The following is a 142,000-nucleotide window of genomic DNA, read 5'->3' as shown; positions in this document are numbered from 1 at the left end:
ACAGTCTCACCTGAAGAGGGAGCTATGCTTACCCTGCTGCAGGGAAAAAGTCAGAAATGTTCAGAATAATCCTTCTTTGTCTGACACTCTGTCTGAAACAAGCTGTTCTAGCTCCTCCCCCTTTAAGCCTACTCTCTAAATAGAAAACATCTGGAAACCTGCCAAGGGGCAGACTCTGGTCATCATGAGCTTTGCAGCATTTACAGATCCACGTTAGAGGCGCGATATTTATCACACCTAATCATCTGCCTTTGACCTCTGACCCCATCAGGCTCCAACACTGAGCTCCATCCCGCAAGCAAACAGCTGCTTTGGTTCAGCTGAAGCCGTGGCAGGACTGGAGTCAGCCAGCGCTGCCTCGCTGCTTCTGATTCGACAGCTTTAAGGAGTGAGTGGTGAGCTCAGTTGACCCAGCTGGGTCGTGGAGGAAAGTGGGAACAGAACCAACGAAAATACACAAGTCAGCAGATTTTTTGCTGCTGTAGACTCCTGAACTGATGCCAGCAACACACACACACGCTGGTCTTTCTATCACTGTGAGGACTGCATCAGAGGACCAAACCTGACTCCTGCCTAAAAGCATCAGGACTCGATATCCCCACCAAACGTCCCCTCAGAGTGAACACCTCCGGCTGCTGTAAATCAGCTTGTTAACAAGTTGACTCATTACAATCATACAGGAAACGCTGCAGCGGCAGAGGACCATGATGGGATTCGTAGCTGCTCTGCATGTCTTACCTTCTGCTGAGCATCTGAAAACAGCAGGTGGCAGAAGCCACCAGGATGAGCAGCAGCAGGGGGATGGTGGGGATGACGACATACAGCAGCACCATACCTGCAGAGACACCAGACCACCTGAGCATTAGGTCATGAGCCCAGATCAGGTCAAAGGTCGCAGGTCTTCTTACCTGAAGCTCCGGCCATGGTGACCTGAGGTGGAACATCTTCGTTGTTTGCAGGCTGTGTGGCCACGCCTCCACCTGCAGTCACTGCTATGGACACAAGAACACACCTGTGCCTTAATACAGAGCTGCAGGTGAGTCCCACCTATGGCTCCACCTGCCTCTATGATCTTATATGGACCTTCCTCCTTACCTGTATCCTGCCCACCAGGTGTGTCATTCACCAGATGGCTCTCTGAAAGACAGGAAGTAAAGAACCTGAGTGAGTGAAGCTGATTGGCTGACAACACCAGGGCTGCTTATCTATGATTGAAGCTGACTGGCTGATGGCACCTGGGTTGTATTTGCAGATGAAGTTGTGTTTCATGTTGCACCGGTCGTCGTTCCATTGGTAGAGATAAGCCCCGCCCAGACCAGAAGGCGCAGTTGGCTGATGGTACATGACAACGCAGGCCTCACCTCCACAGGATGGTTCATCGAAGTACCAGTTCCTGCATCATCAGCACAGTTGGTTAAGCCCAACCCACCCCCTTTAGTAAAACATGCCGGGAGTCACCTGACACAGCTCTGACATCACGCTCACCTGAAGGAGGCCACGCTGCCGTCGGTCCACTGGTAGAGCTGCGGACAGGAAGTTAAGGCATTGCTGAGCTCCGACTGAGTCTGATCCACTCCCTCCACCCGAGTCAGGCCGATCCAGAAGTCCCCGTCAGCTATGCCCCCGCCCCCTCCTGCCCTGTCCACCGCACCTGAACGCAGCTCCTGGAAACAAAAACAAGGAGAAAGGGTCACAGAAAAAGGAGGGGAGGGTCTAGAGAGAACCAGGTGTGGGTCTCACCTGCAGCAGGTGCTCGATGTCTCGCTGTTCCGTCGAGCTCTCGATGCTGAGAAGCGCTCCTCTGTCCATCTCGCAGGCCTGACGCGCCTCGCTGAAGGCGACGCGGCTCGACACGTCATGGAAGTACGCCATCTTATAGCAGGGACGCTCGGCCCCGCCCACACACACTGTCTGACCTGAGACATGGAGCCCCGCCCACAGGAAGATGCATCAGAGCAGGAGTGTGTGTGTGTGTGTGTGTGTGTGTGTGTGTGTGTGTGTGTGTGTGTGTGTGTGTGTGTGTGCGCACAACAGTGTGTTAATCACTGTTGCGCACACACACACACACACACTTCACTACTTTAAGTGATTAGCTGGAGTGTCTTCTGCACCATCATCACTTTACTGTTAAAGCCACTAAAGAGCTCCATATATATCTGTCTGCTGTCAGCCCGCCCTCCACCCATCCCTCCACCCACTGTTCCTCCACCCGTTCCTGCTGCCTGTGGTTCAGGTATTTTAGCTGCTCCCCTGATAAATCGAACAGATCTCTGAAACATCAGCTGGCCACATGACCCATTACAAACCTGCAAACCTTACACCAGACACACCACCCAGTGGTAGGCCTGCAAATCCCACATTGCCCCTCCTCTGTCCCCTGAACCTTCAGTCTGCACTCTGCTTCACCTCCCATCTTTTTTTTAAAATTTTTACTAAACCTTGAAAACATCGGCTTCAAGAACGCACATAAGAGTGTGTACGAGCACGCCCGGCTGTGGGCGGCTGCCTCCTATCCCCTCCTCAATCTGTCTGCTGCATCTGTATTCTGACATCTGCAGGAGCTCCAGATGTACACACGAAGCAGTCGTAGTGAGTGTCTACAGAAAATCAGCTAGGACTCAAACAGACAACAAATATGACACAAAGTGAAGTTTATTTTATCGAATCTGTTGAAGGCATCTGAGCTGATGGCCGCGTGTCATCATTGCCATGAAGGCGATGGTTTGAATACTCGCAGTGGTTTGTGTGACTCGATCCTCACTTCGATCAGGTGTCACGTTTCACCCTGACAGAAGAACAAAGCTCTTTCATTTCTCTGATCACAGTCAGATGATGTTTGCACAGGTCAGAAATTCTTTAATGTGATCAAAGCCACAGACACACACACGCACACACGTATACACACACGTATACACACATGCGTACACGTATAAAGACACATACATATAAACACACATACACACAGACACGTATACACAGATTTATACACACACGTAGACACACATTTATACACACAGGTATGCACACATATACACAGACGTGTACACAGACACACACACACCACACATGTGGCTGTACTTTGGTGGACGAGCATCCCTGTAAGGCTGACAGATTTCAGTGAATGACTCTCTGGGAACACGTCACATATCTCACTACATTAATGGTTCTTTTCACTGGTTTAACTGTATTTCCACTTAAACCAGTGCTGCTGGTTTTCCTTCAGAGTGGAAAACATGAAGTGCAGCAGGATGAGCTGCTGCCTGCGCCGCTGCGAGCTGCAACACTGAGGTTTCTGTAACATGGAAACTTTTCACGCCTCAAAAGAGCCACACTGTTTAAAAAGTAATTGGATTACTGCAGTACTCACCGCTCACCACCCGTGCTGCCTCCACCTGGACCATCCCCATCGCCACAACGACCCCGAGCATCAGTCGGTTAATTATCACGATCCTTGAGCAGGTCATCTTTATTTCTTTAAATATGAAATTAAATCTACAAAATAAAAGTGTTTCTGTGGAGAGCTGTTCCAGAGACGTTTCAAAATAAAAGCCTGCCTCTGGTCAGCGTGCTCCTGGTGCCCATGTTTCCTCTCCTGTCTCTGTACTCTGAAGTGAAGCGGGAGGCAGAGGAGCGCCTGTCTCCTCCTCCTCCATCGATCCTGCCCACTGAGCCACAGCTGTAACCTCCTCCTTCAATAAAGCCCGGGGGACCACACACACACATACACGCACACACACACACACACACACACACACACACACACACACACACACACACGTTTAATTCATTTACTCAGAGCCTCAGCTGATTGGCTCCAACAGAGCAGCTGATCAATAGATGAAATGTGCAGTTATGAGCATCACTTGAGCTCGCCGCTTCCTCCATTGATCCCCGAGCAGGAGGAATTTTCTCTCATTATTCACACAGCAAGCGGCTCCAGTTTCACATTAATGAAAGCTGAACGCAGAATCGGTTTCATTCTGACACACGCCGTGGAAACGCTTCCTGCGTTTTAAACCCCGATCCGTGCACAGACGCTTCCCGTTAAGATGTCTGATTTTAGGTTTCCTTCATCCTGTCAGAGGTCCTGAGATGTTTGTGGGGACATGGATCCCAAACTGCGGACTGGAGCTCCCCCCTTTATCCTCAGTGTCCACACAGCCACTGCAGCAGCCACTGTATGACAGCCGTGGGATGAATGACCCACTCACACTCGACTGTGGTGTCACCCACTGTTTTGACGTCCACCATGGTGGGTTTGTGGAGCATTATCAGTCTGCATTCACAGACTCTGGCTGTATCCCAATCCAGGGTCTGCAGCCTTAAAGGCCACATTTTAAGGCCGGTTAAATCACCGCGACGCAACGAAGGCTGTCCCAATTCAAAGGCTGCTCGAAATGCGGCCCTCAAATGCGTCCTTCATTTCCCTGAATTTTAAGGACGTGGCGGTGTAGACTTCGTGGCCCAACATATCCCAGAATGCATATGTAACATAGTTAAATAGAGTTGAAGTTAAATCCCGCTAAATGGGACTGTCGAAAAAGTCACCCTGCAATATTCACAAAGGGCAAGGGATTCTGGGTAATCCTCAGAATAATGGAGGATTCCTGCGAGGTAAGGAATGCGCAAATGTCGTGGGGAGGAAAAATCATATCGCAGGCTGTTAAAGTAATACAGTCTGACCCGATTATTTCTGTTGTTTATACATCATTTGTTGCGGGTCATTTCTCCAGTCTTTATGTTGAACTGAGTGCACGTTTATGTGAGATTTCTTTATTGGGAGGAGAGGAAACAAAATGGGAGCATAGTTAGCTAACTCTGTTGTTGCTTTCCCGTTTAGATTTTGTGCTGATTGCCCACGACATTAAAAAGAGAGCATTCTAACCATTGCCTTTTTGTTGTGAATGCAGACCAGAGAAGACACTACACAGAGGTCACACATAGCAGCGCGGTGGGTGTGGATAATTTTGCTGAAAAAAACCGGCGGATGAGGGGCGGCCGAAGAGTAAACTTTAAGTAAGTACTGAATATTATGTCACTTATTTATGTGCAAATGTTTAATAACGAAGAACATTAAAACATTACTGTTGGCCAAAGTTATGTGACATTAGTGACGTTTGTGCTAACTTGGTTTTAAAGCCTTTACTTTAAAATATACGCCGTTCAATAGCTGAGCTTAATCAGAGAATGATCAAAGTTCATGTAGAAACAAACAAACACATGAACAAAAGATTTTCTCCTTCATTTCTGTCAAACAAAGCTGTATGAAACGTTTCCAGCTGTTAGTATCATTGTTGCTAGGCAACCTGGGCAGCGCAACGAAGGCTAGACTGTCCCATTTCACAAGCCTCGCACTTCCGGCCTTAGCGGTCTTTAAGTACGCGGCCCTTATGGACCGTTAAGGCTGCAGACCCTGAATTGGGATACAGCCACAGTTACCTGCTAATCAGAGCTGAGCAGAGCTGGAGCTCCACCTTCCTGTACGCTCTGTTCCTACAGTGACCGCACAGCAGCATGTTATTGGTCACATGATGTCATTAAAATGCTCCAACAGCACAAACATGATGCAGAGGTCCAGTTCAGGTGAAGCTAGCACACAGTTAGCAGCTACAGCCACCTGAGTCACCATCCACCTGTCAGCCACAGAGGCCACGCCTCTAATAATGCAAATCACATCGTCACCAACATCATCACCACTATCATCACCACCGTCACCATCATCATCATCACCACCGTCACCATCATCATCGTCACCATCACATCGTCACCATCATCATCATCACTATCATCACCACCTTCACCATCACCACCGTCACCATCACATCGTCACCATCATCATCATCACCACTATCATCACCACCGTCACCATTATCATCGTCACCATCACATCGTCACTATCATCATCATCATCATCACCATCATCCGCACCATCACCATCATCATCATCATCATTATCACCATCATCATCGTCACCATCATCTGCACCATCACCATCATCCGCTCCATCGCCATCATCATCACCACCGTCACCATCATCATCGTCACCATCACATCGTCACCATCATCATCATTGTTGAGGCAGGTGTTCTCTGGGTGCAGAACATGATCATGTGTTTGATGAGCTCGCATATGATGGACAGAAATCGTTTGAGGACGTGTGCAGTCATATGACAGCAGCACTTTACTCTTCCTCTCACATCAATAGAAGCCTGAGATGTTTTCAGTGTCACTCACTAGTCTGCATCGATCAGCTGAGCGTGTGCCGACGGTCCCTGAACGCCACAAGGAAACCAGAATTATCCACTGATGAAAACGCTAGTGGATCGTATCGAGCTGCATCGAGAGCAGCAACAAACACAGGACGTGCAGAAGCAGACGCGCCTTTCAACATAAAACAACTGCCAAGTGTGTGTGCGTGTGTGTGTGTAGCATGTTTACATATCTTTGTGGGACCCAACAGTCACTCACATGGGACCAAAGAGTGTGAAGATATTTTTCAGACTCGAAATGTGGTTTTAGTGTCAGGGTTACAGTTATGTTATGTTTAGATTTAGACTGACGGTCAGGCATTATGGTAGATGTCCCCACAATGATATGAAAACAGAATTGTGTGTGAGTGTGTGCGTGTCGGACAGTAAAGTGTTAACGTGTTGCAGTGAGTTCTGGGATATCGGATGGCTTTACTGACACTCGGGCTGAAACTGGAGCTGAAATTTGAACCATAATTCAGTTTAAAGGTGGAGAAGGAGCTGGAGGTGAGAGCAGTGCTGGGAGGGACAGAGATCTGAGCCTCCTCTTCACTGAAGGAGCAGCTGCACAGAGCATGCTGAGGCCCACGTTCCTCCTACGTGGAAGCTTCTGGAAATGTTTAAAGCTGCTGATCCTTAGTCAGCAGTGAGCGTCTGTGATATCATCAAGTCATCAGCACATTTAAAAACAACACGGGGCGACCAAGAGCGGCAAAACAACGAGGCAAAGGAAAGAAAATCAGCAAAGCTCAGATTATAAAGCAGCACACCTGTGTGTGTGTGTGTGTGTGTGTGTGTGTGACCAGAGTTTGAACCCATAACTTCACCATCATCTTTTTAAACATCTCACAAGAAGAGTTCATCTGACAGTCACACACACACACGGGTAATGATCTGTTAGATCGCTCCATCCATGCCCTGTATTGATCGTAGTATTGATCGGTCCAGGCGGCTGATCGTCTCTGTCCACAAACGCGCTCCACTTACAGCTGATTACCTCACACACACACACACACACAGAAACGTGCTTACTGCTCTTCTGGGGACCTCACATACACTTGTGTTCATATCCTGAGGAATTAAACTTGTCACCATTTTCATTCATTGGACTGGTTTCAGTGGAGCCTCCCATGCTTCCAGAGACAAACCCGAGCAGCTTCAGGTAGTCCTGCAGGTCTCTTCATCACTGAGAAAAATCTCTGTTCCACCAGGAGCTGGAGAACGAGCGAGAACCTCAGCAGGTGTTTGTGAGAACACGATCAGAAATATCAGGAGTACCAACGCTGCTCTGCAGCTTCAACTAATAAAGGCTGATCACTCAGAGCTGCGTTTTTTTATGTGGAAAAGTTTCATCAGAACTTTCTGAGATCCTTTCGACTTTGTGAGAACCTGTGACTAAAACTAACTCTGGAAACACCACCTGTGCAGGTGTTTGTCTACCAGCTACACCTGTTAGCTTCCTCACGGGGTGGTCTGAGCTCCAGTACTGATGTCCTCCGAGCTCCACGCCAGCCGACTAAACTGATCACAAAGCGCATGTTTCTGTGAAGCACTACATTGCTCTTTATTATCAATATTTCTGAAAAAAAAAAAGGAGCGTCATACACACACATACTTGTATTTGTGTCTCTGTGAGCACCCTCAGTGTCTTACTGCCTTCCCTGAACCATAAATCGAAGCCTCCTCCTCGGGGTTGAGGAAAGAATCCAACGCTGAATCACCAAACCTGCAGTTCCTCTAATGTCCACTGGAGGCTTTATTTAGACAGTGCATCTTCCTGTTGGTCCTCACAGTGGAACAAAAACTAACCGTTGCAGGTTGATGTGCCATCACACAGTCTGGCCAGCAGCCGTCTGATTGGACGCTTCCATTGAATCAACCTCATAAATCTCAATTTAGAAATTTAGAGAAACTTTATCGATCTGCTACTCTGTGGCCAAACAGTGTGTGATCGACAGATAGCCCTGTGTGTGTGTGTGTGTGTGTGTGTGTGTGTGTGTGTGTTTGTGTGCGTGTGTGTGTTTGTGTGTGTGTGCGTGTGTGCGTGTGTGTGTGTGTTTGTGTGTGTGTGATTGAGGGTTTCCAGCATTTCAGCCCCCAAATAATTTGCTTTCTTTTCTCATCAATACTCACACACACACTCTGTTTTCCCTGCTCAGCTGATCCACTCTGCAGTGCTTTGACTCCTGGATCCGGCTAAAGGACAACAGGAAACTACTGAAGGATTCCTGGAACACCGGGATGTTCTTCAAGGAGCGCAGCCCTGTTGGAAGCTCCTTCTTTAAAGGTCTACAGTTGAATAACAAACCAACAACACTTTAAGGCTGATAATTTCATCAGGTTTCCTTGAATCTCCTCAAGAACCCATAATAGTGCACAGGTGTGTTTCCATACCCTCAGCGACTCGTGCAAACTACTGAAGAACCCAAAAGCTCACATATGAATCCTTCTGGCCTCACTGTAAACAAACTGTAAATTTCCAGATTGTTTTATTTTATTTTATATTTATTGTCCTCCTTGTATATACTCATTCACTGTATATAAAGTTCTGTCTCTCTCTCTCGTTTTTTCTTTGCACATTCGTGGAGCGTATCAGGTCACATTTCACTGCGTGTTATACCTGTATAACCATGCACGTGACAAACAAAGAATCTTGAATCTTGAATTGAAAGCTTCTCAAGGACCAAACTGAACCCTGCTGTTGATCCTTGGATCATCATTTATTATATTTTCCTGGAATTTACTCGAAGATCTCCAGAATCTTCAGGAATCAGTACAAGAGGGACCAGGATGCACTGAAAGTAATACAAAACACAGGATACCTGCAAACATCTAAAAGGACACCTGGAAAGGGCTTCAGGTTCAAGCAGTAGCGGTTTTTGATATGGGCAACATGGGCGGGGCGGCAGGCTGAAGCAGCATCTAATAACCAACTCGCAAAATAAAACAAAATAAAAACAAACCAACAAACACGAAAACAACAGACATCATGATACAGACTTATAATTTGCACTGATGGTTTTTTGAAATTCTATAAAGTGAGCGCGCGAGCCCTCGGTGCACCTGCTCGCTGCTGAAGTCAAAGTAAACTTTATTGTCATCTCCGCTACAGTACACTATATATAGAGATGAGACGACGAGGCTCCAGTTACAGCAGTGCAAGTAAACAAACAATAAATATAAGAAGAGTAAGAAAATAAATATGAACTTTAGGACCAGGGGTAAAGGGATCAATAACAATTTAATATTTAGAATTTACAGTTTGATGATTTAAAGTCTCACACAACCCGTCGAAAGGGGAGGGCCTGGCTGCTTGCAAATAGAGCACATTTCATTCATAATGTTGTAAATCCAAGATCGTTTTGTATTCATGATTTGAATCCTGGGTTGTGCGAAATCCCAGAAATAAACCCTAGAGAAAGTGAATCTGTGAACTAAGGTGTAGGTCTATTAGGTTATGTTGTGGTGATCCTCGGGTTGAGGGATGGGTGTTCATACTGGAGTGCAAAATTAAAACCAATGGAAGATGGAAGTTCAAAGCCATCAGGTGCAAAAGATACAGGTAAACAGATGTGTCATTGGATTGCATTTATATAGCGCTTTTCTAGACACTCAAAAGGCTTTACAATGCCACTATTCATTCACACACTGGTGGAGGCAGCTACAGTTGTAGCCACAGCTGCCCTGGGGCAGACTGACAGAAGCGAGGCTGCCATATCGCGCCATCGGCCCCTCTGGCCAACACTAGTACGTGGTAAGGTAAGGTGTCTTGCCCAAGGACACAACGACCAGGAAAGACAGAGCAGGGGCTCGAACCGGCGACCTTCCGGTTACAGATGAGCTTCCCAACCCCCTGAGCCGCGGTCGCCCATAAATATAAAATAATGGAAGGTCATGTATCCTGAAACAATTAGAATCAGAATACTTTATTAATTCCTAAGGAAATTATGTGGGTTACAGTTGCTCCAAGAAGAAATGGTAAAAAATAGTAACAGTAACAGACTAAACTCCAAACAATACATGATGTTACAGATTTTACACATTTAAGAAATAGCACTAATAAATGCAGGTCACTCAATTATAAATATCAAGGACTAACAGAGGTGATTATAAAGAAATATCAAGAAAATTGACAAGAATATTACAGAGTAGAAAAGAGCGTGTGTAAAAAGGGTGTAACTATTGCAGTGTTTACAGTGTGTTAGATGGATGAGCTGTACAGGGAGATGGCCAAAGGCAGGAATGACTTCCTGTGTCATTCAGTGGTGCTTTTTGGTAATCTCAGTCTCCCACGAGACTATCCAGCACGTCATGGAGTGGGTGGGAGCAACATTATCGGCCTTGTGGATCAGTTTATTTAGTCTGTTGGCATCTGTGACCCTCAACCTGCTGCTGGAGCAGAAGGAGTGTTCGCCCACGGCGCCAAACAGGCTAGGACCGCCATGAAGTCATGAAGAACTTTAATAATACTGTTTGCTTAAAGAAAACGTTAACATATTTAAACGATTCCTTCTATGTGCTGTTAAAAAATGGTGAAATAAAAAGTGTCATACAGGCTTTTACAAGTCAACAAGTGCAAAAGAAGAGGACTGTTGGTCACCCTAGCTTAGGCACATACTGTGTTGCGGTCTGTCGGCTTCCTGGTGGAGCCGGCGTGCTCCTGTGTCGGGTTTGAGGTGCAGCAGTAACGACCACCTCAAGGACCACCCAGACCCTGCCTTTGCTTTAGGACAGGGGTGTCCAACTCCAGGCCTCGAGGGCCAGTGTCCTGCAGGTTTTAGATCTCACCCTGGGTCAGCACACCTGAGTCACATCATTAGTTCATTACCAGGTCTCTGGAGAGCTTTCATTTAGCCATTTAAATCAGCTGGATGAGGGGCACATCTAAAACCTGCAGGACACTGGCCCTCGAGGCCTGGAGTTGGACACCCCTGATTAAGACAATCATCTTGTCAGGCTCTTTGTCCAGCAGCACCTGAACACATCACTGGAAGCACTGTCTCTGCCCCTCCCTCCCATTCATTTGAATACATTGCACTACAGCTCCCCGGATCTACCCCCACCATTATATGTACTGTTTATCCGCCACCTAAGCCAAATAAGGATTTTTTAAATGAATTTTCTGCTCTTCTCACTCATTTCTCTGTACTTTCTCCTAATCTGATAATTGTTGGTGACTTCAATATTCATATGGACAATGACAAAATCCCTCTTTCCAGAGATTTTACCTCCTGCCTGGAAAGTTTTGGGTTTCTACAGTACATAAAGTTTTCTACTCATCTAAAGGTCATATCTTGGATTTGGTCTGTTGTTGTGGCCTTACCCCCACCCATTGTAAAGCCACATTGTTTCTCCAGTCTGATCATATGTTTATTTCTTTTAATGCAAACTCCCACAGTGGGCTCCCCTTAAACATTGAACGGTCTCATTTTCCAGTTCAGCACCATGGTTTACCCCCGACCTGCGTCACCTTAAAGCTAAAGGACGCCAACTCGAACGTCTATTCAAGAAAACTGGACTTAGTATTGTTACAGCTGTGGCCATAAGAACACTGTGTGGACTGTTTTGTTCTGTGTCTCTTTACTGTGCTTAAGACTCTTTGCAGGTCCCTCCCCTAATGAAGAGTAGTGAGCAGCTGATTGGACCGTGGAACACGTGACCGTGTTCAAAAAGCCGCTCTGACAGCTCCCGCCGGAGAGAGAGAGAGAGAGGAGTAGTTTGACAGCCGACGCGGTCCTGACCCTGGTTTCCAGCCTATACTTTTGCTGTGTATGTGTGTGAGCGTGCTCTGTGAGAGCCGCTCCGGGTGTATTAACTTAGTGCTGAGGCACCCATAGACTGAAGCGGAAGGGGTGAGCCGCCTTTTTCTTTGGAACAGTTTTCTCCTGTTTTCCGGGTTAGGGAGCGAGGGTTAGTATTGTTATTTGTTTGTTCTGTTTCTTTCTTAGGGTTTAGTTAGTTTTCTCTGGTGGGACTTAGTTGGTTTTGTTTATTATTTTGGCCTGGGTTCACCCTGGAGCTATGCTTCATTTTATTATTATTTATTACCTTCAATAAAATCACCTTTTTTACTCGCAACTGGTTTTGGATGTTTGGCTTGGGAATCAGGGCGGGGATTTGTCTCTCTCTCCTCCAACCCTTATGTGCGTCTCTACACGCCTAGACTAGGGGCGTAACATAAATGGGGGCTCGTCCCTTTTCGTTCGTGTGATTGGTTCGTTTCCCTTTTGCGTTTGCGGTGGGGGGAAACGTTGTGGAGGGTGTGGGAAGACGTTTCATTCGTCTATGCGGTAGGCATGAGTTTTGCGGGTCTGGAGTGCGCGGATGCGGTTAGTGGTCTGCAGTTTTTCTTTTTTGCTTTGCTCGTGATGTCGTTTGACATGGATGATTTTGCGCAACAGCCCTCCATTGAAATGTTGGAGCGGTGCACAAAAGCAGATTTGTTAGTAGTGGCTAATTTATTCAATGTGAATGTTCCTAAGAAGGCGGAAATTAAACAATGTTTGATAGAGAAAGTGGTGGACAGGGGAGTGTTTGGGAGGCAGAAAACTTCGCCGAGTGGGTCTGGGAGTTTGGAGACGGCAGTGGGGGCGGAAGCTGCTGGGGCCGTCCCGAAACCTACCAAGGGGCGGATGACGTCGGGGGTGGAAGCTCCTGTCGCCGTTCAATCTCCTAAATTTGACCCGACTGGCCAGGTTGCGGCGGGTTTGGTGACGGATGATCTCAAGCTTGCCCTTCGCTTGAAGGAGGTGGAGCTGGAGGCTAAGGCTAAGGAAGTCGAACTCATGCATCTCCGCATACGAGCTATGGAGCTGGATCCTTCTCAAGCGAAAGACGCTGTTCCCGTCCGTGTAAGTACACTCCCCGACACTTCCATCGTAGACCAGTTTAACGCTAGCAAGCAGGTTGTTTTGGTGCCTCCTTTTAGGGAGGGAGAGGTTGATTCCTATTTGTTGATGAGTTGATTCCACTGCTTTTGAGCGCATCGCAACCACTTTAAAATGGCCAAAGGATGTCTGGAGTCTGTTGTTGCAATGCAAATTAGTACCACTACACAATGTGTTTCTTCAATCGACGCTCGTTTCGGGCGCGATCAGTTGCCAGTGCCCGGAGTTGCAATGATTCTGGGGAATGACTTAGCGAACGGGAAAGTGTTTTCTATCCCGAGAGTGGTTGAGAATCCTGTGCCTGATACTTTGTTATCTGACCCTGCCGCTGAGCGCTCCCCCTCTGTTTTTCCTGCCTGCGCTGTAACTCGCGCGCACAAGTGCAAGTATGGTGATGTTGATTTGTCTGATTCTTTTCTCTGCGCTGGTGGTGAGCCGGAGTCTGGATCTAAAACCTGTGACCCGCTGACGGGCGACTCTGAGGCAATGCTGTCTATTAGCCCATCAGTGACATCTCAACTGCCTTTGGGAGTTAACAAAAAGGATTTTGTTTTGGCACAACACAGTGACCCGACTCTTGTGGGTTGTTTTTCAGCTGCCAACTCTAGTGACCAGTACCCTCGTGTTTATAGTGTTGAGGATGATGTGTTGATGCGTACCTGGTATCCGCCTACAGCTGGTGATCTGGGCTGGAATGTGTTTCAGCAGGTTCTGGTGCCTCAACAGTACCGACACAAAGTTCTTAGTCTTGCCCATGACAGCTTTTCTGGACATTTAGGTATTAGAAAAACCTACCACCGCATTCTGCGTCATTTCTTTTGGCCAGGATTGAAGAATGACGTTGCTAAGTATTGTCGTTCTCGTCACACCTGTCAGATTAGTGGTAAGCCTAACCAAGTCATTCCACCCGCTCCATTACACCCTATTCCAGTTTTAGGGGAACCTTTTGAACACATACTCATCGACTGCGTTGGTCCACTTCTTAAAACAAAATCGGGCCACCAGTACCTCTTGACTTTGATGTGCGTTGCTACACGTTTTCCCGAGGCAATTCCATTGCGCACCCTTAAGGTTAAACCAGTTGTTAAGGCGTTGGTGAACTTCTTTTCTACTTTCGGGTTACCAAAAGTGGTCCAAACCGACCAAGGCTCTAATGTCATGTTTAAGATTTTTGCTCAAGTTTTGCAATCACTTGGCATTAAACATCAGAAATCTAGTGCCTATCATCCGGAGTCGCAAAGTGCGCTCGAGCGGTTTCATCAGACATTGAAATCTATGATGCGGAAATTTTGCCTTGAGTCTGGAAAGGAGTGGGATGAGGGGTTATTTCAAAAATTCTTGAAAAAGTAACCATAATAGAATAGAATTAGAATAGAATTCAACTTTATTGTCATTGCACATGCACAGGTACAGGGCAACGAAATGCAGTAGCAATGCAATAACCTCTATGAACAATTTCAATCTGGTTTCCGCCCCAATCATAGCACAGAAACTGTTTTGTTAAGGATTACCAATGACCTTCTGATGGCAGCTGATTCTGGTCTCCTATCCATCTTCATCCTTCTTGATCTTAGTGCGGCGTTTGATACCATTTCTCACAATATTCTCCTGAACCGGTTAGCATCCATTGGCATTAGTCACACCCCCGTTGCCTGGTTCACCTCATATCTCTCAGACGGCACTCAGTTTATCCAATTTAAATCACACTCTTCAAGTCTCTATCCTGTTTTCCCCTCCACTCAGGTTAAAAGTTTGGGTGTCTTACTTGACAGTACTCTTTCATTCCAGTCTCACATTAATTACATAACACGGTCTGCATACTTCCACTTACGTAATATTAACCGACTCCATCACTTCCTTCCTCCCCATGCTGCTGCCATCCTTGTCCATAGTCTTATTACGTCCCGTATTGATTACTACAGTTCCCTCCTATTTGGTCTGCCTAAAAGGTTCCTTCATAAACTCCAACTTCTTCAAAACTCTGCAGCTCGGGTCATAACTTGCACTCCGTCATATTACAACAGTTCTTCAGCAGCTTCGCTGGTTGCCTATAAAAGCCAGGATAAACTTTAAAATCTTACTTCTCACGTATAAGTGTATCCATAAATCTGCTCCTTCCTATTTGTGTGACCTGCTCCATATCACCACTGTCTCCCGCCCTCTCAGATCCTCATCTGCTGTTCATCTTACTGTTCCTTCCGCTCATCTCATCACTATGGGACACAGAGCCTTCAGTCGCTCTGCACCTCGGCTCTGGAACTCTCTATAAGAAATATAGACTCTCTTCCCGCATTTAAGTCACAGCTCAAAACACATCTGTTCAAACTGGCTTATTCGCTTTAGTGCTGATTTTAATCTGTTGTCAAGTTCTGTTTTGCAATTTTAACTTATTTTATGACTAATGCTCCTTTTATTAATTTTGTTCTTTGTAAAATGGTAAACGGCCTATATTTGTAAGGTGACCATGGGTTTCTGAAAGGTATCCTCAAATAAAACATGTTATTATTATCACACATGAAAGCCTTGGAGAGGAGGATGGCGCGGTTTCTGTTCTGAAACTTAAAAGTTATGATACTCATATTTTTTTGTAAACCCCACCTTTGGATGTTTTCCTGCGAGCTGCTCGGATTCAAACGACGCCTGTAACATTTCACAGCGGCGGTCCCCTCGCCGTGTATCACTGTGGGGGACGAGGACCCTACAATCCTCCAGCTAAGTTTGACTTCTCCGTGAGTTTCCCTTTGATGACTCGCACTGTTAGAGCTGCACGACGGTTATTTTGGGCACAGACGCACAGAGGTTAGCCTTCATAGACTATGGGCACATTTACTGTAAACCGACACACGGGCCAGTGTTTAAGGTTAAAGGTCGGAGAGCTGCAGTCAGCTGAGACTGACGGAGTCAGCTGATGACGACACGCGTCCCACTGAAGACGTCCAGATGAGCACAAGACTTTTTCAGGATCATTTACAGTCATTTAAGATACCTTTATTAGTCCCACACATGGGAAATTTGTTGTTAAGGCTGCCGACCATTGCCAGCGCCATCTTACCCTTCTGACCTTACATACATTACACAAACATCACATGGGGAAGACAGGTCAGAGAGGTATAACAATGGAAAATGCACAACATGAGGAAAGACAAGGAGACAAAAATAACTCCCCTAGACTGACCTCCAACAGGGAGATCAGTTTGAGAACAGAAAAAAAAAAACCTCAGCACATGAATCATCACATCTCACAACATAGAAGACATGAGCTTCGAAGGCGTTTGGAGGGGGTGAGTGTAGGTCTGTGTCAGTGTACATGCGTATGTGTGTGTGTTCAACCAAGAGAAAGTGTCCCTTCACCCGATTAGGCAAAAGTCAGTCTTCGGTCGATGTGGGTGGCCTTAAATGAGGAGGGAGAAAGTCATAACACAGTCTTGTTATCTAAGGGAGAATTGTTATTCCCGTCAGCTTTTGCCTTGAGCATCCAACTGGCGCCACATGAAATGAAGATGGTAGCTGTTTTGGTTAGTGCGAACAAACTGCTTCAAATTTTACAGTTGGTCTAATGTCCGTCACTGGTCACAAGTCTGGAGCCGTGAGCCTCTCCACGATGTTATCCATCCATGCCGAGATGTTATCCATTTTGCTCATAGGGCATGAGTGTTCACGACAGCCGTGAGCCTCTCCGAGATGTTGTCAGATGTTGTCAGTCGGTCTCAGTACTCACAGCAGCCCAAACTTCTCCAAGATGTCATTCGTGCTGCACCTGATGAGCCCATTCTGAGAAGCCACAGCTCGCTCCATCTTTCCAATCAACAAAGCAGGCAGCCTTGTGGGGATTTGAACAGCCGTTTCCGCTTTCTTTATCCTTCAATAAGCCGGGGCCAATCAGCAAGAACCCTGTTATCATGGTTCCAAAAAGGTGTCTTCAATGTCTTGTCACGGGCTCTCCCGAACCCAGGCTTCTCGTCGAGGGTGTCAATTGCATTCAGGGACCAGTTGATCAAATCCATAATTCTTTAGGTTTTTAGAGAACAAGTCTGGGAGACTCTCTTAGGGTTAGAGAATAAGCGAGACTATACAAAAGACATGAGAAGCCAAGCAGGAAAGATAAGTGAGAGGGAGAAGGAGAAAGTGCGACCGCCTCCGTCAAGAGCCAAAAGCAGTTTGGTTGTCAATGGTGACCTCGCAGCCCGAGCTCACCATTGACAACACTGCAGCTGCTACGATGGGTGTTTACGCCATCGGCCATGTTATGTGCATGCCTCCTCCCAGCTACTGCAGAACGAGCTGAGCCAGCGGGCCGTCTTCACTGAACTGTGTTTACATCATTCACACTAACCAATCACACCCTGCTGCTGTCTCACGTTTGGCCACTAGATGTCACTGAAACGCAGCTCTCAGCGTGTGACTCTAGAGGGCGCAGTTGAGCAGTGGCAGGTTTAATCAAACAAACAGTAACATTTCAGTAAATTTGTATAAATATTAATCTGCACATTCACGGATATTTCTCCTGTAGCTGTAGATTTCAAACAGTCAAAATTTAAAAATAAAGGTTCACATCCTCACTTTTTATTCTACAAACTCACATTTACAACATTCTGACCTTCACGGTTAACGAAGGATAACGAGCGAGGCGCCTCTGTGACAGCATAGCGGCACTTCGTGTTCTGGGGGAACAACCGGCTCGAGGAAATTGGCTGCGACGCCCACTGTGGATTACCCTGACGGTAAGTAAGCTCCGCCTTCCTTCCTATCATCGGTGGCATCAGAACTGATCTCACGTGCATGCTCGCACCAACTTCATTGAGGAAGCTCCTCATTAGAAATAACTGCAGATATGGTTCTGGTGCATGAGCAGCGGGTCAGCATCATCAGGGTTCCACGGGGAGACACGAGAGCAGTGGCGACGCTCCGAGTCCTTCAGTGAGTGAGTGTTCGGTTTTATTCCAGCTCTCTGCAGCTAACGGCCCTCTGAAGCAAAACTTTTGGACTTACAGCAACCTTTGACCTGAGGAGGACGGGAAGTGCTGTCGCTGCTTTAGAAGCACTTCCTGTGTGAACACGATAAAAACCCTACAGAAAAGCCTGCAGTGCTTCTCTGAGGACGGAGATGCCTCAGAGGTCACATGATGAAGCCAGACCAAGTAAACATCAGATCACTGATCAGATTAAATCAGTCGCCAGACTCCAGGACTTTCCAGGTCCTTAAAAGGACCTTGAAGAAGTTCCAGGCGTGCCTGGGCATGGCGAAGTTCTTCTGCGACTGAAACATCAAACTTAAAATGAAAAACACGAAACATTAAATGAGCAGGTGAGAATCGGAGATCATTCCATCCACGGCACCGCGGCGTCCTCCTCAGGCCTCCAGCTGCCACTGCTGTGTCTGCGAGCCATCGCATATCGCCATGGAGACGTAACCTTTCTGTCCTATTGGCTGGGAGACAGCTGCAAGACACTGACCGACAGAGACCTGGTAGATCCGGTTGGACTTCTACAGGAAACACAGAAGGACACGTGACACTGACTCCTCCTCCTGATGACAGTAAACCCCACCCACACTGTGAGGACTGTGTGTCTCACCCCCAGGCTCCACTGCTGCGACCCCCCCGAGCCGTGACACTTCATCAGCCTCGGGGGGTCAAAGGTCCTGACCTCTGACACGTCCAGACACAGCAGACCTGCCAGGATCAGCTGACCCTCCTCGTCGTACGCCCAGTCCTGCACACGTAAAGGGTTAAAGGTTAAAGGTCACGGTGAAGACAGACGCTTTTATTGTGATAAACAATTGTGTTTATTAAAAACGTGCGGTCAGCGAAGTCGCTGACTCGTTTATGAAGCCGTGACGTGCAGGTCGGGACAGTCCGCATCTTCAGGGGCGGAGCCCAGCAAAGACTCGAAGCCTGATTGGATAGAGGTGTGTGAGAAACAACCTTCAGCTGACCTCTGGGCTTTGAAACATCATTGGAGTCACAGAGGCTTTTCATTGGCTAATGACTCGTCAATCATAGGTCGTTAGCGAATGACTGCGAGCCTTTACTGTCACGTCTGCTGTGAAGATGTTACCATGGTTACATCTATATTTTACGTTTGTGTAAACGTGTACTTTAGCTCCGCCCGTGCCGCCACCAGGAATCACAAATCTCTGCGGTGATTCGGTAAACCGATGTTGCGTGTGGTCATGTGATCGGCTCACCTGCTCGGGGTCTTGGGGGTCACACGGTCGCAGAACGACGGCGCCGCCCTTCTGACTGACCCGGCCCTGGGCTACCAGACAGCGTCCGATGGCGAGGTTCCGTAGCTGGAAGATGGCGGACACAGAGGACGGAAACATGAAGGTAGTTCATGTGACAGGGGGCAGACACGAACGTGTGGTGAGTTAAGGTACCCGTCCTCGCTGCAGGACTTTGGGCCGCTTCAGGCCCTTGTTGATGAACAGCGGCTGCTGCTTGTTGCCGTTGGCGGCGGTCTGCATCTCAGGGTAGACTGTGTCCAGGTACCAGCTGAATGAGTGGCACTGCAGCCGCTTCCTCAACGCCACGCGCTCGCCGATGTCGCCGTAACTCCGGTTGCGCAGCTCTGGACGCAAAGAGAGATACTGCTCCTGATTGGATGAGAGAGGCACAGGAAATGAGGCCACCGTGCCGGCATCCAGAGAGTGCGCACGTGTTTGTGTGTGTGTTTACCTTGTACCCGTCCATCCACACGTGTGCCAGCCGCAGGGAATTATGGGCCATGGTGTCATGGCCGCCCGGCGAGCCATAGGGCCGCCGTTTCCTGAAGATATGGCCAACCCTGGAGCACGGGATGATGAAGAGCTGACCACCGCACATCCAGATCTGAGCGAGACAGCGAGAAGGTGTAGCAGCAGCTGCTCTCCCCTCTTCCCACCACTTCCTCTCTATGCGCTAAGCTAACTGCTAACTGAGAGAAATGTGCGACTGCTCCTTTAATGACCCCTTCACTGACCGTCAGTAAAACAGAGTCTCACCCTGAAGGAGATTTCCAGGTTCTCTCCCCCCCAGATGTCCATGCCGGCGTCGTATTGGCCGAGCTCGTTAAAGTACTTCCTGTTCATAGCGAACAGCCCGCCTGCCATGGTGGGGGACCTGAGGGGGAGCAGAGCAAGGGGGGAGGAGTTAGAGGTCAGACCAAAACTGTACCTCGAGGCTGTTAAGACATCACCTGATGGGTCCGGAAGCTCCCTCAGGCCCGCGGAGCTCGGAGGGGGGCACGGGGTCCCACTTGAAGTGCAGCCCCCAGTTGAAGCCGCCCCTGACGATGGGGGAGGGCGAGTAGGCGAGCGTGTCGGCGGAGATGATGTCGATGACGGGGCAGACGACAGTGCGGCGGTCCTTCTGGATGGGCGCCAGCAGCGGCTGCAGCCATGCCTGGTTCACCTCGCAGTGGCTGTCCAGGAACACGAGCACCTCACCTGGACGCGCACACAGGTGAATCAGACTGCGATCTGACCTAACCTGATCAGAAGGCCCCGCCCCCTCAGAGGCTTGTGAAGGCTCCTAAAAACACTGAACACTGAATTCAAAGCTTAACAGGTGAGACCAAATACTTCTGTCCACATGGTTACAGAGCTGTGCAAAAGTCTTGAGCCGCCTGTCATTTCCTTATAGTTTTCCTGTATTTTTGAAGTGCTCTTGAGCAACAGATCTCTGGCTTTCTGGAGCTCTTTCTCATCTTTGGCTGCTTTTCCTTGTTCCGGAACATCCTTCAGGAAGCTCGGCGAACTATTCCTGAGGGTCCAGAGATGACACAGAGCTGCTCAGAAGGATGACGCTCTGTCCCCAAACACTGGTTTTACACGTGTATGTGCAGACGTTGATTCTGACTGATTTACACGCACGTTTACACGTTTCAATAAATCGCTGCACATTTTTCTCATTTAAAAATATGAGGGGAGGCTCGAGACTTGTGCACAGACCTGTGCGCATACAACACCAGACTCTGGCTTTCATACGGTTATTGGAGGAAGAGAGAGAGTAGGGCTGAACGATTATGGAAAATAATCTAATTGCGATTTTTTGCCCCAATATTGCGATTGCGATGCGATATGCGATTATTTTTTAAGGTCTTTGTCTTCTGTATTATTAAACAAAGACAAGCAATACATCATATAGTATGGCCAATACTATATTACATTAATTTTAAACTGTTCTTTCCTGGAAGACAGACCTCTGTTATGATGACATGAGGTGATGCATGAATTGATGACTGACATTTTTATTTAACTTCTTCAATCACAACAGTATATTTGAACATACACAATAGTTTATTTTTAGCTTACAAACATCTGAGCATAAAGTGCTGACAAGGAACCCTGGTGTAAACATTAAAATGAAAGTCAGTACAATGTGCAGATTGCAGAAATATACATAAAAAAAATCAGTGGCTTTACCACACTCAGTTTTTGACATCTGTGAACTACTAGACAGTCATTCAATTAAAAAATAATATTAAATAAATAAAACTAATAAATAAAAAATACACACATCTTACTGATCTCTGCAGTCAGTAACATTACACATAAAGTGCAAACATAATAGCAATTGTATAAACACACACACAAACACGCCTTTAAAGTTTAAAGGCGTGAAATTGGACGGTCTAGTTCTGATTAGCGTCACCGCTGTCTCGGTGGAGTTTAATAAACTCGGCCGTCTGCTTCTTGCTATCTAAAATATAACCAGACACTGGTGTAAATTCTCGACTGTCTCATACTTCTGTTTAATCAGTTTTCTGTTTGACGTTTAGTCAGCTGTGTGAAAACCAAGGAGGAACCCACCCGGGGGATTAATAAAGTTTTATTTTATCTAATCTAATAACTTTAATCTCAGCCAAACCGATTTACTCACGAACAAACAAAACACTGAAAAAAGCCCAACAATAACATTTTTAGGTTGTCTAAGTGACTTATATATCACGTTTAACCCGAGCAGCGAAACTCCGCGGTGATCTGAAAATGATGTGCCGGGAGTTGTGCCGTTCTCGGCCGCATCAGTAACCCTCGAGCTCCCGGCTAGCTGTCGAGCTGGTGGGTAGCAGACGCCTCTGAAAACGTCGAAGCACTTTTGCAAATATGGGATATCTTGATAAACCGAGCAGATATTTGATGTTTACACAGCTACTTTCTCGCCTGAAAATATGTTAAAAGTTTATTTTGTGACCCAGAAAGATTAGTATGAGTAATTTTAAAACTTAGTAGCGGCCGCCATTGCTGGAAACTGGAGTTTGGCTGGGCCGCGCTATGAATTCTGGGATATGGTAGTAATTCGGACAGCCTTCGGCGCGTCGCTGTGACGTAATCGGTCTACAAATGCGGCCTCAGGAGGATGCAGCCCATGAATTTGGACATGTCCAGAGTATAATCGCAGCCTTTGCGGTTAGAAAATTGCACTTGATCATGTCGCGATATTATCGCAAATGCGATATATCGTTCAGCCCTAAGAGAGAGGCCTAAAGAGGTAAAGGAGGGTTCTTCGTCCTCCAGGAAACAAGAACAGAGCAAGGAAAGCAGGTGACGAGGAGGCACCTGTAGCGTGTGAGGCTCCAATCATGCGTCCTCTGATGAGTCCTTCCCTCCTCTGGTTCCTCACTAGATGGACTTTTCCCTGAAACTCCGCCCTGACGTAGCGGTCCAGCTCGTCCTTCAGCTCCTCTGCACACAAACAAAAATCCGCCATGAGCCACGGGCCAAGCCCCGCACCAATCGAATTGCAGCAACTGGTTCGCGATTACCCAGCTCGCTGTGGTCGTCCACCAGGATGATCTCGTGCAGCAGGTAGGGCGGCGTGCGGTCCAGCACGCTGTGCACGGTCCTGAGCAGGGCGGAGAGCGCCTCGTTGAAGAAACAGATTACGACGCTGGCAGAAGGTAGAGCCACAGGATAGGACTTCTCCCGACACCTGAGAGAGAGGCATCATGGGTAAACAACAGGGCTCGCCTACACATCGCACGACGCCACAGCGAGTTGCAGGTACACGTGACTACAGTCGGCTTCAGGTGATCCGGACAGTGACCTCAGAACAACCGCCGGGTCACCGCCGACACCTGCACGCTGCTACGGGGCGCTTCACGTTTTTATGGTCGTTACACCTGAACGAGCTCACTCTACAGAAAACACAAAGTTAACTCAGATTTACTGGAAGACAGAGACACAAAGGCCCCAGTCAGCTTCTTACTGGGTGTCTCTGGTGTCGGGCAACTGGCGGTGGAAGCCCAGCCTGTTGGAGATGAGGACGTTGAAGGCGTGACGGTGGTAGCCGCTGTCCCGAACCTCTTGATCCGCCTCGTTGAAGATCATCCCTGCAGACGGACACAGAGGCTGACACATCACATCATCTCTCACACACACACACACACACACACACACACACACACACACACACACACACACACACACACACACACCCCTTTAATTTAATTCCTTTAATTTTAAATATGTTTATATTGTCTATTCTGTAAAATAGTCAGATCGTCTATTCTCATTTAACTCACTTAATGTACAGAATTCACCTGCTTGCTGCTACTGCTGCACATTCACCTAATGTATGTGTGTAATATATATATATATATATATATATATATAATGTTCTTCCTCTACCCCCCCATTTTTGCACAAGTTGAGGAGCGTGTCAGGTTACATTTTGCTGTGTGTTACACTTGTATAACTATGCATGTGACAAGTAAAGAACCTTGAACACACTGAGGTGTTAATCGTGACATCATCAGAGACTTGGCCCTGCCCCCATTTGCCAGTTATCATTCATTTAGTCTGACAGACCTCTGGTTTACAAAGACTCTGAAAACAGGTCATCACTGACACGCTCTCAGGCCCCACCCCTTACTCCACCCATCACTGCCGCTCTCCCAGCAGTACCTGAACGCACCACGGGCACTCACCCATCTCTGGTGAAAGCTCCACTCCATTACTTGGCAGCAGAGGCCGACGCCCCCCTCTACGATCGGCCACACCTCCAGTGATTGGCTGCCCGAGGTGCCTCATGGGAGTCCTGCCACGGTCAGGCTCCGCCCCCATGGAAAAATACAGGAAGAGCAGGAAGGACCAGGTGGCCGAGGTGACGAGGCAGCCATAACAGAAGTACCGCAGCGTGACAGTGGTCATGGCGGGCGAGCAAGCATGGCCTTACATTACACTGTAGTGAGACAAAGAGAGAGTTCATCAGTCACAGACTGTGTCCCAATCCAGCGACCGCACGCTTTGTAGTGTGCATGTGGAGAACGATTACGTCACAGCGATGCGACGAAGAGTGTCCCAATACAAAGTGTACTCCAAATGCGGTCGACAAATGCACCCTTCATTTGCCCAAATTAGAAGTGTGGCCCGGTGTACACTTCGGGGTACCATATATCCCACAATTCATAGCGCGGCGGTGGGTGTGGACATTTTGTTCGGAAAAAAACGGCGGATGGCTGAAGCAGAGCGGCCGAAGAGCAAACTTTTAAAAATAAGTACTGAATATTATGTCACTTATTTATGCGCAAATGTTTAATAATGAAGATCATTAAAACATGACTGTTGGCCACATGCCGGCAAAGTTATGTGACATTAGTGACGTTTGTACTAACTTGGTTTTAAAGCCTTTACTTTAAAATATACGCCGTTCAATAGTCGACCTTAATCTGACAGAGAATCTGATGATTTTGTGGATAATTAAAGTCAGTCATATATCCACAAACACAACAAGCTGAAAGTCAGTGATGCTGCTCGGTTTGCAGTCCTGAACATCACGGCACAAGCAGGATTCACTGCACTGTTAATGTTAGCTGTGTTATATTGCTGCCTCTGTTCGGTGGTGTCGAGCCAAACGCACTTTAACGTGTGTTTGAACGAGCTGACGGTTCACTCGTTAAGCTGAAAGAAAGATGCTTTAATCACAGCAGTCACATTGTAATGCAAGTCACATAATTTGTGTGGCATGTTATTGAATGCAGAACAGCTGATTGTTCTGTAAAAAGTTTGAAATGGTTATAAAAAAAAAGGTAAATGGCTGCAAATAACTTGTGCGTATGATTTTAAAATTGACAATTTATATTTGCATTTAAAGTTATGAAATATGATTCATTAAACATGTTTGTGGTTGTCACATATACATATATGACTGTGTGGCCACTACCAGCTCCACCACCATCATCAAGTTTGCTGACGACACCGTCGTGGTGGGCCTGATCTCTGATAACAACGAGACGGCCTACCTGAAGGAGATTAGGAATCTGGAGAACTGGTGCCAGAGGAACAACCTCCTTCTAAACGTCAGTAAGACAAAGGAGCTGATAGTGGACTTCAGCACTAAGCAGGAGAGGAACTACCAGACCCCCGTCATCAACGAGTGCCCAGTGGAGAGAGTGGACAGCTTCAAATACCTCGGAGTTCACATCACGCAGGACCTGTCATGGTCCTGTCACATCAACACCGTGGTGAAAAAGGCCCGTCAGCGTCTCTACCACCTCAGACGCTTGAGAGACTTCCAACTGCCCTCCAAGGTGCTCAGGAACTTTTACTCGTGCACCATAGAGAGCATCCTGACGGGAAACATCTTAACCTGGTTCGGGAACAGCACCATGCAGGACAGACGAGCTCTACAGAGGGTTGTGCGGTCAGCTGAGCGCACCATCCGCTCCGAGCTCCCTGACCTGCACTCAATCTACAGCAGGCGGTGCTGGACCAAGGCCAGGAAGATGGTGAAGGACCTCAGCCATCCCAACAACAGACTGTTCTCTCTGCTGAGGTCAGGAAAGCGATTCCGCTCCCTGAAGACCAACACAGAGAGACTGAGGAGGAGCTTCTTCCCGCAGGCGATACGGTCTCTCAATCACACCACCACACAGTACTGACCCACACATACAGTTCTTACACACACACTGGACATTCTGGACTTTGGTTTTGCACAACACTGGACACTATATTCTTCATTTCCGGTTAATACTTGTACAGCTGCTGTTATTGTGTATATATTTATTTATATTTCTTCATACATTCTTATATAGTTCTATATTGTGTATTTTGTTGTACAGTTATTTTATTTTCAACTTTAATTTATATATTTATCTTTATCTTATTCTTCCCAGTTAAATTTACCCTTCATTCTAATTTGTGTTGTACAGTTATTTCATTTTTAACCTTAATTTATATTTTATTCCTTCCTAGTTAAATTTACCCTTTTTAATTTTTCATATTTATTTCCTATCTTATTCATAGCCTTTTCCTTTTTTGTTTTCTTTAGGTCACGAGCAGTTGTCCAAGCATTTCACTACATATCGTACTGTGTATGACTGTGTACGTGACAAATAAAATTTGAATTTGAATTTGTTACAGAAAAAATATCACTTTTTCTACTCTGATTTTATGTTTTCTGTCTGATTTTAGGTCAATTGTGTTAATACAGTATGTCAGAATGAAAACATGACTGTAAATTCAGACACGTGAGGCAGTGCTGAAAAGGATGATACCAAACGAGGCAAAGTAAATCGTTTTTAAAGGTGAAATGTAGAGGAAACATCAAAAGTAGTTAAAATGTCCAATTATACCCTGGATCCCAGAGGTTACAAAAAATAATAAAATAAAAATTTAAGTAACGCAATAGTTACTTTTCAAGTAATTACTTACTTTTAGAATCTTGTAACTCAGTTACTACCTCAGTTACCTTTTTGAAGTAGTAACTAGTAACTATAATTAATTACTTTTTCAAAGTAACTTGGCCAACACTGGGGGTCAGAGGTCACAGCCTGAACCTCCAATCAGCTCTCAGGTCGACTGATCACAAGGTTAATCAATTTTCAATGAGTAACCTGGAACTGCTGCTGGCGTCAGCACACCTGAGGACAGGTGTCCTGTGTCGGCAGCTCAATCATTCACCTGAACTCGTGACTGACACAGACAGAAGAGCAGCTCCGACCAGAGTACATTCAGAAATCCTCTGATTTAAGGGGCTCAAACACACACTCCTCCACACTGAAAGTTCGGCTTCAGCTCACCTGTTAGAGACTATGCGCACACACGCGCGCACAGTGAGAAGCAACTGACCCGAGCTCACCTTTAGTCATCCTACTGCTTCACAGAGGCTCCATCTGTCCGTGCGGCTCTCTGGGCTTCAGCAGCAGGAGGTGCAGCGGCTCCCAACGCGAGCCACAGCAGCACAGTGTCCGATAATGGAAGCCGCTCTCTTGGCCCCGCTAGCCGAGCACGGAGGCTGAGAGTAGCGTTAGCAGCTCGCTGTGACCCTGAAGTTCTCTCCGTGGATTTTACACGGCGTCCCACGCGGTATACTCACCGGCACACTGAGCTGCTTGCTCGGCGGCACTCTGGCCGACGGTCAGCCTGCTGGTCAGTTAGCCGCTGAGGCTAAAGTGAGCCGCAGAGAAAACAGAGACACGTGACTTCCGCTCTGCTCCTTCACCATAAGACACACCGCTGCCAAAGAAAAGGCTGTGAACGCTTTCAAAGTAAAACAGGCTGTATCCCAATTCAGGGTCTGCAGCCTTAAAGTACGCCGCCTTAACGGTCCACAAGGGCCGCGTACTCAAAGCCCGCTAAGGCATGCGAAATGGGATGGTCTAGCCTCCATCGCGTCACAATCTTTTGTCCATTTGTTTGTTTTTATATGAGCTTTGTGTGATTTGATAAGCTTCTGAGGCTGAGACCACAGGACTGTAAAAACATGATTGTTGGGCTTCATTTCTGTACTGAACAGTGTTGGTCAAGTTACTTGAAAAAAGTAATCAGTAACTAATTACTGATTACTTCCCCCCAAAAGTAATCCCGTTACTTTACTGATTACTTATTTTCAAAAGTAATTAATTACTTAGTTACTTTTTAAAAACACGATTTACAACCTGAATAGGTGATAAAGCGATAGATCTCTCAGCCTGGGGCTGGGATGGTCAGTTTGGTAAAGTAAATCCGTTGGGCATCTTTGTTTGCCTTTAGACAACAATTCTGATGGCAAAAGAGCCAAACGGGACAGGCAAAAAAACCCAATTCTACTTTTTCTGCATAATCCATCATACAAAATGTAATCAAATGGAAAAGTCTCTTTTTAAAACTTGTTTTATTAGTTTTAATCTTTAAACTTTATGCATCAAGCAAAAATGTAATTATATGCAACATTCACTGACTGGAAGAAATTTGTTTAACATTTAAACCTATTTTCTGCACATTCCAGCACATAATTTTTTTTTTTTTTTTGTGTTTACACTCAGTCTTTCAAATAGATGCAAGTAAAACACAGCAGAAAATAAATAAAATCAAAGACTCAGCGGTCCTGTTGCTCTGTTTTCACCTGTAAAGTAGGAGTAGGGTAGGCGGAGGTTTACCCTGGTGCAGGTGTGCTGCAGCGGTCAGTGGAAGGATACGGCAGTTTCTCTGTGAATTTCCCATTACGTGGTAGCACACAGAGCTTGCTTGGAAGGTTAGGGGGTTTTTTCCGCTGTAAAAAGAAGTTTTCTTCCCACGCACAACGCTAATGGACGCTAATGTTTTTGTCACTTTTTATGGAATCAAACGTAAAGTAAGGTCAGTACTTCCACGCTTTAAACGCTGCACGCTCATACTCTCTCCGTACTGGATATATGATCCACTGTTGAGCTGCACACAGCTGTTATCACGAACGTAGCACTTGCTTACATGAGACATTCTCGCAAAAAAATCACGGTTTTAGTAACGCAGTAACGCAGCGTTCCTACGGGAAAGTAAAGGTAATCTAATTACCGTTTTTGCAATAGTAATCCCTTACTTTACTCGTTACTTGAAAAAAGTAATCGGATTACAGTAACGCGTTACAAGTAACGCGTTACTGCCCATCTCTGGTACTGAACAGTCATTTTAGGATTAGCTAGTAAATAACAATTAGCTAATGTTGTTCATGAGACTAAAGTCATCTCACTTTGGTAATGTAAATATAATATGGCCAATATTATAATTAGTATTTATCATTATTAGTTATTACAGCAGTGAACATGAATCTCTGTCAAATACTGAGCTTCAGTAAAGATTCAAGTTGCAGTTATTTATGTTTCCTATCACCTTAAATCTTCACTCAAAGACAAGTATCTTTGACAGTGTATATACAGATGTGTTATATATAAGAGACAAATATGGTTCGTTTAACTCATTCACTGCCAGCCATTGGCAGTGAATGAGTTAAACCCATTGACTCATTCACTGCCATTGACGGCTATAGACGTCAATGGCAGTGAATGAGTTAATATGTTGGCATTACTAAAATTGGCTCAATGCTTACAAATATGTGTAAAAAGCAAATGTACGAGCTGTGGTAACTATGTCTGATAGAATGAAGAGTAGACTGATATATGAAATATTCCTTTATTGGGTGAGAAAATCAGACCATGTCATAACTGCTGTAAGTCACACAGAATAGATATCAGAGCCTTAAACAGGCTGACTTCTGCTAAATGGGTCAAACTGGGCAGAAAGTCTACAAACACATAACATCCTTATAGAATATGATGTAACACTATAGATCAACTTAGCTCAGAATATATAAAGCATATAAACAGTTACAGCAATATGATGCAACAAACACAGCAGCTACTGATCCAAAATACTCAAAGCTTCATAGAACTGAAACCAACATTTATTTTAGCTCCATTCTGCTGCTGATACAAACTTTAGGCTTCTGAACATTAAACTTGTTGCTGCCTTTCATAGTGTGTAACTTGAAGGCCCTGAGTACTCTGAGTACTTTCTCCCACACTGAAAACACTGGGATGATCACATTATTTGAACATTACCTAATAAGACTGATTCAGGACTGATTTAAACTTTCCTAGCAGTCCTTCACAAACAGGGAACAGTCTGTCTATTCTCTCCATCTGTCAGCTGCTGCTGGATCTTCCTCCTCCTCTTCCTCACACACTGCTGAGTTTGTCCTGGTGGATCATCAGGACATCAAGACTGGCCCCGTAGCCAGTCTTGTTAATGATCTCACTGAGGGGGTTCAGGCCTATGCAGAACAGCAGTGGGGACAGAGCATCTCCTTGGTAGATCCCGCACTTGATGGTGACTTGTGCTATGGGCTTGGAGTTGGCCTCTAGTGTTGTACGCCACATCCCCATTGAGTTCCTGATGAAATGTCTGTGAAGGTTCTCAGTCATCCAGTTCTGCGGCTGCGAGGTGGTTGGTGCCTGTCGTGGTGGTAATCCCCGAACCAAATGGTGGACACCAGAGGTGAAGGGAGCCACCAGGCTGAAGAAGGAGTCTTATCGGGCTTGGTTAGCCTGTGGGACTTCGGAGGCAGCTGACAGGTACCGACAGGTCAAGCGGAATGCGCCTCGGGCAGTGGCTGAAGCAAAAACTCGGGTGTTGGAGGAGTTTGGAGAGGCCATGGAAAAAGACTTTTGGACTGCCTCGAAAAGATTCTGGCAAAGCAGCCAAAAACTGTTGGACCTCCGACTAGTTGCCAGTGATCTTACCAATGCAACTTATAATGGACATAAGGCGTTACCTCCATTCCTGTCTGGGATACCAGCTAACCTTTGTCGGACCCGGGCCCCAGCCTCACGGCGAAAGCGTTTCAGATGCCGGGGCAAACATAGCGGTCTACTCGTGAAACTTAAGGCATACGTGGTGCGCTCTTCCCCGGCTCCTTGGAACGAACGTGGATCTGTACCTTGTCATGCCTTTTATCCGTGCTCTCCGGAGCCCAGCTGTGAAAGATTTTCCCTCATCTTCGTCGGCGCGGTGCGAACCTACAGAACTTGTGGCCGCTGCGTCGGGTCTCGCTGTCAGCCACGAACACGCTGACCTCCACCAGGTTTGGATTGGTGAACACTAGATCGCTGAGTAATAAAACTTTTATTTTAAGGGATTTATTTATAACCTAAGGACTGGATTTCCTCTGTATAACTGAGACATGGTTGAGGGCCGGTGAGTCCAGCGTTTTCACAGATCTCTTACCTGATGACTGCTGCTTTTTAAACTCTCCTCGAATATCAGGCAGAGGAGGACTAGTGGTTGTTTTTAAGAAGCAGTATAAATGTAAACCACTGCCATTATCAACCTCACCTAGTAGCTTTGAACTGAGCATGTTTGAGCTAGGTCGCTCTCACACAGTGCTCTGTGCTGTGGTTTACAGACTCCGCAAATACAATAAGGAGGTCTTAAATGACTTTTCTGATCTGTTGGCTGAAATTATGCCAAAATATGATCATGGCATATGGCAAAGGACTTTTTAAATCTTATTGACTCTTTTGATCTTGTGCAACCTGTGTCTGTGCCTACACAAAAATATGGGCACACGTTGGACCTTGTTTTAACTCACAATTTACCTGTCTCTAACTTTAGAGGTTTGTGATGTTGTAGGGTCAGACCATAGGCCTGTCTTGTTTGAGGTTTTCCTTCCTTGTACCAAAGTTAATCTTCCTCCTGTTGCTGCTAGGAGTTGTCGTATTTTTAACCCTTCCTCTGCTGGACAGTTCTCTATTGTTTTTAATCAGAACGGCGGCCTTCCTGATTTCATATGCAATGATACAGAAGAGCTGAGTACGTGGTTTTACTCTGTCTGCCAAACTGCTTTAGATTCAGTGGCCCCCTTTAAGCTTAGGCAAGTAAAAGCCAAATCTGAACCCTGGCTGAATGAAGACACCCGGGCTGCCAGAAGAAAGTGTAGGAGAGCTGAACGTAAATGGAAGAAGGATCAACTTCAGGTGTCATACCAAATGTTACAAGACTACTGGAATTCTTACCAGAAAATTGTAAAAGATGCTAAGAGGAAACATTTTGCTGCTATTATTCAGGCAAATTGTCGTAAGCCTCATGTCTTATTTAGGACTATTGACATGGTCCTTCATGCTCCACAGACTGTTGGTGTCGAGTCCTCTCAGGAAATTTGTGAAAACTTCCTGCACTTTTTTATTGATAAAGTGCTATCTGTCAAAGCGCAGACTTCCCAGTCCGTTCTCGACCCTTCTACCCCTGTCCCTAGTTCTGCTGTCTTTGACAGGTTCGAGCCAGTTTCCTTGCTCTGCCTGCAGGAGTTGGTTGCTCACATGAAGCCCTCAGGTTCCCCTTATGATGCTCTCCCTCCTCGATTTTTCAAAGAGGTTTTTCTCACTATAGCATCAGCTGTACAATCCATTGTAAATAGTAGTCTGTCCTCTGGTGTTGTACCTGTCAATCTCAAACATGCGGTGATTCAGCCTCTACTCAAGAAACCTGCTCTTGATCCTGATATTATTGCGAATTACAGACCTATTTCCAAACTGCCTTTTATCTCAAAGATTCTTGAAAAGGTAGTTTACAAGCAATTAATGTCCTTCCTAGAAGAACACGGTATTTTAGAAGTTTTCCAATCTGGTTTTAAAGCTTTACATAGTACCGAATCTGCCCTTTTAAGAGTTTTTAATGATGTGTTTTTGGCAAATGACTCAGGTGACTGTGTTATTATCGTGCTGTTAGATTTAACTGCTGCTTTTGATACAGTGGATCATAATATTTTAATCTCCCGTTTAGAGCAGTTGGTGGGTATGCGGAGTACCGCACTGCAGTGGCTCAGATCCTATTTGGCAGAGCGAACTTTCTCTGTGAAACTCGGGGAGTTTGTATCCTCTGCTGCTTCTCTTCAATGTGGGGTCCCACAGGGTTCAGTTTTAGGCCCGCTTCTTTTCTCTATATCTCCGACCCCTTGGGTCTATTTTCAGGAAACATGGGATTTCTTTCCACTGCTACGTCGATGACTCCCAGATTTATTTCCCACTTAAAAAGATAAATGGCTTCTCAGTAGACCCGCTGCTCAGATGCCTTGATGAAATAAAGGCCTGGATGGCTTTGAACTTTTTACATTTTAATGAACAGAAAACAGAAGTGATGGTTTTTGGTGGCGCTTCTGAGGCCACTATTATAGATCTTGGTTCACTGGCACAGTATGTTAAACCAGTCATCACTAATCTGGGAGTTAAAATAGAGGCAAATCTTAAACTTGAAAGCCAGGTCAGAGCTGTTGTAAGATCTAGCTTTTTTCATTTGAAGGAATTAGCCAAAATAAAACCCATCTTATCGAAACAGCATTTTGAGACAGTAATCCATGCCTTTGTTACTTCTAGGCTGGATTATTGTAACGCACTTTATTTTGGGGTTAGTGATGCGTCCATTAGTAACAACAATCAGCGAAGACTAGTAAGAACAACTAGTAAGTACTAGTAACAAGTGAAAACCAGCGATGACTAGTAACAACAAGTAACAACAACCAGCGACAACTAGTAAGAACTACTAGTAAAAACCAGCAACGACTAGTAACAACTGTTACGGATTCAAATATTGGGGATGGATACAAGAGGAAAAACCACAATAACAACACTGGTCCGGCCGGGTTGAGTCAAACAATGATTTTAATGATCACACGCGTGGGAGATGGACACCGTACGCAGACAGCATCAGATCTCAATATGGTGGAGCATTGATCAAACTCTTATAGCCTCTAGTGGCCCCTACCTTATCATAAAAGCCTAAACATTCACATGCTTTCTCTCACACGGCGCCTAAGCTACGACCTTGGCTCCCTGTTTATCTGCTCCTGCTGAGATGGGGCAGAAAACTCCAGCATGTTCTGTTCTCTTCTAATCAGACAAATAAGGCGATGACTTTCTGCAAACAGTATTTCTTATAACTCAGCAGTATAATGCATCATAAAACAATACCATTCATTCACAATAAATCAGCAGTCTAATGTAATGCAAATCAGTTTAACAAATGCAATAGTTATCACCTTCTAATTCAGGAGAATGATGCAAACTAAAACTACATAATAATTCACAATCTTTAATTAGGGGTCTAACATGGCATAAAATAATATTATAATCCCACACAACAACCAGTGATGACTAGTGACAACTAGTAGCCAATGTTCCCTCTAATTTTTCATGTGTGAGCGAATATGCAAACTCCCTGAGCGGTCCCTTGGACCACTGTGAGCAACAAGCAGACGTGTGCACTGTGGTCACACCAGAATCGAATCCATTACAAATTACAGCATTTACATTTATGTTAGACTACTTTTAATTAACTGCTTTAGCCCACTTACAATGAAAATTAAAAAAAAAAAAACTTTCTTTTTTTTGTATAAAGCTCTGACTTGTATTATGAGTCTGTGGTCTGGGAGAGAGTCCTGTAACTCTCTGTCTGCAAAATACAGATATACAGGGAGTGCAGAATTATTAGGCAAATGAGTATTTTGTCCACATCATCCTCTTCATGCATGTTGTCTTACTCCAAGCTGTATAGGCTCGAAAGCCTACTACCAATTAAGCATATTAGGTGATGTGCATCGCTGTAATGAGAAGGGGTGTGGTCTAATGACATCAACACCTTATATCAGGTGTGCATAATTATTAGGCAACGTCCTTTCCTTTGGCAAAATGGGTCAAAAGAAGGACTTGACCGGCTCAGAAAAGTCAAAAATAGTGAGATATCTTGCAGAGGGATGCAGCAGTCTCAAAATTGCAAAGCTTCTGAAGCGTGATCATCGAACAATCAAGCGTTTCATTCAAAATAGTCAACAGGGTCGCAAGAAGCGTGTGGAAAAACCAAGGCGCAAAATAACTGCCCATGAACTGAGAAAAGTCAAGCGTGCAGCTGCCAAGATGCCACTTGCCACCAGTTTGGCCATATTTCAGAGCTGCAACATCACTGGAGTGCCCAAAAGCACAAGGTGTGCAATACTCAGAGATATGGCCAAGGTAAGAAAGGCTGAAAGACGACCACCACTGAACAAGACACACAAGCTGAAACGTCAAGACTGGGCCAAGAAATATCTCAAGACTGGTTTTTCTAAGGTTTTATGGACTGATGAAATGAGAGTGAGTCTTGATGGGCCAGATGGATGGGCCCGTGGCTGGATTGGTAAAGGGCAGAGAGCTCCAGCCCGACGCCAGCAAGGTGGAGGTGGAGTACTGGTTTGGGCTGGTATCATCAAAGATGAGCTTGTGGGGCCTTTTCGGGTTGAGGATGGAGTCAAGCTCAACTCCCAGTCCTACTGCCAGTTTCTGGAAGACACCTTCTTCAAGCAGTGGTACAGGAAGAAGTCTGCATCCTTCAAGAAAAACATGATTTTCATGCAGGACAATGCTCCATCACACGCGTCCAAGTACTCCACAGCGTGGCTGCAAGAAAGGGTATAAAAGAAGAAAAACTAATGACATGGCCTCCTTGTTCACCTGATCTGAACCCCATTGAGAACCTGTGGTCCATCATCAAATGTGAGATTTACAAGGAGGGAAAACAGTACACCTCTCTGAACAGTGTCTGGGAGGCTGTGGTTGCTGCTGCACGCAATGTTGATGGTGAACAGATCAAAACACTGACAGGATCCATGGATGGCAGGCTTTTGAGTGTCCTTGCAAAGAAAGGTGGCTATATTGGTGGCTGATTTGTTTTTGTTTTGTTTTTGAATGTCAGAAATGTATATTTGTGAATGTGGAGATGTTATATTGGTGTCACTGGTAAAAATAAATAATTGAAATGGGTATATATTTGTTTTTTGTTAAGTTGCCTAATAATTATGCACAGTAATAGTCACCTGCACACACAGATATCCCCCTAAAATAGCTAAAACTAAAAACAAACTAAAAACTACTTCCAAAAACATTCAGCTTTGATATTAATGAGTTTTTTGGGTTCATTGAGAACATGGTTGTTGTTCAATAATAAAATTATTCCTCAAAAATACAACTTGCCTAATAATTCTGCACTCCCTGTATAATGACCAATGTTAGGCAATTAATTTTATAGTTACTTCTTCCAAAAAGTAACTGAGTTATGCAAACAACAGTTTTTTGCAGCTGTTTACCTAAAAATCACTATAACAGGGCTCTAAACACAAGCTGCTGCTGTTTCAACCTCTCTGGATCACCAGGACACAGCTCATCTTCTCTCAGTGAGCCAGTCTATGGATACCCCCACCTGCAAGAGAGAAAGAAGAGCAGAGGAGATAAATGAGTGTTTCCAGAGACTCTTCATCAGCTGTCAGTCAGTCCCACCAAGCTCTTGGTGGTGCTGTCACTTGGTGTTCGCTTCAGATACCTTCTGTTTTCATAGTATAATCTTCATGTGCTCAATCCGAAGCACACTCTCTGTGTACTCATTTTATTTATAGCCGAAGTACTCACTCACTGTGTCTCTACTGTTTCGCTTGCTTAGTTTAGCTCGTAGCCAACTCGCTAGCAGCATGGCCTATTCACCTGTCCCTTCACCTGTCCTCCTCCACGAGGAGGTGGAACAGCTGTAATTTTTAAAAAGACATTTTTATGCCAGATGATCTCTTCAAGCTGTTAGAATTCTTTTGAGATGATCATGATAAAAATTGCAAGTGATCAGTCCATGGACAGTATCTTAATTTATCATCCACCTGGGTCTGCTGCATCTTTTCTGGCAGACTTGCAAGAAATTTTTTAACTTCCACTAATAAACTGGGAAAGGTTATCATTGTTAGAGACTTCAACATTCATGCAGAAGACTCATCAAATAGTAGAGTTGGATGTCTCGATACCGGTCTTGGTCTCGTCTCGAGACCACTTTTACGTGGTCTTGGTCTCGTCTTGGTCTCGCTGTTTTGGTCTTGCGTTCTCAAATCGACATAGTGTTCGGGAGATTTGGAGTCAACCATCAGCGGAGCGGGGGGGGTGGCTTACTGGGCTTAAGCCCGGGTCATTTTTTCAGAAGCATGGGGTCTTTTGGAGTGTAATTTGTTAGTTAGATGCCTGACTGACAACTGTATAAAACAAAAACAACACACGAAGCACAGAGCGCACCGTTGTAAATTCCCCCTAATTGTGGTATGATCCGAGCTCAGGCACTGGGCGACTGAGCACAGCACCCATGTGAGCGAGGGGGGAGAAGCTGCTGCCTGCGAGTTTGCTGCAGACAGAGGAGAGCTTAAGTTTGACCAGGTACCAAAGCAAATCATTCGTACTGAACTAATAATGTAAATATGACGGTGTATCACAAAAGATTGATATCAAACTGATCACTTGGTTGCGTTACTTGCTCTTCGAGTGAATCAACAAATGGATAAATAAAAAGCCGAACAGCAATGCTGATTTTTTAGAGAGTCTTAGCTTACATTTCATATTTTCAGTTGTTACCCTCCACTGCTAAACAAACTCTCTAAATCGGTTTCAGTCATGTACTGATGTACACAACAATGGACATAAGGAGCTTCTTTCAAAGAAAAAACTCAGATGTTATTTTATATATTATGCTTTGGATGTTGTTTAGTATATCTATGCAAAACAAGAGGAGTTTCAATACACAGCAGTATATTCACAGTTGAAACCAGATATTTACATACACTTTAGGGAAAACATTTTTTTACTGTACAACATCAGTTTAGAGTAAACTTGTTTTGTTTTGGATAAATAAATATTGAAATATCTTTTGAATTAGTTAAATGTCAGAATAAAGAGAGACAGAGATGTCTAAGTTTTGTCACTTTCATCAAATTTAGGAGTACATATACACTAAGTTTGTTAATTAATATGAAAACTCCAGACAATTCCATTCTGAGCTGAAGAAGCTTCTGATAGGTTAGTAGAGTCCATGTGAGTAAACTGGTGGCACAGCTGTGGATGCATATAAGGCAAAACACAGAGGCTGTTTCTTTGACATGGGAAAATCAAGAGATGTCAACCAAAACACCAGGAAAATAACTGTGGACCTCCATAAGTGTGGCTCAATTTTGAATACAATTTGGTGCCATTTGCAATTAAGAAATACAGACAGTTTCTCTCTTTACTGTTAAAGTTAACAAATATGTTTTTTATATTTATCAATCTAAAAGAATAAACATTTAGTCTGATTTGATGTTACAATTAAAAAAGTGTTTGTGTTTTTATCTGAAGAGTACATAAATATGTGGTTTCAACTGTATATTTGATGATGTTGGTGTTTGGCTTGATTGTCAGCACAAAGAGGGAGAGAGAGGAAGAGAGAGGGAGAGAGAGAATGAGGACAGAACAGAGATGAACAAGAGCAGGTGAGACACACATGTTAGTCAAATGGTTGTTTGCCAAAACTCATCAGAACATGTATCTAGTACCTAGTGTTTCTTTTTAGATACCATTTGTTACTTTTCAAATTCTATATTTATTAAGTTATGCAGCTTGTTTGCACAACAAGGCTAAATAATTATATAAACTTTTCTCAATCTAAATATTGTACTTTGGTAGAATTAAAAAAATAAGTGTAGTGCAGGTCTATGATGATTTTTAGTGCTACTATCTTTTAGTTCTGATTCTGGTTCTGTCTTGGTTACTGTTGTAGTCCTGTTTTAATTCCGGATCAGTTCTGGGTCTGGTTGAATTCGGGTTTAGTCCCTGTGTCTTGATACAGGCCCGACTTTGTTCTGCCTTGCTGCTTAATTAAAAAACTAGTTTAAGGTGTCCTGCATATGTATATAGAATAGCATCTGGCTGCAGTTTAAAGATTTTTTTTGTCTCGGTCTTGGTCTCGTCTCGACTCGGTCTTGGTCTCGTCTCAACTTGGTCTTGGTCTTGTCTTGGTCTCGATACCCTCTGGTCTTGGTCTTGTCTTGGTCTCGGATTAGGCGGTCTTGACTACAAGTCTATCAAATAGTACCACTAAGAGGTTCCTGAGCATCATGGACTCTTAATTTTGTTCAGCATGTATCAGGCCCTCCTCACACTGCTGGGCACACTCTGGACTTGGTCTTCACTTATGGCATTTCCCTTGACCACTTGAATTTAAATGATGTTGTTTTTAGCAACCATAAGTCAGTCTCTTTTAATGTGTCTCTTCCCCAAGATTTTATTAGGTGCAGGCGCTTTATTGATGGCTCTGTTATTTCTAAATTTTCTTCCCTTTTTGATCCTAAGACTTCTTTTGACGATGTTGAGCACCATACTAACTCTTTTAATGAACACTGTCTTGCTATTCTCAATCAGGTTGCTCCTTTTAAAACTAGGCATTGCTCTATTAGTTCCCTGGTTAAATAATCAGTCTCGTGGTCTTCGACGCTCCTGACGAAAAGCAGAGCATCTCTGGAAGTCCACCGGCCTGGTTGTCTATCGTGGGCACTTCATAGATCTTCTTCACTTATATAACGAATCCATGAAATAGGCTAGATCCTCTTATTTCAATAATCTTATAAATCATCATAAGAATAACCCAAGAATTCTGTTTGATGAGATGAGATGATGAGATAGCCTTTATTTGTCAGTTGCAAGTCTTTTGCCCACAACCGAGATGACAGACCTTGCTGACCGTACATACAATACAAACATCACATTGGGGAGACAGGTCAGGCTAGGTAGTGAGGAAAAAAGCATCGAAATGTGCAACACAAAAGGATAATACAGGAATGCACAGATATCAACACACCATAACACAATAAACACAGACAAGCAACATGGGAAAGAGTTCCAGTGTGTACATCTGATCTGGGACCGCTGCAATCTTCGACTGTGCCTCCAGCTGACCCGATGTCTACATCAGAGGGGAGGTAACCGTTGGAGGTGGCCTTGGATAGGGAGGGTGATGCATCAGTGAGTGCTTATCAGTATCAGTATATGTATGTGTGTGGATGTCCATAGTTCAGCTGAGACAGTGTCCTTCGCCCTGCCAGGCTAAGTAAACAGTCTTCCAGCCAAGCCAGGTGGCCTTGCATGGAATGGGAAGGAACAGACTCAACACAGTCATCATCAGGGAGTTTTTGTTCAGCTCCAGCCTTGAGCCCACAGCTGGCACTGAAGGGGTAGCCGCATTATTATGGTAACTTTTCTTTTGCAAACAACTCATGAGAATTTCAAGCTGTTTTTAACACTCCGACACTGGTCTCTCAATCTCCCGTTAATAGCTGCGATTTTCTCCGTGATGTTATTAGCCGTCGATTCTGTGGTCTTGTCAGAGGTGTGGACTCGAGTCACATGACTTGGACTCGAGTCAGACTCGAGTCATTAATTTTATGACTTTAGACTTGACTTGAAAAAATGTTCTAAGACTTGTGACTTGACTTGGACTTTTACACCAATGACTTGGGACTTGAATTGGACTTGAACCGGTTTACTTGAAAAGACTTGATATTTTACCCCAAATATAAAATTTAACATTCATATTATATAGAGATTGAAAATGTGACGTCATTCACGGGTAGAACCGCAAAGGATTCTGGGAACTCGTGGCAAGCGGTACTAGCGCACGCAGGCTTTCAATTAAAATCAGTTATACAGCGATAAAAAGAAACACAAAAATGTCAAGAAGCCGTTGTATTATTAACTGCAATAGCCGGTCGCATGACAGCCACGGGAAGCCGACGGGTAAAGAGATCGGTTGTTATTGTCACGGTTTGCCGGGGCAAGCCGTGTGGAATATGAAATAGGACCCAAAATGCGGCAGCTCTGGTGCAGATGAGTGTTTATTTACAGGGGTGTGAGTACAAACAGCGGTGGCGACACAACATGAAACCGGAAACCTAAACTGGGTAAACTAATAAGACAAACCAGAATGAGGATGCAGGGAGGTCCGGAGAAATACATACAGGGAGAGCAAGGGTAAACAACACAGACGAACCAGCGATTACCAAGACAGAAAATACAACTTAAATACACTCAGAGAACACAGGGAGATTACACACAGGTGGGAGACACAGCTGGGAGTGATTAACATGACGAGACCAGGGAGGCAAACTGAAAACACTCACATAAGACGCAGACCTTCACAATAAAACAGGAACACACGGGGGGGAACAGGGTAAACACCAATTAGAGAACAGAACCAAAATCGCAAAGAGAAAACACAAAACGCTGGGTCAAAAGGACCCAGGATCATGACAGTACCCCCCCCCCCCCCTCAAAGGCTGGCCCCAGACAGCCCAACAAGAAACAAAACAGCCAGAAAAAACAGAAAACAACCTGACCAGGGCGGGCGGCGGGGGCCCAGGAAGGAGGGCTCGAAGCAAAACAAAACCGGAGCACCAGAAGGCCAAAAGACAAAAACAAAAAACGAGTCCAAAACCAAAAGAAACGAAGCACACCAGAACACAGGAAAAAACAGAGTCCAAAACAGAAGAGTTCAGGGGGCCGGCCAGGGGGCCGACAGCACAGGAGTCCAAAACAGTTCAGGGGGCCGACCGTGCGGACGGCAACAGCGGCGACGTGGACACAGTTCGGGGGGCCGACCGTGCGGACGGCAATGGCGGCGACGTGGACACAGGTCGGGGGGCCGGCCGTGCGGGAGGCAACGGCGGCCACTCAGGCGATGGCGGTCCGGGGGCCGGCCGTACGGAAGGCAACGGCGGCCACTCAGGCGATGGCGGTCTGGGGGCCGGCCGTGCGGAAGGCAACGGCGGCCACTCAGGCGAAGAGGGTCCGGGGGCCGGCCGTGCGGAAGGCAACGGCGGCGACGAGGGAGACGACGGAGCAGTTCAGGGGGCCGACCGCGCGGAAGGCAACGGCGGCGACTCAGGCGATGGCGATCCGGACCAGGCGAGGCTGCAGAGGCCGGACTAGGCGAAGCACAGGCAGAGGCCGGACCAGACGAAGCACAGGCAGAGGCCGGACCAGGCGAAGCACAGGCAGAGGCCGGACCAGGCGAGGCTGAAGGCTCTGAGGCCGGACCAGGCGAGGCTGAAGACACGGAGGCTGGGCCAGGCGAGGCTGAAGACACGGAGGCTGGGCCAGGCGAGGCTGAAGGCCCTGGAGCTGCAGCAGGCGAGGATGATGATGGAGCTACAGCAGGTGGCTGGACGGGCTGAACGGGCCCCTCGGACCCTCCAGCGGAGGCGGGAGGCTGAACGGGCCCCTCGGACCCTCCAGCGGAGGCAGGAGGCTGAACGGGCCCCTCGGACCCTCCAGCGGAGACAGGAGACGAAGGCCGGAGCGGTCCCTCGGACCCTCCAGCGGAGACAGGAGACGAAGGCCGGAGCGGTCCCTCGGACCCTCCAGCGGAGACAGGAGACGAAGGCCGGAGCGGTCTCTCGGACCCCCCAGCGGAGACTAGAGACGAAGGCCGGAGCGGTCCTACGGACCCTCCAGCAGAAGTCACCACTAAGCCAGCAGTCATGGAGTCCTCTGGCAAACACGAAGGCAACTGGCGATGCACTGAGCACTGGCTCTGCCCAGGCAACGCTGACATGGTGCAGTTCTCAGGTGGCTGCATAAACTTCAGGGGTCCAGAATCAGCCGGGGACTGAGACCTAGCCTCTGGGGAAGCCCTGGAGCGGCAAACTGTGCCAATGGCGGCTGAACCATGAAAAGCACCTTGACGTGAAATTAGACTTTCTCCCTGCAAGTAGTGAATGAGTGAAACCGGTGATACTGGAGCCAGAGCTACGGGTAGCGGGGGCACTGGAGCTACTGGGGCCTGCGCTACAGGCGGCACTGGAGCTACTGGGGCCTGCGCTACAGGCGGCACTGGAGCTACTGGGGCCTGCGCTACAGGCGGCACTGGAGACTGAACTGAGGGTGGCACTGGAGACTGAACTGAGGGTGGCACTGGAGACTGAACTGAAGGGGACACTGGAGACTGAACTGAAGGGGACACTGGAGACTGAACTGAAGGAGGCACAGGAGACTGAACTGAAGGAGGCACAGGAGACTGAGCTGAGAGGAGCACTGGCTGCGGGGGAGCTAACCAAGCTGAGAGTGGCTGCGGGGGAGCTAACCGAGCTGAGAGTGGCTGCGGGGGAGCTAACTTAGCTGCCGGTAGCTGCACAGGCGATAAGCAGCTCGCGTTGACATCCGCCACACAAAACGCAGCCCCTGAATGAACAGTCATGCAGTCCGAAAATGAAAAAGAGTCCTCACTCACCACAGCCGGCGATTTAGAAGCCCGAACGTCCGGCTGTGGGGTGGCGCGCTTGCGGCGCGATCGGCGTTTCCTCCCCGCAGACGGCTCCGACGGGCCGGGCAAGATCACATCCGGCGAGTCGGGCAGCGAGGCAGGAGTGGCTGAGAGAAGGTGCGGTGTGAGCCGGAGAAAAGCCTGCATGGTCGGAGGAAGCGACTGCAGAAGCCATGGCAGGCCAGAAAAGAGCCGTTGTAGCCGACTTTCCACGGCACGACGAAGCTCCTCTGGAGGGTTCTCCAGCCATAGCCCGAGGAGAATCTCCACATTGTACGCAATGTCGTCCTGGAGCTCCTCGGACGGATTCACTGCCGCTGGGTCCATGGTGGCTGGTTCGTACTGTCACGGTTTGCCGGGGCAAGCCGTGTGGAATATGAAATAGGACCCAAAATGCGGCAGCTCTGGTGCAGATGAGTGTTTATTTACAGGGGTGTGAGTACAAACAGCGGTGGCGACAAAACATGAAACCGGAAACCTAAACTGGGTAAACTAATAAGACAAAACAGAATGAGGATGCAGGGAGGTCCGGAGAAATACATACAGGGAGAGCGAGGGTAAACAACACAGACGAACCAGCGATTACCAAGACAGAAAATACAACTTAAATACACTCAGAGAACACAGGGAGATTACACACAGGTGGGAGACACAGCTGGGAGTGATTAACATGACGAGACCAGGGAGGCAAACTGAAAACACTCACATAAGACGCAGACCTTCACAATAAAACAGGAACACACGGGGGGGGAACAGGGTAAACACCAATTAGAGAACAGAACCAAAATCGCGAAGAGAAAACACAAAACGCTGGGTCAAAAGGACCCAGGATCATGACAGTTATAGGATTACGTCGTTGAAGAGAAATTGTTCGAGCCATGTTTCCGAAGTAACAAAGACGCGACGGATGGCCTGGATTGCAGCCATTCAAAGATCAAATATAACGTCCCAGAACCCTCCAGCTCACAGGTTAGTCTGCTCCAAGCATTTACACGAAGGTCAGTCTGCTGTTGTAGTTAACGCGTCATTTTTCTTAACATAATTGGTGATATAGGTTACAAGCAAGTCTGGCGCTGAACAGAAATTGTCGCGCTATGCTCCTTTATTTATTGTGCATAAATAGTGAATTGTCCTGACACAATATTGCGTTTCGCTTCTGTTATTATGGTACATTGACAAAAACATATACTTTTATTCACAGGATAAAACAGGTTTTTTGTATCACTAATTGTCCAGTACGATTACAGCATACAATATTATTGTCACTGCTACATTTCTGTGATGCTACCAGAAATTATTTCCACTACTAATTAATTACCGTTGAGCTCAAAGGTCCTATTAATAAACGGTTAAGGAATGTGTATTTATGACGACAATTTGTGAGACTGGTAAACTTATGATACGTACGATGGTCTTTCGTTCTACACGGTGCATTTCAAGGTCCTGCACCCATCCGTCGGTAAACTGTACCTGGGCTTGTTGCAGTGACCTGAAGTTACTAAACTTCATGAGTGTATGCACTCACTCCAAGAACCGTATAATTATAAATATGCATATAAATATGCTAAGATGAGATAGCTGACTTCATCTAACTAGCAAATGTTGTCCAGGCTACGTTGGTGATGCAGTTTTTTTTAATGTGTATGATATTTTTGTCATGCGATTTTAAAGCTGGTCCTACAACCGCATCCAAGAATAACATGCAGCTTATCTCAGAACCGTCGGTGAAAATTATTCTTGGAGCTAGGTTTAATTGAGCTGCATTTTAAAGAGGTGCAATTTCACAATTTGTTTATATTTTCTAAGTTCACTATTTTGTCATGTGTTGAGAAAAACAGATTTTAAAATTACATGGTCTAATATTTACATTTAGCATAACTGCAACATTATTTTTTCGTTGTTTTTTTTTAAAGACTCGAAAGGACTTGAAATTCAAAATTTCAGACTTGTGACTTGACTCGGACTTTTACACCAGTGACTTGAGACTCGACTCTGACTTGCCTGACATTACTTGAGACTTGACTTGAGACTTGAGGATAAAGACTTGAGACTTACTTGAGACTTGCAAAACAATGACTTGGTCCCACCTCTGGGTCTTGTCGCTCTTTTTTTGCTCACATAGCAGATTCGGAGACCTCACGACCGCAGCCAACTGATCCGCGATGTAATCCAGCTTCCGCCCAGAGATGTTGTTGTGAGTTGATTCTTTCCTGATGTAATCCAACATACATACGCTCAAAGGTGTTATTCTGAGCATTCACTGCAGTCGTAAGCGCCTCCAAGCTCTTAACCATGCTGCCTTCAGTGAGCCCTTTCTGAGAAGTCGTACCTGTCATTCCAATCCCAGCGGGCAGCCTTGTGGGAGTTTGAACAGCCGGTTTCCGCTGTCTTAATTCTCCGATAAGTAAGTAAGTAAGTAAAACTTTATTTATATAGCACCTTTCAAGATAAAAATCACAAAGTGCTTCACAGAAGCTAAAACCTAAAAATAAAAATCAACTAAAAGCAAGTTTAAAAAGATGGGTTTTTAGCTGTTTTTTAAAAGCGACCACTGAGTCCACAGATCTCAGGCTCAAAGGGAGAGAATTCCACAATCTGGGGGCCACAGTTCCAAAAGCTTTGTCGCCTTTTGTTTTCAGCCTCGTGTGCTGGACAGCAAGCAAGCCCTGGTCACATGACCTCAGGGACCTGCTGGGATAAGCCAGGGCCAAGCCAGCTCCGATCAGCAAGAACCCTGTTATCATGGTTCCGAATAGGTAGATATCTTCAGCATCCTCAATCGACAGTCCCGCCAGGCACACGACCCTCCATTACTGCCACCCGTCCATCGTGTATCCAGCAGGGAAAGTCTCTCCAGGGCACTCAGGTTCTCCTGACACCAGACTTCTCGTTAAGAAAAGGGTGTCAATAGCATTCAGAGACCAGTTGATCAAATCCATAATTCTCTTTTAGGTTTTAGAAAGACTGCGAGAGGGTGTTCCAGGGAAAGACTAGAGACTAGACAAGGACATAATAGAATAGAATAGAATAGAATAGAATAGAATTCAACTGTATTGTCATTGCACATGCACAGGTACAGGGCAACGAAATGCAGTTTGCATCCATCCAGAAGTGCTTTAGTGATATAGATATATTACAATATATATTAGCAATAATATAGATATGTGCGTATATTACAGAAATGGGTCTATTATGGTATGTTATAATGTACACGGTATGAAGTATGTTGTGAATATTCTATAACTATAAGTATGTACAGGCTGTAGTGAGTACAAGCTATGTACAGGATATGAACAGGATATAAATATGAAAAACTATACAGAATATGAAATAAATAACTTTACAGAATCTGGGATATACAGCTATACAGAAATGGGAACTATGCAAGTTGTAAACAGTTGTAGGATTAAAAATTATCGAATGTACAGAATGATTATTTACACAGAGCTATACAGTAGTGCAGTTAAGATAAGTGAGGGTGTAGATAATTTCTACAGAGGCTATATAAAGTGCTAGTGGTTGTGAGTGGTGGTTCAGTCCATGTTATTATTGTGTTTGAGGGTACAGTTGTCCATTGTGGGTGTGTGTATGTTCAGTCCATGTGTTTTCGTGGGTCAGATGTCAGGAGGCAGAGTTCAGGAGTCTGACAGCTGTGGGGAAGAAGCTGTTCCGGTACCTGGTGGTCTTAGTCCGGAGGCTCCTGTAGCGCCTCCCAGAGGGCAGGAGGGTGAAGAGTCCATGTGATGGGTGACTGGGGTCTTCGATGATTTTCCCAGCCCTTTTCAGACACCGCTTCCTGTAGATGTCTTTTATGGCAGGAAGTGGTGCTCCGGCGATGCGCTGGGCAGTTTTCACGACCCTCTGCAACGCCTTCCGGTCCGAGGCAGAGCAGTTCCCGTACCAGACTGTTATACAGTTGGTCAGGATGCTCTCGATGGTGCAACGATAGAAGTAAGAACTAGCAGGGAAGATAAGGGAGAGGAGAAAAAGTGCGTCCGCCTCCTCTGAGAGCCAAAAAAAGAAAAAAATGTTGATGATACCATCAACAGTATTGTTTCTCCTCCAACTCAGCATGCTGTGTTAATTTCTGATGAAGATTGTAATACTTTTCTCCATCACTTTGTAAATAAGGTGACGGACCTGAGATCCAAAATCTCCTCAAGTGCCTCCCCTTATGAAGATGCCCCTTGGTGTTTTGGATCATTTATTTCCTTTTCTCCAATCACACTTAATGACTTAATTACAGTGATAGGTAAAATGAAATCCTCATCATGCTCTTTAGATATATTACCTCCCTCTGTCCTGTCTGGGACTCTCACCAGCATTGGTCCCACATTACTATCCATCATCAACAGTTCACTGAGGCAAGGCTGTGTTCCATCTTATTTTAAACATGCTGAGGTAACTCCTCTATTGAAAAAACAGAATCTAGATCCTAGCTCTACTAGTAATTACCGGCCTATTTCAAAATTGCCATTTTTAAGCAAATTACTGGAAAAAAATGTAGAAAGTCAGTTCAGGCCCTTACTATGCAGATTACAGATTGCTGACCCTTTTCAGTCTGGCTTTTGTTAAGATTCAATATTGAGGAAGGGTACAAGAGGTGATCGAAGAATAACCACACCGATCCGGCCGGGTGAAGTCAAACGATGATTTTAATGAATACACGCGTGGGAAGACAACTCTGTACGCAGACAGGAAGTAGTCTTCGACTTAATCAAAGCATGAACAGATATTTTATAGCATCAGGGTTTGTTTACTGACGCCCCTTCATGCGTCACAGATACATTTTATACATAGATCAGATCAACATCCTCATGACTTTTCACCTAGAAAATCATCTTCTATTTTCATGACTAGCCCTTCCTGTCTACCTTTCAGTTCTTATCTTGTTCCTCTTTCTTGCCGAGACACCAAGAAACGGTTCCTCTTTTACCAAGACAATTTTGCAGTTACAGCCAAACATAACTAACCTCTCCTCTAAATAAATCTAATTTAAAGTGTGTGTGTGTGTGTGTGTTGACCTCACATGCTCTTTGTGTCACCTCTTCACCTACTGTCTGTGTCTCGTCCTCAAATGCTCTTTCTCAATTCACCTGTTGCACTTCTGACCTTTTACCAGACCAGAAGCTCACTGAGACTATGTGTATGTCTTCTACTAAATAAATGTTTTAATCAAGAACCTCTACTAAAACCTTAATATAAAATGATCTGATATATAAGTGTTTTGTAAGCATGTATTGCGATTCCTTCTATGGCTCCAAGTCACTTGCACAATAGATTGTCCGAACATCGCGCCGAACAAAGCTTCCGACCCCCAATTAATTGACCGAGCTCCAACTCTTTAATAAGCACAGATATGCATTGTGTATAAAATAGTCATAACTGCTTAAGGCCTTCTTAAAGCTATCTGTTACATTGTTAAAGCCTCGTCTTAGCCTGCGGCTCAAAATAACTTCCTGCTTCTTTCTACATACAACTTCCTGTCAGCCTGCAACTCAGTCTTTCTGAAAGAGACACTGTTTAAACCTTGGAATGCAATATCCATGCTGCAGATTATATTATTAATGCAATGACAATTATTTAACAATAGCAGTAAAATAATTTCCCTCCTCGACACTCCCCCTTTTGACCTCTGGAACACCAGAGGTCACAATACATTGTGTCCTCACGCAGACCCTTCTCTGGTGGTCTCGAACCTCGAGATCTCCAGGATCCTCGCCCCTCCTGTGGTCGCCGAGATCGATCTTCTGCAAAGGAAACAAAACACCTTTTCTTGCATCTCCCTAACTTATCCTATCTGGGACTCTTTAATCAAAAGCCTGATCCTAATTACCTTCTTAACTTATTGACTTGTATTTATGTATACTCTTCAACGTTACTCATCACTTTAAAATTCTTTTAAGCGCTGGTTTCACGTCCAGTTGCTCGCTCTACTTTCCCTTATCTGATCATCAACATCCTGTGCACAAGTTGTCGCTGCTGCAAGTTAATCTACTCCAAAAGAAAACAACCACTTTAATCAATTAAGTTTAAGCATATGAGCAATTACTCCTGTATACATTTCATCATAGCTAAATGCTGCCTTGAAACAACTCCTATGTGTTAACACTAACTTCATTTTAAAACCTCACATTTCCTATGTTATCACCTGTTTTGGTATAACCTTTTTATTTCATTTTGCTCCCTTTAATGTAACAATACCTTCTAATTCTAATGTATCAGACTTAACCAAAATATATGCTTTCCTTCCTCTTTGGTCCTTCTTTAAGTTCAGTTAAAAGCTAAATGAATTTAGGGCCTTTTGCCTGGAATCACTACTGTCATGTGTGTTTCTTAACTCTGTGTCTGTAAGCGTGTGCAATCCTTCATGAACTCATATTATCCTCACAGTAGATTGGCTAATCATAGCGCTAGCCAAAGGCTCGTGACCCTCCAGAGACAAATTTGAGCCACAACTCCTTTAAAAGCACAAAATGCAATATGTATAAAATAGTTATAACTGCACCTGAAATACAAAGTTAACATCATCATAAACATCTTATGGTCATCAAAGCAATGGGCAGGGCTGCGACCCAATTTAGCCCTGTCTGCGCACAAATTTTAGCCAACTTGTTTTTCAAATTTAGGTTCATCCTCTCTACCTTTCCTTGAGATTGAGGATGAAAGACCGTCCCGAACTTATGTTGCACTCCCAACATCCTCTCTACCTCTTTCAAATCTTTATTCTTGAAGTGAGTACCATTGTCTGATCTAATTCTCTTGGGAAACCCATGCCTTGGAATGTAATGATTGATTAAGCACTTAATCACGCTTTTCGCGTCTTCACATTTGGTCGCCCATGCTTCGGGCCATCCAGTCAGAACATCCACACACACCAACAAATACCTCACCCCACCTGGGCCTGTATCAATCATGTCGGTATAATCAATCACGACCTCTTCTCCTGGCCTTTCTGGCATGAGAAACTTACCAGCTTCAGGTTTTACTGCTGGCTTTGGGTTGTGTGCCCCACAAATTAGGCACGTTCTGGCCTTTTCCAGTATCATCCTTCTCAAATCAGGATGCCACCATCGGCACAAATTTCTCTCCATCTGTTTCACTCCCACGTGACCAAGCCCGTGAGCCTCATTCACCTTTTGTTCCGCCATTTTGGCCGTTAAAGCGGGACGCCCATCTGGCCCCCTCCACAAACCGCCATCTTGCCAGGCTCCTTTGTTTTCCCACACCCCCTTTTCCTCTGGGGATGTCTCCTCCTGAGCCTTTCTAACTTCTTGCCACCATACTGTCTGCTTGTGAGTGGCCTTTGCATTTTATAATACTTACCTCGTCTGGGTCCTCCAGGGCCTTTTTGTGACAGATGGGTGCATTAGTGGCCGTTCTGAACCCGGCTCTCTTCCACTGAGCCAGTTCCACATGAGCTGCTCCAAACGCATATGCTGAGTCAGTGTAGATGTTCACTCTCATGTTTTTAGCCAACCTCAGGGCTCGAGTTAGGGCTATCACTTCAGCTCTCTGGGCCGACTGTTGTCCCTCGATTTTTCCTTCAACCTGGGCTTTCTTAATACAGTCATGTGGTTCTCCTGACCCCATTAGGTCTGCCATATTTATTCCTTCATGTGTGAATATCAAATTTGGCGCCTCTAAAATTTTGCTGAACCTTTGTTGCGTCAGTGGAGTCATTGTGAATGCCTGTGAGTTCACATAGGCCACTACACTGTGTGTAGTAAGCACTTTCAGTGGGTGTTCCCTCACTATATGTGTTGTTTTCTGAATTATCTTTGCTACTCCTGCTGCGTGTTGTGTGCATGTGGGATGCCTTACTTCTGTTGAATTTAATCTTATGCTAACATACATAAGTACATCCCTACCTCCCCCTTTTTTCTGAAACAACACACCATTCACAACTCCCTTTGTTTCTGAAACATCAAGATAAAATGCCTCATCATAGTTAGGTGTGGCCAGATCTGTGGCTCTTGACAAATCCTGTTTTAGTGAAATGAACGCTGTCTCTGTGTCCGGCGTCCAAGGCAATTCAGCCTTCAGATTTCGAACACCAACTTTCTTGATCAGGTCCCTTAAAGGGGCCGTTTTACCCGCATAGTTCGGAATGAACTGCCTGCTGTAACCTGTCAAGCCAAGAAAGGAAAGCAACTCCTTCACAGTTCTTGGTTTTGGATGTGTCAGAATTTGGTCTCTGTGTGTGTTCATTAACCCCACTGATCTGTGTGCGATCACCCGGCCCAGGAATGTTACCTCTGGCCGGACCAACTGCAGTTTTTCTTTGCTCACTTTGAAGCCACACTCCGCCAATCTGTTCAACACCACGAGCAATGCTACCGTACAGGCCGCTGCTGACGGGGCTGCAATAAGAAGATCATCAACATACTCTATTAATGTACAGCCCCCTGGCAGTTGACATGGGGACAATGCCTCTTTCAACACCTGATTAAAAATTCCTGGTGAGAGTGCAAAGCCTTGTGGTAGGCGTGTGTACCTAAATTTGCGGCCTCTGTATGTAAATGAGAAAATGTCTCTGAGTGACTCGTGCAGTGGGAGACAAAAGAATGCATTCGCTAGGTCAATACATGTGAACCACTCTTGGTCTTCAGTTTTGTGCTTCTATTATGGTCTGTTAAATGGTATGTCAGACTTCAGCTGGAACAGGACAGGCGAACAGTTAGCTAGACCTACATCTGTGGGCCCTGCGGACCACAAAGTACCAGGCAATTTTGAGAGCTCAGCTACTGCATCAGGATGATCCATTCTTTCCCTGCCATGTATTCTGGAGATTTCTTTATGTTCTAAGATCACTGCATCGTTGGACAAACAAGTTATGCGATATATTTTACATTTTGGTGCATACCAAACGTTTGGAATTTGGGTGCTTTGCCAGCATGCGTTGTCCAGCGCCCGCTTGACCATTGGTCCCAGACCTCTTGGCCCATGACCCTCGTGGACCGCCAATGTAATGTGAGGGGCTGAATCCTCTCCCACATTGTACCAAGGCAGTTGTTCATCCGTAAATTTCACAGCCGCGGCCACACCTTCTGGTCCAACATAAATGTTATGTGTTTGCACATTCCACGTCTGTCCCTCAAGATCAGACTGGAACTGTTCCCGATAGATATCGTTATCTTCCCTATCATAAAAGAGTGTAACGTGGAAAGGATCTCGCAGAGGGGAGTAGACGGCCAGGCTCATTATCCAGGGTTTCCATAGCTGATAATGTCTCAGAATGCCTCCTTCCACTAGCCTCCCCCAGTAGATTTCGGCAGTGGGTTGTTCAGAGTTCTGGACTAAATATTGAGTCTTTGAAGGTGATCCCAGTTTCACAAGCAGGTCCCTGCCCATGAGATTTTCCAGGCACCTGTGAGGACACCACATATTGGTGCTTCAAAGTCTGTTTTCCCAGCTTTGTCAATGCTGGATCATCATCATTGACAGCATAGGTTCTGCCGTCCCCACGCTGTTCAGTTTCTCCGGGCTCCATCAGTATTGCTCCCCCTCCCAGCCCCAGTCGGCTACTGGGTACTGGGGGCTGGTGCTGCATTCGGGTTTGGAGCTTGATGTGCTCCCCTGTAAGCAACTCTTTGTCTTGGGCCTCCTCGTGCCTGGGGTTGATAGCCTCGCCTCTGATAATTTCGCTGCGATTCAGGGCATTCTCGGGACCAGTGTCCTTCTGCTCCACAGCTGTAACAGCCAGTCCAAGACACACTGCCAGGATTCCCCGGATTCCGAGCCCTTTGTCCTCCCCTCACGGATCCACCACGCCCTCTCTGCGGTCCACCGGTCCCCCAATTCCCTACGGGTTGACGCTGCCTTGGTGCATTGGCGGGCCAACGGTCATCAGGGTAGAGACCCGGATCCTGATCTGGCCAGTCAGGCACAGGATCGGGCTGAGGCCTTGCCACCATTATAGTCTTATTTAGTTCTTTCGGTTCTTTTTCTTCGCATTATATTTTTCGCGAGCCTCACCCAGCTGCAGCCTAAGCAGCTGCGCCTGTGCTTCATCTAACTCTTTCTTTTGTTTGTTTGCCAAATCCTGTTCCTGCTGAAGTCTGTGGGTCACATGTCTCTCCCACTGCACCGAGTCTGCAATGGCAAAATCTGGGTTCTTTTCCAAGTCAACTGCAACCTGATTGGGCAGCCCTGCCAGCACTGCCGAACGAAACCACGCTCTACTTTCACCCTCCTTCCCCGGATGTATTCCTGTTCCTAACAACCATTGTTCCTTTGCTTTAGCTAAACACTCTCTGGGTGTGTTTTTAGGATCCCAAATAATTTTTGGAATGGCTCCAAAGTTAGGAGTTGGGTCCTTCTCCCGAACTGCATCTGCTAAGTCACTCTGCACCTCATGATATTTCAGGTCATTTGCATATCTGGTTGTTTGAGCTATCTGCTCTACATCTGCTAACCCACCACCCAGCATACAACGTCCGGCCAAAGTGCGAAAGTCGCCCAGCGCTAATTCTTCTCCTTCCCAATGTTCTCCTTTGGTTATTGGTGGAAGTTGTTTAACCAATGCTTCCAAATCTCTCACCTTATAGGCGCGATAAACTGGTTCGTTCTTTGGACCTGCTATTAGAGGCAGACTTAAACCAGGGTCAGGAGCTCCTTGTTCAAAACTCACTCTTCTACTCTTTGAGCTCTTAAATATGGGCCGTCTCTGTGCTTGGTCTCTCTTCACACTTCTTTTCCTCAAAATTAGGCTTGTACTTGGTTGGGGTTCAGCTCCTCCATCTTCGTCCTCCTTATCATCCTCTTCTTCTGATGACGTCGCACGGTCTTCATTCTCCTCTTCTGGCCCTCCCTGCATTACTCTCTGCTTTATAACCTCCAATGCCGTTAATGCCTCTATGGACGCACGTAGGGCCTCATGCATTTGTCCATACACTTCTCCTTCAGTTTTTAACACCAAGCTCAGAGGTATTTTATCACCCAGCCCTTTCTGTCGGGATGTAATAGGTTTACTTACCTCAACCTCCATCGCTTGGCACTCTTTCTCTGCCGATTTTAATACTCCAGGGGAAGCCAAGCGAACAGCTTTCTTAAGCTGTTCAAGCTGATCCTTCAGAGGTTTGCATCCCCTTTTCCCACTAGGTGTCGCACCCGAGCTGTCAGCCATTCTCTGAAACACAGACTTACCTCTTCCAATGGCGTTGGTCGACTCCACCTTCTTGGTCTAGGTCACCCAGACACGCTTAACTTTCGGTTTCAATCTTCGTCTCGCTGTTCTCGCAACCACTGGCTCCTCTTCCCCTGCTCGGTGATACACAAAGTTTAACCCAGCACTTTAGACGCTGTCCTCGCGTTCTCAAGCGTTGACACTCAATCAAAATTATTCGCCCTCAAAGTGTTAATATATGACACCAGCAACCCTTATGCGCAACGCGCTCACCTCCGTATACTTACCTCTCCAATAGTTCCTCGGATTAGTGTTTTTTTCATTTATTTTAAACCCATTAACGGCGCTGCGCGTCCCTTATATACTTTACAGCAACACACCCTCAAGCATCCCGTACTAATAAATCTAAAACCAAGAAATCACCTTTATGACATTATGTCAAAGCTTTCTCCATGTTGCACAGCCTGCCACAGGTTTAACAAAAAATCGCTGCCCGGGAAGGCTCCCACATATCAAGGTGGTCGTTTTCACAAACTTCCAGCAGACCCTCAAATAAACAAAAACAACGACCCAGGCAGGCTTCCAGTTCAGCCTCCTCAATTTCTATGCACACTGAAAACTCATGGGGAGATTCTTCTGTCTCCCCGTGTCCTACACAATTCACCTCCAAATGATCCCCTACAATTGAAATTTCAGTGTGGAATGACGCAGAGATTAACATTTCCTTATTTATTCACTATATGTAACCTGAATTTTCTCTCTCTCTTCAAATAACAAAGGTTATCTTTCCAATTTGTTATTGAACTACTAATTAAGTTGCTTTTTATGGTGTCAGTGATAAACTGCCCCTAAAAAGTCCACTTTATTGCGTGCTCATTGAGTTACTCCTATCAAAACTATTTAACAAGTTCAATTTACACATACTCATTAATTTGTCACGCTTATTAGTGGCTCATGGTTGCTTAAAGCCTATGTCTGACTTGACCACAGAGTTAGAGCATCATTCAATCCTCTCAGGATGACCACTCCACTTACTCTGCATCCAGTCAGCTCATGAATTAACAACCCTTGCAGACTGTAACCCTTTTATTTTTTGTTTATGCCTTCAAATCCACCTTAAATCTTCTTTACCTAAACGTTGGTTTTAAACACAAACAATTCTTATATTCTATTTTGAAACGCTGTCACCATTCATATATTTACAATGTTGTTATTTACTAAGCCAGCATTTTAACTGCAGACATTTATCCACATTTGCAAACAATAGTTATAGAGCTGAATGACACACAAAACCGAAAGCATAGTCCTCTCATGCGCTCTGCATCAGCTGCCTCATTTGCATGCACACACACTCTTCATCTAAGAATAGCAGCAGGCAGTCAGTGCATTGCTGACTCGACCCACAGAGATCTTTTTTATTACAGAGACGTCTTATATTTACAACTGCACAGATTTTAAACCTTTTAACACCTATCGAATTTCGACAAATTTAACATAACAGTTTAACCGATAAACTCCCTGAGTTTTTTGCGATCAATTAACCAGTATCAAGACTTTAACTGTTTCTGGCCTCATTTCTAAAATCCCTAACTCAATTTAAAAGCGTCAACCAACCCAAACTTTTTGAAGTTTTAGGTTAAAGTTACACGCCCGAAATCCACTTCTGCTGGCCAAAAAAGCGCAGATACCGTTTCAAACGGTAAGGAGACTCTAACTCCTAGCTTAATTCCGGGATGCCCTGTACCCCACAGCTAAACCACACTGAACTAACCCTCTTCGCCGAGAGGTCAATGTCGCGCGTCCACGACAAGGAGGGAGCGTAACCTCCGGGCTCTGCGCTTCCTAGCAGACTCGAACTGCCGTTCTAGAATAATTTATAATACTTTGAAACAACAATCAACACCCGAAACAAGTGTATAACTGAAGCAGGTGCAACCTAGTGGTCAAATGGAGACTCCAACTCACAAAATGACCGCTCAGGTCCACTCTTATGACCAAATTTGGACTCTAACCAACACAATAACCAATTCCCTACCAAACTACTTGAGACTCTAACTCAATTTCTTTGGGACTTCAACCCAGTATTTAAACTTTTCTTATCAGACTCTTAACTACTTTCATTTCTTCTTAGCAGAACTCTAACTGCTTCAACTCATGAGATTTTCATCAAAATCAAAACAGACATCCACCAGTAACTTCAGTGAGTAGACTTAAATTTTATCATTTCCAATTTGGCACACTTTGGAAATAATTCAACAGGTAGTGCCTTACCTTTTGGATAAGCCGGCTTATGCCCACTCACTTAGACCACTGGAATTCATGTCTGCCCGTCAGACCACCCAAGACCCCGGATTTCTCCGTCCAAACCTCCAACTCTCCCTCCTCAATAACCGGACGAAGCCCCCAAATGTTAAGATTCAATATTGAGGAAGGGTACAAGAGGTGATCGAAGAATAACCACACCGATCCGGCCGGGTGAAGTCAAACGATGATTTTAATGAATACACGCGTGGGAAGACAACTCTGTACGCAGACAGGAAGTAGTCTTCGACTTAATCAAAGCATGAACAGATATTTTATAGCATCAGGGTTTGTTTACTGACGCCCCTTCATGCGTCACAGATACATTTTATACATAGATCAGATCAACATCCTCATGACTTTTCACCTAGAAAATCATCTTCTATTTTCATGACTAGCCCTTCCTGTCTACCTTTCAGTTCTTATCTTGTTCCTCTTTCTTGCCGAGACACCAAGAAACGGTTCCTCTTTTACCAAGACAATTTTGCAGTTACAGCCAAACATAACTAACCTCTCCTCTAAATAAATCTAATTTAAAGTGTGTGTGTGTGTGTGTGTTGACCTCACATGCTCTTTGTGTCACCTCTTCACCTACTGTCTGTGTCTCGTCCTCAAATGCTCTTTCTCAATTCACCTGTTGCACTTCTGACCTTTTACCAGACCAGAAGCTCACTGAGACTATGTGTATGTCTTCTACTAAATAAATGTTTTAATCAAGAACCTCTACTAAAACCTTAATATAAAATGATCTGATATATAAGTGTTTTGTAAGCATGTATTGCGATTCCTTCTATGGCTCCAAGTCACTTGCACAATAGATTGTCCGAACATCGCGCCGAACAAAGCTTCCGACCCCCAATTAATTGACCGAGCTCCAACTCTTTAATAAGCACAGATATGCATTGTGTATAAAATAGTCATAACTGCTTAAGGCCTTCTTAAAGCTATCTGTTACATTGTTAAAGCCTCGTCTTAGCCTGCGGCTCAAAATAACTTCCTGCTTCTTTCTACATACAACTTCCTGTCAGCCTGCAACTCAGTCTTTCTGAAAGAGACACTGTTTAAACCTTGGAATGCAATATCCATGCTGCAGATTATATTATTAATGCAATGACAATTATTTAACAATAGCAGTAAAATAATTTCCCTCCTCGACACTTTCAAAAGCAGCACTCCACTGAGACCGCTCTCTTAACGGTCTATAATGATTTATTAATAACTCGTTCTAGCAAGCGTGCTCACATTACTCCCATTTTATATTCTTTACATTGGCTCCCAATAGATTTTAGATTTCGTTTTAAAATTCTTGTTTTAACATACAGAGCACTAAATGGCAAGGCCCCAGATTATTTATCCAAGCTTCTTATAAAATACACTGCTGCTTGTTGTCTTCGCTCACAGGCTCAGAGTTTGTTGGTTGTTCCCCGTACACGACTGAAGACGAAAGGGGACAGAGCCTTTCAGTCTGTGGCACCAAGGCTTTGGAACAGTCTACCACCACAATTACGTTTGGTTGACTGTGTGGAATCCTTTAAAAAGCAGTTAAAAACTTTATTATTTAAACAGGCCTTCCGTTAATCAACACTTTTGAATTGTTTTGAATTTACATTGTTTATATTATCTATTTTATTACTTAATGTTTTCTTTATTTTAACCTCAGCACTTTGTGAATGCCTGTCTACGAAAAGTGCTTTATAAATAAACCTTACTTACTTACTTACTCCTGCACTTTCCTGCTCATTGTGTCATTTGTTTAGTTACTACTCGGCCTCCTTTAGCAGTAGTGATACTTGTAACAAATGTAGCATATTTGCAGCTCTGGAGGCCAGGATTATTGATTGATACACCCGTAGCTAGCCAGGCCCCTGGAGCTGGTGCAGCCGAAGATAGCGTAGGCCCCACTAGCTGTTCCCCGGCAGACCCCAAGCAGCTGGGGGCTGTTTTTCCCCACTCGGCAACACACCCACCTGAGGTCAAACATGGCATTTAATCTGTTATTAGACTCAATTGGCTTCTCTCAAAATGTAAAAGAACCCACCCACCACTTTAATCACACTCTAGATCTTGTTTTAACATATGGCATAGAAACTGAACATTTAACAGTGTTTCCTGAAAACCCTCTGCTGTCTGATCATTTCCTGATAACATTTACATTTACAATAATTGATTACACAGCAGTGGGGAGTAGACTTCACCACAGTAGATGTCTTTCTGAAAGCGCTGTAACTAAGTTTAAGAATATAATCCACCCACTGTTATCATCTTCAATGCTCTGTACCAACATAGAGCAGAGCATCTACCTGAACGCTGCTCCAACAGAGGTAGATTATCCTGTTAATAACTTTACCTATTCACTACGTAAGACTCTGGATACTGTAGGTCCGGTGAAAACTAAGACCTCAAACCAGAAGTACCTGACTCTGTGGTATAATTCTCAAACACATAGCTTAAAGCAGATGACTCATAAGCTGGAGAGGAAATAACATGTCACAAATTTAGAAGATCATCACTTAGCCTGGAGAAATACTTTGTTGCTTTTATAAGAAAGCCCTTACCAGTGATTACCAATAATCATCCCATAAATGTAATAGTATCGACAGCTACTTTCAGTACCATTGATATTCATTTAGACTCTTTTTCTCCAATTGATCTTTCTGAGTTAAGTTCAACAATTACTTCCTCCAAATCATCAACGTGTCTTTTAGGCCCCATTCCTACAAAAGATGTCCTGCCATTAATTAATGCTTCAAGCTTAAATATGATCAACCTATCTCTAATGATCGGCTATGTACCACAGGCCTTCAAGCTGGCTGTAGTTAAACCTTTACTCAAAAAGCATCTCTAGACCCAGCAGTCTTAGCTAATTATAGGTCAATCTCCAACCTTCCTTTCATATCAAACATCCTTGAAAGAGTAGTTGTCAAACAGCTAACAGATCATCTGCAGAGGTTTATTTGAAGAGTTTCAGTCAGGTTTCAGAGCTCATCACAGCACAGAAACAGCTTTAGTGAAGGTTACAAATGATCTTCTTATGGCCTCTGACAGTGGACTCATCTCTGTGCTTGTCCTGCTAGACCTCAGTGCAGCGTTCGATACTGTCGACCATAATATCCTATTAGAGCGATTAGAACATGCTGTAGGTATTACAGGTACTGTGCTGCAGTGGTTTGTATCATATCTATCTAATAGATTCCAGTTTGTTCATGTAAATGGAGAGTCCTCTTCACACACTGAGGTTAATTATGGAGTTCCACAGGGTTCAGTGCTAGGAACAATTCTATTTACATTATACAAGCTTCCCTTAGGCAGCATCATTAGAAGACATAGCATACATTTACACTGCTATGCAGATGACACCCAGCTTTATCTGTCCATGAAGCCAGATAACACACACCAATGAGTTACACTGCAGGAATGTCTTAAAGACATAAAGACCTGGATGGCCGCTAACTTTCTGCTTCTTAATTCAGATGGTAAATGGCCTGTAAATGGCCTGTATTTATACAGCGCTTTACTAGTCCCTAAGGACCCCAAAGCGCTTTACATATCCAGTCATCCACCCATTCACACACACATTCACACACAGATAAAACTGAGGTTATTGTACTCGGCCCTGAAAATATTAGAAATATGGTATCTAACCAGATTCTTACTCTGGATGGCATTACCTTGGCCTTTAATAATACTTTGAGGAACCTTGGAGTCATTTCTGACCAGGACATGTCCTTTAATGCACACATTAAACAAATATGTAAGACTGCTTTCTTGCATTTGCGCAACATCTCTAAAATTAGAAATATCCTGTCTCAGAGTTATGCGGAAAAACTAGTTCATGCATTTGTCACTTCCAGGCTGGACGACTGTAATTCATTATTATCAGGAAGTCCAAAAAACTCCCTGAAAAGCCTTCAGTTAATCCAAAATGCTGCAGCAAGAGTCCTGACAGGGACTAGAAAGAGAGAGCATATTTCTCCTGTTTTGGCTTCCCTTCATTGGCTTCCTGTTAAATGCAGAATTGAATTCAAAATCCTGCTCCTCACATACAAGGTCTTAAATAATCAGGCCCTATCTTATCTTAATGACCTTGTAGTACCATATCTGTCATGGTCCTGGGTCAAGCGACCCAGTATTTGAGTTTCATGTATCTTTTGTATTCATTTGAACCTAGCTTAGTTCACCTAGTTAATTTCTAGATTGCAGTTTAGTTTTGTTCCTTAGTTGTTTCTGTCATCTTCCCCTGTACTCCGTCTCCCTGGTTCGTGCGTCTACCTGTCATGAGTTATGTTTAGTTTATGTCATGTCTAATCTCCATGTTTCCTGTTTTACTTTGTAAGTCTGTATTCAATGTCAGTGTATTCAGTTTCACCTCTCCTGTCGTTAGGTTCATGTGTGTCAGCTGTGCTCCCATGTGTGGCCACTTCCCCTGATCATCCCTCATGTGTATTTAGTCTCTGTGTTTCATGCAGTCTGTGTCGCGTCGTCTGTGTTCTCACCTCCATGTTTTCACTGTCAGTCTTTGCAGTGATCATCATAGTCTCTGAGTTTTCTTAGTTTGTCACAGTATTAGTTTTCCCAGTTTAGTTATAGTCTAGTCACGCTATCCCTGCTTTGTTTGTACACTTTGTCTTCAGCCATAATAAAGGCTCGCTTTCAGTTAAGTTTATTCCAGCCTACTCTTGTGTGTCCGCACCTGGGTCCATCCCACACACCACCGCACGTTCTGCCTCCACAGATCGCGACAATATCACCCTATTAGAGCACTTCGCTATCACACTGCAGGCCTACTTGTTGTTCCTAGAGTATTTAAAAGTAGAATGGGAGGGAGAGCCTTCAGTTTTCAGGCCCCTCTTCTGTGGAACCAGCTTCCAGTTTGGATTCAGGAGACAGACACTATCTCTACTTTAAAGATTAGGCTTCAAACTCTCCTTTTTGCTAAAGCATATAGTTAGGGCTGGACCAGGTGACCCTGAATCCTCCCTTAGTTATGCTGCAATAGACGTAAGCTGCTGGGGATTCCCATTCCCTTTCCAGTCACCTTTCTCACTCACTATGTGTTAATAGACCTCTCTGCATTGAATCATACTTGTTATTAATCTCTGTCCCTCTTCCACAGCATGTCTTTATCCTGTCTTCCTTCTCTCACCCCAACCAATCACAGCAGATGGCCCCGCCCCTCCCTGAGCCTGGTTCTGCCGGAGGTTTCTTCATGTTAAAAGGGAGTTTTTCCTTCCCACTGTGGCCAAAGTGCTTGCTCATAGGGGGTCATATGATTGTTGGGTTTTTCTCTGTATCTATTATTGTAGGATCTACTGTACAATATAAAGCACCTTGAGGCGACTGTTGTTGTGATTTGGCGCTGTGTAAATAAAATTGAATAGAAAATTGAATTGTTTGATCAACATGGAGGCTGTCACTGAACATTACTGACAGAAGGACACAGACATAAACATGATTCGTAGACTTCAGCAGAGCTTCTGCCCACATAGCAAAATTGGTATGGCCCAGATCTGGCCCACGCAATGTGCTTACACATGGCTCACATACCGCAAAGAATGACGTCCCTTTGGTGGCCCAGATCTGGTTTGCCAAAGGTGGCCCAGACATAGGCCAGCACAAGGCCAGTTGCAGATACACTGGTGGTCCTGTGCTGGCCCATGCGTGGATTACCTCTGGCAAACCTGATCTGGGCCACCAAAGGGCCGTCATTCTGTATGGTATGTGGGCCACGTGTAAGTTCTGTGCAGCCACGGGCCAATTGCAGACAGTGAATGGACTGATTCTTATATAGCGATTTTCTACTCTCCCAGATTACTCAAAGTGCTCTATACAACTTGCCACATTCACACACTTTCTCTAAACTCATTGCTTCCCTAACTGCATTCATACACATTTACACTCTTGACAAGCAGACTGGATGAGCCAGGGCTCAAACCATTAACCTTCTGATCACTAGGTGACCTGATCTTCCTCCTGAGCTACAGCCACCCAGTGGTAAAAATGCATAAACCCTTACTAGGGTTTGGATAAAGTGTACACTCACAAACCTGTCAAGGCTGCATTTGAAATGTTGGCTACCATAGCAGTATAGTATTGCAACATGGCATTTGGGTTTTCTAACTAAAATAGGAAAATAGGAACATAAATACTGCCATCATTGCCAGACCTGGCCCACATCTGGTTGACATACACCCTGCCATGACATCAGTCAGTCAGAAGTGCCAGCTTGACACCAGATCCGGGCCAGATGTGTCTGCTATGTGGGTGGTCTGTATGACGACCACATGGTTACTAAATGTAAGGATGGTTCTCTGTAATAAGAGCCAGTGATTTGCAGTCTCGTCACTTGTTGTCACAGTCTTGAGTCATACTGCGACAACATTAAAACTGATCAGCTGTTAAGGCATGAAATGAGAGAACAAACAGTGTGAGATTAGATTTGATGCTCTTACAGTTTGATGAATGATGATTACTCTTTATAAGGCTTCAGTGAGAAGCCTCCAACTTTACAAGAAACACTGGATCTTTGTTTCATACTGACTGTGTTTAGTACAATACTGCTGACAGCACCACCCACTCACTCCAACAGTTCACGTACTGCAGAGTTTCCAGTCTGTAGTCTAGACTCTCCTGAAGATCAACCAGCTCAGACAGATCTGGATTCTGCAGGTCATTGTAGCACAGGTCCAGCTCTCTCAGATGGGAAGGGTTGGACTTCAGAGCTGCTGCCAGATAATTACAGCTGATCTTTGACAAACCACAGCTCAACAATCTGTATAAAGAATGAAAGATGTAAGTTTATTAGACAAACTTCAAACAACAGCTTCACACAGTCTTCAGGAAACTTCAATAAAGTTATAGATAATACTTTTTTTCCCCAATTCCCAATTCCTGTTCCATTTTAAAAATATAAATGGATGCTTTTAAAAAAACCTAAAATGTAAATTAAAACCAAACAATGTTGAAACAATGGATTATATTCATGCTATTACAAACAAGCTAAACTACTGGTATGCTACCATTTAACAGAGGAGTCATCCCTACAACACAAAACCAAATTACTGTGAAGTAGGAAACACTTACAGAGAAGACCATCTGTCTTTATGTTTTCAGCAGAGAGTGAGAAACAATGTGGGCTCAAACTTCCATGTGAGGACTAAATTTATAACTCATGCAATGTCTCGCAGATAAGAACATGAAGGAATGAAGGGCATTTTAATTTTTGCAAAAACACAATAGTATAATAATAATAATTAATGTGACCCCACAATGCCTCTGACAGAGTTGACTGTCTATTTTTTAAACTATCAAATTATGAACAAGAGTGATGGGGTCTACAGTAAGTAAGACCTCATGACTCCTGTTCACACACAAAGTGAAAAAATGTGGTGACCCTTAAATTCATAATTTTATATATATAAAAATATTATAGTGACTCAGATGTTAATGGATACAAAGAAAAGAAAAGAAAATCATGAGGAGAAACTGAAGGTGAAAATCAACTGTATGGATTTTTCTTCTTTGTTGAAGGTCTGAAATGTGAACATTGTTCTGCTACAGTCATTGGACTAAACCAGAGAGGAAGAAAAGAGACTTTACCATGAAGATCCTCAGTGTGGATCAGTATAATATCAGCCTTATGTCTGTAGCTTAGTGTCAGTACAACTTTCACATCATATTCATCTCGGCACAATTAAAACATGCTGACTGACCTCAGAGTTTCAAGCTTACATCCTGGACTCTCCAGAAAACCACACAGCTGCTTCACTCCTGAATCCTGCAGGTAGTTGTTACTAAGGTTCAGGTCTCTCAGGTGACTGGGTTTGGACTTCAGTGCTGAGACCAAACAGCTGATGTCTGACAAACCACAGTAATCAAATCTGAATAAAGAATAAAAGATGGAGTTTTCTTTTCAATTTTGTGCATAAAATAATTTCATAACTTCATCAGAGATAAAGAAAATTCAACCCCTGTGTTACGTCTTCCTTGTCCTTTATGTGTTTCATGTCTGCATGTATTTTGTTGTCAAGTTCATGTAGTCATGTCTGTGTTTCGTCATGTCTGTGTTTCATTATGTTTCCTGTTTTATTTTGAAGAGGTCCTGTGTTACTGTGTTCATTGTGTTTAATTTTACACTTCCTCTGTGACGTTGTTATGTTCATTTGCTTCAGCTGTTTCCCCGTGTGTTTCCGCTTCCCTCATTATCCTCCTGTGTGTACTTAGTCCGTGTGTTTTCAGTCATTCCCTAGCTGTGTCCGAATTCAGGGGAAGCATGCCTCGAAGTACGTATTTTGAGGCAATGACGTCACAGCGACGTAATGACAGCTGTCCGAATTCAAAGAGTACTCAAAATGTGGCGACAAATACGTCCTACTTTTCCGCGAATTTGAGGGTTAGCTGTGTCCGAATTCAAGGGAAGGATGCTTCGATTCCATATTTGGAAAAAATGACATCACAGGGACGCGACGAAGGCTGTCCGAATTCAAAGAGTACTCAAAATGTGCCGACAAATGCATCCTACTTTTCCCCAAATTTTTAGGATGTGTCCAATGTATCCTTCGTGTCCTACCATATCCCAGGATCCATTGCAGGCCATACTGGAGATTTTTTTCTGATAACAATGGTGGTCGAAGAGGAAAACACTTTCAAATGTAAGTATATGAAAATCTGGTTGTAAAAAAGTTAAATTGTCATAGCGGTTGTGTTGTTAAGCTATGGGCATCTGCATTTTTTTTTTTTTTATTATTCAAATAACCCTAAACTAGCTTGTATGGTGGGTCCTGCGGTTTGTCATATATTGCGGCTTACATACAGCTAATTTGGATTTTTTCAAATTAATTTCTATGCTGTTATGTTGTGGGGAACAAAGGCCAAGCGGCTCATTCATTAAAACGAGGAGAAAACGATCACCTCTTCACTTGGGTGAAGAATCGGACCACTGTGGCGTGGAGGTACAAGAATTAATCAATTTATACATCATATTGATATATATGAGTGCGGTTTTATTAACCCTCATGCTGTACAGCAGCGGTCCCCAACCTTTGTTGCGCCACAGACCGGTTACATTAGACACGGAGCGGCCTTCAATGTGTCGTGGAAAAATACGACAAAATAAAATGATCCGACCAAGACAAAAACTGTGGTATTTTGAAATTATATTAATAAACGCACATTAACTGTGTAATTGTGTAACTTTATTAGCAGCGTCCTCCTGAAAATGTGCCAACAGAGTAACATCCTCCTCTCTGCCCCTTAATGTGCCCCAGTCGCGATGGTAACGTGTAAATATTTCTTTCAAAATAAGACACACAACTACAACACGGGAAAAGACCCAGGGAAACAGAGTTAATGATAAAAACCCTGAAAACCATAAATTTCACACCGGAGCCTCAACTCTCGTGGCCCGGTACCAAACGACTCATGGACCGCTGCTGTACAGAACCTGTGATGTCCAGACGGTATTCCTCTGGTGTTCTGCTATGAAAACGTTTGGATTTAGGGATTAACATAGTTGCTAGGGTTTCCTTTCTTCTTATTTGTTGTGTGTGATCAGGACAATACTGGAGAAGATGGGGCTGCAGGTGAAAGTCACCCCCTTGCAGGCCAGAAGAAATGGGAGAACTTCAAAAAATACAAAGTACGTATGTGTGTTATCAAGAAGATAAATTCTTAAGCACACAAAGTAATAAATGTGCAATTACTAAGAGTTGTGTTGTTTTCATTTGTCTACTGTCATTTTTGATTTCCTCTGCCTTTAGGATTGCAAGTATCCAGGGTCAGGAGAGGGGGTCAGACCAAAACGACAGTGATGAGAAAGGGGGGGGGGGGCACCCACAACAGGGAAAAAGAGGAAAAGAGACAGGAATGATGAGCTGCTAGACCTCATTAGAGAGGACATGAGGCAGCAAAGAGAGGCTGAGGAGAGGAGAGCAGGCAGAGGATGGACAGACTGTTTTCTCTTCTTGAAAGATCAAGGACAAAATGAGTTATGCATTAAGATATTTATTTATTTGAATATATTTGTTACGTTGTTAGACGTGTTGTGTTAGATTAAAGGTTTTGTGTTATTAATAAATTGATTAAAACAAACACTAATTGTCACTGAACTTAATTAGATTTACAGGCATTTTTAACATGTATGAACATAACGCTAACTTTGAACAATATTACATGGATATTTATTTGATAGGAATAAAGTAAATAACAATTAAACAAGAATATTTCAAATACACAGTATGTAAAGATGAAAAAAGAATATTTACAGTTGTTCACACAGGATTAACCTGAGTGACCTGTTCCTGGACCGTTTCTTTTACAACTGTAATAGATTACAGGAAGAAAGAATATAAAATAGGAGTGATGTGAGCTCGCTTGCTAGAACGAGTTAGTAGCCTGGCTGCTGCATTTTGCATAGCTTGGAGGCGAGAAGGAGATGATTTGTCCAAGCTAGTAAACAGGGCATTACAATAATCTAAATGCGATCACACAAATGCATGAACAATTTTTTCTAATTCAGCTGAGGAAACCATATGTCGGAGTTTAGAGACATTCCTTAAATGAAATAAACTATCCCCTAGTAGTCCTCATGCAGAATTAAAGTTTTTTAAGACTTTGTATAATTCAATAAGTGAGAGTTTAATCAATGGAAATCACAGCAGTTTTATTTCTGCTTTGAATTTGAACTGAAGACAAATATAAGGAGAAAGTGGACATGTAAATCAAGTCTCAAAGTGAATTACCCAATAGAAGATTTTTTCTCTATGTAGCTTTTAAATATGTAGCACAGCATTACTCTGCATCAGCTAGTTGACTGAACCATAGAAGGAGAAAACAGAATTATATCCAGATTCTCACAACTAGAACATGGTGACTGACCCCAAAGTTTTAAGTCCACATTGTGGATTCTCCAGAAAACCACACACCGCATTCACTCCTGAATCGTGCAGCTTGTTGCGGCTCAGGTCCAGATGTTTTAGATGGGAGGGGTTGGACTTCAGTGCTGAGACCAGACAGCTGATTTCTGACAATGTACAGTCTTCTAAACTGAAAAAGAAAAAAGGAAATGGAAACTCCAAACAGCTCAGGCCAAAATTCCTAAAGAAACTTGAACAAACAAATAAAACATTTTTTTATATTTGTATTAAGAAAACTAGTAGTTTGGTATTTGATATCCAAATAATCTCTATACTTTCTATAAGTCAATATGTTATGTATTTTGCACTGCTGATCAGACAAAAAAAGTTTACATTGTTCAGGGGAAAAAGCCTGCCATGGGGTGAACAGAAGCCAGTAAGAACATTCTGCGTTCTGCTCTTAGAAATATGAAGGTAGATACACCAGCAACCACAGCTGATTCCAGGGGCCAGAGGTGACTACTGCTGGCTAACACTAAGTGTAGATATAGTAAGACTGTAATTATAGTTATGATACCTGGTTACATCAACTGGAGGTCACTAAAATCAATATCGAATCGGTGTGTAACTTTGCCAAAACAATTTTGGACTCTGTAGTTTTCTCTGGTCCCCTCCCCAATCAGACCAGGAGTTGACATGCTTAGCTGCATGTTCTCCTTAAATTGCTGGCTGTCTGAGTGGTGACCATAAAACAATGTGGGTTTCATAGATAATTGGGAAACTTTCTGGAGGAAAACTGATCTTGTTCGGAGAGACGGCATCCATCGCACTTTGGATGGAGCAGCACTCATTTCTAGAAATCTGGCCAGAAATTATTCTAGAAATTATTAAACCATCCAAAATATGACTATCCAGAGTTGGGACCAGGAAGCACGCCTCTCTGCAGCTTCTCTCCTCCTGTTACACCCCAAAACCCCATCCCCTTAGAGACTGTGTCAGCTCCCAAACAGACAAAAAACAAACTAAAAAACAGCAATAAATGACTTAAACAGAATGAAATCACAAAGAAAAAACAATACAGTATCACCAACAGCACCAAAGAAAGAACTAAGACTATTAAACAGTATGTTTTCTCTTCTAAGTTCCTGTTAGCCAATGACTAATATTTGGTCAACATCCTGATTTACTCTGCTAACAGAAACCTGGTTACAGTTGGTTATGTTAGTTTAAATGAATCAACACCCCCAAGTCACTCTACCTATCAAAATCTTTTAAAATATAAATGTATTTTGCCAGAAACATCAGAGTCTCAGCTAAAAAGGAGGAGGTCAAATCAAATCAAATCAAATCAAATCACTTTTATTGTCACATCACATGTGCAGGTACATTGGTACAGCACATGCGAGTGAAATTCTTGTGTGCGAGCTTCACTAGCAACAGAGTTGTGCAAAATACAATAACATGAACAGGCAAAATATACGAATGGCTAAATCTGAAATTAATATATGTACAATATATAATAGTATATGCAAAAAAAAAAAATTTCTGGATGTGTATACTAAATGTTTTTCTACGTGTACGTGTGTGTGTGTGTGTGTGTGTGTGTGTGTGTACACATATTTTACAAATTAAATAGAGTAAACAATAAATAAAATATATAAAAATATACAGAGTTGAATATGTGCAAAACAGTGGCGTTACTGTACAGTATGGAGTGCATAATGTTAAAGTTCCAGTAGTGAAGCTGAGGTGTCTATGACGTGTTCAGCAGTCTGATGGCCTGGTGGAAGAAGCTGTCTCTCAGTCTGCTGGTACGGGACCGGATGCTGCAGAACCTCCTTCCTGATGGAAGCAGTCTGAACAGTTTATGGCTGGGGTGACTGGAGTCCTTGATGATCCTCCCCGCTTTCCTCAGGCACCGCTTCCTGTAGATGTCTTGGAGGGAGGGAAGCTCACCTCCAATTATCCGTTCAGAGCACCGCACTACTCGCTGGAGAGCTTTGCAGTTGTAGGCGGTGCTGTTGCCATACCAGGTGGTGATGCATCCAGTGAGGATGCTCTCAATGGCACAGTGATAGAAGGTCCTGAGGATGCGGGGGCTCATGCCGAATCTTTTCAGTCTCCTGAGAAAGAAGAGGCGCTGCTGCGCCTTCTTCACTGTTTTGTTTGTGTGTACTGACCACATAAGATCCTCAGCCAGATGTACTCCAAGGAACCGGAAGCTGCTCACACTCTCCACAGCAGCGCCGTTGATGGTGATGGGGGTGTGTACTTCTCTGCACCTCCGGAAGTCCACTATCAACTCCTTTGTCTTTGCGACGTTGAGGGTGAGATGGTTGTCTTGACACCAGTGGGTCAGGGCGCTGACCTCCTCCCTGTAAGCCGTCTCATCACCGTTGGTGATAAGACCCACCACTGTAGTGTCGTCCGCAAACTTCACAATGATGTTGGAGTTGTTAGTGGCTGTGCAGTCGTAGGTGTAGAGTGAGTACAGGAGAGGGCTCAGTACACACCCCTGTGGAGCACCAGTGTTCAGTGTGATGGGGGATGAGGTGATGCTGCCCAGTCTGACCACTTGGCGTCTGTCAGACAGGAAGCTAAGGATCCAGCTGCAGAGGGAGCTGCTCAGTCCTAGATCCTGCAGTTTCCTGTCCAGCTTCGAGGGAACGATGGTATTGAATGCTGAGCTGTAATCTACAAACAGCATCCTCACATACGTGTCTCTCTTCTCCAGGTGTGACAGGGCAGTGTGTAGTGTCAGGGCTATGGCATCATCAGTGGACCTGTTGTGGCGGTATGCGAACTGTAGAGGGCCCAGTGAGTCGGGTAGTGCAGAGCAGATGAAGTCCCTGACCAGCTTCTCGAAGCATTTGCTTACGATGGGGGTCAGGGCTACAGGTCGCCAGTCGTTCAATGACTAGATGGTGGAGGATTTGGGTACAGGGACGATGGTGGCCATTTTGAAGCAGGCTGGGACTACAGACAGAGAGAGGGAAAGGTTGAAGATGTGCGTGAACACTCCAGCCAGCTGAGCCACGCATGACTTGAGGACGCGGCCGGGAATCCCGTCCGGACCTGTAGCTTTGCGTGCGTTCACCTTCCTGAAGCACTTCCGCACATCCTCCTCAGACACAGTGTGCGCACTGACGTCATCCGCGGTGCGCACACTGTCCGGTCTCGTGGTGTTCGCTGTGTCGAATCTAGCGTAGAATACGTTTAGATCCTCACACAGAGAGGCCGTGGTCTGCGGTGTGCTGGTTTTCCCTCTAAAGTCTGTGATCGTGTTTAGTCCCTGCCACATACTCCGAGGGTTGTCAAACTGTTGCTCCACCCTGTCCCTGTACTCACATTTGGCTGCTTTGATCGTCTTCCGGAGTTGGTAATGTGCGTGTTTGTAGTCCGATGTGTTCGCGGAGGCAAAGGCGGTGCTCCGTGCCGCCAGTGCCGCGCGAACATCTCCGTTAATCCAGGGTTTTTGATTTGGGAAGGATTTGACTGTTCTGGATGGGACGACATCTTCCACGCATTTCCTGATAAATCCACAGACTGAGTCTGTGTACTCATCAATGTCCCTAGCAGCCACGTGAAACATTTCCCAGTCCGCGTGATCAAAACAGTCCCGCAGCGTAGACTCCGATTGGTCCGTCCAACAGTGCACCGCCCTCCGGGTTGGAGCTTCCTGTTTCAGCTTCTGCCTGTAGGCGAGCAGGAGCAGGATGGAGCGGTGATCTGATTGGCCAAATGGGGCGCGGGGGAGGGCTTTGTACGCATCCCGGAAAGAGGTGTAGCAGTGGTCAAGTAGCCGGTCTCCACGAGTGTTGAAATGGATGTGTTGGTGGAGTTTTGGTGAGACTTTCTTCAGGTTTCCCTTATTAAAGTCTCCGGCTGTGATAAACGCTGCCTCTGGGTGTGCGGTTTCCTCGCTGCTGATCGCGCTGTACAGTTCCCTGAGTGCTCGGTCAGTGTCGGCTTGTGGGGGAATGTAAACAGCCGTAATAATCACTGCTGTAAATTCCCTCGGTAGCCAGAATGGCCGGCACTTAATCATCAGGTACTCCAGGTCCGGTGAGCAGAAGGATTTGACCGGGTGCACGTTCGCATAATCACACCAGCTGTTGTTGATCATGAAACACACACCACCGCCTCTGCTTTTCCCAGTAAGATCCTGTGACCTGTCCGCGCGATGCACGGAGAACCCCGGTAGTTGTATTGCGGAGTCCGGTACCTTGTCCGATAGCCAGGTTTCTGTGAGGCAGATCACGCAGCAGTCCCGCATCTCTTGCTGGAATGAGATCCGTGCCCGAAGCTCGCATAGCTTGTTCTCCAGAGACGGCACATTAGCCAGTAATAAACTGGGTAACGGTGGTCTGTTAGTGCACCGTCTCAGTCGAACCAGAACGCCAGATCTTCTCCCTCTGCATCGGCGTTTGCGGCCTCCAGGGCCAGAGAACAAAGGCGTCTCAGGTGAGATGAATGGGGGGTCTGCAAACGGAGCGTCCGTGTTTCAAAACTTGAACTCCGGAAAGTTATAAGAAAGTCCGTCTTTTATGTCCAGTAAGGTTTGTCGGTCGTACACAAGGAGACAAGTGCTGCTCGTGAAAAAATAAAGGAAAAGTAAAATTAAACACAGAAAACAGCTGTTGCTTGGGGGAGCTCGCGACGAGGCTGCCATACTCGGCGCCATCTTGTTATTCCACATACTGGACTTGTGGAATACCAAGAGATTAACTGCAGCTGTTTGTGCATTTTTTTTAAGAAGAAAGATTTGGTTTAGGTCGTGTTTTTGTCTCTGACAAAGGAGTGGGTGCGGGACTTCACGTGTGGAACATGGTGATTTAAAGCTCAGACAGTTTTACACCTACTGATGCTCTTAATCATTAACAAACAACCGGAAAGCAGAGCGATGATTAACCTTCATGTTTACCTGAGTATTTTCATTGTCACCATCTTGTTTTTTGAAAAATGGTTGTGGTGAGAAAGGAGCAGATCTGACTGTCTAATGACTTGCCAAGAACAAGGCTGAAGCTTTGAATTAACATAATTTTTTTAATGACCATTTTCTGTTGGCTGTGAGCTTAAATGAGCGACTGAGAGCTGTTTTATAAAGTCTACCTCACTTTTTTCTAGCTTCTGGTCTACATGTTGAGAAAACGCCCGTGACACAGCTAACCTAGACAAAGTCCAGACGCTTTTCATTCCAAGCTCCTTAGACTACAATGACCTGGATGACTGAGAATGTTCACAGACATACAACTTAGACACTGCACAGATCATGTTGATCTGGTCTATATTACCAGGATGTGTACGCATTTACTGACACCTCAACTTTCACATCTCATCACAACTAACACTTGGTGTCTGACCTCAGATACTCCAGTGTACAATGTGGACTCTCCAGAAAACTGCACAGCTGCTTCACGCCTGAGTCCTGCAGCTCATTTCCAGTCAGGTCCAGATGTTTCAGATGGGAGGGGTTGGATTTCAGAGCTGAACCTAAATGAACACAGCTGATCTCTGACAAACTGCAGGACCTTAGTCTGAGTTTATAAAAGAAAAAAAAGGAAAAAATATCAAAAACACAACAACAAATTTTTCTAAGTAAATATTTTTCAAAAAGGTTATTTTGACATGAAATCTCACCAGATATCGATAACAACGCATCCAATTCACACATGAAAAGATACCAAAACTGAAAATCTTAGAAATATGGTATCTAACTAGAGTCTTACTCTGGATGGCATTATCTGTGCCTCCAGTAATGCTATGAGGAACCTTGGATTCATTTTTGACCAGGATATGTCCTTCAACGCACATACTAAACAAATATTTAGGACTGCTTTCTTAACAGGCCCCTTATTTTATCTTAATGACCTTATATTACCATATCAACCTATTAGAGCACTCCGCTCTCACACTGCAGGCTTACTTGTTGTTCATAGAGTATTTAAAAGTAGAATGGGAGGCAGAGCCTTCAGTTTTCAGCCTTCAGTTTTCAGGCCCAGTTTTCAGAGATCACGAGCTGATCTCGGACAAACCACAGAGCTCCAATCTGAATAAAATTAAAAGATTAACTTTTGTGATTAAAATCATTCAGTGTCTCATAACGTCTCCAGAGATGAAAAAGATTCAGAAGGCGGAAGTTTTGATCATTCCAAACAGCTGAGGCCAACAGGATGGAGGTTCAAGCAGTCTTCAAGATACCTCAACATTTTTCTGATATTTGTATCTACAGTTCACGTAACATGTGGTATGCAAAAATCCAAATGGATGTATTTTTAAGACATGGAAATGTGACTCCAGACTCTTTGCCAAATCAAACTTCCATACCATACCAGTGGAGTCGCAGGATAACAACTAGCATTAGTGCTACTGACCGGTAGGCTGTTGGTGAAAACTGTGATACTAACAGGAAGGCATAGATGACAGAGGCCAAGAAAAGTAAGAGAGGAAGTAACGTGAAAGGGAAATAATGAACACAGAGACGGAAACTCCGTGAATCGCTACCTTATCATGGTGGAGGGGTTTGTGTGTTCCAGGGATCCCAGGGGCTATGTTGTCTGGGGGCTTTTGCCCCCTGGTAGGGTCTCCCATGGCAAATTGGTCCTGGGTGAGGGACCAGACAGAGCGATTGAGAAGACCCTTATGAAGAGAACATCGATTGAACAGTTTACCTTGCCCGGGATAGGGTTACCGGGGCCCTGCCCTGGAGCCAGGCCCGGGGAGGGTGCCCGAGGGCAAGCATCTGGTGGCCGGGCCTTAGTCCATGGGCCCATCCTCCCACAGGCCCACCACCCACAGGAGGCGCCATAGGGGTCGGGTGCATTGTGTGCCGGGCGGCAGCCAGGAGCGGAGGCCCTGGCGGACTGATCCCCGGCTGCCAAGACTGGCAATTGGGACATGGAATGTAACCTCTCTGGTGGGGAAAGAGCCTGAGTTAGTGCGTGAGGTTGAGAGGTACCAGCTAGATATAGTTGGGCTCACCTCTACGCATGGCTTGGGCTCTGGAACCAATCTCCTGGAGAGGGGCAACTCAGTCTGGAGTTGACCCTGGTGAGAGGCGGCGGGCTGGGGTGGGTATTTTAATATCCCCTTGGCTTGCTGCCAGTACATTGGGGTTTTTCCCGGTGGATGAGAGGGTTTGTTCCCTGCGCCTTAGGGTCGGGGAACGGGTCCTGACTGTCATCTGCGCTTATGCGCCGAGTGGCAGTTCAGAGTACCCAGCCTTCTTAGAGTCCCTGGGTGGGGTGCTGGAAGGTGCTCCACCTGGAGACTCTGTTGTCCTGCTGGGAGACTTCAATGCTCACGTGGGTAATGACAGCGAGACCTGGAGGGGCGTGATTGGGAGGAACGGCCTCCCTGATCTGAACCCGAGTGGTGTTTTGTTATTGGACTTCTGTCCAAATCACAGTTTGGCCATAACTAACACCTTGTTCGAACATAAGAGTGTCCATAAGTGCACGTGGCACCAGGATGCTCTAGGCCACAGGTCGATGATCGATTTTGTAATCGTATCAGCAGACCTGCGACCATATGTTCTGGACATTTGGGTAAAGAGAGGGGCTGAGCTGTCAACTGATCACCACCTGGTGGTGAGTTGGATCAGGTGGCGGGGAAGGACGCTGGACAGACCTGGTGCACCTAAACGCATAGTGAGGGTGTGCTGGGAACATCTAGCAGAGGCCCCAGTCCGCGAGATCTTCAACGCACACCTCCGGCAGAGCTTCAATGGCATTCCCGAGGGAGACAGGGGACATTGAGTCCGAATGGACCATGTTCAGCGTCTCCATTGCCGAAGCAGCTGCATTGAGCTGTGGCCCCAAGGTGGTTGGTGTCTGCCGTGGTGGTAATCATCGAACCAAATGGTGGACATGGTGGAACTGTTCGCAGCCGAGTGTGAAGCAGCGAGAATGAGGATCAGCACCTCCAAATCTGAGGCCATGGTTCTCAGCCAGAAAAGGGTGGAGTGCCCACTCCGGGTCAGGGATGAGTTCCTGCCCCAAGTGGAGATATTCAAGTATCTCGGGGTCTTGTTCGCGAGTGATGGGAGAAGGGAGCCGGAGATCGACAGACGGATTGGTGCAGCGGCTGCAGTGAAGAGGGAGCTGAGTGTAAAAGCAAACCTCACCCTATGGCCACGAGCTGTGGGTAGTGACCGAAAGAACGAGATCGTGGATACAAGCAGCAGAAATGAGCTTCCTCCGAAGGGTGGCTTGCCTCTCCCTTAGAGATAGGGTGAGAAGTTCAGCCATCCAGGAGGGGCTCAGAATAGAGTCGCTGCTCCTCCACATCGAAAGGAGCCAGCTGAGGTGGTTTGGACATCTGACAAGGATGCCTCCTGGGCGCCTCCTGGGGTTGGTGTTCCGGGCATGTCCCACCGGGAGGAGGCCCCGGGGCAGACCCAGGACATGCTGGAGAGGTTATATCTCTCGGCTGGCCTGGGAACGCCTTGGTGTTCCCCCGGAACATACACACACATACATGTGTACAGACCAGAACACAAGCACAAAAACTGCTCTGAGATGGACACCACCGAAAAAACAACACAATGGTGAATTGTGATGGCCAGGCTGAAAGTGTTGGATTCGGCAAGCTCCAGATAGAGAAAAATCCTGAGTGCCTTCCAATCGCATCACTAACTCACTCCACAGATAGTAACCAAATATATTACTGAACATTTGAACACAAGGTTGAAACTGATTTTAAATGTAAAAAAAAAGACAACTACCTTGTAGTCTGATAGTAACTAACAGCTGCAGGCAGTGAACTGACCTCAGAGCGTCCAGTTTACAGTTTGGACTCTTCAGTCCAGCACACAAAAGTTTCAGTTCTGAACCATCCAGGGTGTTTCCACTCAGGTCCAGCTGAATCAGACTGGAGGTGTTGGATTTCAGAGCTGAGGTCACACATTGAAAGTGAGACTCTGACAGTCCACACCACCTTAACCTGTGATGACAAACATTACAACAAAATAACCCAGCTGGACACTTCCTGTTGGACATTGTGCTCTGGACATCAGCTGATCTGACTGACATGAAACAGGAATCCTCCTCAGTCTGTCGGTTTGCTCTAACCCCACGCCTGACTCCACAGACTCCTGAGGCCATCTCCATCAGAAAAACATTTTAACTGTGACTCAGGATATTTGACTGAGTTCAGCTCAGTGACCAGTTTGTGAACTTTTGGTTCTTTCTTTAATTTTATTGATGTTCTTTCTTGTGGTCCCGATGTTCTCGTCTTTGCCCCCCTCTGTCTTCTCTGTGATACCTTCAGTGTTCCCCTCTCACTCTTATCATGTTTCTGTTGAGCTTCACTCCCTATTTATTTCTTTTCCTGTTTTACTTTGATAATCACTTTTCTCACGTGTCTTGTTTTGTGCTCTGTCCCTGTTTACAGTTGGACTTTGGCTCATTTTGGTCTGTTTGTGACAATAAAAAAAAAATCCTCAGTTTTTTCTTTTAGTCCTGCATTTGGTCATCTCCACACCTCATCCAAACCGACCTCTTTCTGTGGAATGTCTGTGGAACATTTAGTGTAACAAATGAAATGAACTACTCAACAGTCAGACCTGACCATAATTCCCTATTAAAAGAATTCAATATTTAGAGATAAGGACAGATGATTGTGTGAACTTCAACATTGACTTCTACCTTCTGAAAAACTTGTGAACACAAACCAATTCAACCAGGCTTTGTAATGAAATAGGACTGATTTAGAAACTGTTTTTTTCTATGACACATTTCAGGAGCTGGGGTTGGCCTTTACACTCTACAGCTTGTTAACAGCTTGACTTGTACTGCGTGTAACCGGGTCATAAATGACATATTGTTATAATTACACAAAATGTGTTCTAAACCCCAAACTGTTATTGGTATACTGACTTTTAGGACCTCCAAGCTTTGGAAGTCCTTGGAGGCCTTGGATTTACTTGTAAGTCTTTCTTTTTACCTTTCGTTGTCAGACACAACGCAGGAACACACATGTGCATAGAGACAGAGATCTGCACTTACCGAGCCTTTCTGCAGTTCCTCACAGCTGGAATTAATCTGCGTTGTCCATCCACCGATGTGTTGTACTTCTTTAGGTCCAACTCATCCAGAACGTCCTCTGACATCTGCAGCATGAAGGCCAGAGCTGAGCAGTGGATCTCAGAGAGTCTCTCTGATCTGTTCTCTGACTTCAGGAACTCTTGGATCTCCTGATGTACTGAGAGGTCGTTCATCTCCATCAGACAGTGGAAGATGTTGATGCTTCTGTCAGGAGAGATTTTATCACTGTTCATCTTCTTCAGACTCTTAATGACTCTCTGGATGGTTCCTGGACTGTTCTCTGTCTGACCCAGCAGACCTCCTAAGAGTCTCTGGTTGGACTCCAGACAGAGGCCATGAAGGAAGCGGACAAACAGGTCCAGGTGGCCATTTTTACTCTGGAGGGATTTCTCCATGACTCTCTTGAGAAACAGACACTCGGATGGAACTTCATCATCATCATCATCATCATCATCATCAACATCAGATAAAGAATCAAATAGATAATCCTTACAGTCTTTCCCCACAAAGTTCTCCAGCACCTCTGTTTTATGTTCCCAGTCTTTTCCCAGGAACTCTTCCAGCACGTCTGTCTTTCTGTTGGTGAAACAGTGGAACATGTAGACTGCAGCTAGAAACTCCTGAATGCTCAGATGGACAAAGCAGTAGACTGTTTCTGAAAACATGTCATACTCATCAGCTTTAAAGATCTGTGTGAACACTCCTGAGTACACTGAGGCTGCTCTGATATCGATGCCACACTCTGTCAGGTCTGATTCATAGAAGATCAGGTTTCCTTTCTGCAGCTGATCAAAAGCCAGTTTTCCCAGAGACTCAATCATCTTCCTGCTCTCTGGACTCCAGTGTGGATCTGTGGCTTTATCACACTTGATGTTCTTTGTTTTTAGGTGAAATAGCACAAGGCGTAGGTAGAGCTCTGTGAGAGTCTTAGGCAGATCTTCGCTCTCTTTGTTCTTCATGACAAACTCCAGAACTGTAGCAGTGATCCAGCAGAAGACTGGGATGTGGCACATGATGTGGAGGCTTCGTGATGTCTTGATGTGGGAGATGATCCTGCTGGCCTGCTCCTCATCTCTGAATCTCTTCCTGAAGTACTCCTCCTTCTGTGGGTCAGTGAACCCTCTGACCTCTGTCACCAAGCCAACACAGTCAGGAGGGATCTGATTGGCTGCTGCAGGTCGTGTGGTTATCCAGAGGCGAGCAGAGGGAAGCAGTTTCCCCCTGATGAGGTTTATCAGCAGCACATCCACTGAGGTGGACTTTCTAGGGTCAGTCAGGATTGTAGTTTTGTGGAAGTCCAGAGGAGGTCGACACTCATCCAGACCATCAAAGATGAACACAACCTGGAAGTCTTCAAAGCTGCAGATTCCTGCTTCTTTGGTTTCAGTAAAGAAGTGATGAACAAGTCCCACCAAGCTGAACTTTTCCTCTTTCAGCACATTCAGCTCTCTGAAAGTGAATGGAAACATGAACTGGATGTCCTGGTTGGCTTTGCCTTCAGCCCAGTCCAGAGTGAACTTCTGTGTTAGGACTGTTTTCCCAATGCCAGCCACTCCCATTGTCAGAACTGTTCTTACTGGTGCTTTTCTTCCAGGTGGGAGTTTAAAGATGTCTTCTTGTCTGATTGTTGTTTCTGGTCTGTCTGGTTTCCTGGATGCTGTTTCAATCTGTCTGACCTCATGTTCATCATTGACCTCTGCAGTCCCTCCCTCTGTGATGTAGAGCTCTGTGTAGATCTCATTCAAAAGGGTTGGGTTTCCTGCTTTAGGGATCCCCTCAAACACACACTGGAACTTCTGTTTCAGGTTTGAATTGAGTTTGAGGTGACAGGCCTGAAGAGTCTCTGGATGAAACAAAAACTGTCAATAAGATCATTGCCTGTAGAGTGGTCTGTACAGTATGAGGAAAAAGTTATTCAACTGCATCTATATGTGAATGTGACTTAAACCCAAGTCTACGGTTATGAAGTTATGACTTCGAGCTAAACTGATTTATTATAACTCATAAACAAATCACTGTGACACACTTATCCCTGGAGTCATTCAAACAAAACTCAGTGTAGGTTAGAAGTTCATGAACCAACAAAAACTTCAGTCAACAGTTAAAAAGCTGGAGTCCAGACAACAAAGCCAGATAACTGCATTGGTTAGAGCTGCAGTGACTTATCAAACAAAGAAATATCCTCAAACATTTTGAGTTTTTTATTTTTAGGGTCTTTTAATGCATTTACTATTTTCTTAGCATAGAGATTACACTTTACAGTTGGTAGAAGCTGTTAAATAAGGGAATCAGGATGATTCTTCCTTTACACATCAGCACAGAGGACAAGCGAGGACCCCAGGCCCTCCCTTTATTATTAGCAGAGACATAAGAACCAAAGCAAGGTTGACAGTCTGGCCAACAAACAGCTTGAGTTGAACAGCACCCAACCAGGATTGTTTATTCTTTTAAGACCTTGTCATTCACTCATACCAGATACAGCTATCATGTTAGCAATTAGAAAGAGAGACTAGTAAAAGCTGAGGAAGGTGGTCATTCAGCACATGTTCCCACATACGACACTGTGACGGTTTGTTTAGGTCTTCAGGGTCTGATGGAGTAAATCCTTCCTCTCAGGGTGAGTCAGGTCTCTCTCCTGACAATGAATTTTTTACCATTAACAAATTAGTTATGTCACAAACCACACAAAGTAAACTCTCTAACAATCCATCCACCATCTTCCATTTATCTGGGTCAGGCCCCCCAAAAAAGGGAGATGGGCCCATCCTCCTGAGAGCTAACCACCTGCAGGAGCCACCGTAGGGGTCAGGTGCAATTTGTGTTGGGCAGGGTCCAGGAGCGGAGACCCTGGCGGACTGACTCCCGATTACCAAAATTAGTGATTGGGATATGGAATTAACCCTCTAACCATCAAATGGAAATAATCCAATTTCAGTGTCTGAAACGAGGAAACTACTGGGTAACTACTGGCTTCGTGATTTTCACGTTTTTCAGCTCATTCATGAGGAGGTTCATGTGTTTTCACCAACCACAAAGACACAATTTTCATATCAGTGTCTTTGCAGATAACAAACGTGGATCAATCAAAAAGCAACAAACTTTAAATGAGATACAGAAATGTCCAGAGAAATGTAGCTCTGAAGAGAAAAGAGGATTTGTAATTAAAATATTAAGTAAAGGGTTCAATATATTCACAACAGAAAAAAACCTTTATTTACAGTTAAACACACACACAGTTAAATCTCTCAGAATTGAAGTAAACTGAGCAATAAAACCATCATAACAACAAACAGAGCTCACCTGGCTGCGCAGATGGCTCAAAAGACAAATGCAGCTCAGAGGAGAGAGTCGGATCTATGGTCTGAAGATGTCTGATCATTATCCTGGAGGCAGTTCCTCCTTTTTTCTTTACTGTGTCAATCAAGTCACGAGCCTTATCTGCTGTGACCGAGTTCCCCTCCACTATTGATGCTTTCTCCAGATCATTCAGGACACGGTCCGTTACCAGAGCCTCCAGGAGCTGTGTGACGATTTCTTTTGAAACCCTCCAAACAAAGCTGCACCGTACCCTGCTGAGCTCATCCTCTACAGGAAAAAAGAGACATAATAAGCATGCATCCTACCTCACTCTTTGAAGGAAATGACAGCTACGATTGGTCAGTTTGAGCTTTGTGTGTTTCTGTGTTAATGTCCTAAAATACTGAGCTCCTACCTGCGGATGGAGCTGATAAAGCTGGCTGGTCTGGTTCAGACTCCATCTTTGATCTATGACAGAATGCGGTACAGTGAATCAGGATCAGCTGGTCTCATATCACTTATTGCAACACATCATAGCACCCCGGTTTCTGATGGAATCTTCTGTTTACACACTGCAGTGAAGTTATAGCACTGAGAAAACCTGCGGCTGATGTAGAATTACCAGTACTGGCTAGAAATATTTGGGTTCACCTCAACAAACAGGTCATGTTAGAAGCAGTTTCTTGGATTAAGGCTGGACTCTGTTCTATTTTCTCTTTCTCTCTTTCTCTGTTTCTCTTGTTGAGAGGCAGCGAACAGGGGTGGGTATACTTTTATATATATGGCCCCAGCTCTGTGTTTGGATATTGGGTTTCTCCAGAGGATGAGGAAGTTTTTTCCCTGGACCAATTAACGGGTCCTCATTGTTGGTTTTGCTTTGTACCACAAACAATAGTTCAGAATACTCAGCCATCTTGGAGTCCCTGAAAGGTGTTTGGGATCTACCTGATGTGAACCCAACTGATGTTTGGGTATTTGTAATCGTATCACAAGACCTGCAGCTCTACACCTTGTACACTCAGCAAGTGAAGCTTGGTTTTCACTTGCTACCTAGGGGTGAGATGGACCAGATGGTGGAGAAGGCCTGGCCCATTCAAACATACGAGTGTCGGCTGGGAGCATCTGGCAGAGGTCCCAGTCTGGAAGAGCTCCAAGCTTTAACAGCATTTTAAGGACACTGAATCCTGATGTACCATCTTCCAAATGTGGTATCTAACCGGGGCCGTTTTTCCATTCTCAAGTATGCAAGTCCATTCTTCATAAGTTCACATGGGAGTCCAGGCTTTCCGAGAATGCAGCACAATCATTCTACAATTGGAGCAGCGGTGTACTTCATGACATCAGGAGTTTTTACTGCCGCCCCCTCTGAACTGTGATTAATATTTGGAATGGAAATTACACATGATGTAGTTAAATCTTTTTTTTTTTTAAGTGACTTTGACAAAATTGGCTTTTCTGTATTGTCTGTTTCATAATGTCTAATAAACTTCATACAGTTAAACACAATCACTACATGACTGAAAAACAAGCTTAATCCATCTTAATAAACATAGTACACATGTATGCCTGAAACAAACAGGTGAGACGTTAGAACGCTTTTATTTCTATTTTAGTAAACACTCAAACCTACAGCACACAGCTGCTGGGGTTTGGAAGAGAACTGAACAAATATTTCAAATATAATGTGATCATTGTTGGAGCACTTTTCAGGATCTCCACGTATTACCATGCTGTTTTTGTTCCCAGGGAAAATGTTTCCTCGTGAATTTTTAGTGTTAGATTAAATTCAGTTAGCTGTTTAAATAAGAACAGAACATTTTACATCAGGGGATATGACAGAAATATACTGACAGCTCTCCAAGTATGATGTCAATATTAACCCTGGAGAACCCATGGGGTCCAGATGAACACATTCAACTTTTGGGGAGGTAGAATGGGAGGCAGAGCCTTCAGTTTTCAGGCCCCTCTTCTGTGGAACCAGCTTCCAGTTTGGATTCAGGAGACAGACACTATCTCTACTTTCAAGATTAGGCTTCAAACTTTCCTTTTTGCTAAAGCATATAGTTAGGGCTGGACCAGGTGACCCTGGATCCTCCCTTAGTTATGCTGCATTAGACGTAGGCTGCCGGGGATTCCCATGATGCACTGGGTGTTTCTTCTTCACTCACTATGTATTAACAGACCTCTCTGCATTGAATCATATCTGTTATTAACCTCTGTCTCTCTTCCACAGCATGTCTTTTATCCTGTCTTCCTTCTCTCACCCCAACCGGTCGCAGCAGATGGCCCCGCCCCTCCCTGAGCCTGGTTCTGCTGGAGGTTTCTTCCTGTTAAAAGGGAGTTTTTCCTTCCCACTGTCGCCTAAGTGCTTGCTCATAGGGGGTCATATGATTGTTGGGTTTCTCTCTGAATCTATTATTGTAGAGTGGGCCGTACAATATAAAGCACATTGAGGCGACTGTTGTTCTTGTTATTTCAGGCTTTATAAATAGAACTGAATTGAAAATGATTTGCAGTCACCTAGAGGACCATGAACCCCTCTGTACCCCAAAGTATTCTGCAGTCTAAGGCGAGGTCATCTGTCCTACAGCTAACTTGGGACAGCAACAGGAAAAGTGATGGAAAATGGAGGGATGGATATTTGTATTTAATATATAAAAACTGAATTTAAACTTTCAGATTTTAATGAGCGCATCTTGAACTAACCCTCAAATAAAATATAAGATTTGTGTCACACAAGGCAACTCAAGAGTCTGATGTGACTGTTCCTGAGTTTAAATCTGAAGGTTTTGCCATCAGCACTGAACTCTGGAACAACCTGCTCGAGGACAAAAGCCTGTCAGCATCAGCTGCTTGCTTTGAATCAGCTCTGCTCTCATATGTGGACATCTGCCCTGTTGTGACTCAAAAACCTAAATCAAACTCAGTGAGTGTCAGTCATATTCAGTAGAGTTTGTTTCTTCCCATTTTAGTTTGAGAAAATATTTTAATCAACAAACTTTACGTTTCGATGTTGGTTTTATGGGACTTTTTATTCCACTTAGCTTTGCTCTAAATCCTAAAGGCAGGATAAGAAGACCCGAGCTGTGGGGGAATATTTTAGAAGGCTTTTCCATGACTTTGGTAGAAAACAGCCTGATGTGGAGGAGAACTGATGAGGGCTGAGAAGTGAAGCTTAGACAGTTGGACTATTTCACAGTGTGAGGCTGGACGTGGGAGACGTTCATCTGCTCTCCAGCAGCCTGAAAGCGGACTGCAGACACAGGCTGTTACATCGTTCACACATCAGTGTGTCAGATAAAGAAGAACCTCAGAGGGGAAGTGACGTGTGTGTCTCTGCTGCTGATCCAGAGTAACTTCTCCTTTATTCAGACTTCCTGTGACTGACGTTTGTCTCTAACATCCTGAAGCGTGCAGTACACACACAGAAGTCACTTTGACAAAGCTCGGCATCTTTAGAGAGCTTTGATGCTGATTCACTCACATCAGCAGGTCACTCCACTGGATGGAAAACACAGCATTAATGAACATGTCCTCCTGTAAAGGACACTTCAGTGTCTCCTCTGCTAAAGGAGGCAATAAAGGAAGCACTGAAGCTCCTTCCTTTAGTTTTTGAGACTTCAAATGGCTCCATCCGTGGCTGCAGAGACTTCAGGTCTATTCAGCTGTTATCTGCTTTTAGAGGGGCGGAGTCTTTATCAGCACATGTTATTAACCTGACCAGTGGGTGGAGCCCACAGGTTTTATGACTTGTTGTATCCTGAGGGGTGTGAGGTTAATGTGTCAGTGAGGCGTAGCCTTCACGCATAAATGCTGTACACATACAGAGATTCATGCAACGCCTTTACTTTTGAGTTATATTTACATGTTCAAAATACAACTATCCAAAAGCACCATGGTAACGGATTCTGAACAGCTCACCTGGTCAGGAGCAGGCGATGTGCAGCGTGCTGGTGGGATAAACCCGCCTCCGTCTCAGAGAGAAGAAGATCCTGATTTCCTCATCTTGGTCATCAGCTGCTGGATCTGTGCTCCTCCCCTGTCCATTTACAGGAGTCAGATGACTACATAAGAGGAAGTGTGCGTCTTGGAGACATGAGCGCTCTCAGGTGACGATGTCTGAGCTGTATTTGATCATCAAACCTGTAAAATTGTTTCTCTGACTCCAGCTTCAGCCCACAACCTCAGAGCTCCTGCTCACCCTCACAGACCATGAAATGCCCCCGGATCCACCCAGGCAACAGTAAACCAGCTGTTGACCCACAGGAAGTGAGGAAACAGGAAACATGGCGCTGATGTGACAAGAGAATCTTACAGAACCAGAGGTGCCGATTTCTGCTGAAACTTCATGGCTCTAAAGGCGGCGCCGTCACGTCTTGTTCTTCACTTTTCTGACGCTTTTCATGTTTCCACACTGCTGCACGCACCCACCCACCCCCACTCGGTCTGTACAAACACAACTCCAGCTTTCATCACAGGAGGGCATGAAGCCCGCTTACACAACCAGGCATCACAGGAAACAGAGCCAGTCGTTACGAAACACATTAAGTCCCAACGACAGCTCACACAGCAAATACACTGAAACACTGAGGTGGTCATGTGACTGTTGCTATGCACACAGAACAGAATGAGGCGAGAGCAACATGTAAAATATTTTATTTTTCTGTAAATGATTCTAAATCAGAGTCACCATATTTCCCAAAAACAAACATCTTCATCGTCACGGTTACGTCCAGTAATAATAAAAAAGGCTTCGTGTCGTCTCTGTACACATCAGCAGTCTCCTATGTACACGGCAGCGGGACTCGGCGCCTGAAGGCCGCGGTGACGCCTGCCCGACTCGCTTCACAGTCCGTCCAATCGGGATGCGGTGCCGGGTCAGCAACACAAACTGTACTTGAAACGCTGCAGCTGATCGGCGGTGGTGAGGATGGTGGAGGGCTTCTTAAACTCTGTGTGCAATTCTCTCATCTATGGTACACGTATTTACACACCGCCACGCCGGACCTCGAACGCACCGCAGGTTTAGAAAATAGCTTCATTCAGTAATAAATACAAAAAAACTCTTATTTTACAGGAAATTAACAAATGGAGGTGGGCGGGGCAGGAGTGGGGTGGGCGGGGCCAGGGAATAAAGTCTCTATTTTTCTTGTTTTTGTGTTTTAGTGCAAGTTAAAGACAACACATTCTCTGATCTCAAATTTACATCTGTGCTCATTTTTACACACAATATACACAGAGGACCAGCCTCTTTAAGCCCCGCCCACTCTCCAACACAGCTACGCCCTCAGAAACAAGCTTCTGACCCCACCCATGCGCATATATAACCCCCACCCTGACCTGTTATCCCCATCATCAATATTATTATCATTACTTGTGTTATCAAAGCAATCACTTTCATTATTATCACTGTGTTGATATGAAGTTAAGCTCCGCCCACAGGGGAGGCGATCGACAGAGAGCGAGCTGCCTGTGTGTGTGTGTGTGTGTGTGTTCAGTTCATCCATTTGCGGCAGTTGACGGCTCCGCAGTGACACGGGATCTTATGCTGATCGTCCTCCAGGTCGAACTTGTAGTCGTAGCACAGCTGGAGGGGGAGGGGCAGTAATCAGTAACCACACACGCTCTGAGATGCTGACTGATGGAGGGCGGGCCTTACCTCTTCTCCTCTCTGGATGCGTCTGCAGGAGCTGATGATGATCTTGTTCTCCTTCTCCACAGTCACCACCTCAGTGATACAGTTGGGAGCACATGAGTGGTTGATGTACCTGCCAATCACACACAGAGGCGGGTCTTTCACAGGTCAACAGACCAATCAACACTATTAAAAATTCCTGCACCCTGCTGGGATCCTTCATCAGGTTTTCACTTTGAGCTCTCTGAGTTTATCAGAACTCGGCTGGTTCAGGTATTTATCAATGCAGAGCCACCTGAGCAGCCGCCCCCCCCGAACACACCTGAACTTGGACTTGGGGCAGCCAAATATCCCAGAATGCATTTAGTCTGAAACTCAAACGTGGGGATGTCGGAAGAGAGCGGATAAAAATTTGGGACCGTGACATAAATAAAGTTTTAATGAATGTTGATAAGTAAATTTCAAATATCTGCTCGACTTATCAGGACATCACATCTGTAAGAAGTGCTCTGCTCTTTCAGAGACGTCCATTACCCCACCAGCTGTCAGCTGACCGAGAGGTCAAGGGTCACTAGAGCCAGTGAGAACGCCTCACTTCCAGCACAATAACACACGAGGTATACACGTCACCAAGATAACATGTTAACGTTTGGTTTATTCCCGAGCGGCTCATCGCATGTGACTTTCTTACATCACGTGTGATTTCCACTGCAAACATGAATCAGTTAAATTCAGAGGGGCAGTAAAAACACTGGAGCTGAGCTGTGATGTCATCACGTCACGCCTCAGCGGTTTGTGTCCTGGAGCGAGGACACTTTCAGGTGTGTTTTCCCAACACCATGAGCACTCAGAGCGAGGGCGGAGCTGCGACCCTTCCACAGCCCCGCCCTCACCTGTGAGCACCAGATGAAAGGAAAGTTTCCTCTGAGGAGTGTCTGAGCGCTCCACGACAGGTGAGGAGCTCAAATTGAGCTGCTGCTCACCCACAGCTTTAAACACCAGAACACCTGATGCGTCCCAGGAGAGGTGTTTCAAGTCCAACTGGGCAGAGACCCCAGGTGGACACACACACACCTCTTTACGATAGCCTCCTACTACATCTGAACATCAGGACTGTTTGATCACCTCCTTGCTGAAACAGCAGGGGGCGCTCACCTGAGCGTCTGTACAGGAAGGGCTCATTGGGTCAGGTGTGTGCAGGTGTGAGATCAGCACTGAACCGGTCTGAGCTGGACTCACCTGGCGGGTCCCCCGGTGATGGTGGCGTCGATCACATAGTCGTTGTCGATCCGGAACATGTACACGCCGCGATTCTGCACACAGACACACAACACGAGTGAAAGCCATGACCCTCTGGAGGTGAGACGTGCAGGCCCCACCCCCTTCACACAGATGTCACTGACTGTTTATGTTTGTGTGACATGTGAACGAACCAATCAGACGACAGCTTTCAGTCGACGTGACTCCGATCTGAACATCAGAAGTCGCAGACCTGTGTGTTACCTGTGATTCGTACAGCCTCTCCTTGCGATTGGCTACTTCACTCCTGATGATGGTCCCGATGTATTCGATGACCATGGTGCACTTCTCGATGTCTCTGGCAGCGTACAGTCCGAGACCCTGCGAGCACACACACAAACACAGTCAGCTTCCTGTCCTGCGTTGGCGGTCAAGTGTTCGGGCTGTGCTGCAGGTGACCCACCTGGATGCGGGAGCGTGCCAGGTACACATTGCTCTTCCACTCAGCCTTCATGCGGCGGTACTGCGAGGACTTGGAGTGGCGTCCCTGGTGAGCGCCGGCCACGGACTCGCCCGGAGACAGAGAGATGACGCCGGGGACGAGGCCCACGATGGAGCCCACCGAGCCCTGACACCTGGGGGCGATGCTGGCCAGCAGGTAGGGTCTGAGGGGGGAGAGGAGGGCGTCAGGCAGCTGTGGGTGCGCTTTACAGAAACCTGTGACGGAGGCCTGAGCAGATCTCTGTCCCAGCCACACTGACGATGTCACAACACAATGCAGAGCAGCTACACTTTGCCCCACCCGCCCGCCACTTCCATCAGCAGCTTGACACAAAGTGACATCATTGCTTCAGAGCACGTACCTTTTGGCCTGACAGGCTTTGGGTTCGGAACGGGCGGAGCCTGACGGGTTGAAGGCCAGAGGCCACTCCATGAGGGGGTTCCTGCCGTAACGAAAAGTGTAACGCTCACAGGCCTCCACGCCAGGTAACTGAAACACACAGAGAACAGGTGAGTCTGGGTCCCTGTTTGAAGGTGTGTGTGTGTGTGTGTGTGTGTGTGTGTGTGCTGGACGTACAGACTCTATGATTCGGGTCACCGCAGACGTGGTCAGACCAAACAGATCTTCTCCTTTCAGGTAAACTGGGAACAGCTTCAGAGTCCCGCTGGAGGTCCTCATCTGGGAGACGGGATCCAGGATCTGATCCCACACAGCTGCACACACATACACACACGCGCACACACACACACACACACACACACACACACACACGCACACACTTTGGTTCATCGCCGTGCTCCTGAGGAGCAGCAGTGCTTCTGATGACAGTTGTGCAGACACACAGGTGATGGTTACCTTTGGGCGTGGGTCCGGTCAGAATGAGGTCATCGTGTCCTTTCTCCACCACCTTAACCTTGAACAGCGGCTGCCCCTCCTCCTCCTCGATGTAGCACATGTACTTACAGCGTCTGCGGAGCACGAGCAGAGAGCCATCAGACCGACCAATCACTGCTGACGTCTACCTGTGATCAGACCAATCACTGCAGAGGGAGGTAAACACCCTCTCACACTGTGGTTGGTAATCCGACACCTCCATCACTACTCTGTGTCAGACCGCCTTCTTCCTGTTGCAACCTTTCACAGTAAGAGCTCCTAACATAAACATCTTCCTGCAGATCTAAACTTTGTCTTCCATCAGAGAAAAGTGGGCAGTGTGATGTAGCACAGCGGTGGGCGTGGCAACCGCACATTGATTCTGATTGATAATCTGCACGCTGCTGCTCTTACCTGTTGCTGTGGCGCATGCTCCAGTAGATACGGTTAGCATGGTAACCGACGGGGAAGATGGCCGTCTCGTTGTGGAAGGTTCTCATCTGCTGTGGGAGGAGCCTGCCGATGGCACGGAACAGCAGGCTGCCGACCCTGAAGGTGTGCTGCCGCTCACCACGCTGCACCACGGCTGCGATCTGGCGCGCCTCGTCCCGCTGCACGAACACTCGGCGGAACACCGCGAAGCATCGCAGCTCTGAGTCGTACGGGTCAGAGGCCGTCACAGCCGCCGGGTCAGGGGCAGAGCTGGGAGTGGAGGAGGGTGAGCTGCCGCAGGACCTGTCCCCGGTGAGAGGAACCATCCTGGGTTTATGGAGGTGGCAGAGCATGGTCTTATCCTGGAGAAGAGAGGAGGTGCAGGGTGAGGAGGAGTGCCCGGTGGGCGTGAGCTCAGGTGTAACTCGGCCTTGCGCTTACCTTGAAGAAGGTGCACTGGGCCTGCGAGGCGCAGGTGAAGTGGTAGGTGTTGGTGCAGCGGAGGCGGTTGCAGCCGCTCGTGGCGCCGGTCTGCTGGCAGTGAGCGCAGCGCAGCGTCAGTCCTCGCCTCAAAGCCAGCTCCACGTTGATGAGCGCACCCGCCTGAGTCTCGTACACCTCGCTGGACCACAGGGCGCAGTTAAGGTGCACCTGGGACACAAACACATGGACGACAGGTGAATGGGCCGCACCGCGCCGCCACCGGAGACTCAGAGCAGAGAGCGGCGCACTCACCCACAGATCCAAGTCCAGGTTCAGGAGCCTGGCCGGTCCGTCTGTCTGGCCATCGCCCTGCTGGTGACAGAAGCAGCACCTGCGCTGGTCTCTGGGTAATGGTTCTGGACGAAGACACGCCCCCAGGTTCTTCAACAGCTCATCCACTTCATCCTGTGTTGGCAAGGCAACCGCCTCATTAGAGATGCAAGTACCCCTGCGTGAAAAAGAGAAAGATTACTGATGACAGAACATCCAGGTCTGATAACGCGCAGCTGAGGGCGTCGTGGTGCCACGTGCACTTGCACAGGCTGTTATCCTCAAACACAGTGGTCATTGCTGGAGCAGAGGCTCCGCCCCTTCCCCCACAGGTGCCAAAAACTAGTAGGTGAGGTTCAAATGAGGTCCCTAACATACCTGCTCAGTGTGATGTTAACACTCCAGCGTCGCCAGCGGGAACTCTTCATCCTCTTTCCATGGCACGATGACAGCGAGTCCTCCTCACCTGGGACTGCCCGGGGGCGGGGCTTCAACTTTACCTTCACCTGTAAGCCGGTCAAATAGTCAGTCTTCAAATCAATGACCTGACTCAGTACAATGTTAGTTCACAGGTAACCACGCCCACCTTGAGGCTGTCCATGCGAGGCCTGGTCTCCATGGTGATGGCAGAGGCAGATGGGAAGAAGAGAGGTGGGGTGGAGGAGGATGTCGGGGGAGGCGAGGAGGGAGCACGGGGGAGGGCGTGGACGGCAATGGAGGACATGTTGTTGGTGTACTGGTGCTGCACCCTGGTGGGAGGGGGGCACTCGGAGCCGGAGAGCAGGACAGGGACTGCAGACTGACAGCGGGACAGGTGTTAAAGCGGTGCATTGTGGGAAATCTACCTGAACTCCTGACCCCAGACTAAACTGCACCAGGGGAACAACCAACCAAGGAGAAGAAAACAACAAAACACACACCCACCCCCCACAGCAGCCAATCGTAACAGCTACCACTATGACTGTAACTAAACCATTGTCTGTGCCTAATCTCAGCGCCAAACACATCAGCCAAATGAAGGCTGGGACACCTGCGGTGTGGGCGGGGCCTCACCTTGGTGCCTGCAGACCTGCTCTGGAGGTCGTTGGTGTAGAGGGTGGAGCAGTTGGGACTGCAGAAGAGCAAGCTGGAGCCGGGTCCGGACTGACCCTCCTGTAACACACACACAGAGGGTGACTTCCTGTCCACTGTGAGGTCACTCTGACCGTCTCCTCTGAGGCGTCTAACCTGTTTGAGCTCCCTGACAATGCGGACTCCGTTTCCCAGCAACACCTTGCAGTAGCTGCAGCACTGAGGCCTGGTGGTGGCAGCGCCGCCCTGCTGGCTGAAGTCCATTCTGACACCTGTAGACACGGATAGATATGAACAGACGCACAGGTGTGTGCGTGCGTGAGTGTGCGAGTGTGTGTGCAGACCTGTGTTTCCTGTAGCGGCCGCTCTCTGTTTTGTGGCGGATGAACCCTGTGAACACATCAAACAGCTGTCAGTCACCTGGAGAGACGCTCAGCGCCGACAGCGATGAAACAATGCTGCGGGGTGCAGCGATCTCACCTGCATCAGCGGCACCTGCACGCTCGCCAGCAGGGCCAGAGAGCTCTGCTCGGGACCGGACGCTCGGCTCAGCTGGTAGTTCACAGGGACGGGGACCCGCAGCAGCTCCGCCACCGCCGCCATCACTCCTGGAACGTTCTGGAAACAGAGGGTCACAGCAATGACGACCAGGGGGAGGGGCTACTGATACATCAACATTAATAGCAAGAGATGTTTACCTGGGCTGCAGTGGGGTTCAGGGTTATTGCTATGGTAACCAGGTCTGTGTTCGAGCAGGAAGGAAGTCCCTGATGGTTGGTCTCAGTCTTCACTTCCTGTTTGACTGCAGAGCCTGCACACAGGTGAGCAACAGGTGAGCATCAGTCAGAACAGACAGGCGGCATTTTCCAGTCACGCTGTGGCTGACTCACCTTTCCCCCAAGCACAGGGGATCATGGGTAGTGTAGGCGACGGGCAGGGTGAGGGAGGCTCCAGCTTGATGAAGGACAGGTCGGGGTACCGGCTGATCTCTATGTCCGCCACGCTCTCCGGGGACGACGATGGAACGTAGCTGTCGGGGTCATCTTGCTCTGACGAGTCCTGGACCCTGAGGATGAGAAATCACAAAGAAAAGTCAGCACGACTCAAGACGACGACGAGGCATTTGGCTTCACATCTGAGGGGCGGGGCTAACCTGAGCTCCTCCTGGTTGTTGTGGGGTGGGGTTGGGAGGGAGGCAGGCACATCCACTGTCCTGGAGGGATGGTTTAAATTGAGAAGCTCCTCCCCTTTCAGCTTCAGAGCAGACACACCTTTCACTGAGGTAGAAACAGGAGGAAGAGATCAGCTGTTGCTCTCGTGCAGCTGTCAGGTGTCCACATACTTACGGCCACACTGTCACAGCTGCACAGGCTAACCTGTGCCTGTCAGACAAAGAAGAGGGTCAAATAAGCCTCTCACCATCCTGCTCGCCGACCTCCTTCCTGGTCAGCTCCTCTGTCGTGGCGAAACCGTTCACCAGTTTCTGCCTGGCAACAGGAGGCGGCGTCGGTGGCAGGGAGGCCGGAGGAGTGGGGGGGTTACTGAGGTTGTTCTGCTGGAGGAGCAGACAGGAAGTGATGTAAAATTAAACAGCAGTACCACACCATTACTAAAGTATTACCTCAGTACCCATGCAGCGGTACCTTGTATATGAGCTGGGAGTAGTAGTCGGTGACTCCATCCAGGCAGGCGTTGCCGAAGGAGCCGCTCAGCCTGGAGTCTCGGCCCAGAGAGGAACTGCCGTATGGGGGGAACAGACTGAGATCCACCCCCAGGACCGGCTCCATGAGGGGCAGCACTGCCAGCTGTTGATGGAGGGGAGAGGTTTAAACTTTCAGACATCTGCTTCCTGCTCAGTAAACAGGAGGAGGCGGGGCTCTACCTGTCTGAGGTGTGTCACCACTGGGTCAGAGGAGGAAGAGGTGGAGCAGGATTGGAGTAGCTTCTCCTCCTCCTCCTTCTTCTTCCTTTTGTACTTGGGAGGAGCTCGGTCTTTGTCGGGCCGGGCGGGTCTCTTGCAGCGTTGCGTCTTCTTCCTGCCGAAGGTGTCCAGCAGCTCTGAGGCAGGACCGTCCCTCACCACCTGGAGGTGGAGCACATGATCAGCTTTTTTAACTAAAAGGTCACATGACATTCCATTTGTCTGCCCTGGCCACCTCCTCACCATGTTGCCATGGGAACCAGGTGCATCTTCCTCTTCAGATCGACAGCCGTCGCTGGACAGCTGTCGCCGGGCGATAGGCGGAGCTTGGGTGATGGGCGATGGCGTGTTGGCAGGGGAGGTCTTGTCCCTTAGCAGGTGTCTGAGCAGCTCCTTACCTGCATCGCCTGCCTGATGAGGAGACGTGGGGGAGAACGGCTCTGCCCGGCCCTCCTCCATCTTCACCACCCTGGCTCCACAGGCTGCGGCCTCCTCGCGCTCCTCCTGCAGAGAGACCCAGGAAAGTGACACACAATACCATAGTTCATCCACTATCACAGCATCACTACAGTACCACTGCAGCACAAGTGGGATGAAGTGTGAAAACAAGCGCACCTTGACCTTCAGCAGAGCTGCAGACAGGGGCCCTCTCTGGCACTCTGAGCCCAGCCCGGAGGCTCTCTGCTGGGCTGCAGAGATGATGGACAGCTGCCTCTCCAGCTCTGATGATGGGGCCAGACCAGAGAGGGAGGAGCTCTGAGGGAAAGACAGCTCTGATTGGTCCATGCTGCCAAAGGTGGGTGTGGAGCACGCAGTGTCAGAGACAGCAGGGGTGGGAGGGGCAGTGAGGTCATCCGATTGCGAGGACAGTGGCGTCCTGGCCCCCCCTCCTCCTGTGGCTTCCTCCCCGTCCTTCTTCCTACTCCTCTTCTTATTCGGTTTATTGTCCGGGATGATGTCAGAATACAGCTGGATGAGGGAGGCGGGGCCACCAGAGGAGGAGCAGGGGAAGGAAGTGGCCAGAGGAGTGGAGGGAGAGGAAGAGGAGGAGTCGTGTCCGAATAGATGTCCCTGCCCTGCCGGATGGGAGGAGGGCATTCCTGCTGCTCCTATCCCAGCTGGGTGTGCCTGCCCTGGGGCTGAGGGTCCTGTGAGGCCAGGCAGCCTCGGCCTGGTCTGGAGGCTGGAAGGAGCCACGTTCATGGGGGGTTCACCTGTTGGAACAGGGGGCGCTCCAGGGAGTAGAGGCCTCGCCGTGAAGCCTTGGCGGAGGCCTGCCTGCAGGGGAAAGGTCACTGCCATCTGGCTGTGGTGCTGAGGTCGAGGTCTGGAGGTCTGGAGGAAGTCCTGGGGCAGCTCGGAGCTGAAAAAGGGCATCTGAGACAAACCGTCCCCTCCAGGGGCAGGACCCGCTGTCGGTCCCACCTGAGGACCCGACGGAGTTGCGGCAGGAGGCACGGAGGCCCCCAAGAGGCTCTGCTGCTCCAGCTCCAGTCTCTGCTGCAGGACGCGGTGACGCTCCACCTGGAAGCACATCAACAGGATTCATGAGCAGGAGGAGGCTGCAGACACCTCTGACCTTTAACCCCTGACAACCATGCTTTATTCATACACACAACAATTACATACTCATGTGGTCTAATCTGTTCTCGTGGATGTAACCAGGCCTCCAGACTCCTCCTTACCGTAACCCACATTTCTAACATTGACACCTCTGCTGGAGCTCCTTGCTCCCTCCTTGTCTACCATTCAACCATCTTCAAGTTTGACTCTCCTCCAAGGATCGGATGTACCAATAAGGATTCAATCTGTCTGTCAGCTCCACCCTCTTCCCACTGTCCTCGTTAAAAGCCGTCAGACCTCATTGGCCCCCATTATCATCACTATTACTCGTTCCTTCATCATTGAAACCTGCCTCCTTTACTCCCATTCTTAAAAAGCCTGGTACAAATAAATTCATTTAGATATCCGATCTCCTCTTTGTTTCTTAAACTCTTGAGAAAACTGTCTCCTCTCGGCTTCACACACGTCTCAGTAACAACAATAATCTCTATGAACAACTCCAGTCTGCTTTCCATCCACTTCACAGGGAACGACTATTCAAAACGACCAACGTCCTGATGGCAGCTGACTCCAGTTTCCTCGCCATCCTCCTCCTTCTTGAGCTGAGCCGTTGATTTCCCACACCATCCTCTGGAAAGACTGCCCTCCCTGCCTGGTTCACCTCACATCTCTCATATTCAATTTAAAGCTCACTCTTCAAGTTCATTTCCTGTTTCTGCCGGTGTTCCCCAGGGTTCAGTGTTGGGGCCTCTGTTATTCATCACTGAAGTGCTTCCACATAAATATTAGCTTTCACTGCTACACAGCTGACACTCAGCTGTATGTTCCTTCCAAACCCAGTCTCACCCTTCCACCCATACCCTCTCTCCCTGCCTCAGTGAGGTTAAATCATGGCTCTCCTCCAGTGTCTCACACTCAGCAGTAATACAGGGAGTGCAGAATTATTAGGCAAATAAGTATTTTGTCCACATCATCCTCTTCATGCATGTTGTCTTACTCCAAGCTGTATAGGCTGGAAAGCCTACTACCAATTAAGCATATTAGGTGATGTGCATCTCTGTAATGAGAAGGGGTGTGGTCTAATGACATCAACACCCTATATCAGGTGTGCATAATTATTAGGCAACGTCCTTTCCTTTGGCAAAATGGGTCAAAAGAAGGACTTGACAGGCTCAGAAAAGTCAAAAATAGTGAGATATCTTGCAGAGGGATGCAGCAGTCTCAAAATTGCAAAGCTTCTGAAGCGTGATCATCGAACAATCAAGCGTTTCATTCAAAATAGTCAACAGGGTCGCAAGAAGCGTGTGGAAAAACCAAGGCGCAAAATAACTGCCCATGAACTGAGAAAAGTCAAGCGTGCAGCTGCCAAGATGCCACTTGCCACCAGTTTGGCCATATTTCAGAGCTGCAACATCACTGGAGTGCCCAAAAGCACAAGGTGTGCAATACTCAGAGACATGGCCAAGGTAAGAAAGGCTGAAAGACGACCACCACTGAACAAGACACACAAGCTGAAACTTCAAGACTGGGCCAAGAAATATCTCAGGACTGGTTTTTCTAAGGTTTTATGGACTGATGAAATGAGAGTGAGTCTTGATGGGCCAGATGGATGGGCCCGTGGCTGGATTGGTAAAGGGCAGAGAGCTCCAGTCCCACTCAGACGCCAGCAAGGTGGAGGTGGAGTACTGGTTTGGGCTGGTATCATCAAAGATGAGCTTGTGGGGCCTTTTCGGGTTGAGGATGGAGTCAAGCTCAACTCCCAGTCCTACTGCCAGTTTCTGGAAGACACCTTCTTCAAGCAGTGGTACAGGAAGAAGTCTGCATCCTTCAAGAAAAACATGATTTTCATGCAGGACAATGCTCCATCACACGCGTCCAAGTACTCCACAGCGTGGCTGCAAGAAAGGGTATAAAAGAAGAAAAACTAATGACATGGCCTCCTTGTTCACCTGATCTGAACCCCATTGAGAACCTGTGGTCCATCATCAAATGTGAGATTTACAAGGAGGGAAAACAGTACACCTCTCTGAACAGTGTCTGGGAGGCTGTGGTTGCTGCTGCACGCAATGTTGATGGTGAACAGATCAAAACACTGACAGAATCCATGGATGGCAGGCTTTTGAGTGTCCTTGCAAAGAAAGGTGGCTATATTGGTCGCTGATTTGTTTTTGTTTTGTTTTTGAATGTCAGAAATGTATATTTGTGAATGTGGAGATGTTATATTGGTGTCACTGGTAAAAATAAATAATTGAAATGGGTATATATTTGTTTTTTGTTAGGTTGCCTAATAATTCTGCACAGTAATAGTCACCTGCACACACAGATATCCCCCTAAAATAGCTAAAACTAAAAACAAACTAAAAACTACTTCCACAAACATTCAGCTTTGATATTAATGAGTTTTTTGGGTTCATTGAGAACATGGTTGTTGTTCAATAATAACATTATTCCTCAAAAATACAACTTGCCTAATAATTCTGCACTTCCTGTAAAACTGAAGCTTGTCAGCACAGGTTACAGGTTTTCCATTAATACTGACAACACCTCCACCCCCCCTCAGGGTAACAGTCTGGGTGTCCTCCTCGACAGCACTTCCTCCTTTCCTCGCCCCACATGCTGCTCCTATCCTCGTCACTTCTCAGATACTGTAATTCTGATTTCTCGCGATCATAACTCGCACAGCCTCCAGAGAGCGCATCACCCTCTTCTTCATCAGCTGCACTGACTGTAGATGCTCGAGTCTCCTTCACTTGACGTGTATCCACAACCTGGTCCCTCCCTACTTGTGTGATTTACTCCACATTTACTCCCTCTCATTCACCGATGTCTTCACCTCATTGTTCCCGTCTCACCACTAAGAGGAACAGAGCTTTCAGCTGCTCTGCTCCCCGACTTTGGGATTCACCTCCTCCTGAACTCAGTGATACTGGCTCTCTTCCCTTATTAGAGTCTAAACCCATCTGCTTAAACTGGTTTACTCTCTTTAACACCGACTCCAGTCTAATGCTCTGAGTGTGTTTGAGGAAACACACTGCGCTCCGTCTCACTCCTCTTTACATTGAACTCTTCCTGGTTCCTAACCAGGGCGTGCTCCAGCTGTGAGAGCATGAACGTCTTCATGTTGTGGGTAAACAGAAACTTGAGGAGTCAGAGGGGACGCGCTCTATGAGGAGGAGCTCTGCTGACTGAGGCCCAGCTTGCTCTGCTCCTCCTCCTCCGTGATGTTTTACCTCCTGCATGAGCTGAACTCGCTGCCTCTCCTGCTGCTCCCTCAGCCTCTCCCTCCTCTCCCTCTCCTGGAAACCCTCGCTGAACGGGTTGTTGTCGTCAAACTTGACCTGTGGAGGAGGCGGAGTCAGAGGGGTTAGCCAGCGCCCAGGAGCAGCCTAAGCTCACATGAAGCAGTGTTACTGCAGGGTCCCCCCCTCATTGGCTTTTCTAATACAGATGTTCAGAGATACATAAAAGTTGGACTGACAAATCCAGATGTGGACCGGCATTAGACTGAACTTCCTGTGGGGTCTCCTGTGCTGATGGAGGTATGAGGGCTCAAACATATGGAGATAATCCCCCCCTCCCCATCTGATTTATGATGCGAGTCTGGTTCTGGATCAGGTCTAGATCACAGTGGGGTGCAGCAGCCATGTTTGTTACCTGAGGGGCAGGGCCAGCTCCATCCACTGTGGCTCCATTGGGACCTCCGGTGGGGCCTCGGGAGGCGGCAGTAAAGCCTGCCGTCTGAGCTGCGAGGCCTGGCACTATAGCAGAGGGCGCCTGGGTGTGTGGGGGTACTTGCGGGCTGTTGGGTAGGGCGGCGGGGAGTTGAGGGGGTTGATGAGGCGGCATCCTCTGCCCCATCACCCCTGGAGCCCCACCCCCTGGAGTCCAACCGGGAGGCACATTTGGGAGACGGGCCGGTGCGGGGCCGCCCGGGTGGGGTTGCAGGGGCACGATGGGCTGTGAGAGCAGCTTCTGAGGGAGTGGGGGTGCCGGTTGCTGCTGCAGACCCCTCTGAGGATGTTTGGTCCGGTAGTCCTCGATGAGCTCGGCGTGGTCCTTCTGCTGCTTCCGGATCTGGACACAGAGAAGAAGCACTCACTGTGGATACACCGGCCCCTGAAAACGATCCCTTACAGGTTTCACTGGCTGCCCCCGGCCGGCCTCTACCTTCAGTTCAGTCTGATAATCTGGATTTATTCTGCACTGGGATCAGCTCCGTTACCTGCTCTAGCTGCTTCTGGACCACTCCCTGCTGCTCGCTGATGTAGCGTAGCTGGGCGGCGTCCTCCTCTGCGAAGACACGGCCCGCCTTCTTGGCCGTTCTCTGTTTGGCTGACAGAGCCTTCTTGGTCTTGCGGTGAGCAGCGATCTTATCCTCCAGGAGGCGCTGCTGCATCTGCAGGAGCTGCTGCGTCTCTCCAAGCCAGTCCTCGTACTGCGGCCGCTTGGGCTCATCTGGGAAAAGAAGGAGTCAGAATTCAGTGATGAGGAGAAGAGGGAATCTGACTTCGCTCATATGTGGCTGAGAAGAAACAGCAGCATGCGATCAAAGAGAAACTTTGAGCGCATGCTGCTGTTTCTGCTGTCTGCACAGGCTCCAGGAAGAACTGAACTTTAAACGTTTACACGCAGGCGTAAACTGATCAGAGCTCATCAATGAGCTCCTGGTCTTTCTCCTCTGTGCCTGATCCTCTTCATCGTGTTGGTTGTGTTTGAATTGGAGATTAGAAAGTGTGGATATGAAGGTTATTATAGGTCATTTAAACTGAATTAGCACATTTCTACTCTGAGCACTCAAAGCACTTTATACAACTTGCCTCATTCATCGATCCTACAAGCACACGTTTCTAACGTTCAAGAACAACTCGGGGTTAGACACTGCTCTCTCTACTGAGCTGCAGCCACCCAGGTAAAACACACAGTCACTCCAGTCATTTTTAATGCAACAAACCGAAACCAGTGGGTCTCTGTCAGATTCTGTGACCGTATAAAGCTCTCCCCGGGCTTTGTGTTAGAACCACTGCTCTGAATGTACCTGTTCAAGCTGCTCTGATTGGTTTCTGATACTCACTGCTGAACCCGGGGCCAAAGCTCGGGGGGTTGGGTTGCACCAGCTGAGGGGTCACCGTCCCCTCCTGACACAGAGAAAGACCGCAGACATGTTAGAGAAATGCTCTGTCCTGTGTGGTCAGTTACTGTGTCCGAGTCCTTCAACATACCTGTAATACCAGGTGTGGAGGCTGAGGGGGGACCTCGGGACCTGGGGCTGCTGGAGGCTGCTGGAACCTGACGCGCACACAGACAAAGACTTCAAATGAAGTTGAGAGAGGGAACGTTCACAGAGAACACTGAGGTCAGAGGTCAGAAGGTCATACCTGTTGATGACCACGGGATTCAGGCCCAGGTTTCCCTGAGACATCACTTTGTTTATGCCTTTCAAAGCCACCATCTTTGCCTTCATGATGGGGTCTGTAATGGAATCAAAGTCTGCAGGACAAAACAAGAACACGAGTTCAGCAGGGGCTTCATGAGAAAGACAGTCCAATGGTGCTTCAGGGGGAGTTTCAGGATTCTGGACTTACCCACACCAAGGAACGCAGAGTCTGTGGTGGAGCGCTGTCTGATCAGGGCCTGCATCTGTTTCTGTTGCTGCTGCTCCTGCCGCTCTTGGTCCAGGAGGTCCTGCAAAAGAAGCGGCTGCTCCTCCAGAAGCAGAGGCCTTTGTTTGTTCTGGTTCTGGACCTGGGTCTGAGCAAAGGTACCCTGGGTCTGGCTCTGCGTGGAGGTCCCCATATGTGGAGGTTCGGTCTGAGTGGTAAGGAGGAGGTGAGGAGGCTGGAGAGGCAGTGGGTGAGGCGGGCCTTGGGGGGCCTGAGGAGGCAGACTGGTGTGAGGAGACACTGAGACAGCCTGAGGGTGGGGGGTGAGTTGAGGCGAGGATGAGGGGGGCCCAAAAGGCCTCTGCTGCTGCTGGAAGACAGGCTGTTGTCCTGGGAGAGGAAGAGCAATCAGAAACAGTTCTTCCATTTCAAATCTGCTGATTAGACCAACGATTGGTCGATAACACGAGGGGGGCAGGTCAGGCTTGTGTTTGTTTACCTGTGGTCACAGGGGGCTGAACTCTGGATACCATGCCCATGGATGGCACCTGCTCCTGGGGCTTGATGGATGACAAAGCCCCTGAAACAGAACCGGAGTCCTCCAGCTTCTCCTGGAGGCAGTGGTGGGTTATTTATTATGTTCTCTTTATTGAACTAATTATTGATTAATATTTATTATTGATAAATTGAAAATGTCCCACCTTGATGTGATGGACAGAGGAAACCTCAAGTCCTAGAGCTCCTGGGGGTTTGCTGGTGGCGAGGACCCCAGGTCGAGCTGCCCCCGTCTTGCTGTCGTCCCTCACTTCCTGTTTGATCTGTCCGACCAGGTGGGAGCTGCTGTCGGTCTTTCTAGAACCACAAACTCCATCCTTCCTCTCTCCGCTCTCCTTCTCCTCCGCTGGCTCGCCCAGATCCAGCTCCTCGTTGAACATGTCCTTCTTGTCCTCCAGGTTGAGCTCAGGGTCGGCATAGGCGATCAGGTCAAACTTCCCCGACAGCAGGAAGTCATCGAGGTGGAGGTCATTGGGACCCAGGTCCAGGTCTTCTTTACCTGAAACAGAGTTAGAGGACGAGTCAGTCAAGGTGAGGAAGGATCGATAACTTGCTTCAGAACAGGTGTAATTTCTGGATTTAGCCAAGGTGAACCCAGACTCGATCGCTCATACCATCTTCAGGGTCGAGGTTCAGGTTCAGGTCAACCAGATCCTTCACTTCTACATCCTCCAGGTCCTTCACAGCCGAGTCCTCCCCTTCCAGGTGCTCCTCGATTCCATCGGCTCCCGAGAGTGCCGGCTCGCCGGTCTGAGTCAGAGCCGCCGTGTGGCCAAGGTGCTGCTGCTGAGGATCCTGCTGGTTCAGCTGCTCCACGGCGCCTGCCATCATCATCTGCTGAGCCATCAGCGTCTCACCCATCCTGGCCCCAGGACCAGGTCTGATGGCAGGTGGGTGGGGGTCTGAAGGAAGAGAGAAGGGCAGCCTCAGGCGGTTCTCTGGAGCGCGATGTCGAAGCTCAATGTAGGGCTGTCCCATGATGCTGTGCTGCTGGATGGGGAGAGAGCGAGGGAGGAAGGGCTGGGGGACACCTGAGGGGAAAGAGACTTTTTTATCAATCAAGTTCATTTTCAACATTTTTGACTGATCGGCCAGTCAGAGGAGCTGTGCTGACCTTGCATCATGTGCGGGTGAGCGTTTGGAGTCCCGTGGGGACGGATGGCGGTGAAGTCCCCGGGCACTGGCCTCCTCATCTGAACACGAACCTCCACAGCACCGAGCCCAGAGGCAGGCGTTGATCCTAGGGGTGCACGCAGGAAAGTGTCATGGAGGCCAGCTGGAGCTCCAAACCTGTAGAGGGCAGCGAGTGTAAGTCACAAACACACAAAAAACCATCAGATCTCAACCAGGACTCTTCTGCTCCTCTCACCTCGATCCTGGTCCTTGGACACCCAGCTCTCTGGGGAGACTCTGTCTGGGGAAAGAAGCCTCGGTGGGCGCAAAACCCCTCTGCTGTTCTCCTGGGAACCCTCCAGGGAACCTCAGGGCTGGAGCCCCGGCAGGCCGTATCGTGCCAGGATACGGGGGCGGAGGGCGCCCAAATGGGTCTGTCTGGACAGGGGAAGCGGTGGAGGTGGAGCTGGAGGAGTCGTCCTGCGACCAGTTGTGAAGAGGTGTGCCAGAACCAGGGGAGGATCCTGTCGGAGCAGCCGGGGGTGCAGCAAGTCCAGGAGCCGGTTCCTGCAGACCCTTCTCCTGACGTAACGTGCTCTTCTGCTGCTGCTGTCTCAGGATGAGCTCCCGAAGCCGTTGACGCTGCAGAGAAAACAGGAGGACAGATGAACTCGCTAAACACACGAGAACCAGCAACACTCGACCAGACAAACGTGGACTCACAACACCTCTCACCTGTCTCAGCTTCTCCCCTGAGTCACCAAGCTGAGGCAGCACGCTCATCGACCCGTCTAAAGCAGACATTTCAGTGGTTGCCGTCTTGTCGGTTTGCGATCGGCCTGGTGTCATGTGACCCTGCTCAAACGGATCGTGACCCGGAGTGTGACTGGCTAAAGCAGAGAAGCTCTCTTCTGATATCTCAGGGTGCTTTGGGGTGTGGCTGCTGGGGGTTCTGGGAAATGAGTCCTGTTGTTGTCTTCCTGGTGACTGCTGTAACTGACCAGAGAAAAGATGAGTAGAAGAAGACGCTACTCTGTGTCAGAGAATAGAGGCCGTGGGCTGTGGTGTTACCTGGTGGGGCGTTGGGGTGAAGGTCCCTGGGTCTCCTGGAGCCAGAGGGGATGAAGCGGAAGCTGCAGGCTGAGGAGCTAAGCTCTCGACTGGGGTTTGGCTGAATGGCTCGTGGGCCTTCTGGGGTCGTGGTGTAGAGGGCTGCTGGGCGTAGGGATCCGGCGAGGGTCGCGGTGTACCTGTGGGCTGTGCGTAGGGGTCGCCGGCCCGCTGACTCCCTGGTGATCGGGGGAAGCGGTCGATGACAGCTGGATGGGGTGTGCCCGGGTTGGAGGCGTAGGGATCGAGGGTTGGGTGAGAGGGGGACGGACGGCGGCTCATGGATTGCTGGTTGTACTGGTCTGGTCTCAGCGCAGGCGGTGTGGTGAGGTATGTGGGGTCAGAGTGGGGACGCGGCGTGCCAGGGGTCTGAGGGTTGGTGTAGGGATCCGGAGACGGCCGGGAGGTCATAGGTGACTGCTGGGTGAAGGGGTCGGACATCTGCTGAGTGTAATCTGGTCTGGGCGTGCCGGGCGCTTGGGCGTAGGGACTACGGTGGGGGGAGCCCAGACCTGACAGTGGGCTGGAGGGGAAGGGAGGCTCCTGTGAAGGAGGGGGGGCAAAACTTGACAGGTCCTTCCTCCCTGCTCCTCCTCCACCACCAAATGCCTCTTGCTGAGGGGGCATGGGGGCCTTAAACACACCACCCTGGAGCAGTTGACGACTGCATGACTCGGGCGCAGGGACTCGCACGTTCGTCTTCTGGTAGGCTTCGGCCACTCGGATGCCGGCATGTCTGACTGAAGGGTCGGGGGTGGGGTTACCTGGTTGTGGCCCGAGGCTTCTGAAGACGTCAGGTGTTTTGGAGTCGGGGGATGGAGCAGGAGAGCCTACGACATCATGGGCTGGGGAGGTGCTAAGGGAGCTGTGATGCTGCTGCTGGGAGGCTGCGGGGCCTCCAGACTGGGAAGAGGAGGGCCGAGGAGTGCCTATAACCTTACTGTAGGGGTCCCAGGGTGAGGAAGGGCGGGAGGAGGGGGGAGAGAACATCTGGGGGGAAGATGCTGGCTGGTGGAGGGGAGAGGAGGAATGTGGGGATTGAGGGAGTGAGGAAAAGCCAGAAGGGGGCGGTGCTTGAGGCCGGAGGAAGATGTCGTCCGCTGGTCCAGAACTTCCCTGCAGGAGGTGCTGCCTGGGCTGACCCTCCCTGAGACCCGGGTGAGGGGAGGCGCTTCCTCCGGTGGGCACGGGGCTGAGGCTGCCAGATTCAGGCGACTGGGGGCCTGAGAGGCGCTGGCTGGCCAGAAGCTGCTGCTGCTGCCGCTGCTCATTCTTCACCTGCTCCAACTTCTGGGTGGCCTCCATCTTGGCGAGCTGCTTGCTCTTCTGACGCATTTGCTGAGAGAGAAAAACAGAAGGGACGGGCGAGGAGACAGGCGGACACAGAGCGACAGGCGTGAGGGCAACAGGTGGAGCTCAAACACGTCAACACAGAAACACTGAGGTCTGACAGACACAGCTACGCCGAACGACTGAGGTATGACACCAGGTGTTACAAAGGGGAAACCCTACAGAGACAAAGCTGTAAACATGTCTGACTAACATGGGAGTGTATGGGGACCGACTCACTGCTGCCTCTGCTGGACGTTTTTGAGGCTCCAGTTTGTTCTGACTTTCAGAATAAAATCCCAGGAGTCACGTCCCCATAACTCCTCCAACCCTTAAACGTGATTTTAACCATAAAGCCGAGTGAAAAAGAAGCTGTGCGTGGAAACAGACTTTAATAGAGTAAGTGTGGAGCAGGTCTGGACCTGAGCTCTCCTCCCTCACATGCATGGATGGAGGACACCGGACAGAATGTGTTTGTGTGGAGGTGCTGTAAGGAGGAGTCTGGAGAAGGCAGAGCAGAAGTTTCCGGAGCCATTCTCAGCACCCCTTCAGAATAAAAGCAGTCAGCTCGCAGGCAGACTTGGGCCGCGGCCTCCAGCTCTGGGCCAGCACAGACTTGTGACGTTGTGTCAGATCAGAGCTAACCCCTCCTCTTCCTCCCTCCCTCCTTCAAATTTAAGCCGTCCTTTGGCCCAGAGAGGAGGACGAGGCTGAGGCCGGCTCCACGGCTCTGAAACCCTCGCTCAGCTCCGGGTCTTGAGCTCCGTCACTCTTAATTTAAACTGTTGAAGTTTGATGGCTCTGACTGACGCCCCATTGGCTCGCTTAAAGGCCGATTGACAAGTTCCCGACAGTTCGTGGAGCTCCAGAGTGAAGAGGTGAGGTCAGAGGGTTTCAGAGGCTCGTGGATCCAGGAAGTCTGCCTCCGACAGGTTGGCCTTGAGGTCTTACCGGAGCTGCTACGGATGCCTGGCAGGGACAATCTGTATCTGTTGGAGATTTTTTGCTTTGGGGGGGGATTTCCTGCCTCTTCTTATCGGCTTCCCCTCTGTCTTTAACCCCTCCCTTTTCAATGACATCAGAGACGTTAGTGTGAGGGAGGGCGGCTCAGCGGGCATGCACATCACAGCATCATCTTTATCACAAATACACCCCACGGCGTGCTGCCTTCTGGTTACCATGGTTACTACTGAGAGCTGGAAACCAGCGCCAGCCTTTGAGTGAGTACGGATTGTTTCTATGGCGATTTAGTCTGCGCGACGGTCTCGAGGTTGAAGCGGTGGCGTGCAGCCTGCTGACTTGTTGTGCAGAAACATTTGCGTGACTAATTTTAAAGAGCACCCTCACAGTGTGTCTACAACCAGCAGGCAGCGCTCTGTGTCCCATCATGCATTGCGCTGCTGTTTGCATCACTAAAGTGTGTTTCTGGTAAATCAGGTGTTTTCTGACTAGAGTCTGGTTGTTGGTTTCTCGCTCTGCTGCTACGTCACCATAACGGACACCTGGACGTGTGGCGCTCTCGGGCTCTGCTCACCTGTCTGAACTTCCACTCCTGCTCCTGCTCCGACTCCTTGGGCCTCAGCGGGTCCTTGAACGGCATCTCTATCTCCATGGAAACAGTGTCAAAGGGTCCCAGCGGCGCGGACAGCTGCTGCTGTGAGGGCGGGTGGCGTTTGAGCGGGTCATTGGACAGCTGCACTTTGTTGATGCGTTGAGCCGCTCGATTGTCCCGAGCTTTTTGCTGCAGAGGGAAAACAGCACGTGGTCAGAGATGGCGAGGACGCTAAACGAACGCCATCATGGTTGATGAGCAGGCACGTGGCTCAAAGTTCCTAATCTTTACAGCACTGGGATCAGATCCACTGTAATCAGTGTCCACACTGTTACAGAACAAGGACACTGTGACAGTGTGGACACTGATCGCACCTGATCGTCCTTGAAGGGTCCGGAGCTGGAAGATGACCCTGCTGCTTCAAATGGACACCTTTGATCAACACTCTGGAAACCACTCAAAAGGACACAAGGGCCTGTTGACAGGACGAAGGTCCTATGAACAGGCTCCTATACGCTTTTATAACGTTTCCTCAGCTCTCAGAGTCCTCCACACAGTGAGGAGGAGGAGGAACTCACCACGTAGGGGGCTCTGTCCTGAGCGCTGGCCTTTCTCCACAGCTTGGTGATCTGCTTCACTCTGGTGGGCCAGTCTGATACAGGAAACAGCTGTTAGCTCTGTCAACACACTGAACACAGTGTGTGTGTGTGTGTGTGTGTGTGTGTGTGTGTGTGTACCTGGGTACTGCTGCTTAAGCTGGGGGAAGTTGGTGTTGCAGTAGAGCACCGGAGCGACGGTGGCCATCTCTCCCAGACTCTCCTCCTTCTCCCACTTCAGCGTGCTCCTCTGAGCCGTTGACAGCGCATCCTGCTCGCCCTCACCAGCCGGAGCCTGCTGATTGGCTGGAACTAATGCAGAGGTGGGGCCCTGGATGGGGGCGGGGTTTTCGGTAGGGAGGACCCTAAAGCTGACTGGACCCTGGACACCGGGCATCATAGGAGGAGCAGCTGGTGAGAGGCCGTTCATCAGTGGGAGGCGAGGAAACGGCACGGCACCTGAAAGGTGATCATAGGTGATTGGAAGGTTCAAAGAGAGCTCAGTCGAACCCTCAAACTGTTTTTAGGTTCATACTTATCAACAAAAACGATGGCGAGACAGCTGCAGGTCGAAGAAATGTTTGGGAAAAATGGTGGACGGTCGAAGCAAAGCGGCGTCATGAGTTTGTATCTCACTCAAACATCGAGCAGACAAATGTCAGCATAACGAGGAAACTGAAACAGTTAAATTCAGCTAACCTTTGGTTACATGACGTTAGTGACATAGCCACGTAACACGGCTCTCATGTTTGTAGTTTTTATTATTCTGAAATATCACCAACGCCTTCAGACAGAGGTCACTGTGTACCTGTGCGTGTCTGTGTGCGTGTGTCTGTACCTGTGTGCGTGTCTGTACTAGAGATGGCATGATACCACTTTTTTATGTCCGATACCGATATCATAAATTTGGATATCTGCCGATACCGATATGAATCCGATATAGTGTTTTTTAATCAACACAACTGTTTTTTAAATATCTTGCTGCATTTTGTATAAGTTCATACTCAAGTTTAAAACAACAACTACACTAAAGCTATTCTGTTATACCTGTATGCAAAAAAAATGTTTCATAGTTCAGCAATACTGATCAATCTAATAAACTTAAACCTACACCATCCTCCCTATTCTGGTATTTTAGAGTACTTAGCGTAAATATTAAGCAACCTAACTAATAGGGTTCCAACTCCCAGCAACAACAAAAATAAATAAATAAAAAATAGGGAACCACCCCCCACGCTCCACCTCATGATGCTTAATCGACGTAATCAACCTTAATTTGATGCAGTGTGAAAAAAAATGCACAGAAATCAATTATTTTTCAAGAAATATTAAATAGATTCAACATCTTTCTTCAACAAAATTGCAGACAGCACAGATGGTACCTTCCCAAAGGAAAAAGTACTATAGCTTACTAGGGTATATATATTAGACTTAATAGTTACTATATACAGTAATTGACTTCTATTCATTTTACATCAAATTAAAACTTTGGGTGTCAGATAATTATTTATTAAAAGCTCGACATTTTAAATGAGAATAAGAAAGAAAAGTATGTCTTTGTGCCCCCTTTTCCCTGTTAATGCCCTATCGGCCCCCCTGGCTAAACTTTGCTAGATCCGCCCCTGCACAGTTACCAGCGTCAGCTACGTAGAAAAAGATCCTCGAGTAGAAAGTAATATTAAATAAATTCTAACAACAGCTGATCAAGCTTAAACGTGCTGCTGCTGTTCAGCCGCTGGTTTCCTCTTTCTGGTGCAAAGTGGGCCAAAAACAAACCAGAGAGACGGACTCGCGACAGAAAAGCCGATCAGCTGATCATTAAGCAGTTTCATGATTGAAGTAGCAGCAGGAGAGGCAGTCGCTCCATATATCGCTCGTTAAGCTTAACGCAGGAATGCTTTACAAACATTCAGAGATGGACTTACACACTTGCTTTACTTCTCTCGGGATAACTTTGTCGGAGATGAAATGCCGGGTTGCTAGCGAAGCTCCAAATGCTATCCAGACCACCGACAGGTCCCGCATGCCACAGCTGCTCTATCACGTGATGCATACTGCTCCGACGTGCTAACGTTCTGAGGTGAGTTACGGCGTGTTGCAAGTTTTGTGAGGTGCTTTCGTGATATTTAATGGATCGGATTACATTTTTTATTTTTCTCCGATATCCGATCCAGTAATTTAGGTCAGTATCGGACCGATACCGATACGTAATATCGGATCGGTCCATCTCTAGTCTGTACCTGTGTGCGTGTCTGTACCTGTGTGCGTGTCTGTACCTGTGTTGTGCATCTTGCTCCCAGCAGCCGCATGTGTGTGCTGACTCTGCTCTGATTGGCTGTTGCTGCTGTCTGGACTGAGGACAGCAGTGAACACCTCCTCCACGTCCTTTCCCTCCAGCTCTGCGCACACACACACACACCAGCATCGGTCAGCATGGATGACGTGACATGAGCTTTCAATGACAGCGTGATGGTGACGAGCACCGACTCATCAACGGGACTAACGAGGTCATGACAGCGTCACTTGTATCCATGTGATGCTGTCTGTGCAGAAGCAGCTGCTCAACATTTAATAACGAATACGTTTGAAGCCAAGTGCCAACTTCCCTTTTCAGTCGCTCTGCTGTCAGCTGACCTGTCCCTGTTTCTGATTGGTCAATCATCTTAGTTAGATTAATAAACCCTTGGCTGACGTATGGCGCTGACGCCCACACAGGTGCTCGGTCTTACCTGGGATCTTGTAGAGCTTGCTAAGGATGGCACCTGAAACAGAAGAACACTCGTCAATCAGCTGCTCTAGAATCTGTGAGCACTTCCTGTTTCCTGCTTCTCAGACCCTCTTCAACTCACCATCAGTGACCATCTTATCAAGCTCAGGACTCAAGATGGCGTCCAGAGGCTCTTCCTGCATTGCCCTCTGGACACGCCCACTGCTTCCCATTGGCTCAGAAGTCAAAGAGGCATCATGCGCCACAGAGCTGATGTCCAGACCTGCTGAGAGAGGGGAAGGGGGTTAAATAAGAGAGACAGATGCATGGACAGACTGGAGGTCAGCAGGAAGCAGCAGAAGAAGAATGAGTCTGATCTCTGCAGGAGAAGAAGATGATTCAGGCCGTTATATCACAGGACAGGAGGAGGAGAACAAACAGGAGCAGAAGAGGAAGAAAAGTTTCAGAAGGCTCCAGGCTGTTGCCTCTGCTGGACGTCAGAGGAACTGCAGCCGTTTCATTTTGTAGTTTATTAAATTTATTTTGGCCGTCCAGAAACACAAAACTGAACCAAAGTGAGACGGAGGAGGAGGAGGAGGAGGTCTTCCTGGGGAGTCTTACCAAATGGAGACGGGGAGCGCTCCACCTGGAACTGACCTGGAAACAAATACACACAGTTATGGTGTGAGCTCTTCTTCGTTGGTGTGGTCCCTGAGTGGGCAGAGGGTGAAGGGGCTGATGGGAGTACCTGTGTGTCCGGTGGCGAGGATGTGAGGGTCGGTGTTCAGGATGTCTGACAGATCCACGAGACCGCCATCCGACCCGGCTGGATGGTCACACACACACACACACAAACACGATTCACTCACAATTCAGAAGCCCGAGTATATGGGCTCAAAATGTGGTCATAAATATTTTGTACTTGTAAATCAGTTTTGTATGTGTAAAAAAGATTTGTGTGTGGACTTAGCCCAAAAAACCCTGCAAGTTACAACTACGAATTTTGACCCTATTTTTCCTTCCTTTAAGCTGATTGGTCAATGTCATGTCAATCACAAATGAAACAATCCAATCAGAGAACAGATGGGTTTGGCTGTCGGAGGGGCGCTTTTTTGAACTGCAGGTCCTTGAAGGGTAATCTCTATATAAATATCCGATAGCAGCTAGGTCCCCTAACTTTCAGTAGCTGTTGAAAGGATAAAGTTGTGCTATATCAGTGGTTAGAAATACATTATTACTTTAGGATTAGTTTAACACAAAGTCAGGGCTGACCCGGGACCATTGCTGTGAGTCACAGTGCGCAGCATAAAAGTCCTTTCACATCGGACGCAGGATGTGCTGCTAATGCTAACTGCTAACTAAAAGCAAAGGATCCAGAATTTGTTGCTGGCTGCTGGGCTCTGTGTGCAGCAGCTCTACCTGCACTAGATGCACCTGCTCCTTGTCTTTTCTATCTCTGACTTTATGTGAACTACAAGAGTTTCTGGGGTTTTTTTGCTGGTTCTTCAAATGTTCAATAAAAACATGTATGCTAATTCATAACGAAGAAAGCTTTGTAATGAAGACTGTCATTTACAGACTCAGCAGTCCATCTGCATCTAAAGGTCAAAGGTCACTCTTTGAGGATGCCAATGTTCACATTTTGGACAGAGAGGACAGATGGTTTGAAAGAGGAGTGAAAGAAGCATCTATGTCCACTGTGAGCGACCATCTTTGAACAGAGGCGGGGTTTACGACACCAACTCTCTGCCATCTATAATCCAGTTTTGAGATCCCTGCCAGACGCCTTAACGCCCACTCACATCCTGGGCCATCTGACCTCAGGAATTCGCATGATAAGGTGGGGCCAGGTTTCACAATGAGCTCACCTGAAACTCTGGCTGATTGGGACCCACACCCAGTTTCACACCTTGGCTCAGGCGATTAGAGGATCATCAGGGGGTCCTTTTGTCCCTCTGTGGGGGGAAACTCCCACTAGGTTTATATCTGGGACTCTCCACCATTTGACCTTAGAACTGAAGAAGCTTCTCGGATGAGAGGTGAAACGTCTTCAAGCAACTTAAAGAAGTCCAGACGCTTTTCTTTGCAAGCTCCTTTGACTACGATGACCTGGATGACTGAGAACCTTCACAGACATGTCATTTACAAAACACTGCCCGCCCCCACCCCGCGTCCGCAGCGCTGGTGAAAAGGCTGTGGAAGTCCCTGTATTAAACACGTAGACCTGTGACACAAAAATCACCAAACTCGGACGACCACAGACTGTTTTCCTTCGTGGTGATGAAGGAAAACGCTGGGTTGGCATGTAAAAGGGCATTTATTCCCTTCAAAGACCTGCAGTTCAAAAAAAGCGCCCCTCCGACAGCCAAACCCATCTGTTCTCTGATTGGATCGTTACATTTGTGATTGACATGGCATTGACCAATCAGCTTAAAGGAAGAAAAATAGGGTCAAAATTCGTAGTTGTAACTTGCAGGGTTTTTTGGGCTAAGTCCACACACAAATCTTTTTACACATACAAATCCTGATTTACAAGTACAAAATATTTATGACCACATTTTGAGCCCCTACGAGTAAAGGTCATGACACTTTCTGTCCGTCAACAGGAAGTGGCATCATCCTCTACCAAGCTCCTCAGCCAATGATGAGTGAGGATGAAATGCTGATAAAAACGTAAACAAAGCAGTAACTCACGCAGCGCTGCCACCTTCGTGCTGGCGCCAGAGAGGGGAGGGGCCTGAAATCCAGGAGTTGGGCCTTTCAGGTTACTTGTCGCTGGTCTTGGTTGGCTACTGGCTGCTGCTTCTGGCCCCGCCCCCCTGTCCACCTGTCGGCTTCGATCGAGAAGATCTCGACCAAAAAATGCCTCCTGGAGAGAGGAGGAATCAGCCAATCAGAGTGCAGGGATTCTCATTGTGTGTGTGTGTGTGTGTGTGTGAGTGAGAGAGAGCGAGTGTGTGTGTGTGTGTGAGCGAGAGAGAGAGAGAGAGAGAGCGCGAGTGTGTGTGAGAGAGAGAGAGAGAGAGAGAGAGAGAGAGTGTGTGAGTGAGAGAGAGAGAGAGAGAGCGAGTGTGTGAGAGAGAGAGAGAGCGAGTGAGAGAGAGCGAGTGTGTGAGTGAGAGAGAGAGAGAGAGAGAGTGTGTGAGTGAGAGAGAGAGAGAGCGAGTGAGAGAGAGAGACTGTGTGAAAGAGAGAGAGAGAGAGAGAGAGCGAGTGAGAGAGAGCGAGTGTGTGAAAGAGAGAGAGACTGTGTGAGAGAGAGAGAGAGTGTGTGAAAGAGAGAGAGAGACTGTGTGAGAGAGAGAGAGAGTGTGTGAAAGAGAGAGAGAGACTGTGTGAGAGAGTGAGAGAGCGAGTGAGAGAGAGAGAGAGAGAGAGACTGTGTGAGAGAGAGACTGTGTGAGAGAGAGGGACTGTGTGAGAGAGAGAGAGAGTGTGTGAGAGAGAGAGAGAGCGAGTGAGAGAGAGCGAGTGTGTGAAAGAGAGAGAGACTGTGTGAGAGAGAGAGAGAGAGTGTGTGAGAGAGAGAGAGAGCGAGTGAGAGAGAGCGAGTGTGTGAAAGAGAGAGAGACTGTGTGAGAGAGAGACTGTGTGAGAGAGAGACTGTGTGAGAGAGAGAGAGTGTGTGAAAGAGAGAGAGACTGTGTGAGAGAGAGAGAGAGTGTGTGAAAGAGAGAGAGAGACTGTGTGAGAGAGTGAGAGAGCGAGTGAGAGAGAGCGAGTGAGAGAGAGCGAGTGTGTGAAAGAGAGCGAGACTGTGTGAGAGAGAGACTGTGTGAGAGAGAGACTGTGTGAGAGAGAGAGAGAGTGTGTGAAAGAGAGAGAGACTGTGTGAGAGAGAGACTGTGTGAGAGAGTGAGAGAGCGAGTGAGAGAGAGCGAGTGAGAGAGAGCGAGTGTGTGAAAGAGAGCGAGACTGTGTGAGAGAGAGACTGTGTGAGAGAGAGACTGTGTGAGAGAGAGAGAGAGTGTGTGAAAGAGAGAGAGACTGTGTGAGAGAGAGACTGTGTGAGAGAGAGAGAGAGTGTGTGAAAGAGAGAGAGACTGTGTGAGAGAGAGAGAGAGTGTGTGAAAGAGAGAGAGAGCGAGTGAGAGAGAGCGAGTGTGTGAAAGAGAGCGAGACTGTGTGAGAGCGAGACTGTGTGAGAGAGAGAGAGAGTGTGTGAAAGAGAGAGAGACTGTGTGAGAGAGAGAGAGAGTGTGTGAAAGAGAGAGAGAGCGAGTGAGAGAGAGCGAGTGTGTGAAAGAGAGCGAGACTGTGTGAGAGAGAGAGAGAGTGTGTGAGAGAGAGAGAGAGCGAGTGAGAGAGAGCGAGTGTGTGAAAGAGAGCGAGACTGTGTGAGAGAGAGACTGTGTGAGAGAGAGACTGTGTGAGAGAGAGACTGTGTGAGAGAGAGAGAGAGTGTGTGAAAGAGAGAGAGACTGTGTGAGAGAGAGAGAGAGTGTGTGAAAGAGAGAGAGAGACTGTGTGAGAGAGTGAGAGAGCGAGTGAGAGAGAGCGAGTGTGTGAAAGAGCGAGAGAGAGTGAGTGAGAGAGAGAGAGCGAGCGAGCGAGCGTGCGAGAGAGAGAGAGAGTGAGAGTGAGTGGGTGAGAGAGAGCGAGTGAGTGAGAGAGAGAGAGAGAGAGAGAGAGCGAGCGAGCGTGTGAGTGAGTGAGCGAGCGTTACCTGCAGGTAAGAGGGAAAGGTCTCCTCCAGCTTCGTTTTCTTCTTCCTGTACCTCTTCTTCGACTTCTCTGATGTCTGGTCAGTGATCGTGGGTGCCATTTCCATGGCAACGTCTGCAATCAAAACACAGAGTTTGTTTGTGACATCAGCAGTGGGTGAAAGGTGGGCGTGTCCACAGGCGAGAGGCGTCTCACCTTCATCCCGGCCCGGCAGCATCTCCGTCGAATCCTTCCTGCACAGCTTGATGCGGTTTGGACCCACCCCTGCCTTGGCGCCACGCTGACGCACCATGAAGCCGCCGATACCTGAGACACATACAAACACAGACTGGTTGGCATGGAGACATGTCCGCACAGAACCCTGCTCTGACCTATCCCAGGCCCCGCCCCCTCTTCACCTGGCCTGTAGGGTTTCCGTTTCCTCTTCTTGTTGCCGTCAGCGACATCGGGCTCCTTGGTGACGTCATCATCTTGGACGTGATCTCGTTCGGGGCTGGAGTCAGATTTCATCTCGCAGTCGAGCGGAGCTGCAGTGAAAACATAGTTAGCATTGTTTTCAGCCCGTTTAAATAGAGTTCATGATGGCGGTGCTAACGCTGAAATGATGTCATATTCACAACCACGGCGAGCACGTTTATTCACGAGGTCACAGAACACGACGACTCCGCCCACAATCCTAAATCTAAACAAACAAGGTAACCTTGGTTACATATGCAGACTCTGAAGAGCGTCAGTACACCTGCTGACAGGAAGCTTTAGCATCATGTGACTTTAAACCACCCAACCAATAACACAGTCTATTAACAATGAGCACAGGAAGTCAGACAGAATCACATTCAAAATAAGAGCCTCTGCAAAGACTGAATGACCTCCTTTGATCTGATGCTGTAAAGTCAGAGAAGAAACATGAACCTGAAGGCAGCTCAGCTGGGTCAAAGGTCAGCAGTCCAGCGAACTCGGCGTGACCTCGAGCACAACACGAACTTGCTCGTGGCTAAAACACACTTCAGCCTGCAGAATGAAGCCATGCAGGTCACACGTTCAGGTGAGAAACTCCACACCTGAGCAAGCGTAACGGTGACTGACCTCTGCCATGGTCCAGCTCGGCGTCCACTGGGGTCTGCAGGACGGACACGCTGTTCTGGTTGATGATCCTCAGCTTCAGTTTGGGTTTACACCTGCAGACAGGAAGCAGAGCGTCATGCCCGCCCACATCGACCTGACGGCGCAGCACGAGAGGGCGGCGGCCTTACCTGCGCCACCTGCGCGGCGACGTCAGAGGTTCGACCAGAGACTGCAGGTGAGACAGGCCCGACTCGGTCAGGCAGACCCCGTCCTGAGCGTACGTCTTTGAGTCTGCAAACAGACACGATTTTCTCTTCATCAAACAGCTTTGCTTGGATCAAAGCGCTCAGACGGAAACGTTCTCCAGGAGCACAAACGACCGCCGTCCGACCGCTTTGATCAGAAAACACCAAACTTTCATGACCTCCTCACGTTGTTTGCCCATCCCAGGACCCCCAGTGTGATCCACTTCACTCATGTGTGATGAGCTGCATTTTAAGCTGCTTCAGTTTGTTTCAGATGGGAGAAAAATCAATGCTTTGGATGTTTGGAGACATGAAACAAACCAAAAACTGACATCATCACATCAGGTTCCCTCAGAGCTGAGACACTATGAAAGGTTCATACGTGAGCTTTACTGCCATCCACAGGGCCGGACTCGACCCTAGGAGGGCTGCTTCTAGCCCCCAAGCCGTATGTTTGACACAAGAAGAAAGCTCCCACGAGGGAGGCTGTTTGGATCGCCCCCTAGTGTCTACAGAGTGAATATCTGCACAGACAGGAGACCATCAGACGCGACCCTGGATCCGCCTCAGTGGTTGTTTCTTATCAGAGGACAATCTGAGCCTCCAGTGGAGGCGTGGGGGGGCTTGGATTAGGACCACGGGCCGTTGCTTGACTACCACAGAGTGGGGCACTGACCGGGTTCCCTGATCCTGGAGACGATCTGAGCCATGAAGGGCGCCAACAACTCCGTCCTCCCTGAAACAGACACACACGTCAGCCTCAAGCTTCACAACAAGTGTGTGTGTGTGTGTGTGTGTGTGTGTGTGTGTGTGTGTGTTCACACCGTAGGGGCTGCGTCCGTGCGTCCTGCACAGCGAACAGTCAAATCCTTCGTCAGCAGCGGCCTCCACGTCCTCCTCAGTGGTCAGACCCTGACACGTAGCGTGGACCCACCTGCGTGCGCACACACACACACACACACACACACACACATTAGCCGATGGTGACCCCGGGCCTGACCGACGAACCCGCCGAGACCCCACACCTGAGCGGGTGTTACCTGTCACACTGCTGGCACTGCAGGATGAGGTCGTCCTGCAGGTACGCTCGCTGGCAGACGGGACAGTGGCTTAGGCTGCAGCACGGCCCGCACAGGCTGTAGTTACTCTGCCACTCGCAGCGCAGCCCGGGGGAGGCGGAGCCACACTGCACACACCACACACACCTGAGGAGAGAGCAACCAGCACCCGTCAGCTCTTACCTTTCGTGTTATGTGTCATGTGATTAGAGTCTGAGCTCTGGCTGGCTGAGGGTTGGTGGAACCTCGTGTCCTGTCATGTGACATCAAACATGAGGAAACGCTCTCAGCCAATGTGTTTCTTGGTTGCTATGGTGATGTCGTCTCACTCACATGAGGAGACACGTTTAGTCATGAGGGAGGGCTGATCAGCTGATCTGACACACAGGTGAGCGACAGGTAGACCCACCATTTGCACTTCCAGGCTCCTTTAGGCACCGTGAGGAGGGGCGGGTCCAGGCAGTAGGTATGGTAACTGATATCGCAGTCATCACATAGCAACAGTCGCCCAGGGTCGCTGGCCTCACCGCAGGCTTCGCACACCGTGCACTCCAAACAGCGCCACCCTTTGGTCAGAATCACCCGAGTGATCTGCAGACAGCACACTCAAACAGTGAGCCGGGGGCAGGAAGTAATCAGATTACAGGTAGGCGAGTACTGACCTTTACGTTGACGCAGTAAGGATGGTAACACTGTCCACACTGAGAGCACGCCAACAGCCGACCTTCAGCGCCCTGCCCGAAACTGCCACACACCACACACATGTCCTGCACGCACGCACACACACACACACACACACACACACACACACACACACACACACACACGGGTTAACTGCTGCATGTCACATGATCACTGCTTACACACGTGATGTCACACGCAGGTGAGCACACCTGTCTGAGGGTGAAGTGGTCCGACGTGGAGAACATCACCACGGTGTTGTGCATCGAGTTCTCCTCGTCCTCCTTTGCTGTGAACGCCTCCACATACGCAGCCTGACGCACACACACACACACACACACACACACACACACACACAGGTAATCAGTAATCTGTGATCATCTATCATGGACATATCAGTGTGCAGGTGTGCTCTTACTCCCGGTGACATAGTCACGCTGTCCTGAGTCTTCAGTCGGCTTCTTCCTCTCCCCCCTCTTCCTCCGATGCCGCCTCCTCTGGACCTCCTCCTGCCCGGGAACCCGGAACCACGACCCTGAGGAGAGGAGACAGGCAGGGGGAGGAAGGAGGAGAATTAGGAGGAAATCCATGATGTCACTGGTAAGATCAATTTCAGAACTTCCAAGGAGTCAGGAATCAGCTCCACTAGTCCCCGAACACCCCACACTCAATCTAGTCACGCTGGCGACAGTATAGCCTCTGTGTTAGTCTCTTGTATTTACACCCGCTGCTAAAGGTGCCGCCACTCGCACAGTACGGCCACATTAAAATGGCGGGAAAAAGCGACACAATCGTGCGTTAAAAGCAGCTGCAGCCGCGTCCTTCTGAGGATTCACTTCCTGAGGACGTCACGGAAAACAAACATGACAGAACGATCAGACCCGCAGGCGCGTTTGATTGGAGACCTTTGCAGCCCAGCAGGGTGGAAGCACACACTCTCTCACGCACACAGGCAGCACAGCGTGCGCTCGTTTCCCACACCCACAGCAGAGACAGCGTTAGTAAGCTGCTGTTAGTCACAGCCGGTGACAGTTAGGGTGCACTTTTTTACCACTCTCATGCTCCAGAGCAGGGAGTCCTGCAGGCGGGGCTTAGGGTCCCACCCTCCCTCTCCCGTGGAATCCTGGGAGGACGAGAGGGGGCTGACCGCCCTGCGACTACTCCAACACGTGCCCTGAATGAGAGGGAGGAGGAGGAGAAGAGAGGGGGAGGTGGGGACAAAATGCAGTAACATAAATGTAACGGCCACAAAATGAAAAAAGAACTCATGACGACACAATGTTACCATGGCAACCACACACACTGGGTATTGACGGCAGCCAACGCGCCGATCGAACAACCTCGATGTGCACAGAACAAACACGCCGCGATCAATGACGAGTGTGTGAATGTGTGCACGTCTGTGTGAGGGCGTGTGTCAGGCATGCCCTGCCGGGCCGACAGGTGAGGATGAGGATGAAGCACACTGATGGTAACCTGCTTCTCATCACGCCCGTGGAGGTGCGAGCTGATGGAGGCAGGAATAAAAAGCAGCAGCGTTGAGAGCGCTCCTGTGTCGTCTGACTGGCTACAGAACTTGACTATAATGTGTCACTCAGGAGGAGGAGCTTGTTAGAGACAAGAGGTTTGTGGAATTTCACCTCCAGCTTTTTCTTTTTAACAATCGATATGTAAAGGACACACACACACGCACACACGCGCACACACACGCACACACACACACACACACACACACACACACACACACACACGCGCACACACACACACACACACACATGTCAAAGGTCACCAACCTGTTTCACCCGGGCTCTGCCAGGAGAGAACTTCCTCTTAGAGATGGCAGGCTTCCCCATGCCGATTTTTGGGGTGAGGGAGAGCACGGTGGTGGGAGGAGCCTGAGGTTGCACACAGAACAAAAGGAGAAGTGAAGAGGAGCAAGAGTGAGCGAAGAAGAGGAGGAGGCTGCCGCTTACCTTAGAGAGAGGTGGAGACTCTCTAGCTAGGGGGGAAGTCCTGAGAGAAGGCAAAGGCGGGGTGAGCGGCGGCGGCGTGATGGGCACTCTTGCAGGGGAGGTCTCTGGGGAGGCCTCAGTGGAGAAGGGAGACTGTCTGAGGCGGATGGAGAGGTCATCAGACAGCCGGGGGGAGCAGGGAGGAGGCCTCAGGGTGCGACCCTTCCCTCTGCGCAGCAGCGGCGATGAGGATGGCGAGGACAGGTGCAGAAGGGACGGGGGAGGCGATGATGTCATCAGCTCCATCACCTCTCTGTCTAAAGAGGGGTCCAAGTCCAGCACGGGGCTCACTGGCTCCTCCTCCATGTCTGAGTGCTCCTCAGTGATTGGCTGACCATCTGACGGCTGAACTGTTTCAGAAAGATCCTCCTCCTGTGAAGGCTCAGCTTGTGATTGGTGCTCATCTTCGGTGGGTTCTGTTACCAAAGCAACAGGTTCATATAGGATCTGTGACTGACCCCCATCACACTCTGATGTCATGTGACAAAGAGGCGATTGGTCCTTCAGCCCCACCGTATGTCCAAAGTCACTGGGAAGCTTTTCCTCCTGTGGGAGGCCCTCTACAATGGTGGGCTGGGAGTGACGGTGGGGGGAGGCCTCCAGGGAGCCAGCTCCCACAGATGGAGGTGATGAGGGCAAAGGGAAGGACACAGGTTGCTGCGTGGGTACGGGGGAGGCGGGGCACTGAGTCTCCTGGACTCCTGCAGAGACACAAACATGGACACATTAGATACTGATGCAGGTTCAGGATCTTCCTGGTTACAGTCACAACGATGGAGCGGGCGGAGCAAGCCTGGGGAAAAGGGAAGTCACGGAAAAATGTAAACATTTAAGAGTTTGGATTGGTTATGTTTCCGTGTTTGCAAAGCAAACCTTTAAGACCGCTGGAGCTACTGGGCAGAACCTTCTGGTTTTGTTCCTCTCCTCCCTCGCTCCTCTCCACAGGCTGCTCCTCTGCTAGGCTCTCCTGTGATGTGTGTTCAGGCTGCTCCTCCTGCTGCTCCTCTGTGCTCAGTGTGTCTGGGTGAACAAAAAGAGCAGATAACCTCAGAACAGATCGTGTGTTAATCGGGAACTTTGAGTCACTCGCCCTCATACTTACCCATGGTGCCATCAGACATCCCTTCAGGTCCAGGACCTTGTTCTGGCTTCACGGGACTAACAGGACCAGGACTTGGGCTGGTTATTGAGGGAGCAGGGTTAATTGAATCACAAGCAGGACTGGCTTCACAGTGGAACGGGCTGGCAGAAGCAGGTCTGACACCAGGCTCTGCCTGCACAGGACTCACGGAGCCTGGACTTGTGGTGATCTGTTTAAAACCTGGATCCATATGAACACCTGTAGAACTTTGACCTGGGCTGTGTAAGGGACTACGCTGAACCTGCAGAGTGTCAAAAGAGACTGTTTGAGAAGGGCTAATCTGTGAGGGGGCGGGGCATGTGGGACTAAGAGGTGCCTCATTGGGAGAGGTTGAGCTAGGCATCGCAGTGTTATCCTGAGTGGGACTAGCATGGACAGGGCTAGCAGGACTCAGACTGGCCTGAGTGTAAGTAGCATCAGTGGGGATGAGGGGGCTTGGTGAGGCAGTGCACTGGTGGTTTTCTTTGGGGACCACTGCAGTACCAGCTGGGGACTGGCTGACTTGGTTCTGACTAATCTGGCTGGGGCTAACAGCAGCAGAGTCGTCGGGTACAGAGGCAGCAGGACTTGTTTGTCTGATACAGTCTGCAGGTTTATCAGCACCCATATCAGGCTGAGCCCCACTGGAAAGAGCAACTGTGTCCACATCAGGACTAGTGGGGCTCAGTGATGCCTCAGTAAGGCCAGTACTACTTTCAGTGTCAGGAGCCGGACTGTGAGGTGGGCTAACACTGGCAAAAGCAGCATGTGCAGGGCTGCTATGAGTTGTGCTAGCTAATGAGGAAGTTTGTATCTGCACTGGGCCTGAGTGAGCTACTACTACATGAGCAGGACTAGCCTGACCAGCAGGACTAACTGGGCTATGACTGGTGTGGACATCAGCTAGACTAGCAGAACAGGGATATGTTTCAGCACGAACAGGACTCCTCTCTGGGCCGGTATCACTCAGTGTACAGTGTGGAGGACTTGAACTACCAGAAGCTGGTGGAGGGCTTGACGGCTGTACTGCAGCCAGGTGTGAAGTACTGAAGGAAATCTGGATATGTGGCCGACTTGACTGACCAGGTGGACTTTCTGTCTCCTGAGCATGCTCATGACCTGACAAAACAATGCCACCGGTGACTTCTGAGTAAGCAGGGTCAGGCTGAGGACTGTCTGGTTGACTGGGACTAGGTTCTGACTGAACACCATCACTTGGCTGGATGGTAGCTACCTCCATCTCCTCATCCTGACAGGAGGCAAGGTGGATGGGTTCAGCCAGCACTGCTGATGGGCTACTCTCCCCTGGCACAGGGCTAGGGTGGCCTTCAAGACACATGGTTGGGCTTGTAGGCATCTGGTAAGCACGAGTGGGGCTGGCACAAGCTGAGCTGGCCTGGTTATGTGTGGGGCTAGCTCCTTCAACAACTTCCATGCAGAGCGATGGGGTGTTGTGAAGATTCTGATGAATTAGGCTAGCTGGGGGAGGAGCTTCCTCCATTTCACCGGCACAAGGTGAGCAAGCTAGGCTACTGTGTTTGGCTGAAGTGCTAATGTGAAAAAGGCTTTCTGGTGTCTGGAAATCTAGGACATGAGGGGGACTGGAATGATCGGGACTGAGCGTGCTACTTTCAGGGGGCACTGTGGCCAGGCTAGAGGTGTGGTTAAGGGGAGGAGGGTTATTTTCCAGTGTTTGGCCATCAGGGCTAGAAGGGCATTGTTTCAAGGAGTCAGGTTGTGTGGCATGGGTGGACTCCTGTGTGAGTGTTGAATGTGCAGCAAGTTCTAAAGTATGTAAGCTAAGCTGTGAAGACCGGAGAGCCTGAGCAGGGCTGGCAGGTTGGGACAGACTGCACCGTTTAGGTCTGAGTGGTGGTGACGATGGGCTACATGGAGCTGAGGCGTATCTTGCTGCCGATGAGAGGTCCTGGTCCAGTGTAGACGTGTCCTGTGCAGCCCCATACTGCAGAGTAGGGCTGCTCAATCCAGGGCTCTCCTGGTCCAGTGTAGATTCAGTGTCCTGTGAGGGGTTCCTCATGCCAGCTTGCACAGGACTACAGTCCGTTTGTAGAGCACTGTGCTGAGGCTGTGAGGCTGTGAGGCTGGGACTATGTGATCCACTGAGCTGCATAGCATTGTCCTGTGCAGGACTGTCTGGTGGAAGGCTGTGCCGAGCCTGCTCTGTCCCCAGCTCCACCCTGGGAGGAGTCAGCCCTGATTTGATAGGACTGTGAGGTGAAGGGCTGTGTAGAAAATGTGCAAGGGTACAAGCCATGGGACCACCCTGTACTGGACTCTGCTGAGATTCTGTGTCCATGAACTGATCCTCTGTGGAATTCTGCTCAGTACTTTCCTCAAGTTCTGCCAGATTAGAGTGAGACTGTGCAGGACTCTGCTGAAGGTGTAACGGGGTCCAGCTTTTCTGGTCATCTGTGGAATCCAAGTGGGATGCTGAGTAACTTTCATGGGCCTCTGCAAGATCAGGGCAAGACGGTGAGGAGCTTATTCTAAACTCTGCCACATCAGGATGGAGCTCTTCTTGATTACGATGGGATGCTGTGTGACAAGAGGGAGATGGCTCGAGTTCTATGACAGAAGGTGCAGTCAAAGGTACAACGTTTTGTTGGGGCTCCATGGGATCAGGATGGGAAATTACAGCACTCTGTGGGAGCTCCGTGACAGATGGTTGAGGACTTTGTGGGGGTTCAGTGTGAGATTGTGCAGGACTTGACAGGAGATCTTTGGGAAATGGTGCATTCTGTGGGAGCTCTGTGGAATCAGTGTGAGACAGAACAAGAATGTGCTGGAGCTCTGCTGAAGGTGATGAGGAACTTTGTTCTATGGGAGATGATGGATGACCTTGTTGAAGCTCTGCATTTTCAGATGGTGCAGGACTTCGGAGTTCAAGCGTTTGTAAGGATTTTGGTTGAAGCTCCGTGGAAATAGGCTGAGGTGGGAGCTCTGTGGGAGATGGTGGAGGATTTTGCTGGAGCTCTGTGGGAGATGGTGGAGGATTTTGGTGGAGCTCTGTGGGAGATGGTGGAGGATTTTGGTGGAGCTCTGTGGGAGATGGTGGAGGATTTTGTTGGAGCTCTGTGGGAGATGGTGGAGGATTTTGCTGGAGCTCTGTGGAATCAGGCCAGGATGGTGCAGGATCTTGGAGCTCTTTGAGCATTTGTAAGGAATTTGGTTGAAGCTCCATGGAAACAAGTTGAGATGGGAGCTCTGTGGGAGATGGTGGAGGATTTTGGTGGAGCTCTGTGGGAGATGGTGGAAGATTTTGTTGGAGCTCTGTGGGAGATGGTGGAGGATTTTGGTGGAGCTCTGTGGGAGATGGTGGAGGATTTTGGTGGAGCTCTGTGGGAGATGGTGGAGGATTTTTCTGGAGCTCTGTGGGAGATGGTGGAGGATTTTTCTGGAGCTCTGTGGGAGATGGTGGAGGATTTTGTTGGAGCTCTGTGGGAGATGGTGGAGGATTTTGCCGGAGCTCTGTGGAATCAGGCCATGATGGTGCAGGATCTTGGAGCTCTTTGGGAGATGGTGGAGGGCTTTGCTGCAGCTCTGTGGAAAGAGGGTGAGATGGTGTAGGACTGTCTGGGAGTTCTTTGGGAGACGGTGCAGAAAATTGTTGGTGTTCTACAGGAGTAGGCGAGGAACTTTGTTGGAGCTCCATGGGAGATGATGCAGGACTTTGCTGGAGGTCCTTGAGAACAGGGCTAGATGGTAAAGAACTCTTCAGAAGGAGTTCAGCAGAAGGAGGGAGCTCTGTAAGAGCTAGTGAGGAACTTTGCTGGACTGCCACAGGATACGGGTGAGATGGTGGAGGACTTTGTTGGAGCTCTGTGGGATCAGTTTGACATTGTGAAGGGCTTTGTTCCAACTCCATGCTCCATCCACTTTGTGGGAGAACTTTGGGAGTTTCTAGGAGTTTGGCAGAAACCGGGTGACATAAAAGACTTTCTTGGAGTTCTGTGGACTTTGGGAGAGTTGGTGGAGGACTCTGTTGAAGCGTGGCTTCAGGCTGAGATGATACAGAACTTCCTTGGAGCTCTGTGGACTCAGGGAGAACTGGCAGAGAACTCTGTTGTGTCTCCATACCCTCAGAATGAGACGATAGAGGACTCTGTTGGGGTTCACTGGCTTCAGGGTGAGATGTTGTAGAACTCTGTTGGAGCCCTGTAGACTGAGGAAGAACTGACAGTGGATTATTCAGGAGCTCCTGGGAGTCGGTGTGAGATGACGTAAGACTTGGTAGTGATGGTGCACTGAGGGACTTTGTTGTTCTCTGTGGCGGCTCCTCAGGGACGAGTTGACCAACAGGACTGGCCGGTGGAGCCTCTGTGCACGTTGAGACCGACGGCTGTGGAATGCTACTGGGTGGAGTCTGTGAGGGGCTAAGGGCGGCAGCTGATGCCAATGTGGGACTGTGTGGGTTTGGCTCCTCCTGTTGAGGTCTGCACGTGGAGCAGATGTACACTTTGGACCCCACCTTGCCCTCCCCGGCCTGGATGCTGCAGTCTGCATGGACAAACCTGCAAAACAAAATAGTTTTGTTTTCTCTTCATCACTGTCAAAATAAAAGCATATTTTAATAAAAGCTACCACCAGTGGTTTTAAACCTTTGGGACAGCCCGCCACAGAGGCCCACAGAGGCTGTGCAGTGAGGGCACAAAAGTAACTGAAGTTCATATATGAGAACCACTGGATTCCTCTTTCACAATAAAAGCCATGTTAGTTCTCTTCAGTTCAGGGATTTTATTGTGAAGCAGCCTCAGTGAAACAGATGGTGCTTGTGTACCTATAGCAGCAGACACAGGTCACGCACTCCTGTGGTGTGTAGAGGTCGGGGGTGTGGCCACAGAGAAGGCAGGGCAATGCTGGGTCACACGACTCGCACAGAAACAGGTGATTGGCCCACTGGCCTGATGACCTGACACCACAGCGGCAGCAGACTCTGCAGTTCTGGAGAAGATGAGGGGTGGGAGGGGTTTGTGAGGGTCATCCAAAGTTCAACACACAGCAGTGTGTGTACGTGTGTGTTTATCTCACCTTGCAGCTCCAGCCGGTGCTCGGCGTGTGATCCAGAGGTGGTGTGAGACAGTGTGTGTGGTAGGCTTTATCGCAGCGCTGACACACCAATAACGCAGCTTCATCGCCTTGCAGCCTGACACACAGAGAGCACAGGTGGAGGTTCACACTGAGGACACGCCCTCTTTACTCCATCTTCAAATACCTGCTCACCCCAGTCAATAACTCTGCATGTGTGTTACCTGCAGCTCTGACACACGCGACACTGAGGACACTGCCAGCCGGCCCGGCAGAAAGGGGAGGGGGCCACAGAGGGGTCCACACAGCTGCCATGGTAACGGTTACCACAACAACAGCACATTAACAGGCTGCCAAGCTCACCGCCGCCAGAGCACAGAGCACAGGGTGGCGAGGACCCTGAGGAGACATGATCACGTCACGTTATGACATCACAACCTCACACCCGCTTCAGTCGGCGCCTCTTACCTGCATGTGCGTGCCTTGTACACAGTGTGCGCCTCTGGTTCCAGTCCAGGTGGGCTCCGGCAGCAGCAGCGCAGGGGAAGTGGTAGCACCGCCCACAGTCCATCTCCTGACAACGCAGCGAAGCTCCGAGCTGCCGGCAGAACGCGCACACCTGGACAGGTGAGAGATAGATGGGGTTTAGGGAGGAAGCTGTGGGTAAACCTTTGTATTCTCCTATTTTATTTTAGTCTGGCTCACAGACCCAGGAACCGAGCGCTTCAGCTGATGCACAGTATTCATCTACCTGAGCTACACAAGGAGGAGGGGCTACTGACCAGACGCCGTGAAAACCCACCTGTGTGCTTCCTGTGTCGATGGCTTTGTCCACGTAGAGCAGTGATTGTCCCTCGCCTCGACACACCCCCTCTGACCAAGTGGCACACTGCAGGTGAGCACAGCACTGACCTGTACACGCACACACACAGGAGGTTTAAAACACACACACACACACACACACACACACACACACACACACACACACACACACACACACAGAACAGGATGCGGAAGAGGAGGAGGAGGTACCTGTGGGGTCAAACAGTGATTGGACGTTGATGTCATGAGGAAGGCCGATGGGTCCAAGCTGCTTAAGGAACTCTGAGGAAGACTCTGAAACAGCAGCACACAGTGAACAGTCAAACATCAACAACAGCGATCAGGTTGGAACTGTTTCAGTGAACGGGGAGTACTCACCACACTGTTCTGGACTGCAGCACCTGCGCGCGCACACACACACACACACACACACACACAGGTCTATGGTTAGCTCGTGACTGTGGTGTCTCTGGAAGGAGAGGGGAAAGAGGAAGTGATGTCACTTACGTGGCCGGGGCTTGGCTGCCGCGGTAGCAGTGGTCGTGGCAGTCGTTGTCTCGGTCAGAGGAGGCGCGGCGATTGAGGATGTGGAGCGGGATGTAGCCGGGCGTCGGGCCGAACACCACCAGCCGGCCCTGGCCCAGAGGAGGCTCGTCGCCGTGGTAACAGAAGGCACACTGCTTCAGCCTGGGGAGAAAAAAAACGATGCGTTCAGGAGGTGAGGCGTCACCTGACAGATGACACGGACATTTATCTGCTTCAATCAGGTTCATCACAAAGTCACGTCAGATCTGACTGGAGACATTAAATCTGGAGACTTTCAAAACAAAAGCCTCCCCGGTTTGCCTGCTGAGTGCCGTTGTGGGTGTGCAGGGCGGTCCACAGGCACTCACCTTTTTTTGGTGTGTCCCAGGCTGGGGGTGGGCGAGCCCCCGGAGTCCTCCGACAGAGACCGCTGGAACAGCGGGGACAGCGAGTCCTCGTCCTCCAACCGCAGACAGGGGGACACTGGAGGACTGGAGCGGGGACTGACGGCCGGACTCTGCTCCACGGGGCCGGCCCCGTCCTCCTCTACTTCTATGGGAACCAGGCTGCAGTCCACATCCATAGGGGTGGGGCTGTGACTCGGACTGGGCTGGTCTTCCTCCACAGGATCAGGATCAGGAACAGGATCAAGATGATGGGATTGGGATGGAGGGCTGGAGGGGGGGAGAAGAGGGCTAGAGGCTAGGGGCGGAGCCTCTGAGTGGAGTCTGTCCTCCACCTCCCCCTCCTCAGCACTGGGAGCCAGCTCAGGGTCGGGGGGCACCGGTCCTGGATCCGGGTCAGGATCAGGATCTGGACTGGGCTCGTCCTGGGCAGGTTCAGAGCTTGTTTTGGATTTTCTCCTGGAGGTGGAGCGCTGCCGCCGTGTGGTCTGAGCCTTCACCTCTGTGGACACGCACACACACAGTCACAAACGTATGCAGGACACAAGAGGTGCATTGTGGGTAACATAGGCACCATCACACGTTCTTAATCTCCAGCATGACACCATGTTTTATGTCAGAGCGGGTGAACAGCACTGGTGGAGGTGTAGATGCCCTTGTGTGGGCGTACCTGAGCAGGTGAGGTTCAGGCTACGTCTGCACGTACACGACGTTTTCGATCACTGAAAACTTTTTAAAAACTCTGTTTTTGTGTTTACATGTGGACGAGGAAAACAGAGATTACTTACGCAACGTCAAATGTTTGCATCTTTTTTGACGTCATACAGTGCGCCACGTTATTGTTTACATGAGACGAATTTCTACAACGGTGGATAGAAACAAAACGCTGCTGTTAATCTGACTGTCTGCAGTTTTTACACACTCACACAAACACAGAGGCGTCAGAGTGAACTCCACCCAACACAGACGCTCTCTCAGCCCAAATCCTGACATCGGTTTTGATTAAATTTAAATGTTTTAAATTAGAACGTATGTGTGCTTTCTGTTCAATCCTGAGTTGTGAGTCTACACCAGCTAAAATACTGTTTTTTAGAGGTGGGAATCACCATACATCCCACGATACGATATTATTGCAATTTTTTAAAATATTTTGCGATATTCAGATTCTGTACATAAAGTTAAACTTTATCAATATTCATTTTATCTAATATCAAAGTCTCACACTCAGTCTTTCTCTCATTTCAGTTTTATTGTTGACAAACTGAACGGTTTGTATTACAGTCTAGTCCAACTTAGCCGAATGCAACCATCTGGTACAATTAGAGATGGACCGATCCGATATTACGTATCGGTATCGGTCCGATACTGACCTAAATTACTGGATCGGATATCGGAGAAAAATAAAAAATGTAATCCGATCCATTAAATATCACGAAAGCACCTCACAAAACTTGCAACACGCCGTAACTCACCTCAGAACGTTAGCACGTCGGAGCAGTATGCATCACGTGATAGAGCGGCTGTGGCATGCGGGACCTGTCGGTGGTCTGGATAGCATGTGGAGCTTCGCTAGCAACCCGGCATTTCATCTCCGACAAAGTTACCCCCGAGAGAAGTAAAGCAAGTGTGTAAGTCCATCTCTGAATGTTTGTAAAGCATTCCTGCGTTAAGCTTAACGAGCGATATATGGAGCGACTGCCTCTCGCTCTCCTGCTGCTACTTCAATCATGAAACTGCTTAATGATCAGCTGATCGGCTTTTCTGTGGCGAGTCCGTGTCTCTAGTTTGTTTTTGGTCCACTTTGCACCAGAAAGAGGAAACCAGCGGCTGAACAACAGCAACACGTTTAAGCTTGATAAGCTGTTGTTAGAATTTATTTAATATTACTTTCTACACCAGGATCTTTTTCTACGTAGCTGACGCTGGTAACTGTGCAGGGGCGGATCTAGCAAAGTTTAGCCAGGGGGGCCGATAGGGCATGAACAGGGAAAAGGGGGCACAAAGACATACTTTTCTTTCTTATTCTCATTTAAAATGTCGAGCTTTTAATAAATAATTATCTGACACCCAAAGTTTTAATTTGATGTAAAATGAATAGAAGTCAATTACTGTATATAGTAACTATTAAGTCTAATATATATACCCTAGTAAGCTATAGTACTTTTTCCTTTGGGAAGGTACCATCTGTGCAGTCTGCAATTTTGTTGAAGAAAGATGTTGAATCTATTTAATATTTCTTGAAAAATAATTGATTTCTGTGCATTTTTTTTCACACTGCATCAAATTAAGGTTGATTACGTCGATTAAGCATCATGAGGTGGCGCGTGAGGGGTGGTTCCCTATTTTTTATTTATTTATTTTTGTTGTTGCTGGGAGTTGGAACCCTATTAGTTAGGTTGCTTAATATTTATGCTAAGTACTCTTTAAAATACCAGAATAGGGAGGATGGTGTAGGTCTAAGTTTATTAGATTGATCAGTATTGCTGAACTATGAAACTATGCATACAGGTATAACAGAATAGCTTTAGTGTAGTTGTTGTTTTAAACTTGAGTATGAACTTATACAAAATGCAGCAAGATATTTAAAAAACAGTTTTGTTGATTAAAAAACACTATATCGGATTCATATCGGTATCGGCAGATATCCAAATTTATGATATCGGTATCGGACATAAAAAAGTGGTATCGTGCCATCTCTAGGTACAATTACAGCTATTCTGAACTATGCAATATGAAAACTATGCAGCCCCTTCAGCAACTGAAGAATTTGAAAGTAAATTAAAACAAAATATAATTTTACATTAAATAAAAAAGTTTTAAACTTAATTAAAATAAAACATGTCTTAAATTAAAATAAGTAAACTGTCATGTTTATTGCTGCCAAAAAAACAGTTAAACACATTTGGACAGTGTCAGGATTCTTGCTCAGAAAAAGGATCAACATGCTCTGAAGTCAGAGTTCCAGTCCACAAAAACTTTTTTTGTAACAAAATATCGATTTCTGCCGTCCCTGTATTGATACATTATTAGCAAACAAAATATCACGATACCACACAGTATCGATTTCCCCCCCCCCCCTACTGTTTTTGGATATTCACATTTGAAACAAAATTAGCTGCCTTTCGAGAAAAACAAAAACTTTCCAGAAGTCCTTGAAACCCGTTTCCTCTTTCCCTCCCAGGCTTCGAGACTTCTGATTGGCCAACATTTGTACACGGCTAGGATTTGGCATGTTCTTGACAACATTTGACTGCGTTTTTGGCGGTTACATGTGGACAGGATTCTTTTAAAAACGGAGAATCTCAGTTTTCAGAAATAGCCGTGTACGTGTTGATGTAGCCTCCAACACTCAGACCTCGTAGCCTCAAACACAGACATCCAGCTGGTTCTACACACCTGTCTTCTGGAGGGGCTTCGTCTCTGTGGCATCCATGCTCTCTTCATCCTCTACCTGAGCTCGTCCTCGGCTCCGCCCCCTGCGTGCACGCACACACACACACACACACAGACACAGAGCAGTTAGAGGTTAACACAGTGAAGGAACAGCATTAACCCTCTGGATCCTCCTCCAGCTGTGTCCCCATTGAAGCCATTGCAGCACATCTGGATCCCTTCGATGTGAGCGCCATGCCTGACTTGTGTGTTACAGCAGGAGGAGATCAGCTGCTGCGTTACATCATCACCCGACTGAAACGAGCATCAAAAAATAAAAAAGAAAAAAGAAAATGTCAATGAAATCAGGAAAACAACAGTTAGCACCCGACGCTGCTTTCTCACAGCTGTTTGACTCCGCCCACAGAAACAAGGACGGCGTTGGCTCCTCAGACAGCTGCCTGAAGGTCCTGATGAAACGCACGTGTAGCCCAGCAGGTCACAGCTCAGACTCACGAGTGCTTTAACCGCAGAGGCCCGATCAGCCTGTGGCGGTGAGGGTCCTCACAAAGACAGAATTACAAACGTGTGTGTGTATTCGTTCTAAGCAGTTGGCTAATGAGCATCAGGAAACACCTGAATCAGGTAAACATGATGACATCACAACAGAGATCTGTGTGTGTGGCAGGAGGTAAAACCAGGAGCCAGCACGTGCCCCCTGTCAGACTCCCTCGTTACCCAGCATGCAACTTCCTACTTCCTCTCCAACACACACACCTGTATATTTGTCTCTGTGAGGACTCTTCCCTCCACAGACTGAATCTAAGCAGCAAACACACACAGTCAAAGTTTCAGGACCTCCAGCATCACTTCCCCTGCACTGAGTGTGGATCAGGTCCAGGCTCGCCCTGCTGGATGATTCTGGGTCCACCTCAGGGCGATCGCGCTGCTAGCTTCCACACATTTCTGACCCTCTGACTCAAACTCCAGACCTCAGATGTGCTTCTCTGTCCTAAAATAAGGAGGCTGTTACTCAGTTACTCTGAAGTGAAAATGGAGCGCGGTGGTTTCTAAACACAGTTAATGTCGTACTTTTACATCATCGCCGTGCTGCAGGTGGCGTTAGCCTCGTGGGACCACACAGAGCTGTTGCCGAGCTGCTCGGCCTTCTTACAGGTGTCGATTGTGGCCTGCGGTGGTCTGCACCATGCTGGATCAGGAACGTGAAGCTCTAAAACATCAGTGCTGACCCTGCTCTGACTCCAGGATCCTCCCCTCTGACTCACCTGCTTCATTTATGCAGAAATACCAAACATGCAGCTGCTAACCTGCAGCCACGTTGTTCAGCTGGAGGAGGCACCACGGATCAACCTGCTGCAGGAACAGGTGAGCACACCTGAGCACACACTCACATCACACACACACACTTACTTCTTTCTTGATTTGGGGGGCGGAGGGGGAGGAGGTGGTGGAGGAGGAGGCGGGGCAGCAGGTCCAGAGCGCCCGCTGCTCCCATCTTTCCTCGGTCGCCCACGGGGCCGCCTCTCAGGGGCGGGGCTAGAAGCAGTGGCTTTGGCCAGCTGAGCGCTGCGGCCGGCCCGAGTGACGGGAGGGGGTGGCCCTCTGTCCCGAGGCTCCTGAGGCTGAGCCTCAGATGGCATTCTGGGTAAAGAAAGAGAGAGAGGTGAGGAACAGGGTGGAGCTGGGATTTATGCTTCCCCTTTAAACCCACACTACACATAAGCCACGCCCACAAACCCTCTGAAACCTGACTGCAGCCCGCCACCTTCTTCCTCTTCTACTGTTACTTTTGCAACAGGAAGCTGGAAGAGAACAAATAAACAAGAGAAGAGAAACTGTACCGCCCCCTGGTGTTTGGGCGGTGAACTGCGGAACACAGACGCTATAAACTCAGGACAGCCGCACAGCCATCAGGTGTGTCACCTGTGTGTGGTACAGTGTGTTCACACGTGAGCGCAGCCGATGCATAAAACGAGTTTCCTCACGTGAACGCTCCACAGCTGACCTGCTATTTCACACGAGAACAAGTCACACCTCAAAGTTTACAAAGCTGATGTAAAGGACTCAAAGCTTCCAGGCACGACAACGCACAGACACACACAGCCAGATGTTGGACACCTGCAGGGACTCCCCCAGGAAGAGCAGCAGCTCGGTGTGTGAGGTCACACAGAGAGGGCGCACTGTGCGTCCTCTGAGCTCAGGTGAAGTACAGACGCCACGAGGACGATTCAGCAGCTCCTAAACGCTGCGCGACCAAACTTGAGGATCAGGTGACGCTCAGGTGTGCTGCATTAACACACCTCAGAGGTCAAAGGTCAGACTGTTCGCAGAGCCTCCTACAGAACGAGGAGGACGTGAACAACGATGGGAGGAGCTAACCAATACCAGCACGGTGCACAGCGAGCTACAGACCCTCCCACAACCTGTCGTAAGGAAGTTCTCAAGAACCAATCAGGAACACAGAGTTTTCCATAGCGTTTCCATAGCGACCGGTGTCTGGGCCTCGGTAAGCTAACCCTGCAGCGCTGATGGTCACATGACTGCAAACCCTCCACACGCAGACACGCTCAGTTTAAACCTCGAGCTTGTGATTCACACGGCCGCCGCCACACGCCCTCGCCGCCACACGCCCTCGCCGCCACACTCTCCCGTCTGTTTCTCTGCCCATTAACAGCTATGGCGCCATCATCACACACGGATGTAAGCGGCCCACGTAGTGCCGCTCAGCTCACCCTAAAGTCAGAACGGCAGGTGTAAGTGGTGTTTGAAGCAGCAGGTGAGGTTAAAGCGCCCAAAAGGCGGGCCGAGGGGCGACTGTTACTGACAAGAAAAGCTTCCTCAGTGACACCGGCCGCGCTGAACCTCTGCCAGGCGCCACACGGTCCCGTATAAACCACTTCCTGTGAGCTGCCAGAGGTGCGACTACGTTGTGTCTCTCTGAGCGTGAACAGAAACAAAAACTGATGCACCCGCCTGGACCAGAACGAAGCCGCCGCCACCTCACAGCAGCTCATCCAGCCACTCGTGCAACATGAAGCTGAGCGACCTTTGACCCTGTCTGCCTGTTGATCAGTGTCACAGCATCCTGCGTTGGTAAAGGACCCTGAGAGAGGTGCTGCCATCTGAGATGCTCCCGTGGGACATTTTGTTGTTTTTACTCGACGATCATTAAAAATGTTTTTATTCTGAGGAGGTACACTCAGCTCTGCCGCTGTCGGGTGGAGGCCAGCACCACCCTGTCTCATTGCAGGAAACCCCACTAACCAGACCTGGTTTCAGTCTGACGCCGCTGCGGCTCAACGATGGCGCAAACCATAACCGGGATTATTTTACTCACTGACCTAATTTGGATTATTTACCGTGGTCACCTGAACTTTATTAAACCTGGAAGGACAAACGGGGACACGCAGAGGACAGCAGGCCCAGACCAGCCTCATCGCAACCAACCAATCAGCAACCGGAACCCAGGTTACTGATCCTCAGGGTCCTGCCCCCTCACGGAGACAAATCAGCCTCGGTTAGCGTTGCCGCATGCAAGCTGCAGAGACTCAAAGCCAACAGCCGCACAGGTGCTCACTGAAAGGTTTGAACCTTCATTTCTGTGAGCTTCTGTTCCGCTCAATGACCTGTGATCACATGCCCTCCAAACGTCCAATCAGGGGTGGGAAGAGCCCAGCTGGCTCGAGCTGAACTAAACAGCGAGTGCATATGAGCTTCTGCTGAGGAACAAACACAGTGATCATCTCCACAAAATCACAGCTGACATTAAAACACGATTAACCTCTAACGTCCACGCTTCCTGTCCGACGGGCGGCGGGGTCCCTTCAGCTCGGCAAACATGGCAGAAAAGCAGCTGAGGAGGAGCTGCAGCAAACACGGCACGGAAACATGGCTTTACGGCGCCGTTTAGTTCAGGCACAGGAAGTAAACAAAAACACGAGCTCATCTTTAATCCCACTGGCTGATTAGCTGTGTGGGCGGGCAACCATCTATGTCCAGGTGAATTCACCATCAAGCGCAAGAGACATGTGGCATGTTTGAAGTTTAAGGAGAATATCTGGTGTTTGTGGATGCTGGTCTCATCTTTGATCCACGCCACCAACAGCTGCAGTGCACCTTCACCTTAGACTGTAAACTACGCCTGTCTCCATATTCTGACTGTTTACAGACAAACGGATCAATCAATCAGTGAAAACTAACCAGCAGATGATCTGATTGACTCGATCAGCACCTGTGGGATTATTGGAACCAGATTAGGGTTGACTCTCGGATGGAACAGGTACAGGTGAGCGCTGCTGTTGCCTGTGTAGGTATTATCCCTCTGCTCTGTGTGCCAGCTTAATGTAATCCAGCTGTATACCCCGGGACCGATGAGGTGCAGCTCTCTGGTGTCAGCTGGTCAGAGTACTCACCTGCACAGGTGCACAGTGTTTACAGTGTGCTGATTAAACGGACCTAGTGCATATTTTGGTGTGTTTTTCACTTTTCTAGCTGCTATGCGTGTACCTGCCCAGGTGTGCCGCTGGACACCAGGTGAGCTCAGTGTTGTGTCTGGTGAGGTTAAGGTCTCAGGTGAGCCTCGCTGGGTGGCTGTGTGTGGGTAACCTGCTGGTTAGCATGCTAATAAGCTCGCCTGTCACAGCGGCCGTGGAGCCCGGTACTGCCGCCTGTGAGCCCGCTCACAGCCCCACACGCTCGGTGCGGCCTCGGTGAGGGTACCGGGAGCCGTTCGGTGGTTCTAACTCGCTGTTTAAAGGCTTTCCTCCGGCCCGGAGCGGCTAGCGCTTAGCCGTTAGCTCGCTCGGACCGCCCAGTTGACTGATCGCTTCTCTGTTAGCGTTAGCGTGCAGGCTAGCTGTTAGCAGCCCGGTCCGCGGCGCGCTAGTGGCGGGTCGGGATGGGCGGCAGGAAGCGGGACGTTTAGCGAGCCGCGGGAGTGTCGAGAGAATAGGGAAGAAGCGTCCTTACTGATTCGATGCAATTCTCTTTTTCCTCTCCAGCTTTCAGCCAACTTAGAGCGACGACTTCAAAGCCAGCAGCGAACTTCTGCCAACCTCAGCCTCCGTTTGACACGCCTGGCACGGCCGGGTCTCCGGCGGAACATTCCCGGCGGAGCACGGAGGGAAAAGCGCGGTTTTTACTCCTAAAACTGGCGAAAAATTAAAGTTGAAGCGGTCGCTCCGTCACGGAGGCCATGTTTGGGAGCAACCGAACCACCGCCTGTCAGTGCCAGCAGAGGAAGTAGGTCCCGCAAAACACGTCCCGCCTCGCCGGGCCGCACGCTCCCGTCAGACCCAGACACGGGCGGCGTGTACCGAGGATCGGCCTGTGAAAAGTGCCGGTGTGCAAGCCTCCACGCGGGCACCGGGAATATTTGTTTGTGTTGTGTAAAAAGTGTGTCTGACCCCGCGGAGGGATCAGTTGGAGGACTGCTCTGGTGAAGCGGCTCTGTCAGCAGACCTGGAAGTCCCGGAGCGGAGCGCGAGGATCCGGACCGCGCCAGGCACGTGCCCGAGCACGGAGCAGAGGGTCGGGGTCAAGGGTCAGGTTAGTGTCGACCCGAGAGCGCCACGCCTGCAGTAAGAGGTTCCGGTTATTAGCCACTAAAGTTTAAAAGAGCCAAACTGTCCGTGACAGTGACGTCATCACCCTCATCACAGGGATGCTGACGTGGTGGGCGTGTCTGTCTTGGATAACACTGATGGTTATGATCGTCGTTTCATGTATTATGTATGTCAGACAGGAGAGAATAAGCTCCGCCCACAGTACCAGTATACCTGCAGCACCTGGAGCTGACGCCACACCCACCTCAGTTATTATTAATTAATCTACAATCTGCTGATGGGTCTGAGTGGAAACAAACACACAGGTCACAACATACATGTCCAGTTTATTGAACACAAACACTAATGCTGACCCTTTGGCCCCTAACAATGACCTCATCCTGACCCCACCCCCTCCATTTTCCCTGTACAGTCCCACCTGTGCAGCTCATTACAGTCTGCTCCTGTTTCCACTGTGGGCCGAGCAGCAGTCAGAGCACAGAATCACATCACACAGAAAAACACGCAGATGAAGTAAACAGTCTGTGCTGTGAGGGGCGTGTCTGCGGCAAGGGCTCAAATGTGATTGGTCCCTCAGCCAGATGACGGACATCTCCCTGATCCATGATTGGACCAGAGTCTGAGTTACTGACGTGCAGCACATTTGTTCTCCTCGGACGCCGACAGGAACTCCACTCCTGCCTCCGTCACACAGAAGGAGCTGCTCCAGGAGACCTTGACCCTCGAAGAGAAGGTGGTGCAGTGGACGGTGAAGATCTGCTGTCTCCTCTGCTCCTGGTCGTGTCCTCCTTCGGCAGCCATGTTGTTTCCTGGCTCCTGCCTGGAGCACAGCAGCCGGTGGGTCACCAGCCTCTGCCAGGAGCGGCAGAGGTACGACCGCTCGGAGTCTGAGGAGGAGGAGGGGACGCCGGGCCTCCTGATGGCGTGACAGGTGGCGAAGACAGTAATTCTGTAATCCCTGTGGAGTAGGAGGAGTCAAAAATCAGAAAATTAGTGAGCCACAGTCCAGAACAGAACCACCACAGGCTCCACTCAGGTATTTGACCCAGCAAAACACGAACAAACCAACATTTTACACAAACACTCGTCAGAGCGTGAGCGATTGACCAGCCAACACCCTGACCTACGGTGCTGACACTGCAGTTTGACCACCAGGGGGCACTCTGCACATGTGTTTGTACCTGAAAGAGAAAAGCTGCGCACATGACCGTGATCATATCAGAGCTCAGCGGAAGCCTTCAGAGTGGTGGTGATGTCACGCAGCGCACTGTAACGCATGACCTGCGAGCAGCCTGAATCAGTCTAACTCCACCCACCTGAGCAGGCGTCCCAGCAGCTCCGCACACCTACTGAGCTTCTCCTCCTGTTTGGTGTAGCTGGCCCCACCCTCGCAGCGATCCACCCAATAAAACGCGGAAATGCTGTCTATGAGGATGAGCGCCAGGGCGGGCCGTGATGACAAGGTGGTCTCCAGGAAGTGGAGGGTGAGGAGGAGCTGTGAGGAGGAGTAGCAGTGAACAAACAGGAGGCGGGACAGACATGAGCGCAGCGCCGCCTCGTCTGCTCCGGCCAACAGCGCTAAGGACCCGGAGAGAAAGGGTTAGTGTGTAACTTCCTGTTTGTTTGTGTGTGTGTGTGTGTGTGTGTGTGCATGCGTGTGCATATACCTGCGCTCAGTTTGCTGTCCAGGATGCTGACCAGGTGTAACATGTCTAGGCTGTAGTCGGTGTCCACAAACACCACATCCACCTCCAGACCCCCAGCTGCCTCCGGCAGCACGCAGCGGCACAGCAGGTGATACAACAGCTCCGTCTTACCTGAGCAACACACACACACACAGTTTACATCCAGGTTAAAGGTGGAGGCACTTCCTGCATCGTGAACTCACCTGTGCCCTCCAGCCCAAACAGCTCCACCACCGCACCTGAGAGCAAGAAACAACACATACAGTGAGACAGTCACCTGACTGACAGCATGTGTCAGCTGTGAGTGGGTGGGCGTGGCCAGTCACCTTGGTCGGGTCCTCGGTCTTCCGGAAACAGACGAGGCTCAATATCCTTAAGGGAGCGCCGTGCCTCCAGACGAGCTAACAGCTGACAAGACGCACACACCGTTACACTCTGCTCCAGGATATACACTCTGCCATATTACACTCTGCTCCAGGATATACACTCTGCCATATGACACACTGCTCCAGGATATACACTCTGCTCCAGGATATACACTTTGCCATATTACACTCTGCTCCAGGATATACACTCTGCCATATTACACTCTGCTCCAGGATATACACTCTGCTCCAGGATATACACTCTGCCATATTACACTCTGCTCCAGGATATACACTCTGCCATATGACACACTGCTCCAGGATATACACTGTACAGATCATTACACACTGCTGCAGCACGTAGACTGTACCACACTACAAACTAAACACGTGTTTTGAGTTTCCGGCAGCATCTCCAGCTGTGCAGAGCTCTGCTCAGTGAAGGTCACAGCAACACACCTGTACCAAACTCGAACAGGTAACTGTCTGTTTTCTTCCTACATCGCTTGTAAGCAGACACACACCCTCTGACAGTTACCGTCACGCGGTGCTAACAGCGCTCTCATCTCGCTAACAGCGCGGTCACGTGACACACAGGCAAACACGGGCTTCGGTTTCTCACCTGAGCGCCGCTCTCGCTCATCTCAGCAGAGCTCCTTCTCCTTCGGGACCCGCCACGGCTGTTTTGAACTGACTTCCGGTTTCCGCCATATTGCGACCGCCACAGCAACCGGAAACACGTGATCTCCACAGTAGCCGGAAACACGTAACTTCAGTTAAATCGACTTTGACAGGGAAAACTAAATTGTGTTTTTGTTACTATTGATGCTGCTGAAAAATAAATTTGGTTCTAAGTGTTTTAACACTCTGGGTTTATTTAAAAAAATCACCATCCCTTCAGCTCGTTTGTGGCCAAAAGTGTCCATGTGTTAGATTAGATTAGATTAGATTAGATAGAACTTTATTAATCCCTCGGGTGGGTTCCTCTGGGAAATTCGATTTCCAAAAAAGCACAGCACCGACAGAGTTATACACACACACATATATATATAAATACAGAGACAATATAAATAAAATATACGAAGGGGATAAATAGAATAAATAGGAATAAAAATAAAAATACAAGTGAATTGCACATTTCAAGTATTGAAAGTTATGTTTTGTCAACGCGAGAGTTGAGCCTCGGGTGTGAAATGTATGGTTTTCAGGGTTTTCCTCGGTTTCCCTGGGTGTCTTCCCGTGTTGTAGTTGTGTCTTATTTTGAAAGGATTATTTACGCGTTACCATAGCGCCCAGAGAGCATTAAGGGGCAGAGAGGAGGATGTTACTCTCAATGTTGTTGGCGCATTTCAAGAGGACACTGCTAATAAAATTACACAGCTGAATTCGCGTTTATTATATTTACAAAATACCACAGTTTTTGTAAATATAACTTCGCGGATTTCACCTACCGCGGGTTATTTTTAGAACGTAACTCCTGCGATAAACGAGGGACCACTATATTATTAATAGTAGAGTCTGGGACATTTAATTGATTAACATCAACATTATTGAGCACTATTATTTTTGTTCAAGGAGAGCAAAAACTATAAAACTCTCTCACCTTGTTCGTTGCCAAAAATGGCAACTTTTGTGTGTGTTTTTTTTTTTACAAAATGCTGTAAAATGTATATTTATTAAAACATTGATCTACTTTTACCGACTTGACTCTTTAAATTAGCTCCAGTCCTTTTCTTCAAAAAACCAAAATTTTATCTATATTCTTTTTTTTTTTTACACTTTAAATGCCAGTTAGGTCATATATTACCAGTAACTTTTCAGATAAAACAGTAATAAAGTCCTAATGGTTTCATAAATCTTCGTATTTATTCATTTTTTTTCATATAAGCATCGGGGACAAAGCTGTCTTGCAATTGTTGAGGTCACTATAGTGTGGGCCCTTTTTCTTCCAGGATCACTCTTCATTTGTAGGTTTAGAGGTCTCCTACTACTGTGAAGTGATTTTCATGGGACAAAGGCTTGTATTCCAAGATCTGGGAGATTGTAGAGATGAGCAGTGATGCCCTTCTTACCATCTTTCCAGAAAAATAAGTGATCTAGAAGCTGTTAGGCTGACTTACAGCAGCAGCACTTTCTGCACCTGCATAAACTCCAGGACACATTTACTAACAGTTTTTGTTGCTGTATGTGCTGCAGCTTTGATTTTTTTACTATAATCATATTTTACTCTACAAGAGTCAAAGTGTTTTTAGCAGGTGCTTCAAAGCAAAGTTTGACTGTGACACTCAAAGCTCAACAGTCTGTATCAACAAAAATTCTCTGCAGCCTGTGTAATATTTGATGCGTCATAATTTATTCCAGTCTGTCTTGCAAATACATGTTTGCGTTGCAATGTCATGCACAACACACAACTATTAGACCCTTAAGATCAAACCTGTGTCATTCTTTTGGTCCACTGCAGTGTAGTAGTCAGCACAGAGCCCAGAGGGTTATACGTAAAATGTATAAAAATATTATTGATTACAGGATAAAACATAAATGTTAATAGCAACTGTAACCTTTTTACTTTGAAGTTACAAGTATAAACAATGCTGTTACATTTACACTAAAATTTTTACTATAAGTATGGAAACAAGTGAACAACATTTTATAATAAGCTTAACTGGAATTCTGTACACTGAAAAACAAACAGCACATAAAAACCACAAACAAACAGCCAGTGCCTTCATCTGTCCATCAAGTGTCAAACATCACATTGACCTGTAGTCTCTGCTCGTCAGCACATGCTTTTAAAAAGAGCTCCATGTCCTCTGCAAACTGAGAAACAAAGAGGAGGAAGTCCCTCTACACAAACACTGCAGATGACAGGCCAGGCAAACATCTGTTGACCTGTTTGAATGCCTCCTCATCATGTGAGTCTTGAAGTTTTTTTGTAAGAAGAGTAAGACCAGAGTGAGGGCGTTTCATTTTCATGGACTTTCCACAAGCCGCAGTTTCATTTAGCACAGAGGGACGAGCACATGAATGTTCTACTGAAGATTCAGGAAATGGTTTAGATGCTGGAGACGAGACATCGAGAGGGAGATGGGGCTCCACGGAGAGTTGAGTGGGAGAGAGGCGGGGCTCCACGGACAGTGCAGCGGGAGAGGGGCGGGGCTCCACGGAGAGTGCAGCGGGAGAGGGGCGGGGCTCCACGGAGAGTGCAGCGGGAGAGGGGCGGGGCTCCACGGAGAGTGCAGCGGGAGGGAGGCGGGGCTCCACGGAGAGTTTAGTGGGGAGCAGTCCTGAATGCTGACATGACAATAATTGCCTTGCCATATCCCCACGCTGTATGACTGTCATGTTGCAGACAGGGCAGTGAAAGTGCACCGGCATATCATTTTGTCTGTAAGAGAGAAAAAAAAACAAAAACAATATGTAATTTAAATGCAGTTGTACAGAATGCAATCAGTTTATCTAACAATCAGATTGTACATATGAACAAAAATACCCAAGCCATCCTCAATAATGAAAGCAAAATGTTGTGGATCACAAGAGCTGTCAGGAAATGTGGTGAACAGGAAAAAATATTTAATGAAAACACTTTTTTCTAGCTGATGAATGCACTGAACTGTACAATGTGAAAAGCAACTTTTAAGTCAACAAAGACACTGCAGAGGTGCTGAAAAGAAGTGCATATTTATAACTTTAACTATGAGGTTTATTTAATACCAACATACCTTTGAAAGGCAAAGCATTTTTAATGTGTCCATTTATTTGCTCCTCAATCTTTGCCCTGACAGTAGGGCTGAGAGTGGGGCACAGAGGGCAGTGAAACAGCCAACACGTGGTGCACTCCTGCAATTCTGGCTTGGAGGCAGAATTCCAATTTGATATGTGCATCTAAAACAGAGAGAAACAGATAAACACCATATACACCTTTAAGTTCAGGTTTTAGCAGAAATAACATGTTACAGTTAGCATGTTAGAGATTTGGGGAGAAAATTCTTTACAAAAACATAATTTACCAGACACTTTTATTTGTGACATACATATCTATTGACATATAACAGACAATTTAACAAACGCTAACAAAAATCTGGGCAATAAAAAAGCAGAACAGAATGGAATAGAGAATAGTAGTATTTATAAATGTATAAATCTCTTTGTGACAAACTTTACAGCGTTGATGCAGGTGGAATGAAAGACGTGAACAAAGTGCAATACGCA

The 142,000-nt window shown here is 47.7% G+C and overlaps 5 protein-coding genes and 2 long non-coding RNA genes across 18 annotated transcripts in view; all 7 read right to left on the bottom strand.

Annotated features, from left to right (window-relative positions):
- chodl (chondrolectin) overlaps positions 1–3,422 on the bottom strand; it is a gene marked incomplete at its 3' end in the record, with an annotated part of 5,234 nt that extends 1,812 nt beyond the window's left edge. The window contains exons 1-7 of the mRNA XM_082546836.1: positions 3,368–3,422; positions 1,741–1,916; positions 1,486–1,664; positions 1,236–1,393; positions 1,096–1,137; positions 909–992; positions 739–835 (exon numbers count right to left, since the gene is read on the bottom strand). Coding sequence (XP_082402962.1) covers positions 739–835; positions 909–992; positions 1,096–1,137; positions 1,236–1,393; positions 1,486–1,664; positions 1,741–1,916; positions 3,368–3,407 — 776 coding nt within the window. The 5' untranslated portion in view covers positions 3,408–3,422. The remainder of the gene's footprint in view (positions 1–738; positions 836–908; positions 993–1,095; positions 1,138–1,235; positions 1,394–1,485; positions 1,665–1,740; positions 1,917–3,367) is intronic.
- Positions 3,423–16,101: 12,679 nt separating this feature from the next.
- On the bottom strand, positions 16,102–27,569 carry galnt11 (UDP-N-acetyl-alpha-D-galactosamine:polypeptide N-acetylgalactosaminyltransferase 11 (GalNAc-T11)). The gene is made up of 12 exons (XM_082546804.1): positions 27,196–27,569; positions 24,044–24,297; positions 23,323–23,446; positions 22,880–23,046; positions 22,674–22,799; positions 20,312–20,561; positions 20,118–20,235; positions 19,813–19,965; positions 19,515–19,730; positions 19,323–19,427; positions 18,710–18,847; positions 16,102–18,620 (listed from the first exon to the last, which is right to left on the bottom strand). The coding sequence occupies exons 2-12, from the start codon at positions 24,264–24,266 to the stop codon at positions 18,486–18,488; spliced, it is 1,755 nt and encodes a 584-aa protein (XP_082402930.1). The 5' UTR covers positions 24,267–24,297; positions 27,196–27,569; the 3' UTR covers positions 16,102–18,485.
- A 5,918-nt stretch (positions 27,570–33,487) lies between these two features.
- LOC309714365 (NLR family CARD domain-containing protein 3-like) lies at positions 33,488–85,054 on the bottom strand. 5 transcript variants are annotated; one of them, XR_014278913.1, is made up of 11 exons: positions 84,512–85,054; positions 81,006–81,058; positions 80,594–80,878; positions 77,255–79,136; positions 76,017–76,190; positions 72,611–72,784; positions 67,270–67,437; positions 64,107–64,274; positions 62,993–63,166; positions 33,662–36,074; positions 33,488–33,622 (listed from the first exon to the last, which is right to left on the bottom strand). XR_014278913.1 is itself a non-coding variant. In XM_082546765.1 (10 exons), the coding sequence occupies exons 2-10, from the start codon at positions 81,049–81,051 to the stop codon at positions 36,059–36,061; spliced, it is 3,087 nt and encodes a 1,028-aa protein (XP_082402891.1). In that variant the 5' UTR covers positions 81,052–81,058; positions 84,512–85,054; the 3' UTR covers positions 33,488–36,058. The 5 variants fall into 5 exon arrangements, 4 of the variants coding, with proteins under 4 accessions (XP_082402891.1, XP_082402890.1, XP_082402892.1 ...); XM_082546765.1 differs by having other exon boundaries at positions 33,488–36,074; XM_082546764.1 differs by lacking the exons at positions 33,488–33,622; positions 33,662–36,074 and adding an exon at positions 73,275–73,296 and having other exon boundaries at positions 62,805–63,166; positions 72,611–72,762.
- LOC309714415 lies at positions 47,606–49,674 on the bottom strand. The gene is made up of 2 exons (XR_014278922.1): positions 48,065–49,674; positions 47,606–48,013 (listed from the first exon to the last, which is right to left on the bottom strand). It is a non-coding gene; the product is annotated as an uncharacterized lncRNA (long non-coding RNA).
- LOC309714417 lies at positions 55,505–57,553 on the bottom strand. Its single transcript, XR_014278924.1, has 2 exons — positions 57,032–57,553; positions 55,505–56,980 (listed from the first exon to the last, which is right to left on the bottom strand). It is a non-coding gene; the product is annotated as an uncharacterized lncRNA (long non-coding RNA).
- A 176-nt stretch (positions 85,055–85,230) lies between the features above and the next one.
- kmt2ca (lysine (K)-specific methyltransferase 2Ca) lies at positions 85,231–135,724 on the bottom strand. 8 transcript variants are annotated; one of them, XM_082546701.1, is made up of 78 exons: positions 135,146–135,721; positions 131,588–131,818; positions 130,181–130,260; positions 126,749–127,286; positions 126,363–126,542; positions 126,234–126,256; positions 126,066–126,149; positions 125,836–125,945; positions 125,502–125,652; positions 125,258–125,432; positions 125,037–125,151; positions 124,786–124,949; positions 119,970–124,519; positions 119,741–119,887; positions 118,829–119,568; positions 118,649–118,750; positions 117,907–118,029; positions 117,274–117,390; positions 117,068–117,169; positions 116,837–116,941; positions 116,584–116,765; positions 116,157–116,321; positions 115,941–116,050; positions 115,793–115,852; positions 115,060–115,162; positions 114,893–114,984; positions 114,205–114,333; positions 114,002–114,112; positions 113,808–113,920; positions 111,836–112,010; positions 109,890–109,967; positions 109,763–109,798; positions 109,284–109,427; positions 109,164–109,196; positions 108,711–108,833; positions 106,576–106,893; positions 106,417–106,490; positions 105,821–106,027; positions 105,238–105,351; positions 102,919–104,295; positions 102,583–102,843; positions 102,104–102,489; positions 101,849–102,024; positions 101,349–101,765; positions 100,881–101,233; positions 100,679–100,790; positions 100,162–100,569; positions 99,955–100,066; positions 99,799–99,865; positions 99,651–99,714; positions 98,802–99,034; positions 98,234–98,653; positions 97,810–97,917; positions 93,632–94,540; positions 93,260–93,520; positions 92,978–93,178; positions 92,739–92,900; positions 92,515–92,650; positions 92,249–92,372; positions 91,986–92,161; positions 91,794–91,906; positions 91,576–91,713; positions 91,440–91,485; positions 91,252–91,367; positions 91,078–91,176; positions 90,611–90,823; positions 90,403–90,530; positions 90,007–90,202; positions 89,713–89,922; positions 89,254–89,633; positions 88,822–88,934; positions 88,543–88,679; positions 88,328–88,455; positions 87,928–88,129; positions 87,729–87,845; positions 87,465–87,538; positions 86,250–86,358; positions 85,231–86,177 (listed from the first exon to the last, which is right to left on the bottom strand). In XM_082546701.1, the coding sequence occupies exons 2-78, from the start codon at positions 131,815–131,817 to the stop codon at positions 86,085–86,087; spliced, it is 19,278 nt and encodes a 6,425-aa protein (XP_082402827.1). In that variant the 5' UTR covers position 131,818; positions 135,146–135,721; the 3' UTR covers positions 85,231–86,084. The 8 variants fall into 8 exon arrangements, with proteins under 8 accessions (XP_082402827.1, XP_082402826.1, XP_082402823.1 ...); XM_082546700.1 differs by having other exon boundaries at positions 102,583–102,837; positions 113,808–114,112; positions 135,146–135,724; XM_082546697.1 differs by having other exon boundaries at positions 113,808–114,112; positions 135,146–135,723.
- Positions 135,725–136,050: 326 nt separating this feature from the next.
- Positions 136,051–138,544, bottom strand: xrcc2 (X-ray repair complementing defective repair in Chinese hamster cells 2). The gene is made up of 6 exons (XM_082546837.1): positions 138,414–138,544; positions 137,753–137,834; positions 137,630–137,665; positions 137,409–137,558; positions 137,058–137,319; positions 136,051–136,699 (listed from the first exon to the last, which is right to left on the bottom strand). Exons 1-6 carry the CDS (start codon positions 138,432–138,434, stop codon positions 136,366–136,368), a joined length of 885 nt encoding a protein of 294 aa, XP_082402963.1. The 5' UTR covers positions 138,435–138,544; the 3' UTR covers positions 136,051–136,365.
- Positions 138,545–142,000: the final 3,456 nt, after the last annotated feature.

This window comes from Aulonocara stuartgranti (assembly GCF_965226115.1).
Source record: "Aulonocara stuartgranti genome assembly, chromosome: 9".
Classification (NCBI taxonomy): Eukaryota; Metazoa; Chordata; class Actinopteri; order Cichliformes; family Cichlidae; genus Aulonocara; species Aulonocara stuartgranti.
This window is presented reverse-complemented; position numbering and strand designations above follow the sequence as displayed.

Coding starts and splice junctions, on each gene's coding strand:
- galnt11 (XM_082546804.1), bottom strand. CDS start 24,266: ATGACCACTGTCACGCTGCGGTACTTCTGTTATGGCTGCCTCGTCACC. Junction 23,447..24,043: donor GGAGCTTTCACCAGAGATGG/GTGAGTGCCCGT, acceptor GTCCGTCTGCAG/GGATGATCTTCAACGAGGCG. Junction 20,236..20,311: donor GGAGCTTCCGGACCCATCAG/GTGATGTCTTAA, acceptor GCTCCCCCTCAG/GTCCCCCACCATGGCAGGCG.
- LOC309714365 (XM_082546764.1), bottom strand. CDS start 81,051: ATGGAGTCTGAACCAGACCAGCCAGCTTTATCAGCTCCATCCGCAG. Junction 73,297..76,016: donor TGTAAACTGGACGCTCTGAG/GTCAGTTCACTG, acceptor AATTTTATTCAG/ATTGGAGCTCTGTGGTTTGT. Junction 72,763..73,274: donor TGGAGCTCTGTGGTTTGTCC/GAGATCAGCTCG, acceptor TGCAGTTTGTCA/GAGATCAGCTGTGTTCATTT.
- kmt2ca (XM_082546697.1), bottom strand. CDS start 131,817: ATGCCATCTGAGGCTCAGCCTCAGGAGCCTCGGGACAGAGGGCCACCC. Junction 118,751..118,828: donor AGTCTCCACCTCTCTCTAAG/GTAAGCGGCAGC, acceptor GTGCAACCTCAG/GCTCCTCCCACCACCGTGCT. Junction 86,178..86,249: donor GCATCCAGAGAGGAGAAGAG/GTAAGGCCCGCC, acceptor CTCCCCCTCCAG/CTGTGCTACGACTACAAGTT.
- xrcc2 (XM_082546837.1), bottom strand. CDS start 138,434: ATGAGCGAGAGCGGCGCTCAG. Junction 137,835..138,413: donor TGAGCGAGAGCGGCGCTCAG/GTGAGAAACCGA, acceptor GCGTCTTGTCAG/CTGTTAGCTCGTCTGGAGGC. Junction 137,559..137,629: donor GTTTGGGCTGGAGGGCACAG/GTGAGTTCACGA, acceptor TGTGTTGCTCAG/GTAAGACGGAGCTGTTGTAT.